The following is a 141,861-nucleotide window of genomic DNA, read 5'->3' as shown; positions in this document are numbered from 1 at the left end:
GGAATAAGATAATGAAACCCTAGTGGAGGTCTGCTGGAGGAGCAGGGCCCAAGCTGAGCAGAGCTCAGGGCCAGGTGGAGCTCCCTGCTCAAGGCGGAGGACTATTGAGACCACCGAGGCTGTAGAGGTGAAGGGTATGACAGGGTTCAGATGGACAAACAGCAGATGGACAGCAGAACTGCACAGATGAATGACAATTCTAATAGGCTACCTCAATAGTAGGGTGGCCAGGTAGAGCTGAAACTAGTATTTGTATACTCCAAAGAGTATACAAACCACTAGTTACGAGATTGCTAGTCAAACACAGAGATGGCAGTAAGTGGCTGTTTAGGGGGTTAACGATAGCCCAGAATAATTTGGTCCTGGACCTGCCACATTCCAGATCTTCAGTGATGGAAGTCCTCATCAGCCAGTCAGGCCTGTAGGATGTCTGACCTATGTACAGCTCTCTTTCTGAGCACTGCAGACTACAACTTCCTTCATAGTCTCATGTAATACCACACATGGGGACTGAAATCTTTCAGTTGTATTGGTCTGCATAACAGAATGAGAAATGCCCCCCCCCATTGTCCTGGGCATTTGGACATTTGGTTCCCAGTTAGTGACCCTGTTTGGGTAGGTTTAGGTGGGGCAGCCTTGCTGGAGAAAGTATGTGACTGGGGGTGGAGTGTGGGATTACAAAGCCTTGTCCCATCCCGAGTTCTCAAGCTCATGCTTGTGATTGAAGATGTAAGCTCTCAACTTCCTGTTCAAGCCACTGTGCCTGCTACTTGCTGTCACCTCCCCCACATGACGGACTCTTCCCTCTATAAACAAAAGTAACCTCTCTCTTCTATAAATTGCATGGACCGTGGTATTTTATCACAGCAGCAGCCAAGTAGCTAATACAGTCAGTAACGGTCAAAAGGAGTCGAGACAACACAAAGAGAAAGGGGTGCTGATGCTCTTCTTTCTAGTCCTTAGCTTGGTAGAAGTTTTAGTAAGAGCTGGTTTAGTAAGAGACATTTATTCTTTTTTGTTTTGTTTTGTTGTTTTTTCGAGACAGGGTTTCACTGTGTAGCTTTGTGCCTTTCCTGGAACTCACTCTGTAGCCCAGGCTGGCCTCGAACTCACAGAGATCCACCTGCCTCTGCCTTCCGAGTGCTGGGATTAAAGGAGTGCACCACCACCGCCCAAGTAAGAGACATTTAAAAGGTTTCATAAAGATCTGTCTTTGGCCAGCAGTGGTGGCGCACACCTTTAATCTCAGTATTTGGGAGGCAGAGGCGGGTGGATCTCTGTGAGTTCGAGGCCAGCCTGGGCTACAGAGGGAGTTCCAGGCAGGGCTACAAAGAAAAGGCAGAGGTGAAGGGAGCCCTGTCTTTTGGAGCTGGGGTATGGCTCACTGGTAGAGTGCCAACTTAGCATGTGGAGGCCCAGAGTAGTAACATCCTCAGCAGGGACATCAATAGAATTAGAGAAATAGGCACACATACATGTGTGTGCATACACACACACAGAGAGATAGAGAGAGAGAGAGAGAACTGCCTGATCTAGACTCCCCTGCCTTGAGACATTAACCAGTAATTAGCCAGTCACAATAAACCTTTATCTTAAGGATTAAGAAAAACATGTCCATTTAAAAAAATAGGTCATGGAGGGGACGGAGAGATGGCTCAGTGGTTAAGAGCCCTGGCTGTTCTCTTGGACGACTTGGTTCAATTCCCAACACGCACACGGCCGTTAACAATGGCGGTAACTCCAGTTCCAGGCAGCCAGCATCAGACACACAAATGGGGCACAAATGTACATGCAGGCAAAATACTCATCATATTGAAAAGGTTATGGGGCTAGGACCAGGCCTGAGTACTAGAGCCCTGGGTTCCAGCCCCAGCACTGTGGGGGTGCAGGGAGGAGCAGGACACTGTTTAATAGACTAATAGTTTAATAGTCTATTAGTTTAATAGACTAATCAGTTAATGTCCCATCCCCAACTAAAGCCACATAGATTCAATGCATCAAAGGAGAAAATGGGCCTGGAGAGTCCCTACTGTCTAGTACTGCCGTGAGCTCCTCCCCCATTCTGGGACCCAGGGACCTGACTCTACCTGCCACCCACATAGACCTGTGATCAGAGCGGGGCCAACCCCGGCCTCACTAAAGTCACCATTGGGCTGGAAAAATGGCTCAGCAGGTAAAAGCACTTGTTGCTAAGTCAGATAACCTGAGTTTGATTCCCCGGACCCACAGGGTGGATGCAGAGACCCGACTCCTACAGGTTGTCCTGTCTGACCTCCACACATTATCAACAAAAATAAATAAAAGTGTCATAAAAAATTAAAACAAATAGTAAAGGTAAACTGTCGCCTCCCTTCCTCGGTCCCAGAAGACAGGCTTAACTCCAGTATTTCCCACGGTAACCAGAGGGACTGGAAAAGGGCGTCTGGACATGCGCAAACTTGTCGCGGTGGGCGTGGCCCAGAGACCCCGCCCCGGGAACCGCCTCCCGCTCCCGACCCGCATGCGCACTGGCTCGAGGGCGGGGTCTGCGTATTGACATCCGGGAGTCTGGTTGCCTGTGGCTGTTTTGTTTTCTTGCGGAACTGGAGTAAAGTGAGGCCACCGAACGCGCGGCGACTCCGGGCTCCAGACTTGGACGTGAGTGCGGACGGGAGGGCGGAGCAGCCGGCCGGGCCGGGCTCGAACTCGCGGTGGTGCGGGCCGCGCTCCAGCTCTTGGACACCGCCACCGCGACTGAGCTCGAGCGACCTACCCGGCCGCTTCCTGTCGCCGGGTTTCGCCCCAGAACTGCGAGCTGGGCATGCAAACCCCACGGCAGAGCAGCGCGGCCGGCCCACGCGTGGCCGCGCCCTGTTCCTCCAGTCTGCAGGGCGGGTCAGCCTTTGAGGTGTCAAGTAATTGTGCAGCGAAAAATGGACTCGGGTGGAGCCGTTGGGGTGAACCGACAATTACACCATAGTGGGTTGCTTTTCTTTTCAAGCATTAGATAAAAACGAGTGTGTTTTGAGACCCGAACTCACCCCAAAGATGTGTCAGTTTTTAGCTTGTTAAAGGGAGCCAAAATTGAAATCGCACTCCTTAGGAGTTATGTGGGAATTGGGGTGTTCATTCACTGTGAGCGAGCTATGTATAATTCAGGGTTTCCCATTATTCTGTGAAATAAAGATCACGTGATGTTTCTCGGGCCGGGTCTGCACAGTTGAGCTTGAAGGGGAGGTTTTTATGTAATTTGTTAAGACAGTTTCGGCTGGCTGTGGTAATTTGACAGCACAGTCTTTATTTTTAGTCCGAATTACTTCCAGGTCTGCACTTTCTGTGTGGGATGCTGAAACGTCACTAGGAGCAGAGTTAGAGATATTAAAATGAGTGCCCTTTACTTAGTAATGACATTCGAAGACAGGCTTTAAGAAATATTGTAAAAGAAATGAGGTAGAAATAAAACCCATAGTTCATAGTTTCCTTTCTTAATCTGGGCATGAAAAAACACACATTCATGATAAAATGTGCAAATTCCTAGAAGTATTTTTTATCTAAGTACATGTTTTTAACTTAGAACCAAAGTTTATCAGGTCCTCATTCAGCAAAACCAAATAGTAACTTTAGTTTGGAACTAAAGCTATAGAAAACAGCCCTGGAGGACCAAGTGTGATTGTGCGCATTTATTTAAAGGACTGCATGAATTAAAATAATAATGGAATTGGAATAATAGAGTGTAACAACTTTGAGGAGCTCAGTACATTTTTGTTAAGGTTTGGGTAATCACCTTCTTTCATATTATGTAAATACAAAAAAATCCTATTTTGTTTTCTTGGTTTTTGGTTTTGATAATTGTTTTGTTTTTTGAGACAAACTAACCTGAAACCCACTGGCCGGCCCCTGCCTGAGTGCAGTCCTCCTGCTTCAGCCTGCCAAATGCTAGGATCACAGGCACAAGCCACCACACCATTCACAACTGAAAACCATGTTTCAAATTAAATTATGTATATGCTGAGTGAATCAAAATTTTGTTTTCCAGAGTTAGAATTTGGCAGTTTTATCGAAAGCTAAATAAATCCTGGCTTGGTCCTAACATATGGGAGGTTGAGGCCGGAAGATTACCTAGAGTTTGAGAGCAGCCTGGGAAAGACCCTGCCTCAAACACACACACACACACACACACGCAGAAACAGGCTGGGGACTTAATTTATAGATTGCTTCTCCAACATGTATGAAGCCCTAGGTTCAAACCTCACTCTCCCCAAAAGCTACATCAGATATTCTGAAGAAATACGTAGAGCCAGAATAATAGTACTTTGTAACTTGTATTAGATTAGAAATGAGCTGTTATTTTGCAGGAACACTGCCAGGTTTGAAGCAAGTAAACAAAAGTACTTTATTTTGCTATGTTGGTTTTGTTTTAGTGACCTGAAAAGATGTCTGGATTTCTAGAAGGCGCAAGGTGTTCGGAATGCATGGACTGGGGGGAGAAGCGGAACACCATTGCCTCCATCGCCGCTGGCATTCTCGTAAGTATCCTTGAGGCTTTGGCCCTCCTTGATATGTGTCTATAGACCTTTTGGATTGTGTGTGTTGGCTTTAAAATGTATGCTTAAAAAATTGATCACCAAATTTACTTAGTGAAAACATCATTATTTGTGAGTTTTGTTAGTAGTAGTGTTAGTAGTTTTGTTAATAGTTGGCAGAATGAAACATACTTTTTGCATTTATTTATTGTATGGGTTATGCCTCCTCTCAGTGAGCACAGTAAGTTTAAGAAAGGGTTGAAGAGGACTAAGTGTGGCGCACGTCTTTAATCTCAGCACTCAGGAGGCAGAGGCAGGTAGATCTCCGTAAGTTCGAGGCCAGCCTGGTCTACAGAGTGAGATCCAGGACAGGCACCAAAACTGCACAGAGAAATCTGTCTCGAAAAATAAATAAATAAATAAATAAATAAATTAATTAATTAAAAAAAAGAAGGAAAAGAAAGGATTAGAGAAACAATCAGGTCTGAACTAGTCAAGACAGATAATCCCATTTATCAGGTTATCCAGAGTTCATATTCCCCTTAATCTTGTAGGGAAAAGTAGTAGGAAACTCAAGATCTTCCCCCTGTGGGCAGGGTCTCATGTAGCTCATGTTGGCTTTCTAGTATATCCAAGGATGACTTTAAGCTCCTGCTTTTCCTGTTTCCCAGGTGCTGGTGTGCCCCACCTTGACCTTTAAAATATAATGCTCAGAGGTGATTTACAAAATAAAATTGTCATTTACATGGCAAATTCCTCATGCAGTCTGATAACATAGTTTAAGATCTTACCCACTTCCTGTTCTGAAGAGAAATACTTTTACTAGACACTTAATCCAGAACCTCACAGAATAGGCAAGTTCTCAGTCACTGAGCTATAGCCCCAGCCTGGAAGGAAGAAATTTTAAGTAAGTGAATGACTAGAAACCCAACTTTAAATATTTTCTCTTTACCTAGTCTCTGACTTTTTATTTTTGTCATATATATATTGTGGGGTGTTTACCCACCACCCCCACAGTTCCCCAGAGTTTTCTTGAGTGCAATCAGCAGGAAATATTAGATAGAAGGATTTATAGCGGAGAATATCGTGGAGATAAACAGATAGAAAATAAAGGATAGCCTCGAGAGGGCCTGGAACCTATTCCAATGGGCCCCGACTGTCTCTGGCCCAAGGTTTTTATAGAGACGCCAAGGGGTGGAGCAAAAGACCTCCTCCCCCAGCACAGCCAAGTGCAGAGCATCTCAGACACCTGCACTCAGGCCCGTGGTCCTGATCATCCTCTATTCGGACCTGCTGGGTAAAGCCACAAGGAACCTGAGAACGGGCTCCCACAATATATGTATGTATGTATGTATGTATGTATATATATATATATATATATATATATATATATATATATATATATATATTTTTTTTTTTTTTTCTGTATGGGTGCTGGGAATTGAACCCAGGTCCTCTGGAAGAACAGTCAGTGCTCTTAACCACTGAGCCATCTCTCCAGCCTCCATTTTTTTTTTCTTCTAGATACTTTTTTAAAGATTTATTTAATGTGTATGAGGGCTCTATCTGTATGTATGCCTTTATGCCAGAAGAGGGCATCAGATCCCACTATGGGTGGCTGTGAGCCACCATGTGGTTGCTGGAAATTGAACTCAGGACCTCTGAAAGATTTGTCATATTTAAAAAAAAAATCATATGTTTTTCCAAAGTTATGACAACATTGAATACCATTTTAGAAACTCTTGTATTTTTTTTGTTTTGTTTTGTTTTAATTTATTTTATTATGCATGCAGTGTTCTGCCTACATGTATGCCTGCAGGCCAGAAGAGGGCACCAGATCTCATTACAGATGGTTGTGAGCCACTATGTGGTTGCTGGGAATTGAACTCAGGACATCTGGAAGAGCAACCAGTGCTTTTAACCTCTGAGCCATTTCTCCAGCCCGAAACTCTTATATTTTGAAAAGCATTAAATTTTAGTCTATGAATAAACTACCTTGAATGCAGGGCTGGAGAGATGGCTCCAGAGTTAAGGGCACTTGCTCTTGCAGAGAACCCAAATTCAGTTCCCAACACCTACATGGTGGCTTACAACCCTTTGTAATCTAGCTTCCCAGGTTCTGGTGCCCTCTCCTGAACTCCATGGATACCAGGCACATTCTTGATGCATATATTCAGCCAAAACATTCAGACATATAACATAAATATTCAAAAAAATTTTTAAATCTTGAACACACTAAATGGGGGTGGAGGAGAGAATACAGGCTACTGCATGTACTAGCCAATAAAAGCGTCATCAGTAAACGTAAGGGTCTGTCTTTAATCTGCTAAAGGCAATTTGATAGCTCAAAATAACTTCAAATCAGCAGAGGGTGGTGTTTCCCAAGGTTCCTCGGGTTGGCAGTGAGAGCAGGAAAGGAGACTCTTTTCAAACCCTTCTAAGCTGTCGGCTGGGATTTGGTTAATAGCATCTTGTACGTGTGGTACTGGGGATAGAGGCCAAGGGTCTTGTGCACACCAGACAGCATTCAACTAGCAAGCTACATCTCCGCATACTTAATGCCATCCTGTAGAGTCCTAGTCAGTGTGTTTTGTGTTTGTGTTGGGCTTTTTTTTTTGGGGGGGGGGTTGAAACAGATTTTTTTGTTGTTTTGTAGTATTTTTTTGTTTTTATTTTATATATTTTTCTTTAATAATAACCAGAAAAAAATATAGCTAGGCAATATATAATCTCATGTTCAAATGGAATTTAAAAATCGTATCAGAAGCCACCAAATGACCACATTGTAGTCATCAAAAGGAATAAGAAAATTGCAGACCTGTAGTTTCACGACACCGAGATGTAGCTGAGATTCGTCCAGTGATAACTGCTCTTTCTGCGAACCTTTTTTTGGCAGTGAGAGGTGTCTTGCTGTGTAGCGCAGGCTGGCTTCACTCTCAGTCCTCCTGCCTCAGCCTCCCTGGGGTGGCTGTGTGCCACCGCACCCCACATTATCTGCCTGGAGCCCCGTCTTAGAACTGCAGCAGGCCGTTCCTCTGCCAGTCGGGATCCGTTGTCCTGAAGCCCTCTGAACACTGCAGTTGATAGGCATGAACAGCCCCACCCGACTTCCCGTTCCTCCTCCTCCCTGAGACATTGTAAGTTACAGGTCACAAAAATCAGCTACAGATTTGTGAAGTCTACTAGTGGAAGCAGGTTTAGGGTGCCTGGTGTTTAATCAGCTGGTGAGCCACCTACCCGTCACAAGCCTGAAGCTGCTGGAATGGTTGAAGAAATATGGAAATTCATTTGAAGGGTTTTCTTGGGTCAGATACCCCTCAGCAACCCATGTAATGTTGCTGTCATGTCTCGCTGATGTCACCTTATTTTGTCTGTCTGTCTTTAGTTTTTCACAGGCTGGTGGATCATCATCGATGCAGCTGTTATGTATCCCACCATGGAGGTATTCAACCACTCATACCATGCTTGTGGCGTCATAGCAACCATAGCCTTCCTCATGTAAGTGTGGTGTCACCCTGCCCACCTAGAGTATCGCAGACTAAAATGATCCTAGACACAGTTTAAAATTCTAGTAGGTAAGGACAGCTGGGCACAGTGGCACACTCTTGTAACCTGCAATCCCAGAACTCAGGAAACAGAGACAGGAGGATTGCTGCAAGTCTCAGGCCAGCCAAGGCACTGACATCAGCAAACAAGACAAAGGGTCTAGAGAGATGGCTCAGTGTTAAGAACATGTCTTTCTCTGACAGGAGAACTGGGTTTGATTCCCAACACCTCATGGCGGCTCACAGCCTCCTCCAACTCCAGTCCGGGCGATCCAGTGCCCTTTTATGGCACTCATATATACATGCAGATAAAACACATGCATAAAATAAACCTAAAAGAAAGAAACATGACAAAAATCCCAGCGCTTGTGTAGGTTGAGACAGGAGGATTGCCGTGAGTCCCAAGGCCAGCAAGACGCTGTCCTGAGGAGAAGTGGCAGTTCCTTCTCTCCACTACCCTAGCGTCTCCCTGCTTTCCTCAGGTGTGCTGACTTCTGTCATAGCAGGGGACAGTTTAAAACTTCCCGTTCACCTCAGAAACTGTGTTTTCCTTTCGGGTTTTTCACCCTCCCACAGGTATGGGTTTCACGGCCTGACCTCTCTTCTCAGTGTGAGAGAAATGGTTGAGACCGAAACAGGAACAGTCCATAGCTGAGTGAGGGGGACAGTCAGTAAGTGAGATTCAGTGACAGAGTTAAATGACTCAGGTGCAGATGAGAAAAACAGAACTGATGAGGGGTCGGGGCTGGAGGGGGGGTCAGGGGCTGGAGGGGGATGGGCTGGAGGGGGGTCAGGGGCTGGGGAGGGGTCAGGGGATGGAGGGGGGGTCAGGGGCTGGGGAGGGGTCAGGGGCTGGAGGGGGGGTCAGGGGCTGGGGAGGGGTCGGGCTGGAGGGGGGGTCGGGCTGGAGGGGGAGTCAGGGGCTGGGGAGGGGTCAGGGGCTGGAGGGGGGGTCAGGGGCTGGGGAGGGGTTCGGGGCTGGAGAGGGGTCGGGGCTGGAGGGGGGTCGGGGATGGGGTCAGGGGCTGGAGGGGGGTCGGGCTGGAGGGGGTCAGGGGCTGGAGGGGGTCGAGATGGAGGGGGTCAGGGGCTGGAGGGGGGTCGGGCTGGAGGGGGTCAGGGGCTGCAGGGGTTCGGGGCTGGAGAGGGGTCGGGGATAGAGAGGGGTCAGGGGGCTACTAGAGTTGAGGTTTAAGAAGTCTACATATATAGCCCAGGCTGGCCTTGAACATTATGATCCTCCTGCCTCAGTGCTGGGTATATTTTTATTATATGTACACCTGTGTCAGTCTCTGAGATTAAGTCAGAACACTTTCATCTCTCCAGATGTTGCTTTCTCCAGATGTGCCTCTTGTTCCTTCTTTGTAGCTCACAGAAAGGCTGTGTCCCAGGGGGAGGTGAAAATATACCCACCCCAGGTATAGGGACCTTGCAGAATTTATTTTGTACTGTATTTATTTATTTATTTTTGGTTTTTCAAGACAGGGTCTCTCTGGCTCTGGCTGTCCTAGAACTTGCTTTGTAGACCAGGCTGGCATCAAACTCCCTGAGATCCATCTGCCTCTGCCTCCCAAGTGCTAGGATCAAAGGCGTGCGCCACCACCACCTGGCTATAGTATATTTTATAATCATGGAGGGAAATATCCTGCGCATGGTGGTAGACACCTATAAATCTTAGCACTTAGAGTCATCCCTTCCAGCCTTTCCCTAGTCCAGCTGCCAGATTCCCCACATTTTATCCCTTCTCCCACTTATATGTGTAAATATCTTTTCCTAGCATATTGAGAGGCTTGTGAGCCACTGAGGGAGGCACAGTAGGACCACCCTGCACAGAGAGCAGGCAGACTTCAGACAGAGGCTGGCAGATCTCTGAGTTCTAGGCCAGCTTAGTCTACAGAGCTAGTTCCAGGACATCCAGGGCTACACAGAGCCTGTCTCAAAAAACAAAAATAAACAAAACCAAATAGAAGATACACTGGTGAGTGGAGTCAAAGGTGGCAGGCATCCTCAGGTACACAGGCAGGCCTGAGGCAGTGAGGGACATGGGTCCCCATAGGAGGGCGGTCCAGCACAGGCACTCAGGTCCAGACAAGGTGAAGGAAGGTCTATGCAGCAAGAACAGAAATGTGGAAGTCTCATCAGGGTGGGAAGGCTGTTCGTGTTGGAGGAAGTGCACCCAGAGAACAGGTACACTGCACAGAGCACAGTTGGTTCCCCGAGCTTGATGTGTCTGAGTAGGGGCCACTCCAGTCCAGGATGGTCTTGAACTCATGGCAGTTCTCCCACCTCTGTCCATGTTCTGACACAACCTTTTGAGATTTGTTTGTTTGTTTTTGAAGACGGGTTTCTCTGTGTAACAGCCCTGGCTGTCCTGAAACTCACTCTGTAGACCAGGCTGGCCTTGAACTCAGAGATCTGCCAGCCTCTCCCTTCTCAGTGCTAGGATTAAAGGCTGAAGATTTATTTATTTATTATGTATAATGTTCTGCATGCATGCATGCCTACGCACCAGAAGAGGGCACCATATCTCATCATAGGTGTCTGTGAGCCACCGTGTGCTTGCTGAGAATTGAACTCAGGATCTGTGGAAGAGCAGCCAGTACTCTTAACCTCTGAGCCATCCCTCCAGCCCCTACTCAATTGTTTTTTAAGGTTAATTTTTTAAATTATGTATATGGGTACGTGCATGTGAGTGCAGTTGCCTTTGAAGGCCAGAGGCTTCGGATCCCCAAAAAGCTCCAGTTATAGATGGTTGGTGAGGCAGGATCTGAACTTGGATAAATGCTCTTAACTGCTAAGCCGTCACTCAGTTTTTCACAAGCATTGGAATCACCCGGAAAACTTGTTAGAACTAGGTTTTGTGGCTCCACATTGTCCATACTGCGTCAAAAAGTTTTGGGTGAGGCTGGAAGCTTTCAAACAACGCCATTTCTCCCTGTCTAGACCACAGGTGTGGCTCCAGGACATGTCTCACTTGAAGGGACTTCCTTACATGACTTGAGTCATATGGACCCATGACTCAAGACTCAGGAGGCCTCACCTTGAATATGGGCAAGCCTAGCTTATTGCATTAGTAATTTGATGTTGTAGACGGCTGCTCCGTGGAGGGAAAGCTCCTGACTTCTTGGTTCTCTCCCTCCCACAGGATTAACGCGGTATCGAATGGACAAGTGCGAGGTGACAGCTACAGTGAAGGCTGTCTGGGCCAGACAGGTGAGCAGACACCCGCATCTTACTACCAACCTTCCTTCCCTGAAGCAAGACCAGTACTCTGAAGGGTGCTTGTCAGGCTGCTGGGGTTCTGGTCCAGGATGGGGTGGTGCTGGATTCCAAGGCATAGGTCACAGCAGGCTGTGAGTGCAAAAACCACCAGGCTTGAGTGTATGACCTCAGCAATAACAGCCTTAAGTGTCTTCAGGCTGCAGCAGACAGCAGGAGCTGGCAGTGTTTGCAAAGCAGAATCCGTAGCACGTTAAACTACCTGTATTAGCATTTTTTGTTTGTCTGTTTATCTAGACAGAGTCTCACTATGTACCCTGACTGGCCTGAAACTCAATATGTAGATCAGGCTGAGCTTGAACTCAGAGGTTCACCTGCCTCTGCTTCGTAAGGGCTAGAATTATAGGTGTGCGTCACTATACCTGGCTTGCATTAGCATCTTGAAATAGTTTATAATCTTAGACCATTTTTTTTAATGTGTGCAGATGCTTTGCCTACATGCATGTCTGTGTGCATGTGTGCCTGGTGCCTGCAGAGGCCAGAAGAGAGTATTGGATCTCCATGTGGGTGCTGGGACTCACACTGAGGTCCTCTGGAAGAGCAACAGTGTTCTTACTGCTGAGCCTCTTCTAAGCCCTGCGTCTGGCTATTTAGGAAGGTTCAAGGGATGCCATTCATGTCTTCAGACTTGTATAACCAGCACATTACCCACAGAACCATCTCACTGGTCCCTGACTTTGAGACAGGATATTGGGTAGCCGAGGCTAGCTTCAAACTCTCTAGTATAACCAAGGATGGCCTTGAAGTTCTGATCCTCCTGCCTCAAACCTGCAAGTATGTGGATCACAGGTGTGTGTGTCACCTTGCCTGGCCCATTGTGGGTTTTGTTTGATTTGGTTTGGTTTGATTTTTTGAGACAGGGTTTCTCTGTGTAGCTTTGGAGCCTGTCCTGGAACTCACTCTGTAGCCCAGGCTGGCCTCGAACTCACAGGGATCCGCCTGGCTCTGCCTCCCGAGTGCTGGGATTAAAGGCGTCCGCCGCTGCTGCCGCCGCCGCCGCCGCCGCCGCCACCACCACTAGGCATATATTTGTTTATTTCTATTGCTTGTATGTATGGCACATCATATCTATGAGTGTGTGTATGCTATATGTGGGTTTTTGTTTTTGTTTTTGAGACAGGGTCTCTGTAGCGCTTGCTGGCCACATCACTGTGTAGTACAGGCTGGCATTCCTTCTACCTCGACCACCCATATCTGGTGGAGAGGGAATGAGTGGCTGCATACATGTCATATGTATGGAGGTCGGAGGACAGCTTATTAGAGTCAGTTCTCTCTTGTTACCATTTGGATCCCTGGGAGCAAATTGAGGCATCAGGCTTGGCAGCAAGTGCCTTTACCTGAGGGTCCCCCTGTCAGCCCCTTGGTTGTTTTTGAGGCAGGGTCTTGGGTAGCACAGGCTAGCCTTGGACTTCAGACCCTCCTGCCTGTAATTGTTGGGATCACAGGCATGCACATGCATTCAGCTTGGACTTTAATTGTCTTTATAAAGTCGACAGCCATCTGCTGAGCAGCTGTGGTACCGTGATTGTCTTTGCAGGTGCTCGAATCTGGCTCTTCATCGGTTTCATGTTGGCCTTCGGATCCCTGATTGCATCCATGTGGATTCTCTTTGGAGGTTATGTTGCTAAGGGTAAGACAATGCTAGTTACATTTTAATCCCATGCTGGGATTTTACATCAAAACTGTCTACTTTAGGTTAAACTTTTTTTTTGAACAATATTTTATATATAGATGCGTCAACTGTTACATTTTCTTTTACCTGGAGACATCTCTCCTCCCATCAGTAGTTAGCTTTGTAAATTTTTTTTCTTTCACCTGGTGCTCGGAAGGAATGGGATAAACTCCACGCCCTCCGCTCAACTCTAGAATACAGTCTTCAGCCCTGTGACCCAAGAGGAACAGCTTAAAGAGAGGGTCTGTCATGGCTCAGGCCGGAGCCTACAGTTGAAGGTCATCCAGCTCCAGGGCTCTGGTGTTGATGCAGCAGGAGCGGATGGCTCTGTGCACTAGAGATGCTCACCGCCAGCAAACAGGACCAACAGCAATGAGCCAGGACCAAGATAGGCCTTCACAGCATGGCCCCATGACCCACCTCCTCCTGGGAGGGCCTGCCTGCTCCGTCCCTCTACTCCCTCTGTCTCAGAGTCTGAATCCATGGTTGAATTCGCTCATTGATTAGGTCAGAGCACTCAAGACCCATCATGGTGGGGGGGCGGGGGTGCGTGGCTGTGCTCCAATCAAGTTGTCAATGACTGTGACGTCATCCCTGCAGAGCGCTAACCTCCCGTGGAGGTGCTGAGGAGTGAGCCTTTGGAGGCAGGCACTCTCCCACCGAGCTCATCGACAGCCCTCGGTTTTGTTTTTGTTTTTTGGTTTTGTTTGTTTTATTTTGGTGAAACTGACTCTTGGTGTGTAGCTCTGGCCTCACTCAGACTCCCAAATTCTGGGATTATGGGATTATAGCTGTTCACCACCACACCTAAGTTCCTGCTGTGTAGCCTAGGGTGGCCTGGAATTACTGATTCTCCTTCTCCACCTCCCCAGTGCTGAGGTTACATGTATTTGCCATGTTGCCACATTTGACTTTTATTTAGTTATGCCTCCTTGGTAATGCAGTGTTATCTTCTTTTACATAGGAAAAATAGTTAACAGTTGCATGTGCTATTAAAGCCAGAGCTGGAAAAGGCCCTGGGTCCCTTGGCTGAAATTCCACTTGAGAGACCCTAGAAAAATAGGAAACGTATTTAGTAATCCATATAAAATAGACCGTCGCTATATTAGTAAAAACATAGTGCCTGGCCAAGCTGGGACCAGCCCAGTCTGATTTGGTTGGTTGGTTTTGTTACTATTGTTGTTATGAGACATGATCTCATTATGGAGCCCTGGATGTCTTAGAACTCACTGTGTAGACCAGGCTGGCCTCACAGAGATCTGCCTGCCTCTGCCTCCTGAGTGCTGGGACTAAAGATGTGAGCCACTATACCTGGAGGTGGTAATGTCTGTTTATGTGGAGTAGTAGAGGCCTAGACAGAACTTGAGGCTGTTTTGGGATGAGAAAGCTGACCTTCGTCTGTGCCCCAGGCCCTGAGCTGTCCATCAGTGAGCGCTCTGACAGCCTGGGGCAGAGATGATGAGATCCCAGCTCGGTACTCAGGGCTCCTGCGGGGCACTGCTGTGTCTTTGTCCTCTCAGTAAGGTTACTGTGCCCTTCCAGATGTGCAGGCCAGTCACTGCTGCCCCCAGCCAAGGCCTGTCAAAGAAGGTGCCTTTCTCCCGCCCTGAGCATCCAGGCGGGTGCAGTGCATGCTGACCCTACCCACCTCACAGCCACCTCTCGGCAGCTCCATGGCTGTCACCCCTTTCAGCCTACCACAGTCTCTTCCTGCTTTCTGAAAGGACTTGCTGGCAGGTGTCCTGCCTCTCCCTTTGCCTGCAGTGGGATCCTGTTAGGACAGGTTGGCTCTGGTCACATTTCCCTGTCATGATTGCCTGGCCCCCGGGACTGTCCTCTTTCCTCCCCGTTCTCACTTCTCATACCTGGCAGCCGTTCCCTCCCATGCTGCCTCTCCTGCCTCAGAGTTTTGCCTCCTGCCCTTGCTCTGGGGTCTGCTCTTCCTGGGGTCTTCCTGGCCTCGGGGTCTAATGTCTCCACGTTCCCCACTCCCTCTCCTGGGTTGCTCTGTCTCCTCCCCTGGTTGTTCCAGGCCTGGTGGTGCGGCTCCCTGAGGGCCGGACAGTTATCAGTTCTGTTCCGCAGGGTCCTCAGCATGTTTCGCAGTGTCCTTCGTGGGTCGTGTGCCCTCAGGAAGCAGTCCTACCTGAGCGGGAGTGGGGGGGTCTGTCATTTACCAAACCAGTGCTGCCTGCCGTGCATTATGCCATTTAATGTACCCAGCACCGCTGCCAGCCATCAGCTATGGTAGGCAGGCAAGAAGGTGGTGTTTGCTGGTACATCTCTAACTGTAGCAATTGTTCTTACAGAAAAGTCCATAGTGTATCCTGGAATTGCTGTTTTTTTCCAGAATGCCTTCATCTTTTTTGGGTAAGTTCTGATTTTCATTCTTTGTCGTGTGTGTGTGTGTGTGTGTGTGTGTGTGTGTGTGTGTGTGTGTGTGTGTAGACAGAGTGTCACTGTTTAACCTAGACTGGTTTTGAACTCAAGATCCTCCCACTTCAACATCTTGAAATGGGATTGCTGCTGTGTGTGCACCACCACACCTGGTGTGTGTGTGTGTGTGTGTGTGTGTGTGTGTGTGTGTGTGTGTGTGTGTGTGTATGCGTGTGCATGTATGCGTGTGCATGTGTTCTTTAAAGGAAGGAATTCCTCTCTAACCCAGGCTGGACTTCACCATCCTAAGTAGCTGGAGCTACAGGTGTGTGCCACCGGGCCTGGCAGGACTTGCCCCGCCTCACTAGGCGCTCTAGGCATTAGCTCTACCATGGAGCTCCACCCCTCAGCCTTTACCCCTTGGCTTCTTGGCATTCACATTCTGAGGTACTGTGTCTTCACCCAGAAGCACCTTGTTCATGATCCCACCAGCTCTTGTTCCAGCCACTGTGTCCTAGTTAGGGTTGCTGGTGCTGTGATCAGACACCAGAACCCATTAACATGGCGAGGAAAGGGTTTATTCGGCTCACACTTCCACACCACTGTCCATCATCAAAGGAAGTCAGGACAGGAACTCAGGCAGGACAGGAACCTGGAGGCCGGAACTGATGCAGAGGCCATGGAGGGTGCTGCTTACTGGCTTGCTTCCTCTGGCTTGCTCAGCCTGCTTTCTTATAGAACCCAGGACCACCAGCCCAGGGATGGCCCTACTCACCACCGGCTGGTCCTCTCCCAACAATCACTGATTAAGAAAAGCCCTACAGGCTTGCCTCTGGAGGCATTTTCTGAATCGAGGCTCCTTCCTCTCTGCTGACTTTAGCTTGTGTCCAGGTGACATAAGACCAGCCAGCCCACCCCATGTCATTGGAGCTCCTGGTGATCAATCAAAGCCCGTTTCCATACGACCATCCTCTTGGAGCCTTTTTTTTAATGTAGTTAACTTCTCTATTACTGTGTACGTGTGTGGAGGTGAGTGTGCAAATGCACACGTGCTGCCGCACTCTTGAAGTCACAGGACAGCTTTGAACAGACGTTTCACTCTTTGCTCCTTTACACAGGTTCCAGGGAACTGGGTTGTCAGGCTCTCTCAGCAAACACTATCCACCGAGCCATCCTGCTTTTGTCTGAATCATTTTCAGACAAATTCAGAAACCGACAGCAAGGCAGTGATTTGTGCTTATAATCTTAGCGGCAGAAGGCAGAAGCAGGAGGATTGCCGTAAATTCGAGGATTGTCTGGTTTATATTGTAGGTTCCTTGCCAGCCAAGGCTATATACAGTAAGACCCCCATCTCATAAAAACAACAAATTGAACTCCTTCAAGGAGAGTGAGTTCTGTTTGAGGCCTCCTTGGTGTTTGGTCTGAAGTTTGTGGCACACGTTATCAGATGTGAGCGGGCCGAGGACAAAGACTGTACGCCTCGTTTGTCTGGATGGGCCTAGCCCACCAAGACAGCCCGTAAAGGTGTACGGATGGTACTGGAGCTCAGCGCTAGCACGCTCACCCCAGGCCTGTGCTCCATCCCGGCTCACCCCCAAAAGTCTTGTAGGATCAAGTAGGTAATGGTCACTCCGGAACACTGGCTGGCTTCTCAGAGCCTCAGCAGTAAGAGCTCAGGTCTGGGGACAGTCAGAAGCAGCAGTCTGGCATTAGGAAGGATCCATGTCTCTAGGACAGGCAGTGTGTGGATCTCAGATGCTTCTCTTCAGCTCCGTGATGTTTCTCCGTCACATGCTTCCTACCCTTCTAGAAGTTTCCCAGCCCAGACAGTCATGTTGTGCTTCTTGCTCTGTCCACAGAGGGCTGGTTTTTAAGTTCGGCCGCACGGAGGACTTATGGCAGTGAAGACATCCACCTCTGCAGCACAGCCGCCCTGCATGGGATTTTGTTTTTTTTTTTCCACTGCTCACCCAATCTTTTGTAATGCTGTTTTCTAAACTTATTTCTGAGTCTAAATCTCAGCTTAAAATTGTATAATGCTGGAATCATGAACTCCTATGTGAACTGCAACAGTCTAGTGTGGCGTCCCCTGATCAGCTTGGCAGTGGGAGCGGAACTGTTGACATGAGTAACTTTGTCAGCTTCTATCATGGTCTAAAGAGTCGATTAGGGAGAAGTGGTGGAGTCTTGGGGGTGAGGGTTCGCTCTGGGATCCAGTGTTTCCGAAGCACGGCCTCTTTTGTGTCTGATGTTGAATAATGTATAAACATTTTCTTGTTATTAAAAACTATCCAGTGGTCGGAGTTCTTTCTCATTGTACTGTGTATATGGTTGTGTGGTTCTGCCAGGAAATGGTGCAGCTTCCTTTTCATGAAATGACCTAAGATAACCTGTGGAAAATGGTTCCTGACTCCACCCAGAGACCCTTCAAACCATATTAAGTCAAGAGCTTCAAATCTGTGTTCACATTAAGAATACCTGTACTGCCCAGACTGTTAAGTATGTGACAGATGGCACTTTAAAGAAGTGATGTGTGGGGTTGGAGAGATGGCTCAGCGGTTAAGAGCACTGGCTGCTCTTCCAGAGGTCCTGAGTTCAATTCCCAGCAACCACATGGTGGCTCACAACCATCTGTAATGAGATCTGGTGCCCTCTTCTGGCCTGCAGGGATACATGCAGCCAGAACACTGTATACATAATAAATAAACAAACAAATAAATAAACAAGTAAATTTTTTTTTTTTTTTTTAAAAGTGATGTGTTCCATCCTGGCAGTATACTAGGAGAATTGGTAGGTGTGTGGGGCTGGACACAGTGGCCCAGACTTTTTGCGGTGCATACTCAAACACAGTCCTGCAGAACTGGAGTTCGGACGTAGATTTCTTCAGTCATGGGAGATGCCCAGGAGAACTGAGCACCCAAGACGCACCGGACTTACATCGTTAACGTGCACGCCAACTCCCCAGCCAATGGAGATGCTCCTTGCTGAGAAGGACGAAACTTCTGGAGCCAGGAGAGGAGGCTGCACAGAGACATCCTGAAGAAACAAAAGCTCACCACGGCACAGGAAGAAATTACTCATGAAATCTAAACAAGTCAAAGAAAGAAACTGGCAACCATTCCATCGGAAGCGGTGCTTCAGGGACCCCGAGAGAACGGGTGCGCTAGAGGAGCCCAGGCTACCGTGTAGCACAAACCATATATATATATTATTTATATATATTATTTATATATATTATATATTATTTATATATATTATTATATATATAATTTATTTACTTGTGTGTACATTTGTCTGTGTGAGGGTGTCAAACCCCCTGCAAGTGGATTACAGACAGCTGTGAGCCCCCGTGTGGTGCTGGGAATTGAACCTGGGTACTCTGGAAGAACAGCCAGTGCTCTTAACCACTGAGCCATCTCTCCAGCCCTAGTAGCACGAATCTTTTTGTTTGTTTATTTGTTTGTTTTTGTTTTTGTTTTTTGAGACAGGGTTTCTCTGTGTAGCTTTGCCCCTGTCCTGGAACTCACTCTGTAGCCCAGGCTGGCCTCAAACTCACAGAGATCCGCCTGCCTCCCGAGTGCTGGGATTAAAGGCGTGCGCCACCACCACCCGGCGTAGCACAAATCTTAAAAGGTCTTATTAATAAAAGCAAACCCGGAGCCAGGTATTGGGGTGAACGCTGAATGATCAGAGAAATAGAACAAGCTACAGCCAGCCTCACCTCACCAATTCCTCAGCTGATCCTGTTTCCTCAAACTGGAAGCCTCTGAGTCCTCATCCAAATGGATCTCAGCTGAACTGCTGCTAAAAGCCTAAAAGCTAAACAAACTTTTAGTTCCTGGTCCTCAAGCCTTATATACCTTTTTGCTTCCTGCCATCACTTCCTGAGATTAAAGGTGTGTGTCACTATGCCTGGCAGTTTCCAGTGTGGCCTTGAACTCACAAAGATCCGCCTTTCTCTCCCAAGTGCTGGGACTAAAGCCACCAATGCCTGTCTGACACTTTGTTTCGATAGTGACTTGAATTCTGTGTTTCATTTTACCTCTCAACAGATAACTTAAATTCAGCACACCTTAGGGTTGGTTAGCACTGTACAGACCAGCTGTTAGACTCTGATCGTCTGTCCCCCACTGGAACTCTTGGCCTCCCCTGCCCCACCCCCCACCTCATACAATATGGTACAAATTCTTCAGAGCAGAGCTTGAAGTCTTGGCCTTCATCAGGCTGCTGCAGTTGCTCATTGGGAGCCATGATCACTGTCATAGATGGCTTAGATGTGTGGTGTCTTCCACACCCACTGGCCGGGGGTTTGAATAACATCGGCTTGTCAGGACATAAAGGACAGCTTTGCTGTTGCCCTCCATGACCTCACAAATCCAGATGATGGATCTGTGCGTTGACCTCTTAGGAACTTGAGAGCGCGCACCCTCATCCCATGACCGGCCGCACCCTCTGCCCACAGTACAATCTGGAGGATGCTGAGGACCTTGTCAAACTCCTGGCTCCACAGCCTGTGTGCGGTGACGATGTGAGGGCTCTTCATTTCCCTATTGCCCATCACTTCCTGGGCTGCTGTAGCCGGGAGTTAACCACCTGGGTAGTGGTTTTGGTAAGGGAGAAAAGAAGGAAACAGTCGTGGACAGAATTGGACCGGAACTTTAATGAGGTGTCTGCAGCCAGCAGATTGATAGCATCTGTCATGAAACCAAGCACACTATTTAAACTGAAATCGCCATTTGAAGACTTTCTCGTAACACGTGTTACAAACACAAATGGAACACACGAAGAGGGACATCTCCACGCTCAGCCTCGAGTTCTCAGGCGTTTTTGCTTAAAATCCAACAGCCAAGTGAGGGAACTGTGAAGGCAAAGCACAGGCTTGATTTTATTTCATTGGCTTTTGGTTTTTTTGAGACAGTTTCTGTGTTAGCTCTGGCTGTCCTAGAACTCACTATGTAGAGTAGGCTGGGATTAAAGGCACATGCCACCACACCCAGCTGTCACTTTCAAAATCTTAGGAGAAATCTTAGATCTGTATTTCTCTTCCTCTGTTTTTCATTTGTTTGGTTTTTGGTGTGTGTGTGTGTGTTTAAATTATATTTAATTTTTAATTCTTTTTAAAAAATTTAATTTAGGGGCTGGAGAGATGGCTCAGTGGTTAAGAACACTGACTGCTCTTCCAGAGGATCTGGGTTCATTTCCTAGTACCCACATGGCAGCTCACAACTGTCTGTAACTCCAAGATCTGACACCCTCACACAGACATTCATGAAGGCAAAACACCAATGCAAATAAAATAAAAATAAATAAATTTAAAAAAAAATTTAATTTAGCCAGGCAGTGGTGGCACACACCTTTTATTCCAGCACTTGGTAGGCAGAGGCAGGAGGATCTCTGTGCATACAAACCTTTTGTTGTTGTTTTGAGTCAGGGTTTCTCTGTGTAACCACCACAGCTGTCCTGGAACTCTGATTAAAGGCGGTACACCACTGCCTGGCTCAAAAACATTTTTTTTTTTAACTTATGTATTTGGAGGATTTGCTTGCATATATGTCTGTGTACCATGTGCACACCTGCCTCCTGCAGAGGCCATAAGAGGTCATCTAATCCTTCAAACTGGAGTTACAAAGTTACAGTTGTGAGCTGCTGTGTAGGTTCTGGGAATTGAACCTGGTCCACTGGAAGAACACCAGTGCTCTTAACCACTGAGCCATCTTTCCGGGCCCTATTTGTTTTTCTTATGTATACTCGTGTGTGTGCATGCTTGTCTGTCTGTGCCCTACATGTGCAGTGTACGGAGAGGTCAGAATTGGCACCAAAACCCCTGGAACTGAAGTTACAGGGTGTAGGTCCCAGGAACCAGTAACAACTGATGATAACACAGAAGCGAGATCCTCTGTAAGAGCAGCAAACACTCTTAACCTCTCCCCAACCCTTTTTGTATTTTGAGTCTGGCTATCCCCAATCTGCCCTCCTCCTTCCTGAATCTCCCTTCCGCTGGGATTACAGGCGTGGGCCACCGCGCCCAGCTTCATGCAGTTCTTTTGTTTGTTTTGTTTTGTTTTCGAGACAGGGTTTCTCTGTGTAGCTTTGGAGTCTGCCCTGGAACTCTCTTTCTTTGTAGACCAGGCTGGCCTCGAAATCCGCCTGGCTCTGCCTCCTGAGTGCTGGGATTAAAGGCGTATACCATTACCTGGCTCTTCATGTAGTTCTTTACATGGATCTGGTTTTTTTTTTTTTTTTTTTTTGTAATACCACCAGTGGCAGGGACTTACTACTACCATAGCTCTTTCCATTTTGGATTTTTCCATATGGTGCTTATGCGACTTACAGAACCACAGGCAGCTCCTGGTCTGTTTTCCTACATTACAGCCTGGCTCTGCTCAGTGACGGGAAGTAAGTGAGAAGGCCACATGGTGATATCCAGGTCTGGAGACAGTTCTCCAGCAGATACCCACCACACATCTGGAGCCAGACACACATCTGTATCCCTGTGTCCTTGACTGGCTCTGCCATTTCGGACAAGTGACTTCACCAATGGGCCTCCATTTCTTTATCATTAAGCTTAGGTCACCTGAAGAGGACTCCCAGGAGTTGTCCTCTGATCTCCTTACACACACCCACTAAATAAAAATAAATCTATCATGTTAATAACTTAAAACTCTTACCTCCCAGAAAGCCTGATCATCAAAGTACTTGGTTGCGTGGGGTGCCCTCCACACTTTGATATTTAGGAGCCAACCTTAAACAAAAGACAATGAAATGTTAAAATATGCAGAGTTCATTTGTTACCTCAAGATCACTGAAATAAGCTGGGTGGTGGTGGCACAGGCCTTTAGTCCCAGCACTCAGGAGGCAGAAGCTGGTGGATCTTGGTGAGTTCGAGGCCAGCCTGATCTGCAGAGTGAGTTCCAGGACAGCCAGGGCTACACAAAGAAACCCTGTCTTGAAAAACAAAACAAGGGGGCTGGAGAGGTGGCTCAGAGGTTGAGAGCACTGGCTGCTCTTCCAGAGGTCTTGAGTTCAATTCCCAGCAACCACATGGTGGCTCACAACCATCTGTAATGAGATCTGGCGCCCTCTTCTGGGTGTGCAGACATATATGCAGGCAGAACACTGGGTACATAGTAAAATAAATATTTAAAACAAAACAAAAAGATCACTAAATCTCCCCGCCCCGTAATCTTGAGACAGACAAATGGAAGCTCAGTGGGTCCTGGTAGCTTCATTCATTCTCTAGACGTCTCCTAAGGAACCATGAGGGCAAGATTCTTTGCAGGACTGAGGTCACACCCAGCACTATCAAATGGACGTGGATCTGACACCCTTCCCCCAGACAGACTAGAAGGGCCCTGGCACAGCTGAGGGAGGTGGCACACCCCCCTAACCCCAGCACTCAGGAGGCAGAGGGCACCTTAGCTTCATAGTGAAACCCAGAAAGAGGGGAGGAAGGGAGGAAAAGAGGGAAGGAATAAGATGAGGGAGGAGGGATGATGGATCCATTTTAAACACAAGAGCTACCACGGAGAGCGACACCCTTGCTGCCCACAGAGTTCAGAAGAGGGCTCTTGGATCCCTGGACCTGGAGTTAGGGATGGTTGTGAGCACCATGTGGGTGCTGGGAACTGAACCTGGGTCCTCTGCAAGAGTAGCCAGTGCTCTTGACTGCTGAGCCGCCTCTCCGACCCTCCAGGTGGTTTTGAATCACCACTTCTCTGGTGTGGTAAGTGATACAGGAAAGCTAACTGGTCTCCACTCCCACAGCGTGAACCGCTTTCCCTCTGTGCTCTTCTGACTCCAGCAAAACATAAAGAAAGCTCCCCAGAAAGCGGGGCTAGTGACACTTGTAATCCCTCGGTCGGGACTCGAGGCAAGAGGGTAGAGAGTTCAAGACCAGCCCGGGCTATTGAATGAGGCAGTGTCTCAGGAAAAGAAAGGAAAAGGGGGAGGGGAAACAAGGGGAGGGACTTCCTGTGCTAAATTTGACTCACTGTGGGCAGTGTGCTCACTAACGAGTGTCCACTCTGGGAGCCTGGAGAATCTGTTCTCTCCCCTGTAGTCCAAAGAAACTGGCTCAGAGCAGAGCCTGGATGTGCATCTGTTGAGTGAAGCAGTGTGAGGATGCCCTTGGGGAAGGAGAGGCAGGCTCGAGGGCGTAAAAGTCCCCTCGGTCTTTGTGCAGAGTTGGGCGCCACCACTCTCCCTGGGTTCAAGGACGCCACTTGCCCCATTTAGAACTCCAGGGAGGTCCCCCCTCCTCAGGCCTCATTGGCAGCAGGTGACCTCGGGAGGCCTTTCTAGTTCTGGAATTAAGTTTCTTGGATTTTGTGTTGGGTCTTTTGTTGTGGTGGAGGGTGGTGACAGGGTCTCAGTGTGTAGTAGCTCTGGCTGGCCTTGAACTCACTATGTAGACCAGACTGGCCTTAAACTCAGAGATCTGCCTGCTGAATGCTGTGACTGTAAGCATGCCCCACTACTCTGAACTGATTCTTTGATTTTTTTTTTTTTTTTTTTTTTTCTCGAGACAAGGTTTCTCTGTGTAGCTTTGCGCCTTTCCTGGAACTCCCTCTGTAGACCAGGCTGGCCTCGAACTCACAAAGATCCGCCTACTTCTGCCTCCCGAGTGCTGGGATTAAAGGCGTGCACTACCACCGCCCGGCGATTCTTTGATTTTTTAAAAGCAGCATTTGAGGGGTTGAAGGGATGATGGGTCAGCAGTTTAGAGTACTTGTTCTTCCAGAGGACTCAGGTTCAACTCCCAGCACCTGCATGGTGGCTCACAGTTGTTTGTGGCTCCAGTTTCAGAGGATCCACCTCCCTCTTCTGACCTCCACAGGCACCAGGCATGTAAGCGTTACATGGACCTACACACAGGCAGAACACTCATACACATAAAATTTAAAAAATGAATCTCTTAAAAATCATCATGTAGCTGGACAGTGGTAGTGCACGCCTTTAGTCCCGGCACTCGGGAGGCAGAGGCAGGCAGATCTCTGTGAGTTCGAGGCCAGCCTGGTCTACAGAATGAGTTCCAGGACAGCCAGGGCTACACAGAGAAAAGCTGGAACTGGGGGGTGAGTTCCAGAGGAAGGGGCCAAGCATGCACACGTGTGCCACACCGCCCTCTAGTGGAGAAAAGCCTGTACTGCACCGACCTGTTAGGAGTCCAGCCGCCATTCCCATCGCCAGAGCAAAGCTGAGAGCCCCGAAGTCAATGATCATCTGGTTTACACTGAAATGGACAAAGCAGAGAGGCCGCTCAGGCATCAGGCTGCAGGCACCGGGGACAAACATGGCAGGTGGCATTAGTGGTGACATGGCCAAGAAGGGCTGTGAAGAAACCACGTCCCTGTAGAGCTACGCAGATGTCGTTGGGACAGGAGAGGCTCCACAGCCCTCTTTGGCACATTAAAGTCCCCACACTCCATGGGTCAGCCCAAGCCTAACCAGCACTGGCTCCTCAGTGTCATCCTACAGTCGGAGGCGTTGAACAGCCCAGCTTTTCCTGCCTCAGATCCCATTAACCCAGGATGGCCTCCAACAGGCTCTGTGGTAGACTCTACCTCTACCAGGCAGAAGATGGCTTGGAACTCTTGGTCCTCCTGCCTCCACCTCCCAAGTTCTGGGATTCCAGATGTGTGCGCCACAGCCAGCCTTTGTGCTGGAGGATGAAAACACTCGGCTGGCTGAGCCACGTCCCCTCTCCTAATGGAGCCTCTTTGGGCACCGCTCGCTCGCTCCTCTTGCCTGGCTCAACACTCCACAGACAGGTAGGAATCCAAGAAAGCAGAAGGCAGGCTCAGCCTGCTGGAGCATCACCCTTGCCTGCGCACTTCAGCTTGTAATAAAACGGCACTCCTTGCTCAGCCATTCTCTCTGAACTCTGTGACAATTACAAGAACTTGGCAACACTGGATACAGTTTTCACTTCTCTGCCCCCCCAAAGCCTTCTCTAACACCCCCAGGAATGGCTTCAATGCCACTCTTGACAACATAGTAAAACTTATCACTTTGACCTCAACCACCATGGCTGTCAAAAGTGTCCTATCCACCTGCTGCCTCAAAAACAGGTACACCTGTGCCCTGCTCTTCAGCTGCCCCCTTTTTGAGAAGATGTGGCCTGGAGAGCTGGTAGCACCTTACAAAGTATAGGTTAGGAACATTTCTGAAGCCAGATGTGGCTCACATCTGTAATCCCAGCACCCAGGAGGCTGAGGCACGAGCCAGGCCAGTCTGAACGACATTGTAAGACCCTGTCTGAATTTTTTTTTTTTAATCCTGGAGACAGGGTCCCTCTATGTAACAGCCTGGCTGGCCTGGAACCCACAGAACTCTGCCTGCCTCTTCCTCTGCTGGGACTAAAGGCCTGCACCATCATACCTGGCTTACCCTGTTTAATTTTTTTTTTTTTTAAAGATTTATTTGTTTATTATGTATACAGCATGTATGACTGCAGGCCAGAAGAGGGCACCAGATCTCATCACAGATGGTTGTGAGCCACCATGTGGTTGCTGGGAATTGAACTCAGGACCTCTGGAAGAACAGTCAATGCTCCTATCCCCTGAGCCATCTCTCCAGCCCCACCCTGTTTAAATTTAATAATTTAAAAAAAAATTGGTTTTAGTTGGCTCTGGGTACGTTTCCTCCCAAGGTGGACGAAGGTTAAGGGAAGAGGCCAAGGCACCCACTCGAACATGGAGTAGCTGTTCTTCCTAGTTTTCAGCAGAATGTAGGTGGCTGCTCCTAGCACGCCCGGCAAGCCGAAGGTGTAGTGGGTCCCCCCGGGGTTCTGGATCTGCAGCATGCGGTTCAAACACACCTGGGGACAAGACGGTGTTGTAAGTAGATCTGTAAGGAAGACCCATAGTCCCTCCCGATTCTGCCACAGGCCCTGGACATCGGGGCCACCAAAGGGAGTGGACAGGGAGGCTCACTTAAAGATGCCCTAAAGGCACATTCACACCCCCCTCCCAGGAAACATTTAAAACACCAAGAAGAGGGGCTGGAGAGATGACTCAGCAGTCAGGAGCCCTGGCTGCTCTTCTAGAGAAGGTCCTTCAGAACTTCAGGTTCAGTGCTGAGGACCCACAGGGTGGCTTACACCCATCTGTAATTCCAGTTTTAGGGGCTCTGGCCTCAGCATGCTGATGTGGTGCACAAACGTATATTCAGACAAAACAGTCATATGTATAAAAATAAACAGAATCTTTATTTTAAAAGGCTGAGAATGTAGATTGATGGAAGAATGCTTGCCTAGAAGATGCAAGGGCCTGGATTCCATCCCCTGGCATGCACACACACACACACACACACACACACACACACACACACACACACGATTGAGTGGCTGTGGCTATGGGATGAGGACTGGGATTCTGCAATTCTGACAAACTTCCCAGTGATGTTGTCACAGTTGGAATGTGACATGGCCCCCACAAGCTCATGGAGTCGAACACCCGCACCCCCCATGATGGTCCTGTTCTAGGAGATCATAGATCCTTTTAGGGGGAGACAGCTGGTGGAAGTAAGTTCCGGGGGTTGGGCCTTGTGGGCTACAAGCCAGCTCCATTTCCAAGCTCTCAACCTCGTGGCCCACTGAAAAGTGAACAAGGAGCCGCCACACACCCCTGCTGCCAGAGAGCTGCTGGTGGCCATGCTTGCCCACCGCGATGGACGGTGTCCCTGCAAACCGTAAGCCAAAATAAATCCTTCCCCCTTAGGTTGCTTCTTGGTGGTATTTGGTCACAGCACCAAGACAAGTAGCCCACACTGTCGCCATTACTGGCGGTTTCCTGGTCATCACATTCTGAGAAGAAGGGCCTGCCACTGATTCCATTCCCATTTGAGGCTGGTAATTCTGTGTTGGGACTGGGGACCATCCCCTGAACTGTAGAGTGTTGTGCAACATCCCTGGCTTCTAACTTCTACAGCCCAGCAGCATGCCAAGCAAGAACGTCTCTAGTTACTGCCAAACGTGTCCTGTAAATGCCATCCACAAGACAACAGGAAATAAGTAAAAAAGATGGCATCTATCCATGCACATGGCCCACGCTGTCCCACGGTCCCTCTACTTCTGCCCTTAGTAGGTCTTAGGAGATACAAAGGGGATTTCCTCAGGTTCCTTCTCTCCTTACGGTCCCCACTGTCTTCAATATGAACATCCCAGGTTATCCCAGAAGATATGCCCAGCACTTCCCACCTCTTGGTGTTGGTCTTGCCAAGGTCCTGGCAGACCCAAACCTTCTGCCATGATCATATCTTTCTGTTTCTTGGCTGGGTCACATGCTCTTCTCACTGGCCCCGCCTGGACTGCATTTCCCTCTTTGCCTGGCTAATCCTACTCACAGTCTGCTGTCACCTCGGGCGTCATTCCCTCTGGAAGCGTTGGCTTCTACTCTGACCCGACCTAGGCTAGCTTAGGTGTCCTTCTGGTGTTTATTGGCAAGTTTGTATTTATCTGAAGTAGAACAAGGGTTAAAGCATGTTTGAGGGCTGGAGAGATGACTCAGCGGTTAAGAGCACTGGCTGCTCTTCCAGAGGTCCTGGGTTCGATTCCCAGCACCCACATGGCAGCTCACAACTGTCTGCAACTCCAAGATCTGACCCCCTCACACAGACATGCAGGCAAAACACCAATGCAAATAAAATTAAAAACAAAAAGCATGTTAGGTGAATGATGGACAGAATGATTTGATAAACAAATGCCTTATCTTCAAAGTGACAGAGAGCCACCCTGCCCTGGTGAAAGAGTCAAGGGAGGGGCTGGAGAGAGGGCTCAACGCTTGGGAGCACTGGCTGCTCTCCCAGAGGACCTAGGTTCAGTTCAGGCGCCCACATGGCAGCTCACAACTGTCTGTACCTCCAGTTCCAGAGGATCTGACACCCTCACAGACATACACACAGGCACAAAACACCAATGCACATAAATAAATGAATCTTAAAAAAAGAGTCAAGGGAACTGAGACACCAAAACATCAAGGGACTGGCTGGCCAGCTCTGTGTCAACTTGACACAGCTAGAGTCACTTTGGAAGAAGAAACCTCAGTTGAGAAACTGCTCCCCCCATCCCCTGCCCACTGGCCCATGGGCAAGCCTTTCAGGGTGTTTTCGTGACTGATAATTGATGTGAAAGGGTCCAGCTCACTGTGGGTGGTGCCACCTTTGGTGGCCCAGGGTTCTATAAGCAAACCATGGGGAGCAAGCCAGTAAGCAGCACCCCTCCATGGCCGCTGCATCAACCTCTGCCTTGAATTCCTGCCCTGCCTTCTCTGGATGGTGGACTACCAACTGTAAGCTGCAATAAACCCCTTCTCCCCGGGTTGCTTTGGGTTGGTGTTTTATCACAGCGATAGACGCAGTCACTGAGACAGGACATGAGCCCAATGGGAACATGTCACCTTATGACACATTCTTCGCTGTGTAACAACTGCTTTCATCTTGGGGTTTCATAGAAGACACAAGAGACATTGCTTCCCACTGCAGATGAAAAGCAGAGAGCCTTAACTTTGATCAAATCGAACTGCTGGTGAGTTCTTCTTTGGGTTGAAACTGATAATCAAAAGTCTACGCCTAGGCTGGGAGGTGACTCAGGGAAAGGCGCTTGCTGCCAAACCTGATGTCCTGAGTTCAGGACCCACATGGCAGAAGTAGAGAACAGACTTGCTCAAGTTGTCCTCTGGCTTTTACTGGTACTCACAATAAATGAACAAACAAATAAATATGATTTTAATTTTCTTAAAGATTTAAAATGATGGATGGAAATGCCTCTGGGCATGCTCTGCTGTGTCATCAAGTTTTATCTGAGACCAGAGGCAGCTTGGAAGCTGCCGGGACAGAGGTGTCTTCCAGGGATGTGCTCACCTAGCTTAGTCGTTAACATACTGGCTTTGTACCTGACCTAGGAAAGTGGCACTACCTGCTTCGTGCACCCGTGACCCACCGTTACCTAGATACCACTGCTCTGAGGCAAAGTAGAGGTTGGTAGCCGTGGTGATTTGAAAGAAAATGGCCAGGCAGTAGTAGCACATGCCTTTAATCCCAGCACTTGGGAGGCAGAGCCAGGAGGGTCTCTGTGAGTTCGAGGCCAGCCTGGTCTACAGAGCAAGATCCAGGAAAGGCACCAAAACTACACAGAGAAAGCTTGTCTTGAAAAACAAAAAAAAAAAAAAAAAAAAAGAAGAAGCTGAAAGAAAATGGCCCCCAAGGGGAGTGGCACTATTGGGAGGTGTGGCCCTGTTGGAGGAAGTGTGTCACTGTGGGGGCGGGCTTAGAGGTTTCCTATGCTCAGGATACCACCAAGTGTCTCAGTCGATTTCCTGTTGCCTGCGAGATGTAAGACTCACAGCTACTATGCCAGCACCACATCTGCGTGCATGCTGCCATGCTCTCCGTTATGATGATAATGGACTGAACCTCTGAAACTGCAAGTGAGCCACCCCAATCAAATATTTTCTTTATAAGAGTTGCCATGGTCATGGTGTCTTTTCACAGCAATAGAAACCCTAAGACGGTAACTGTCCAGTTCCTTACCGGCAGGCACTTGGCTCCCCCAATGGAGATCAGCCCAGCTGTGAGACCCAGCACCATGGCAATCCAAGGAGAAGGAATCAGAGAACATGGGGCACCCACAGCCACGCCTCCTGCCAGGACTGCATTGTGGATATGAACCTGCAAAGAAACAGGTTGTGAGCGGGTGAAGTCAGGCTCAGAGTGGGCACTCTCTTGCCCTCAATCTTCCAGCACATAGGCCAGGAGCAGCCTCCTAATAGCCTTCCTGGCTCACAGGTCCTGAAGCCATCCCTTCCTGTCCATCAGCACCAGGTGACCTTCATCCACAGACTCCCTCCAGCTGAGTGGCCCTTCTGACTGGGCATCCTGGCCACTCCTTACGAACACACCCTTGAGCACTTAACAGAGTTTGAGCTGTGGTGGTACACGCCTGTAATCTCAACACTCATGAGGCCAGGCCAGGACTATCTTGAGTTCAAGGCTAGCCTAGGCCATGGGGTAAGATCCTGTCTTTTTGTTTGTTTGTTTGTTTTAACTTTAAAAAAAGATTTATTTATTTTTATTTTTTGTTTTTTTGTTTTTGTTTTTGTTTTTTTTTTTTTGGTTTTTCAAGACAGGGTTTCTCTGTGTAGCCTTGTGCCTTTCCTGGAACTCACTCTGTAGTCCAGGCTGGCCTCAAACTCACAGAGATCCTATTTTTATTTTTTGTATAGGTGTTTTACTGCATATTTGTCTGTGCAGTCCATGCATGTTTGGTGCTTGTGGAGGCCAGAAGAGGGTATCAGATCCTCTGGAGTTACAGACAGTTGTAAGCCACCATGTGGGTGCTTGGAACAAAACCCAGATCCTCTGGTAAAGGAGCCAGTGTTCCTAACTTCTGAGCCATCTCTCCAGCCCCCAAGATCCTGTCTTTATTTTTTAAATTTTATTTATTTATTGATTGATTGGTTGATTTTTGGTTTTCCAAGGCAGGGTTTCTCTGTATAGCTTTGGCTGTCCTGGAACTTTTTCTGTAGACTAGGCTGGGCTCAAACTCAGAGATTCACCTGCCTCTGCCTCTGGTATTAAAAGTGAGTGCCGCCACATCTGGCTCCTGGGTCACACCTCTACTCTGCCATCCATCCCACTGGATCCAGAGGAGCCTCACCTTCTCTGACCCCTCAGTTCCAGCCTTAGAGCTCTGGGCTTTCATCTGACACCTGCCTCTTTGTCTCCTAGGCAACCCTGCCTTGTCTGCTCCTAGACTTCCTGTTGCCACCAAGTTCACTGTGTGCACACCAACCTCCCCTAGTGATTCAGTTGTGCTGGGGGCCTATCATCTGTGGCCAGGTTCCCCCTAAACCCACCCGACTCCACTCCTACCCCATCCTCAGCTCTTCCCAGTGCTTCTGGCTGGCTGAACCTGACTTCTGTCTCTCTCTCACCCATCCCTTTCCACAAAATGTCCCCAGTGTATCAGTACCAGCACCCACACACATAAGTACTGTCCATGTATTTATTACCTATCTTTTCCTCCTTTTTTTTTTTTTTTTTTTTTTTTTTTTAAAGCAAGGTCTTATAGCCCAGGCTGGCCTCAAACTCAATATATAGTCAAGGATAGCTTTGAACTCCTGTTCCTCCCAATTCTACTCACTGAGTTCTAGTTCACAGTGAGCACTACCATGCTCGGCTGACACAGTGCTGGAGCTTGAACTCAAGGCCTCGGGCATGCTAGGCAAGCACTCTATCAACTGAGCTATGTCCCTAGCCCCTGAATTCTCTCTTTCTAAAAAGATATATTTATTTTATGTGTATGAGTGTTTTGCCTGCATGCATGTATGTGTACCACATGTGTGTCTGGTACCCAAGAAGGTTAGAAGAGGGTGTTGGATTCCCTGGAACTGGAATTATGGATGGTTGTGAGCCGACATGTGGATTCTTGGACCTGAACCTGGATCCTCTTCATGGCTGGGCCATCTCTGCAGCTCTCCTGTATTGTCTCTTAATTCCCACTGGGCAGATGCAGCCATCAAGGCTCCAAGTACTGAGATGGCTTGAACTAACTAGTGGACTTTAAAAAACAAAACAAAACAGAAAACTTCTGATTGTGTTCATCGTATTCTTGAAACTTCTTTCTTTCATTTTCATTGTGAGGGTTTTGTTTTTTGTTTGTTTTTTGTTTTTTAAGACAGGGTTTCACTGTGCAGTCCTGGAACCCACTCTGTAGACCAGGCTGGCCTCGAACTCACAGAGATCTGTCTGCCTCTGCCACCACCACCACCACCACCACCACCACCACCACCTGGTAAAATTTCTTGAAGGAAGAAGAAAAACCGGCTAATTTTATTTTAGTTTGTTCTGCTGACTCTTCCTCATGGTGTGTTGGTTTCAACAACCAGCAGAAATGGGGTCTGCAGTCGGGTCTTTGTGATAGTAACGTTGATTTAAACACACACACACACACACACACACACACACACACACACACACACACACCACCCCCCAGACAGCCTGTCCAATCTCTGGTATCCTGATGTTCCCCACATGGCAGACAAGGAGGAGCCCATCACAAGAGCTTCCCCCACCCCAGCCTGTGGGAGAGCCGTCAACATGTGTGTTAGGCACAGTCACACACGTCACACCCACACCTAGGCCCTGTGGGAGAGTCGTACATGTGTGTTAGGCACAAAGATACACATGCTGCCCATAGGCAGCCCCCTCCTCACCATGTTGATCTTGCCCTGGGGGTGACTCAGGGCTGACATGGAGGTGGCTGTCACTGTGCTGACGGCAAGGGCGTAGTAGGTGTTAAGCACAGCATTCTTTTTATCTGTCAATTCCACCAAAGCAGAGTTGAAACTTGGCCAGAATATCCACAAGAGGAGGGTACCTGGAGGGCAGAGAAGGCCATTAGCCAGAATTGACTCCTGAAATCACTGTCCTCCAAGACGGCGGAGGACCAGCCTGAAGCTAGCACGTGAGCCTGCTCACATCCCAGTGTCGTGACTAAGCGGTCACCTCTACCCTCTGAAGTCCCAGGTTGGTGGGAAACAGACAACACATTTCCCAGACGAGGAATGTAAGGCCCAGGGCATTGAGATCTACAAACACCAGGCCTCACTCTGCTCTGCCATGGCCAAATGCTTCCTTTTAAAATGCAAGGCAGAGGCTGGAGAGATGGTTCAATGGTTAGGAACACTGACTGCTCTTGTAGAGGACCTGGGTTTTCTTTCCAGCACCTGTGCTGGCTCACAACCATGTGTAACCCCAGTTCTAGGGGATCCAAAAGGCACGCACATAGTACACATACATGCAGGTGAAACAATCATACACAAATCTAAAAAAAATTTTTTTTTTCAAGACAAGATTTCTCTGTGTAGCCCTGGCTGTCCTGGAACTCACTCTGTAGACCAGGCTGGCCTCGAACTCACAGAGATCCACCTGCCTCTGCCTCCCAAGTGCTGGGATTAAAGGTATGCACCACCGGGGGTTGGGGATTTAGCTCAGAGGTAGAGCACTTGCCTAGCAAGCGCAAGGCCCTGGGTTCGGTCCTCGGCTCCAGGAAAAAAAAAGGTGTGCACCACCACACCCAAGAGAGGTCCCTAAAAGGAAATGCTTAATCCAAACCTATATAAACTCAACAATATTATATATAAACTATATGATGTTTATAGGTAATATATATGTCTTATAGTTTATATATAATATATAGCTTATGTATATAATAATGATTCATATATATAACATAACAATATAGTTTATATATAATAACATGTATTATATAGTTTATATACAATACATATAGTTATATGTACTATATTGTATTATATATAGTAACATGTATTATATATAAACTATATATAAAGCTATATAAACTCAACAACATTACTAGAAACAAGTTTATATATAGTAACATTATGTATTATATATAAACTATATATAAAACTATATAAGCTCAAAAACATTACTAGAAACCAAGAGCTTTTATGGAAGGGGACCAGAATGCTCAGAGCCAAGGAAAGATCTCTCAGCATGGTTTGTTCTCAACAACTTGAGACAGGAGACCCCCCAGCACTCTTATCCTTACCCAGCATGGCAAACAGACTGGAGCCTGTGGCCATCTGAACCTTCTCTGTCTGGACCTTCTCATCCACTCCACTGGGCAGAGACCTGGAGAGGCACCAGGCCACGAGCAGCCCAAAATAGGCCCCGAACATGTGCCCATGCATCATCACTGTGTGGTCTTCCACCTAGAACAGAACACAGTACTTCGGTGAGTGTCCCAGTCCTGTGTGAAGAGGTCAACCTTGCTGCCCCTCTGAGAAAGTGCTATGCTTCCTGCGGGAGGCATGGTTTGAACTCTGACCTGGCATTCAGAGTCTTTCCAGCCTGGCCAGCTGGCCTCCCCTTAGGCAGCTAAGTCTGGAGTGATACAGCTTGTCTTGTAACACCTTGCTACAGCTGGGTAGACTCTGGGTTCATGCTAATCGTGCCTCACACAAAGCAAATTTAATAAGTCTTAGGCTTCATTCTTAGTGGGTTTAGAGTAACATCTGTCTTCAGGGTCTTCCAAAAGCACTCAGAGTTGATCAGCTCTTCACCCACTCCCCATGCTGCCTCGGCCAAAGCCACCTTCACAGATATCCCAAATGTCTGCAATAACCTCCCAGCTGGACTTCCTGTTCCTTCCCTCGTCCCTGAAGAATATTCTCCAAACAGCTGCAGACCCTGCCACTTCCCAGCTCAGAATCCTCCAGTGGCTTCTGTCTCACTCAGAGTTAGCATCCTTTCCATGATCTGCAGGAAGACCCTGTGAGGTCTGCTCTTTCTCCAGCCTAAACCCTGTTTCCTCCTCCCTCACACCTCCTCACACACGCAACTCCCTCTCACTTCAGGCTTTTCAACAGCTTACAATGCTGTTCCCCCGGGCAGAGGGGGATGGGCATGGAGGAGGAAGTGGTCAGCCCTGAGGGGTACACATCTGTCTGCTTTCTATTATCGCCAAGGGGCAAGACCTGTAAAGGGTGTGGGTAAGAGACGACACGGGGGGGGGGGGGCCGCTCTGGACAGATGCAACCCACCATACACCCTGCCAGAGCTGGCCACTGTTGCCAGACACCCTCCAGGGCTGGCCTCAAAATTTGCTTGGTGATGCTTCCCTCCCGGTCTGTCTGGTCTCTTACCCACCCCCTCACATCTCTGCACCACCCTCCTTGGTTTTATTTTCACTATAGAATTTGTCACTACCTAAGGCAACTCATCTTTTGCCCATTTCTTTTTTTTATTGGTAATCCTTTCTTTCTCAGCAGAAGTTTCCCTGAAGTTGTATTTCTCACAGTCACGTGAGTGCCTGGCACATAATTGGTTAAGTGCGTCTCAGATGGGTGGATAGTGCTGAAGAGCCCTCACTCATGTGTGAAGACGCAAGCCTGCACAGCCCCCGCCTGAGGACCAGATAGAGGACATGCTTTACTTCCAGTACATTGAAGCAAGAGGATGCTGGGAGTTTTTAGCGCCAAGCTGCGCTACAGAACGGAGACCCTGTCTCAGTACACCTAAAACTGGAGTTCATATTTAGTTCAGTCGGTTGAGTGCTTGCCTAGCATGCACAAAGCCCTGGGTTCAATCCCACATAAACTGAGTGTGGGACACATGTCTGTAATCCTAGCACTCAGAACGTGGAGACAGGCAGATCGGAAGTTCAACAACAGCCTTGATTACATAGTGAGTTCAAGACCAGCCTGGGACCTGAAACCCTATCACACACACACACACACACACACACACACACACACACACACACCAATCAATTGGTCAAATATTAAAAAAATTGAGCTGGGCATGGTGGCATACACCTTTAATCACAGCACCTGAGAAGCAGAGGCAGACTGATCTCTGTGAGTCTGAGGCCAGTCTGGTCTACAGAATGAGTTCTAGGACAGCCAGAGCTACATAGTGAAATCCTGTCTCAAAAAATAAATAAATAAAATAAAATAAATAAAACATTGGGGCTGGAGAGACTGTCCAGCAGTCTTGTTCTTTCAGAGTGAGACCCTGTCTCAGGAAAAAAAAAAAAGTAAAAAGTAAAAACCAAAAAGAGGTTGGGTAGTGGTGGCACACACCTTTAATCCCAACACACGGGAAGCAGAGCCAGGAGGATTTCTGTGAGTTCGAGGCCAGCCTGGTCTACAGAGTGAGATCCAGGACAGGCTCAAAGCTACACAGAGAAACCCTGTCTTGCAAAAACCAGAGAGAGAGAGAGAGAGAGTTATCGACATCACACAATAATAAATAAGGTAGCCAGGAAGTGGGAGCTTTAATTCCAGCATTTGGGAGGCAGAGGCAAGAGGCTCTCTGTGAGTTTGAGGCCAGCCTGGTCTACAGAGTGAGTTCCAGAACAGCCAAGGCTGAATAGAGAAACCCTGTCTTAAACAATTAAAAAGAAGAAGGAGGAGAAGGAGGAGGAGAAGAAGAAGGAGGTGTGTGATTATGAGGCTCTAAATTCAATGTAGTCCATCAACAGACAGACAGACAGAGCCTGTTCTTGGAGGTCAGAGGATGACAGATCTTTGGGATTAGGTTCTCCCCTGCTTTGTTTGAGGCAGAGTCTCTCTCATTGTTTTCTCTCCCCTGTGCCCTGGGCTCACTAGCCCAGAAGTTTCCAGCTAATTCTCTCCCCACCTCCTTTCTTCCTAAAAGTGCTGAGATTATCGGTAAGTGATGCCATATCTGGCTTTTTTCTTTTCTTTTCTTTTCTTTTTTTAAGATTTTTTTTTTCTTTTAGGGTGTAGTGGGACATATCTTTAAGCCCAGCACTGGGGAGGCAAAGACAGGCAGATCTCTGTGAGTTCAAAGCCAGCCTGGTCTACATAGTGAAACCCTGTCTCAAAAAAAAAAAAAAAAAAAAAAAGAGAGAGAGAGTATTATTTTTCTTATTTATGTCTATGTGTGTGTGTGTATCTGTGTTTGTATATGAGTACTCTCAGAGGCCAGAAGAGGGTATCATATCCCATGGAACTGGAGTTACAGGTGGTTGTGAGTTGCCATGTGGGTGCTGGGAATTGAACCTGGGTCCTCTGGAAGAACAGCCAGTGTTTAAGAACACTGAGCCATCTCTCCAGCCCTCCAGCATCCATGTGGGTTCCAGGGATTAAACTCAGGTCATCAGGCTTGTGTTTGTTTTTTTTGTTTTGTTTTGTTTTGTTTTTGTTGTTTGATTGTTTGTTTTTTGTTTTGTTTTGTTTTGTTTTTAACAACAAGCATTTTTATTCACTGAGCTATCTCTCTATCCCTGTTTTTTTGTTTGTTTGTTTGTTTTTGTTTTTGTTTTGTTTCTCATTTTCTGTGTTTTTGAGACAAAACCCTTGTAGCTCAGGTTAACCTCAAACTTACTATCTGGTCAAAGATGACCTTGAACTTCTGATCCTTTTGTCCTCACTTTCCCAGTACTGGGATTACAGGTGTGTGCCACATCTGGCCTTACCCTGTCTTGATGACTGCGTTTCACTGTGAGGACTGTTTTGTCAGTAGCAGCTGGCTGGATCCCAGGCCACCATAGCACATGCCCTGTCCCTCCTTTCTAGAACTGACACTGAGGCAGAAGAGTGTTTCCTGTACAGGACCTGGGACCTCATGACAAAGGAAAGAGTGGAGCAGTTGGAACCCTTCTTCAGTAAAGAGAAAGCAGGCTACGGTTCTGGGAGGAAAGTGCCCGAAAGATGCAGGCATCTGGGCCTCAGAGCTTTCTCCTGTCCCTTTCCTGTCCCTTTTGGAGTCTAGCTGCACTTTCTGGACTTGGAGATTCTTCTATTAAGTTCCCCTCATTCTGCCTAGGAAGCTGCTGTCAGTGACTCAGCTGGTGCAGGCTGAGCTGAGGCTGGCCCCAAGCTGCAGGCTGAGCTGAGGCTGGCCCCAAGCTGCAGGCTGAGCTGAGGCTGGCCCCAAGCTGGCTGGCTCTGACTCTGAGGGCGCCCCTTCCTTCTGTGCTCTGGTTCCCTGTTCCACTCTTGGCTCTGCAGACACCCCATCTGCTGGTGCTCTTGGGCCCTGGCTTCTCCCTTGGCAGCACCCCAATCCTCTCCTTCCTCCACATATGTCCCAGAGCAGCTGCACAGGGCCTAGGCACCAGCACTGTGGCCTTTCAGGGCCACGCATGGAAGATGACCTGCCATCTGATCGCATCTCTCCAGCCTGCTCTTCAGGCTTGTGGATGGCCGCACCTCAGCCTCCTCCCCACCCTCCCCCTGCGGCTGACTTGACCTTGTGTCCTCCTGAGGACATCCAAGCAAGTTTTCTCCCTCCAGGAGACTGACTGCCTTTGTGGGTGGGCCCTGCCATAGCCATAGAGCTGGCTGACCATCTTGTCCCCGCCCCCACACATCCCCGCACACGGAAGTACTAAACAAACTCTTTCCCTCTCTGCCTCAGAGATGTGACGCTTCCCGTTCATCTTTCTGTGTTATCAGTTTTCCCAGATTATTCTAAGTGATATGCAAGCATCACCCCTCTTAAGTAAACAGTTCCCCTTGCCCTCATACTGTACCCCAATATCTGCTCCATTTCTCTGCTTCTCTTCTCCTCTCTCTAGACAAGGCCTTCTGTAGGATCTTTGAGGAGACATGAACAGTGAACAAATGTCTTCCATCTCAAAGAGGCCACCAACATTTATTCTCTCTCTCTCTCTCTCTCTCTCTCTCTCTCTCTCTCTCTCTCTCTCTCTCTCTCCCCTTCATCTCTCCCTCCCTCCCTCCCTTCCCCTCCCCTTCTGGCTAGTCTTTTGTCAACTTGACACAAGTTGGAGTCATCAGAGAGGAGGGAGCCTCAGTTGAGAAAACCCCCACCGATTGGCCTGTGCATTTCTTGATTAGATACTGAAACAGAATCCTACATTAGTGAGCACACTTCTCTGTCATAAGCCTCCTATTCATTCTTCTCAATAGATATTACGTCTAACGCCTTGGACTCCACTGTGCTACTAACATGGATGGTTAAAGTGCATAAATATTTTGTGGGGGTTTAAAATGTAAATTTCCAACGTCAGCTCTCTTAAAAGAGTCACTCAGAATTAATTTTTTATTTGATATATAATTTTTATGTTACTGTATCTTTTTAATAATATGCTACTACCAAAACAAAATCATGCTAATTCAATGAATATAGAATTGTGTGTTTGAGCAACAAATAACAATAATGTCAGACCAGCCTTTTTTAAAGTAGGATACCTCAATGCTCTGGGTATTCAACAAAAATTTAAAGGTAGTCAATAGAATTTTGTAGCATTCCCTATCCCCCTTTGCTCTATTTTATGTTTTTGAATTATTGGCAAGAACCATGGTGTACTATTTTTTGATTCCTAGATTCAAAACTTCATATCTGCGTATAGAGCATGGAGTAACTGTAGAAACCAAGACAGTATACCGGGACCCTGGTGGGGACTCAGGATGCGAATAAGGAGGTACAGGTGACAGGAAGTGATGTAGAAGGGCCCAACTCACAGTGGGTGGTGCCACATCTGGCATGTGGCCCTGGGTTCTATAAGAAAGCAAGGTGAACAAGCCAGTAAGCAGCACCCCTCCATGACCTCTGCTCAGTTCCTGCCTTGAGTTCCTGCCCTGGCTTTTCTTTATGATGGACGGTAAGCCGTAAACTGGAATAAACTCTTCCTGCCCCAAGTTGCTTTGGTCATGGTGTTTATCACAGCAACAGAGACCGACCAAAAGGGCCTGGAAAGACAGCTCAGGTTAAAGCACTGGCCGCTCTTCCAGAGGTCCTGAGTCCAATTCCCAGCTCCCACATTTCATTACTGGTGGCTCACAACCATCTGTAATGAAATCTGGTGCCCTCTTCTGGCATGCGGGCATATGTGCAGGCAGAACACTATGCATAACAAATAAATTTTTAAAAATTAAAAAAAAAAAAAAAACATAACTAAGATCTCTTGCTCTTTCTAGTTTGGTGTGTGATGTGTGTGTGTTGGGAGGAAGTATATACATATAGGTGGGCAGGTTCATGAAAGCAGGCCCGAAGAGGACAGCACATGTCCTGCTCAATCTCTCTCCACCTTATTTCCTTGAGACAGGGTCTCTCACTGAGCCTGGAGCCAGGACAGCAGCCAGTCCGTCCTAGAAATATGTCTATCTCCACCACCCACAGTTCTGGGGTTTCGAGCACGTGCTCAACTGCACCTAGATTTTGCAAGAGTGCTAGGAATTGCACTCAGATCCTCATGCAGTGCAGCATCACCCTTACCCATGGAGCCATCTCTCCAGCCCACCATACTTCTCTCATTTTGAAGAGCTGTGTCTTGTTAGTGAATTAGCACACTTAATCCTCAGCCCTCTGAGGCGGTAGCATCACCCTCTTGGGGCAACTGGAGAGTCTAGGGCTCCAAGAAGTTATAGTGATCAGTACCATGGGGCCTCAGCTGGGGGAAGAGCCGGGATGCACACCCTAGTCTGACATGAAGTCCAGGGCTTTTTCTCCTGACACTGGCTGAGACTCTGGTGCCCATGTGGCCTGCTAATGTAAAGCTGGGTGGTTTGAGGTAGTTCCTTCCCATCTCTGGGCATTGGCTTTTTCATTCTATGAGGTGAGAAGGCCAGCCCTATCATCAATCCCGGTCATGGCAGGGTTAGGGCAGACGAGCCAGGACAGCCATTTGGACTGGTACCCCTACAGCGGCTTCAAACCTAGACTTCCAACAGTCTCCCCCAGTGAGAAGGTTATGCCGACATCATACCAACACACAATGACTGCTTTAAAAGAAGTCACTCAGACTGGGCATGGTAGCTCATGCCTTTAATCCCATTGTTCTGGAGGTAGAGACAGATGGATCTCTGGGAGTTCGAGGCCAGCCTGGTCTACAGAGCAAGTTCCAGGACATCTAGAGCTGTAATACAAAGAAACCTTGTCTCTAAAAACAAACAAATAATAAAATAAGACACTCACCATGTAACTCACTGACCACTGCCATGATGACTCTGTCATGGCTAGTCTTGGGTGTTGACTTGACTACATCTGGAATTAACTAAAACCCAAGAGGCTAGGTACTCCTGTGAGCAATTTTTCTTGACTGGATCATTTGAAATAGGAAGATCCACTTTAAGCTCCAATCTTTCGAGATGGAAAAATCCATCTCAAATCTAGGCCACTCCTGGTGGCAGCCTATATAAAGTCATGGAAGAAGGAGCACCGGCTCTTGGTCTGTTTGCTCTGCTCTCACTGGCAAGTCCAGTCCTTCACTGGCATGACAGCCGACTTCTTCGGGACTCTGGCATGTAATGAAGACCAGCTGAGACATCCAGCCTCGTGGACGGAAAAACTACTAGATTCTTGCACTATCTATCAGGAGACAGTCATTGTTGGAATAGTCAACTACAGCCTGTAAACCACCCTGGCTAATACACTCCGGTTATGTATGTATCCCATAATAATCTTGTGACTCTCAAGGCCTTCACTTGCTGTGTTTAACGTTCAGTGGAGTCTAACCACATTCAGCTCCACTTGGGGCCTATCTTTATTTTTAAAACTCCAACACTTCCTCCAGGTGGAGCAGTGTCCCGCCTCCCCACCTTCTGCACAGTCCCCTCGAAGCCCTGGGACTCACCTGGAAGACCTGCTTGTCAGCAAACCTGGTGGCTCCAAAGGCCGCTGTCTCCATCAGCACCATCACGGCCAGCTGCACCAAGTTGGCCTTCCCGAGGACGGCCCCGGCTGAGATGAGCACAGGCATCGTGCTCATGGTGGCTTTCCGGATGCTGGGGGGTGGGGAGTGGAGGGAGGAGAGAGAGAGAGACCCTGTGAGGAAGAGTCCCTCTCATTCATCATGTCTCCCCCACAGGAGGGCTGCTGCAACAAAGTGGGGGGGTCTCCTGCCCTGCCCCTCACAGGGGCTGCACCTGTGGTCTGAGTTTTCTTTGCACACATCCATGGTACAGGGAGGCTCAGAGGCTCCAAGTCTCTTCTACAAATGTCACTGGGATTCAAAGTGGCTGCTTCTTCCTGACACCGCTGTCTGTATTTCACCCTCAACCCCACACTTTTTTTTTTTTTTTTTTTTTTTGATTTTTCGAGACAGGGTTTCCCTGTGTAGCTTTGCGCCTTTCCTGGGACTCATTTGGTAGCCCAGGCTGGCCTCGAACTCACAGAGATCCGCCTGCCTCTGCCTCCCGAGTGCTGGGATTAAAGGCGTGTGCCACCACCACTAGGCTCTTTTTTTTTTTTTTTTAAATGATTTTTAGGTGCATTAGTATTTTGTCAACAGGTATGTCTGTATGAGTGGCAGTTGTAAGCTGCCATGGGGGTGCTGGGATTTGAAACCAGATCTCCTGGAAGAACAGCCATCTCTCCAGCCCAACCCCCACCCCCTGCTTCTTTTCCTCGGTCACCATGCTCAGATGCTCCATAGAGGGCGAGCTGCGCCTGCCAGCCCACCAGAAACCTAATTTCTCGCCTGGGTTTGGAAGTTTGGAAGTAGAATAAGCCTGACTTCCTGTCCCAGCTCTACCACCCAAGCAGCTACTTCATCCCACAAAGCATCCACCTCTAAAATGTGGACGACCATATTTGTTTGCCCGGGGAGGGGTTAGAAGGAAGTCTGTGTATCTACTGAACACAAAGACTGGTAGGCACTTGAAGAGGGAATTCATGAGTAGAGGCTGACGTCATGAAGACTGTCAAATCCTTCCTCCCCTGGATAAATGTGCAGGCTCAGTGTGGGGATTTGGGTAGAGAAAACCTTTTTTAGTTTGTTTGTTTTTGTTGTTGTTGTTGTTTGTTTTTTGAGACAGGGTTTCTCTGTGTAGTTTTGGTGCCTGTCCTGGATCTCATTCTATAGACCAGGCTGGCCTTGAACTCATAGAGATCCGCCTGGCTCTGCCTCCCGAGTGCTGGGATCAAAGGCTTGTGCCATCATGCCCAGATGAGAAAACCATTTCTCATCAAAGTGCTTCTGGTTTGGCTGGAGAGAGACAGGGTTTCCTGAGACAGCTGTGCCAACTGGACTTATCATGGAGGGCTTCCTGGGGGAGGTGGCACTGAATTGGGCCTTTTCCTTTCCCCTGAAGCCTCTTCTCTCTAGGATTTAACCAAGCTGAGATCCAGATGCTGATAAGATGCCTGGGGTTAATACGGTTAGTACTAGGTTACCACAATGTCCCTCATCATGTACAAGAGGGCACGGAGCTGGAAGGATGGCCACTATTACCTCCTGGTAACAAACATGAGGTTCAAGCCCCGCTGGCCTAGATTGAAGGCCATGTCCTCCAGCTGGACACAACCTCCCCAGTCTTCACTGTTGCTGTTCCTGAGGCCCAAGGATGTGAGGGAACGTTAAGAGAGGGACATGGGGAAGTGGACCAGGAGTGATGATATATGGGGGAACTCCGTGTGTCTGTTGCGTCTAGACAGGCTACGCTTGGTAGGTGAGTGCTCGATGCATGGACATGCTCAATTCAGAAATTAGTGGGCCAGCCATGGCATTTCAGACCTGAGACAAGCGGCAGCGGGAGGCAGCAAGATCCTGAAATAAGGTGCTTAAAAGGCTTGACTCAGTCACATCCTGACAGTGGGACCTGGGATGCGCTCTGTGCCTCGGTGACTTCGAGTGTCGGGTAGAGGTAACACCTGGGAAGTTCCAGTCAGAGCAGAATTCATGAACACACGTCAGATGCAACAAGGAAGTTGGTCATTGCCAGGACCTTCTAGGGAGAATCTTCTAGAACCATTCAGGGTATGTTAAAAGTATATCCAGGGGGCTGGAGAGATGGCTCAGTGGTTAAGAGCACTGGCTGTTCTTCCAGAAGACCTGGGTTCAGTTTCCAGCACCCACATGGCGACTCACACCTGTCTGTAACTCCAGTTCCAGGGGATCTGACACCCTCACACAGACATCCTTGGAGGCAAAATACCAAATGTACATAAAATACAAGTAAATAAATAATGCTGAAAATAACTACATCCATGGAACCTGGTGTGTGGCTCAGTTGACACAAAGCCCTGAGTCTGACCCCCAAGTACTACATACATAAATTAGGTGTGATAGTGCACCCCGTAACCTTAGCACTCAGAAGGTTGAGGCAGGAGGATTTGGAAGATCAAGGCCAGCCTCAGCTCAAATAGTGAATTTGAGACCTGTCTGTGTTATGTGAACCTATGTCCCAGGGGGGAAAAAAAAAGTCACCGGTGGTGGGGATGGGGCTCAGTAGCAGGTTTGTCTAGCATTTGCAAGGTCCTGGTTTGATCCCTAACACCAGGTGTGTGGGGTCGTGGAAATCACTCAGTGAAGGGCCCTTTGTTTTCATTTTTATCCCAATGAGCGTTTACCAAGTTCTTACTGTGTGAAAGATTCCAAGGCCTCTGCCCTACAAGGACTCATTTGGAGCCCATTTGGTACCGAGCCAAGTTGTCCATGTTTGAATCAGACCAGGCAGAGAGAGGGGTCTCTGTCCCTAATGCAGGGAGCAAGGCAGGCAAAGCCCACTAGCCCCACCTGGCCTGACAGGCGGGTGGGTACCACTGTTCAAACCCACAAAGCCAGTGCCAGCTGAGTCTCAGCGGGGAGGATGGATCCAAACGGTTTTTGGTAGCATGGTAGCTGGGTAGCAGGTCCCTGTGGACATCACAGGGGAGCAGTCCTGAAATGCCCCTGTTCCAGTTTGCTTGTGTGCCAAGGCTAACGTCCACGTGACCTTAAACCAAAGTAGCAGAAACCTCAGCCCAGGGCTGCCACAGTAAGAACCCCCAGGGTGTGTCCTTTGACACCACCCAGGGGGTATCCAGTCCCCACAGGCAGTAACTATAAGTCTTGGCTGGCCTCACACTCACTATGTAGCTGAGGGTGACCTTGAACTCCTGATCTTCCTGTCTCCACCTCGGAAGTGCTGGTATCACAGTGTGCCATCAAGTCCGGTTTTTTGCAGGGTTGGTTGGGAATAGAACCCAGGGCTTTAGGGCTTTATGCACGTTAGGGAGGCGCTCTGCTAACTCAGCTGCAGAGCTGGGATAGGCCTTGACAGGGCCTCTAAAACATTTAAAAAGGAACGAACCATTTCACACCATGACTGCTCTCGAGTGCATGGGAAGGCTGGAAGGAAGTTAAAATTCGGTGACCCCAGCCACGTGTCTTACCCTCTCAGAGCCTTTACTTCCTTACCTGTATATGAGCTTGAACCTTGACCCTAGATGTGCTAAACAGAATATTGGTGAAGAGTCTGGCACAGTGTTTGGGGTCACAGAGTTCACTGTCCAAGGACAAGTCCCAGAAGGCTGAGCAAGGGCCTAAGAGGGAAAGCTGGGATGGGCCTTGTCAGGGCCTGAGAAAGTCCCAAGATGTGACTCTGAATCATAGTGATTCAGGGTTGGATGAAACAACAACAAAACTTTCTTTTTGGGGGGAGTGAGGGGAGTGGAGACAGGGTCTCACCATGTAGTCTTGGCTGGCCTGAAACTCCCTATGTAGACCAGGCTGGCCTTGAACTCACAGAGATCTGCCTGCCTCTGTCCCCCGAGTGCTGGCATCAAAAGTGTGCACCACCACATCCAGCCAACAAAACATTGTTAAGGAAAATGTCACCTAGTTCTTTCTATCAAGTATTTAGTGCCTTTTTAAAGTAGTGTAGAGCCCCACATGAATACTCTATCATCTGTCTGTGATGGTTAGTTTAGAATCATCTTGAAGAGGGGATCCTCAATTGAGGAATTAACTCCATAAAGGGCATTTTCTTTCTTTCTTTTTTCTTTTCTTTTCTTTTTTTTTTTTTTTTTTTTTTTGGTTTTTAGAGACAGGGTTTTTCCTTGTAGTCCTGGCTGGGCTGTCCTGGAACTCGATTTGTAGACCAGGCTGGCCTCGAACTCACTGAGATCGGCCTGCCTATACCTCCCAAGTGCTCAGATTAAAGGTTTGCATTGCCACCACCCAACTAGGGTCATTTTCTTAATTGCTGGTATATGTGGGGAGACCCACCTCTGAGTGTGGGAGGCACCTGCTGGTATTAACCCAGAGACAAGAGACAAGCAGGAGGAAGCTTATTTGCCTCTTGCTCGGCCCAGTCTTCCTCCCTGCTGCTGCTGATTCCTTCGCTGATAAAAGAACCGGCATTTCCAGGCTTCCACTGTGGACAAAGGACCAGCCACTCTCCAGGACTGAGCAAGTACTTGGGTGGTCTGCCACTGGAGTGTGACAGCCACTGTGGGACTACACCAGCTAACTGCAGGGGCACCCAGTCTCAAGGATCAAGTAACTACCATGTTCTCTGTCCCTCAGGTGTGAGAGACATGTTATTATTGTTGTTGTTGTTTTCAAGACAGGGTTTCTCTGGGTAGTCTTGGCTGTCCTGGAACTCATTCTGTAGACCAGGCTGGCCTTGAACCCAGAGATTCGTCTGTCTCTGCCTCCCTAGTTCTGGAATTAAAGACATGTGGCACCACCTCCCAGCTCTATTATTATTATTTTAATGTAACCTAATTTGATAAATTCCTATATATGTATATATATTTGTGTGTGTGTGTGTGTGCACATATATTCATCCTATTGGTTCTGTTCCTCTAGAGAACCCTGACTAATCTGTATCTATTAATCATCTCGTCTCTATTAATCATCTGTCAGTTATCAATCTGATTTTCCCCTATATAAACATCATCCAGGTTAACACAGAGAATTTGATCCTTCCTAATCCATACTCCCCTGTTCCCCGGATAACCACTACTCCAATGTCTAGCATCTCAAGTTAGCTTTGCCAGTTTGTACGGTCTCATTTAAATATGTCCACCTGGATCAATGTTAGTTTAAAGAAAATAAAAGTGTGATTATTTCCTGTCTACCAGCATCTCAGGACTGAGTCTTCCTCCTTCCCTCCTCCCTCTTCCTGTTCCTTGTCCCCGCCTCCTCTCTCTCCTTCTCTCCCCATCTGCCTCTTCCTCCTCCTATTTTTGTTTTCTCCTTGCAGGCTGGACATGGACCCCAAGGCTGTTGCCCATGCTAGTCCGCTGCTTCCCCTTGAAGCCATGCCGCCAGCCCAGCCTTCTTTCTCTTTGAGAAACTGCCTCTCCAGACAACAGTGCTGTGTTCTGTTTTGTTTCATGTCTGGTTTTTTTCTCACCTTTTCTATTAACTTGTGTTCATTGTATGACTTTATACAATCAGAATCATTAATAACACAATAGGGAGAATCTGGGGAAGACTGTAGCTCCAGATGCCCAGGGTACCAGAGTGGGAATGCCCAGCAGAGCCCAATTAAATTAGATTTTTGTGTCAACAATGAAAATCTTCTAGAAAAAAAGTATGTCATAAGTATTTGGTGATGTCAGAGCTAGAAAAAGAGATGCCCTGATCTTCTAGAACCTTCCCTCCCCACATTCTAAGCACCCAAATAACCCAGTTACCTGAGCAGACTGAATGCATCCTTTTGGGAGGTCCAGCTCAGGAAGTGGTCCAGCAAGACTGACGCCTGCACCCCGAGGGCCAGCATGAAGAGGTTGAAGGCCACGCTGCTCCAGCTGTGTCTCCGAAAAGATGAGGAAAGGAAGCCAAAGCCCAAGGCTGCCATGAGGGTCAAATCCTGGATGACTGAAAGGGAAGGGAGGATGGTGAAGAAAGAGGGAAGGATGAGAGATGGACAGAATGGCCACCGGAAGGGACATCTGAGAGCATTTACGGGAACCTGGTCAGATTGCCTTTCTTCTTTGGGGCTCAACTTTCTCATCTGAAAAATGGGGCCATGACTACTGAGCACACAGGGCTAAGGCAGCGGGTCGCTGGTCGTTGGTAAAGCACTTCAGGCAGACGCGAGAGCACAGGAAACTTTGGTCAACGGTTAGGAGGAACAGACACAATAACATGGACAAGGGCAGCTTCGGGGTTCCTGCTTGGCTCATCACTGGCCTTCCGTGAAGATAATTGCTCTGGGGTTGTGGGCAGGCTTCCACCCTGGTTGTACACACAGCCTCAGCAGCTGAGCAGTCCAAGTGAGACAGAAAAGAGAAGGCAGAGGTAGCCTCAGAGTTCGTGATGCACAAACCAACTCATCTTCCTAAGAAGCAGGCAGAGCTGGTGAGATGGATCAGTGGGAAAAGGTACTTGTCCCACAGGCCTGAGGACCTGACTTTGATCTGAATCCACGGTGGAAGGGGCATATGACCTCCTGAAGGCTGGGCCCTGACCTCCACACCGGCACATGCCCGCACACATTCAACAGGCGCATACACACACATACAAATAATGAAAGGGTTTTTTTTGTTGTTGTTGTTTGTTTGGTTTGGTTTTTTGAGACAGGATCTCTCTGTGTAGCTCTGGCTGTCCTAGAACTCACTCTGTAGACCAGGCTGGCCTCAAACTCAGCGATCCACCTGCCTCTGCCTCCCAAGTGCTGGGATTAAAGGCATGCTCCACCACTGCCCCAGATGAAAGTTAAAAAAGAAAGGAAGAAAGAAGAAGGAAGGAAGGAAGGAAGGAAGGAAGGAAGGAAGGAAGGAAGGAAGGAAGGAAAAGAAAGAGAGAGAAGTAGTTGGCTCTTTCCCAGTTCTTGTGAGGGACCTGGTGGGCCAGTAGAAAATGCCTTCCCTGCCTCAGGGCCTGAACAGGAGCCGCTGAGACAGGTTAATGCAAAAGTCACTCCTGAGGCCCCTGCAGAAGGATGAGGGGGATACTTGAGTGTGATTCTGGTTTTGAAAAAGAATTAGCACATGTATTGCCGAGGGTTTGGGTAGACTGGGCACTTTCTGGATCTGGTCTGATCTAGAATTCAGCCTCTCTGAGCTTTAGAGGAACCTATGTTAAATGCACGCTAACAGCCAGTGACGCTAACCTTGACCAACAACGTGACTGGGCTGAGAGATGTCCAGGAGAGCAGCAAAGTATCTCTGGACAGTTAACAGTGTCTTGGTTCCTGTCCCCCTGCCCCGCCCTTCCTCTCTTCTGCTTTTCTCAGCTTCCTAGTTGCTTTGAGGTGAGCAGCCCTGCAACATTGTGCCTTCCCCCATGATGTTCTGTCCTACCACAGCCTGGAAAACAACAGGAGCCAGCTGCTCACAAACTCAAAAGTGATCTTTCCACCTTTAAACTGTTCCTTCTAAGTATTAGCCAGAACAATGAAAGAGTCCAACCCAGCCAAAGTGGATTGCTTTACGTAAACATAAACTGTTTCCTGTCCTTTAGCCTTTGGTGGAGTTTCATGAATGTGGAACCCACCACAAGGAGGAGCTAAGCAACCTGCCTCCTGGAGAGCAGGGCCTCCAACATTGATTGGAGCCATCCCCCAGCTTCCACACTTCTCTCTTCTGGTTCTCCGGGTCTCACCAGTGTTCCACCCCCTCATCAGACCCCTGTGACGAAAGGGGATGATGCATACATAGAAAGGCTGTTTTACCAGCAGACATTGACCGTTTTCCACATGGATGATGCCTGCACAGAGTTTTCCCCACCTTGTCAGCTGGGAGGCTTATTTAGCAGATACTCACAACGCTTTGTCTTGATCTCTTCTTTTCATCAGCATGAGTTCATGCCAACACTTTAAAACGGCCTCTAGTTGCAACTCATTTCCCCACCATAAAACAGATCGTGCCCTTTTATTATTTTAACATAGTTTGCCTGCCGTGGTGGTGCAGACTGGTGGTTGAAGAGCCAGAGGCAGGAGGATCAGAAGTTTAAAGCCAGCCTGGGATACACCTGGGGGGCAGGGCTGGAAAGATGGCTTAGTGGTTAAGAGCATTTTCGGCTCTTGCAGAAGACCCAGGTTCAGTTCCCAGCATCTGCATGGTGGCTCACAGCATCTGTAACTCCAGTTTCAGCAGATTTGATGTCTACTTCTGGCCTCTGCAGGCACTAAGCATGCACGTGGTACACAGACATACAGTAGGCAAACTACTCACACATATAAAATTTAAAAAACATTTAACACCCCCCCCCACACACACACACAATAATCACCAAAACCAGCTCCAAACCACTCGGAGGCCTTGGCATACTAGGAAGGAGGGGGGCAGCTTGAGGACAAAAGCCATCAGATCTTGCTCCTTTGTCCTCTGATTATAATGTGAATATCTCACCAACCTCTGCGGTGGGTTGGCTCAGAATTCCAAAGTCCCTGGATGGCAGTATATGTGTGCCTTTACCTTTGACCTCATGCACAGTCTTCAAAATGCCACCCAGGACAGTCACAAAGATCGCAGAGAGGCCCTCCCTAACGGCTACACCTAAGATTCTTCCTAAAGAATATTCTTTGCCACGGCTGTCTCGTCCCTAGTGCAGTGGGTCAGGCCTTTCTGACTTCGGGGAGGGAGCAGGATGCGCCTCTTGCTAGTCAGGTGGTTCCCTCACAGTTCCACAGGGAGTCAGCGCCTGGTAGTGGTTCTCAGCCAGCTCTGCAGAGAGCTTCCCGTCCATGGTGTGCTAGAACTCATCAGACATCTCCACATTGGGCCCCTGGTGTCTTTGACTTGGCCGTGGCATCTGCTGTCCAGACCCCAGCAGGCGTGCTCTGAACATTCCCACCTCTTCCTCGTCCTCTTGGGTGGTGTGGGAGCCGTCTCCCATCACACCGAGGGCAGTAGCGAAGGAGGCAAGGCCCTCAGGATCCAAACTGTCAGGTCCCAAAGAAACCCAGACAAATGGCTCACTGAGGTGCCTATTAGCAAACCAAAGCATAGGCTGGCCACCAGGCTCACTTGGTACCTGTAGCTCCTCTCTGCTCACTCTTCTCATCCCTCATCCCCCCTCTAACCCTCTCCAGCCCAGGAGCTTCCCTTCCCTTCCCCAGCTTCTCTTTCCTATATAACCCTGACATTTCGTGCTCTCTTAGCTCTCTCTTTCTCTCTCTGTCTTCCTTTGCTCTCTTGGCTCACTCGGTCCACTGCCCCCCCCCCTCTCACCTTCCCCATCTCTTCCTCCTCTCATGGCCTGGTTCAGTCTGGACCCTTGCTGATGCCCTCCCTCAGATCCACAGTCAAAACCTTCTCAACTGTACCTTGGATTGGTCATGTTCTCGTTTTCCCTCACAGACCATCTACTATGGAATCACCTCACCTCGTCGTGGTCGTTACTGCGATCACCTCAGTATAAATGGTGTGCTGGCCACTCCAGCCTTCCGTCTGCACGACTGACCACGGTCACAGGCAGAGTAGAGCCCTAGAGGACTCGGCCATGTGACAACCTGCTTAATTGCACTTTTGGCAGTTTCTTTCCCAAATCCCGGCCAACAGAATGGCAAAGAATGGAATTTCTGGTGAGACATATTTCCCACCTTCTGTGCAGAGTGAGATGTTTCCAAATGATCTCTGGGGTGATTCGGGCCAATGTGATGGGGAAGGCACTATTGAAATAGCTGCTTCTGTCTAGGGCCTGGCATGTGGAGTTATTTACCATCAATGAGGACAATGAAACTCACTTCCACCTCCAGGGTCTGGCACAGGCCTTCAGTGGGTGAGGACACCCCTAGGATGCAGGAGGTGGCCAAGGATCAAGGACTGCCCTAGGATCTGGTGCCTGAAGAGTTAGCCTTCAGGAGACTTCGGCCTCTCCCCTGTCGTGGGAGGACAGGTGCAGGGTGGGTTTCCCTTCTCCCCGTCCATCTTCTTGGCAGTACTGCAGGGTGAGGGGAGGAACATGGCATCCTTTGCACATCCTCTTGGGATGGTTCAATTCCTCAGAGCCAGGCAGGAGCTATGTGTATGAAGGTAGAGTGTGCATTGGGGAATGAGAGCCGTGGCCAAGTGAAAACCACGTCCCCTGGAAATATCACAGCTCAGCTTTCTGTTGCACACTGCTCTTAGACACACCTGTCTGTCACTTTGCAGCATGCCCGATGCACAGGAGGCAGAGTCACTGCAGGTTGGGAGGGGACTGATGGAGCGAGCCTACTCAGGGCCACACAGTACACCTTCAGTGAACTCAGCTCTGAGCTGGTCCAGGGTGCCTTTCTGCCAGGGAGGCTGTCTCTCTGGTTTTCACCTTTGTCGTGCTAAAGGATCTCAGGCAAGTCTTTTGCTCTTTCTGAGCCTCAGTTTCCCTCTCTGGAAACCGTAACATTGGGCTTGATAGTCTCTGTGCCCTTATAGCCCTGGGACATTCTGAAGGAGTTGCGGGGGGTGGGGGGTGGGGGGGCGGTTAGAGAGGAAGAGGGTAGAGTTGAGCCTGAAGGTCAGAAAATGAGAGGATGGGGCGAGGTGAGGCATTTCCTGGCCCAGCTGCACTAATTCCAGGTATAGGGGCTCGTGGCCTTCCTCCCCTGGGCCTCATAGGGTCCCTGAGGAAGGAACTGGTGCCTTAGGCTGGAAGAGACTTAGTGTGGCAGTTTCCAGTTTCACTGTTTCGGGAACCTGTGTGGTCCAGCTCTTTATCTTCAGCTAGAACATCTGGCTTCCCATTGCCAGCCCCCTACCCCGCCCTTCTTCCCACTTCCTCTCCAGCATCCTGAGGCTCCAGGCTCACACTCCCTCTTCGCAGGGCTCACTCCCGCCCCTTCCCACCCCCACCCCAGGGCTGAGTCTCACTCAGAGGCTGGGGCACCTCCATGGGCGTCAGCCTTGGCCTTTCAGAGCAACTCTGCACCAGGGCTGATAAACTAGTGGACTGCAAGGTGTTTGGTGTGATAAGGAGCTGAGAAGACTGGGCCGCAAGAGGAATTTCACTGCCTGAGTCAGGCCTTCTGGGAGGCAGTCCCCAGCCTCCTCACAACCAGACCCACCTCTCAACCTCAGTCCATGATAATCTCCATTTGCCTTTTCTGTCTTACAGATGGAAGCCAGAGGCACAGAGGGCGGCTGTGACTAGCACAGGTCACACAGCTGGGAAGTGGTGACAAAGAGATTCGAACTCCACACCCCCTTGCCTCTTCCTCCCCATGCAGTGTGACCTCCGAGTTTGGGGATAAGGCCTGGTTCTCTCCGTGCATGCGTCACAGCTTCCTAATCTGTAAAATGGGTAGCGGCACCTGCTCGCCGGCTTCTGCAAGGTTTTGTGCCGTGACCAGAGCACCCATGCCTGCCTGCCACACGTGACATGCATTACTTTGGTTGACAATTGCTTCTCTGTGCCCATGCATTGAGATAACTGCAGGTCGGCCCTTGAATTTGTCCACCCCGTGCCCTCTCCTTTCCCCTTCTGGTCCTACCCACCCACTCTTGTCCTGCTAGCCTAAGGGAACTCCAGAGTCTCTGCTCCCTCCCATTCCCCACCATCCCCCCAGCAGGAGGGGGAAGAGAAACTGAGCAGCTTCCCCGAGATGCAGGGTATGGAGGACTCACCACTGGGAAATCCCTCTTGCTTTCCCATAGCCCTTTTCCCTGCCCCTGAGGAGAGCAGGCGGTTTACAAAGCAAAAGGCCCAAGAGATAGCTTCAGTTTGGCAGCCCTAGGGAAGGGCTGTCTGTGGAAAACTGTTCCAGTAACGGCCCCCAGGAAGCATGCCTCTGGATGCAGGCTGCTCCCTCATGAGTTTGACCTTGTAATTAGCTTTAGACAGTGGGGTCTCAGTAGGCATCTGACAAACACCTCCACTCTGTTCTCACTTGCTTCTGGAACCCCTCTGCTGCCATGTGAAGTCTGGGCTGGCCTGATGCTCCCAGCTGGTACCAACTGCCTGTCATGGGGAAATGAGGCCAGGTGGAGCCATCTTGCCCCAGTAAAACTTCCAGGTTCTGAATAATTGAGTGACCCTAAGTGACTGCCAGCTGAACCATACCCACTCGCTGAGCCACAGAATCATGGTGGGGGGTAAACGACATGACTGCTATTTTAAGGCACTAAAGTTAGGGATGGTTGTTACGAAGCTATCGACGACTGATACATTCTGCTTCCCTTAAGCATTTCACGGACATCATCTCAGCCTCTAGCCCAGAATGAACGCATCAGTGTTCATTTACACCACATCTGTGTTTGCGGCGTTTCTTATCTTAAGGACTGGCACAGTGTGGCAGTTTGAATGAGAATAGCCTCCACATGCTTGTCTGTTTGAAAAATTGGTCCTTCATTGCTGGATCTGTCTGAGAATGATTGGGAGGTGTGGCCTTGTTGGAGAAGGTGTGTTACAGGGTCAGGCTTTGAGGCTTCAAACGCTTCCTGCCATGCCCTACTGTACTCTCTGCCCTCTGCTTGAGGTTTGAGAGGTGAGCTCTCAGCTGTTCCTGCTGCCATGACTTCATGCCTCCAATATGGACTCTAACCCTTGGAACTATACGCCTAAGTAAATGCTTTCCTTTAAAAGTTGCCTTTGTCGCTGGGTGGTGGTGGCGGCGGCGGCGGCGGCGGCGGCGGCGGCGGCGGCGGCGGCGGCGGCGGCGCACGCCTTTAATCCCAGCACTTAGGAGGCAGAGCCATGAGGATCTCTGTGAGTTCGAGGCCAACCTGATCTACAGAGTGAGATCCAGGACAGGCACCAAAACTACATGGAGAAACCCTGTCTTGAAAACCAAACCAAACCAAACCAAAACAAAAAAGTTGCCTTCATCACGGTGTCTCATCACAGTAATAGAAAAGTAATAAAAACTAATACACACAGCTATCGTCCAATCACATGTCGAGCATTCCTGCCTCACCCCCCTTTTCACCAAGTGTAGGTGATTTCTATCGCCTAAATGGGTCTTGAATCTGACTCCTTGACTCTGCTCTCTCATCTCTTGCCTATTTGGCTCCATTACAGGTCATCCAGACATGGTCATCAGAGCAAGGAGCATGTGCCTTGGAAGGTACTCAAGACAGTCCTTAGAGGTTTCTGGAAGAAAACAGCACTTCTGGGTTTATTTTTCATCTAAAACATAAGAAATTGAAGATGATTAGTAAGAAAAGCTGATGGTATGTATCTATCTATGCATGTTATTCTTTCTATATTGTTCTTTGAGACAGGGTTTCTCTGTAGCCCTGGCTGTCCTGGAACTCACTCTGTAGACCAGGCTGGCCTCTAACTCAGAGATCAGACCTGCTTCTGCCTCCTGAGTGCTGTTTTCAATCCTTTTTATTTACTCATTTAAAGATGTGTGTGTGTGTGTGTGTGTGTATGTATGCTGTGTATAGGTTAACAAGGAACCCAGAAGTGGGCATTGGATGCCCCAGAGCTGGAGTTACAAATATGCATGGTGGGAACTGAACTTGGGTGCTCTGGCTTTTAACCACTTCATCATCTCTCCAGCCCTACTTATTTATTTATTTATATTTTTTTTTAATTTTTTTTTTGGTTTTTCAAGACAGGGTTTCTCTGTGTACCTTTGGTGCCTGTCCTGGAACTCACTATGTAGTCCAGGCTGGCCTCGAACTCACAGAGATCCACCTGCCTCTGCCTCCCGAGTGCTGGGATTAAAGGTGTGTGCCACCACCGCCGCCGCCGCCGCCGCCGCCGCCGCCGCCACCACCACTGCCTGGCTCATTTTTTTTCTTTTCTTTTCTTTTTTAACTTGGGACATATGGAAGCTAGAGGTCAGCCTGAAGGCATCAGTTTGTTTGGGTGGCTCCCACACCTACTGACCGGGAACAAGTGGCTCAGTCCTACTGTGACAAGGATCGTGAGATACAATGGTCAGGTGCATGCAACTAAATCCAGCATGCCTGCCTGTCAGCCTGCTGCTGTGCCAATGCCTGCCGGGAGACCCTGGGCCAATGACTTAACATCAAGTACCTAGTTCTTCAGTGAGAAATGGAAGACATAGCGGCCTGCCTCATTGGGTTGTTGTGAGGGCCAATGGGAAGCTGTTTGAATAGTGCCTGGTATACAGCAAGTGTTCAATGAAAACCAGCTGTGTGCTCCATGTGTCCAGACCCCTTGCTGGGTGTGACACGGAACTGACTTAGTGGAGAAGCAGGAAAGAACAGAATTAAAATGAACATTAGGTTGGATTTTTTTGTTTTTGTTTGAGACAGGGTTTCTCTGTGTAGCCCTGGCTGTCCTGGATCTCGCTCTGTAGACCAGGTTGGCATCCGATTTACAGAGATCCACCTGCCCCTGCCTCCGGAGTGCTGGGATGAAAAGCGCGTGCCAGCACCACCTGGCTAACATTGGGTTGGCTTTAAAAGAACTGAATGAAAAGGAATTAGCACTGTACCCGGAGCCTTTGGAGGTACTCCTATTTTGAGCTAACGGGTCAGTTTCACATCACGGAGGTCCAAGCCCCCACTCTGCCAGGCGTGGGCTGTAGCTCTGTCTCTAGGACACCCTTCAAGAGGCCCAGCTGTCTACCGCGAGCAGCCCAGGAGAGGTTTCAGACATGTCAGGATGTTTTGTACAGAGGCAAACACACACCACTGTGGACATGACTTGTTTTTGGTTGCTCTCACCACAGCGAAACATAAAATAACCATCCTCCTCCTTCAGCCATTCTTCCTGGCTCTGGATTCCCACTAAAGCAGGCTTCCCAGCCCTGGAGAGGAGGCAGGGAAAGAGGAAATGGAGTATAGAAGAGAACCAGCAAGGGGAGGGGGCGCGCTGGGGAGGCAGTGCGGGGCTGTTTCTGGTAGAGGATCAGTGTTTAGATCCCAGCACCTCGCACTGGTTGCCTCACAACTATTGTAACTCCAGATCCCAGGAGATTCGGTGCCTCTGACTCCCATGAGCATCTACATTCATTTGCACATACCCAAACACAGACACATATGCCCAACTGAAAATAATAAAAATAATTTTTTAAGAGATGAGTAAGGGAGAGACCCCACAACACAACACAACGTGACAGTCATTTCCACAAAGGAGAGGAGAGAGAAGGGGACAGAAAAGTAGAACATTATAAACACCATTTGCACAAAACACCATCAGGACAGTGGACAAACAGGTCCCCTGCTCTGTGCCCACAAATCCAGGTGGGGCTCCTGGAAGAGACAAAGCCTGGACCACTCCTAAAGCCCAGTCCACACTGTTGGCTGGCCTCGGTGCAATCAATGGAAGGGCTGGAACCCCCTTTTGGGGAATGCTGTAAAAAGGAGCACCTGTGCCTTTGGGGAGCCCCAGACATCCCCTACCCCTGGCCCATCTGACCATCTCCCCAGGCTCCTCACCTTGATAGGTCACCAGGAGCTTCTGATCCACTTGGAGAGTGTCGTAGGAGATGAAAAAATAGAAGAGAAGAGTGAAAGCCACCTGTAGCATGACGGCCCACAGGGGCAGGCAGCATCGGAGGGACGGCGGGTACTTGGAGCCCATCTTGCGCCCGTCGCTGTGCCCGGGTTCTGCCAGCACCAGGCCTCGCTTGTGTCCCCCACACCCACTTGAAGGACTGATAGGAGAGACACCCGCCAAAGGTCTTATCTCAGGAGGCAACGCTGGCTGGGCTGGCCTGCAGACAGCAGAGGGGCTTCATGGGGGGAAGAGGCAATGCATTTATTCCACAGGGTTGTTCATTCAGACAGTCCTGGCTGGATTCCTGCTGGGAGCTCCTACTGTGCTCAGTTTTATTTATTTATTAAAATGACTTCTTTGTTTTCATTTTGTGTGCATTGGTGTTTTGCCTGCTTGTATGTCTGTGTGAGGGTGTCTGATCTGCAACTGGAGTTACGGACAGTTGTGAGCTGCCATATGGGTGCTGAGAACTGAACCCGGGTTCAGCTGAACCTCTGGAAGAGGTTGGACTCTGAGTAGAGAACTGAACCTCTGGAAGAGCAGTCCGTGCTCTTAACCGCTGAGCCATCTCTCCAGCCCCCTAATTTATTTTATGTTATTGGTGTTTTCTGACACAGGGTATTGCTCTGGAGCCCTGGCTTGGAACTCACTGCATAGACTAGACTGACCTGTGACTTGCAGCAATCCTCCTGCTTCTGCCTCCTGAGTGCTAGGATTATAGGCAAGCTTCACCACACCGGCTTTGTGTGTAATTTGAAGGAGAGCAGTCTGTTCGCTTGACGTCCACCCATTCTTTATACTTGTTCCTTTGGGCAGAGCCTGTCTGGGGCTAGAGCTGATGTTGATGTTCTGTGGCAGAGCAGGAACCAGGCCTGGGGTTCAGGTCGCAGGGACTGTTTCGACAAAAGGGAAGGTGTCTTGGTTTCTTTTACTGTTGCTGAGGTAGAGACCTCTGCCAAAAGCACCTTGGAGGAGAGAGGGAATTTGGGCTCAGAGTTCAAGGTTCGGTCCATCATGATGGGGAAGCCAAGGCAATGGGAGCTTGAAGCAGCTGGTCACATGATGTCCACAGTTAGAAGAGAGCGATGAATGCTGGCTGGTGTTCAGCTCACTTTCTTCACTTACACAGCCCAGCCCAGCCACAATTAAGATGTGTTTTCTCACGTCAAGTTACGTAATCAAGATAAGCCCCGCAGGCGAGATTCGCTCACTCAAGCAATTGCAGATTTTGTCAAGCTGACAGCGCCATCACAGGAGGCAATGGATCAACGTCCTGATTTCTCAAAAATGGGAAACTGAGGCATGGAAGTGACTTTAGATTCGAAAAACTTAGCTTTACAATTTACCCCACTGTGGGCTGGGGAGATGGCTCTGTGGGCATGAAGACCAGAGTTCAAATCCCCACCATCCACATGGAAAGTCAGGCATGATAACAGCAGTGCTGAAGGGAACTGAGACAGGAGAATCCCCGGGGTTTGCTGGCTCACTGGGAGACCCTGTCTCAAGGGAAGAATGCAAAGAGTGACAGAGCTGGAGACAGAGCCGGACACCCGACATCCTTCTCTGCCCTCCACACATGTCCACATATTTTATGCATATATCACACACAAATGAACAGATAAATAAGCCATAACCAGTAAATCAGAGAGGGCAGCCAGGAGCTTCTGGTGAGGCACACCCTAAATGAACGGAACCAAGCAAAGCAGGATGCTCAGTCATGCTGGGAGAATTGGATGGGAGCCACACAGCTCCACCTGCTAAATTACAGTGAACCTACCTGCAGTTAAACGCTTGCTTTTATGAGCATTGGTTTGTTTTGTTGTTGTTTTTGTTTTGTTTTTTGAGACAGGGTTTCTCTGTGTAGCCCTGGCTGTCCTAGATCTCACTATATAGACCAGGCTGGCCTTGAACTCAGAAATCTACCTGCCTCTGCCTCCCATGTGCTGGGATTAAAGGTGTGTGCCACCACTGCCCAACAATTTTTTAAAGCATTCTAGTGCCAGGTAGAGGAAGAGAAAGGAGGCTTGAAGTTGGCTGTAGGGAAAAACTAGAAGGGTCCTCTTCTAGCCAGCCCTAGCCCAGAGTTGTCCCTACCCCTGGTCACCTCCTCACAGAGAAGCACAGGACTCTGGCTGCACTTGAGTACCAATACCTCTAAGGAAGTTCACCTGCCTCAGTATCCCTAATTCACAGTGGAACCCCACGGGACTTGGGAGGCTTTTTATCTTAGTTACTTGTCTCGTGGCTGTGACCAAGTACCTGACCCCCCCCCCAAAAAAAAAAGCAACCTAATGGAGGAAAGGTTTATTTTGGTTCACATGTAGCTGAGGCTGTCCTGGAACTGGCTATGTAAACAAGGCTAGCCTTGAACTCACAGAGATCCTCCTGCCTCAGCCTCTGGGATTAAAGGCGTGTGTCACCATGCCCAGTAAAAGCCATGCTGTGTCTTCAGTCCTTAGTGCTCAGTCCTTAGTAGATGCTCAATAAAAGTGTTGGATGACTAAAGCTGCCACTTCTGCAATGCTACTATGAACAGAGCATTTTACACATTTTCACTTAGCCTTTCCAGCAAGCCTCTGAGTACAGACATCATCCCCTCTGCTTTACTGATGAAAAAACTGCTGCTCAGAGAGATGACATCACTACCAAAGTCGCACAGCTGATACATGACAGGGCTGGGCAACCCCAGGCACCTGACAGCAGAAAGAGCTGTGACCTTCGAATTTCTCCCTCCTAACTTACCAACCACTCTCTCCACTCCTTTGGGAGCCAAATAAGGTGGCCCGCTCTGCCCTGCTGCCACGATTCTCGGGAATCTGAAGGCACTCAAGCATGCCCGGTGTTGCTGATAGAAGGGAGGGTGGGCACATGTACTGTGACTGTGGCATCCTGTTCTAGTGGCCAGGCATTCCCCGGGAGTGTGGAAGCAAGTAAGAGCCCCAAGTCTCCACATGTAGTCATGTATTTCTGTAAACTCAGGGTTCTGTGAGAACACACAACACATTTTCCATACCACAGCATGGCCGGCGTCCTGGCTTGAATGTGAGATGTCCCCAAAAGGCTCATGTACTGGGGACTTAGATGTCTGCTCATGAGCCTTTTGGGAAATGGATGAATCCTAGTGACTGAGACTTTGTGATGGTCACTCTTGATCGTCAACGGGATAGGATTTAGAATCACCATGGAAACAAGCTTCTGGTGTGTTTGAGGGAGCTCGTAGACCAGGCTAATAGAGCTGGGAAGACCAGCCCTAAATGTGAGCCTCACCATTCTGTGGGCTGAGATTCTCAACTTAATAGAAAGTGAGATGGACGCCAGCATCCATCTTCTTCAGGGTTCATTTCTCTCCTGTGTGAGTGTTTTGCCCACAGGTATAATTCTGTATCCGGTGTCTAAGGAGGTCAGAAGAGGGCATTGGATCCCCTGGAACTGGAGTCAAGGATGCTTGTAAGCCTCCATGTGGGTGCTGGGAACTGAGCCCTAAGTCAGGAAGAACATGGAACCCAGCCCCTTCCTTTCTTGCCTGGGAGTGTGAGCAGCAGCCTGACTTCCTGCTGCCTTTCCTTGTTGGACCCCAACCTGTAAGGCAAAACCAACCTCTTTCCATAAGTGGCTCTGTTGGGTGTTTTGCCCCAGCAACAGGAACAGAACTGATGCAGACCCAGTCAGTGATTCATCCTGTGGCAGATCTGTTCTAGAATAGCAGTGTAGGGAAGTGGTTAAAGGTGGGAGGAGGGAGGAGGTGGGGACTCCTGGAGAAAGCCCGCCAGTGGGGGTATGTCCTTGGGGGTTGTGTCTTGCAATGGCTCTTTCCTGTACATAACACAGGGTTTCTCTATGTAGCCTTGGCTATCCCGGAACTCGCTCTGTAGACCAGGCTGGCCTTGAACTCTCTGAGATCCACCTGCCTCTGCCTCCTAAGTGCTGGGATTAAAGGTGTGCGCCGCTGCATCTGCCGCTGCAGCCGCCGCCACCACCACCGTCGCCACCCGGTTCTTTCCTATATTTTCTTTCTCTGCTTCCTGCCTACCACAAGGTGGGCATCCCTGCCACCTGCTCCCGGTGTGGTGAGGCTCACCATCCCCACAGACCCAGAGTCAGCATCCAACAACTGTGGGGTAAAAACCTATAAACCCAGGAACCAAAGTAACAATTCTTCCCTCAGGTTTTCCCCTTGACTGCTAACGGTTGAGGTCATTAACACAAGCAGTGACCGTGAGGGAGGGAGGGCCTCCATTCTTTCTCTGGAAGATTGTCCACACCAAAGATGTGAGCTTGTTCTGGGCACTAGGCGTGGTCATTCATTCAACACCCTATGAGCTCTGGAGCTGGGAGGTCTGGGTTCAAATCCTGACTCTGCAATTTATTAGTTGTGTGACCTTGGGCAAGATAGTAAGTCTCTCTGTTTTCCTGTTTGTAAAGTATCAATCACATAAAATTGATGTGAAGATCAAATGAGGTGAGGGGTGTGTGTATGTGTGTTTGCATGTGTACATGCACGTGTGTGTGTGCACGTGTGTGTGTCTCTTGTGTTTGCCTAGCATGTGTAAGGTTTGAGACTCAACACCACACAATTAAAAATATAAATGACACAAGTGTTTTGTGTGTGTGTCCTTTCAGACGTCTTCCTATTCCCACTCTTGCCCACCCTCCATAAAGACAGAATTATACAGCACACAATTGGGCGCCTTGCTTTTTTTCATGAACAGTTTGTCCAAGCAGTTTCAAGCAGAAAGGTCTTTCTAGAGCATTTTAGCCTGGTGACTCAGGCTCCAGGCTGTGGTAGCGTTGCATGGGTTTGAGTCTCAAGTCTTTCACACACTGTGTGACCTCTCTGTGCCGCCATCTTCTAATCCACATCACAGTGTAAGTAATGGTCCCCCCTCCCCCACACCGTGGTGAGAATTAAAACAGAATGTATAGGGTATTCGCTTGAGTACTAAGCGCGCGGGCCAGCAAGATGGCTCAGCAGGTTAAGTTGTTTGCCACTGCGCGTGATGACCCAGGTTTGACACTCCAGGACCCACGTGGCAGAAGGAGAGAAGGAACTCCTTCCACTTGTCCTCTGACCTCCACGCACACCCAGTTCTAAGGAAATAAGTGTAATTAAAAAAAAAAACCAAACCCAAAAACCTAAGTGCTGTGTGTGACCATACTCCATGCTACGCAGACTTCCCAGTAGGAATGTGTGGTGGTCCGTTCAACCGGCATGCTCTGTGGACATTGGGGCCGTTTCCAGGCACAGTTCCTTTTCCATTTCCCATCAGACAGGATCTCATCCAACTCAGACTGACCTCAAATTCTCTGTCGTTAAGGATGATCTTGAATTGCTCTTCCTGCCTCCACCTCTCAAGTGCTGGGATTCCAGGCTTGAGCCCCCATCCTTCCACACTGTCCTATTCTGAACACCTCAGAGAGCTTCCTTCCTTCCTAGGTTCCCTGGGGATTAAGGCAGGCGTGGAAGTCAGGCGTCCCAGCCCAGCAGCTGGGCTTCCTTGGGACACAAGGCTCAAGGCAGCTGGGCCAGGGCTCCCAGCGAGGTTGGCAGCTGCAGAGGGAGACGCTGGGCAGGAGGAGGTGGTGAGGCCTCTTCCCAATTTGTGAAACAGGATCATTCCAGCTCTGCTCTGAGCTCAGCTGAGGCCCAAATGCAAACCCCAGCCTTTTGTCATCACATCCATCACAGGAAGGACAGGACGGGCCTGACTTCCCAGCTGGCCTTGCGCTTCTGTGTCTCCCAACCCCCATCTCCTGACAGCGGCCCTCTGGGTAGCCCTGGCTGTCTTTGGAACTCACTTTGTAGACTAGGCTGGCCTCGAACTCAGAGATCTGCCTGCCTCTGTCTCCCGAGAGCTGGAATTAAAGGCATGCACCACCACCACGTGGGGCACCTCTGTTTTGTTTTTAGACAGGTGTGTTAGTTACTTCTCTAGTTGCTGTAGCAACAAAAGCGGCTGAAGGAAGGATGAAGGCAGGCAGGAGGGAGGAGGGGAGGGAGGAGGAGGTAAGAGAAGAGGGAGGAGGGGAGGAAAGAAGGGAGAAGGGGAAAGAGGGAGAAGGGAGGGGAGGAGAGAGGAGGAAGGAGGAAGGAGGAGGGAGGAGGAGGAAGGAGGGAGGAGGAGGGAGGAGGACGGGGGAGGGAGGAGGAGGAGGGAGGAGGGAGGAGGGGTGAGGGCTGGCAGTTTGTGGTATAGTCCATCAAGGTGGAGATGCCGTGGCATCAGGAGCATGAGGCAGCTGATCACACTGCATCCACAGTCGAGAGGCAGAGAGAGATGGATGCTGTCCACTCACCTTCTCCTATTATTCTGCCCGGGACTCCACCCATCATGTAGCCCAGGATGCCCTTGAACTTGCGACCCTCCTACTTCCATTCCCACGGCTGCCATAATAAGCATACACCAGAATGCCTGATTAATGAGATGGCAGTGATGGAACCCAGGGCTCGGGACATGCCAGGCAAACCCTCTATATGTTGAACCTGATAACTGAGCACAAATCATCTCCCTTTTGTTAGTTACCTGTGATCAGCCACTGCTGATTCCCCTGTTCCCAGATGGGTGGTGGAGAAGGGCTGGGGTGCGTTCTGGAAAGAGGCTGCCGAGATCAGCTGACTTCTGTGTCCTCTGGACCTCTAGGGCCATCTCAGGTCTTGGGGAAAAGGGAGGCACTTGGCTGGAGCCCAAGGGATTCAGTGCCTGCTGGTCTGAGGGGCACAAGGGAAGGACCTGGAAGAGGCAGTCCTATTCTGGCCTGTCCCTGGGCTCACGGCAAGAACGCCATTCTCTTGGGTTGACAAGAGAGCTCTGTGGGTAAAGGCACGTGCCACCGAGCCCGACAACTTGGTTTTGATGACTGAAACTCATTTGGTGGAAGGAGAGAACCACTTCCAAGCTGCTCTCTGACTTCCACACATGCGTGTGCACAGCTCCCTCCCTAATAAATAATATGTAATAGATAAAACACTATTCTTATCTTCGCATCCCAGACACACAGCACCAATTCTAGCTGTCAGTAGCCGCGGCAGGCTCAGGTAACTGCTCTATTCTACAAGCTAGGATGGTCAGACGCCTCACTCATTCTTCTGTAAAATGGAGCCCACCTTTAATCCCAGCACTTGGGAGGCAAAGGCAGGCAGATGTTTGAATCCGAGGTCAGCCTGGTCTACAGAGCGAATTCCAGGACAGTTAGGGCTACACAGAGGAACCCTGTCTTGAAAAACAAAACAAAACAACAAACAAAACAAACAAACAAACAACAAAAACAAACAAACCAGAAAAGGAGCTAACCTGACCAGCCTTAGACACCGGGCTAGAAGTGGCTCCAGGGTGGATTCTGGCACAGGGCAGACATCTGACTCAAGGACACTGGCTTGTCATCTGAATCACAAGTGTCACTGGAGTTCAGAGCCTGGGCCCTCATAACCTCAACAAGCTAGTTGAGCCACCCACCTGTCCTCGATAAACCAACTAGGCAGACACATTAATAGAGAATATCAGAAAGAAAGAAAAAAAAGCTTTATTTTCTGGCCACACTGAGGAAAGGGACAAAGCTATCCCGTGGCCCCTCCACCCCTCCACAGGCTCCAATTCAGTCCTAACAGGAAGGCAAGATCCACAGAGAGAGCCAGAGGTGTGTAGGACATGAGTGGTCTGGGTCAAGGTGTGGTCCGGCCTGCCATTGACCCAGGATTGTCTCAGCCCCCGGCTCTCCTGCAAGGTGCTCTGAGAAGTTGTACAACTTCCTCTCAATTCCTGCTCTGGGGCTGGAGAGATGGCTCAGAAATTAAGAGCACTGGTTGTACTTCAGAGGACCAGGGTTTAATTACCAGCACTCACATGGCAGCTCACAACTGTCTATAACTCCAGTTCTAAGGGACCTAACACCCTCATACCGACATACATGCAGGCAAAAAAAACCACTGCACTAAAAATGAATAAATATATATATATATATACACACACACATACACACATAAAAAGACAAAAGAAGTTCTTGCTCTGGCTGCCCAGGCCTCGGGCTAGTTTTCTCTCAACCTAATGTTTCTGTGGGATTCCAGTTTCTTTCTTTTTGCTTGTTTTTTTGTTTTTAGAGACAGGTTTTCTCTGTGTAGTCCTGGCTTTCCTGAACTAGCTCTGTAGACCAGGCTGGCCTCGAACTCACAGAGCTCCACCTGTCTCTGGGTCCCAAGTTTAAAGGTGAGTGCCACCACTGTCCAGCAAGGGATTTCAGTTTCTTGGGGTCCTCTGCTCCAGTAGTCTGATGGATAAAGGCAGGACACAAATATCCACAAGATCCCTTCAGAATCCTCACTCAGGCTGGGCGCCTTTAATCCCAGCACGTTAGTGGCAGAGGCAGGAGGATCTCTGCGAGTTTGTGGCCAGCCTGGTTTACAGAGTGAGATCCAGGACAGGCACCAAAACTACACAGAGAAACCCTGTCTCGAAAAACCCCTCATTCAGGCCAGGCCAGTTGCCCATGCCTCCAGACCATCTGACTGCTGCCTCTCAGCCATCATCCTGAGAGTCCCGCCGACCTTTCATCTCTCCTTCTGCTTGACTGGAGAACTCAACAGTAACTCTTGCCATAGAGGCCCTTCCTACTTCCCCTAGCAAGAGCACACCTTTCCCCCGCACCTTACAGAAAGCCCTTGTTGGGAACCTGTGACAGACAGACCGGACTGTGAGTGATGGGGAACTGGCATGTGTCCCCAGCGCCATGCCGTAGTTCTCCTGAATCGCTCACCTGTCCTGTCTGCAGTGTACCACAGTGCAGTCCTAGAAAGACGAGCTGGGCAGAAGGGAGTGCAAGGTCTGGGCCCCCAAATCCAGAACTTTTTAGCTATAGGGAGGAAGGATGCTGGGTTTGGAGTGACCATAGAGTCTAGAGCCAGGACCTAAGCAGGCATCTGTTCTCACCAATGTATTCAAGTCTCCAAGTGCCTGGACTTCCTTTGTGAACCAGTCTGCAGCTGAGGCCTTGGCTACTCCAGACTTTCTGTTTCTTTCCTTTCTTAATGATGGGCAAACCTGGGCAAAACTCTGAGCCCAGAGTTTTTTATCCTGACCATCCTGCACCACTTTGTCAACAAGTTGGAATAGAGGTGAAGAGATGTAAGCCAAGTGTGAAAACAGTTACTTGAGCTAGACACAGAGGTGCACACCTATAATGCCAGCACTTAGGAGGTTGAGGCAGGAACTTAGCAGTTCAGAGGCCAGCCTGGGTTATATAGTGAGACCTTGTCTCCAAAGAGGAAAGAAAAGAAAACAGAGCAGAGCTGCGCTCATGCTTATGATACTCGCACTTTGGAGGCTGCGATGAGGGGTAAGTTGCAAGTTCAAGGCCAGCCTGGGCTACAATAGTGAGAGCTTGTCTCAACCACTGGGCTCCAAACCAACCAAACAAAGCAAAGAGCAGAAAGGGCCAGGGAAGGAAAAAGAGAGAGCAAAAGAAAAGAGCAGTTATTTGCTTCACCAACAGCATGGTGCCAGGCTCTGAGGGCTCATTATCCTTCATCCTTAACACAGGCTGGAGTGTCTTCACAGGCTCTGAGGGATACAGTAACTTGCCCAAGCTAGTAAGTGGCCAAGCTGGAATTTCAACCTTGGATTTAAATGGCAGGAATCTTGGCCATTTTTTCAAAACTGCATCTCCACAGGGTATGAATCTGATCCCCAAGGTGCTTCCTGTATGGGTGGATGGAGAAGCTTCACCCTAGACACGTTAAGACACTGGTTTATCCCTTCCAAGTCCTAGGGGGTCTCTGAAGGCACCGGAAGGAACTTAGAACTTTGGAGTGGTGTTGACTAAGAGGGGGTGACCACAGGGCCAGGAGAGGCAGGTGCTGTAGTCCCTGGGCAAAACAAGATGGCATTTAGTTACCGAAATTAAAAAAAAAAAACAAAAAAAACAAAAAACCAAAAACAGGAAGAGTGCTAGCCAACCAAGGGCTCCACTGTTACTGAGAGGCTACAGTGGCAAAGCCACTTGCTAGGACAGTCTTTACAAGAAATACTCAGAAAGGTTATAGCAACATGTAAAATGAAGAATAGCATATGAAATTAAATGTCTAATATGAGCTCTTTTTTTTTTTTTTTTTTTCCCCCAAGACAGGGTTTCTCTGTGTAACAGCTCTGGCTGTCCAGGAACTCGATTTGTAGATCAGGCTGGTCTCAAAATCACAGAGATCCTCCTGCCTCTGCCTCTGGAGTGCTGGGATTAAAGGAGTGAGCCACGACTGGCTGTGGAGCTCTATCCTATTTAATAGTAATATCAGCCATACAAGATGACTGAGGGGAGCAGGGTGGTGGTGGTACATGCCAATAATCCCAGCACTCGAAGGCAGATCTCTGAACTCAGAGCCATCCTGGTTTACAGAGTGAGTTCCAGGACACCCAGGACTACACAGAGAAACTCTGCCTTGAAAAAAAGAAAGAAAGAAAGAAAGAACACTGGGGGTGGCGTGGTAGGGGAAACATACAAATAAATTGCCTAGAACCAGTTGTTAGATAGGGCATGAGATCCACTAGCGCTTTGCTACTTTGTTGTTTTTTTTAAGTTGCTTTTTTAATTTATATTTATTTCATTTTTGTTGTTGTTTTGTTTTCAAGACAGGGTTTCTCTGTGTAACATCTCTGGCTGTCCTGGAATTCTCCTTTGTAGACCAAGCTGGCCTAGAACTAACTATAAGATCCACCTGTCTCTGCCTCTGGAGTTCAAAGGCATGCGCCACCATGCCCGGCTTTCTTAGCTGTCTTTTTTTAAAAAAAAAATATTTATTTAGTAGGTGTGTTTGTGGGCATGCGTGTGGCGGGCAGACGGCAACTTGTAAGAATCAGTCCACCACGTGGGTTCCGGGGATCGAACTCCTGCGTCAAGCTCGGCAGCAAACGCCTTTACCCGCTGCGCATCTCGCCGGTCCTTGGCTGTTGTGTCCCCACCTCTAAGCCAAAGAGCGAGGGGGCTGAAGGAGCAAAGATGGGTGGACGCGAAGCGTAGGAGACTGGGTCACACAGCCTCCGAGGCCGAGCGGAGTCCGCGGAACCCTCAGCATGCGCGAACATGCAGACGTGGAGCCCGGCCACGCCGCCGCACACGACCCCGGCAGCCCCGCGCGACGTCGCGCGCAGCCGAGGCCCCGCCCCCGTGACGCAACCCGAGGGGCGGGACCGCCAGGCCCCGCCCCACCCCCTTCGATTGGTCGGCGCGCTGTCACCACGTCGCGGGAAGCTGGCAGGGTGTGTGTGTGTGTATGTGTGTGGGGTTTGCTTTGTCATTCGCACCCCGGCTGACGCGGCGGGCATGGCCGCACGCTTGGGCGCCCGCAGAAGAGGCCGCGGCTCCGCTCCCGGGACGCCCTCTTACATAAGGACGCGGCCGACTGAAGCACATGTCCGCGCACGGTCCCCACACGCAGTCCACCACGCCGTTCGGTTCTCACACGCCAGCCGGGGAGCCTGCGGTGCCGCGCCACACGGTGTACTCCGGCGTGGGCCTTCCCACAGCGAGACGCAGCCCCATAACCGCGAAGCGCACCTTCGCAACAAGGCATAATATAGGATGTTATATTTATAGGGCCTATTTATAAGCCTCTATTTAACTCATTTCTGATAGGCCCAGCCACGCGTCCAGGCTCTTTCCTGATTGGTGTGTCCTTCTGTCCTTCAAGAAGGCGGGCTCAAGAGTCCGTGTGGCCTCAGAGGGCCCCAGGATTGGCCGTGCGCGGCGCGGCGGCGCCTCCGATTGGCCCCGCGGGCCGTCCGTCGGTGTAGAGGAGGCGGGGCGGGCGGCTGGCTGGTGCGGGGCGGGCGGGCCCCGGAATTGTCATTTCTTTGTTTCCGAAGGCGGAGGAGGCTCGGCGCCCCCCTCCCGGCCCCCCTCCCCCCCGGTGCTGGCTCCATGTCTGTGTGACCGGCCGCAGGGGTAGAATCCAGGCCCGACGCGGGGCGGGCGGGCGGCGGCGGCAGAGGTGAGAGGCAGCGGCGGCGCGGCGCGGGCACCGGCCCCCCAGCGGGAGGATGAAGCGGCGGAACGCCGACTGCAGTAAGCTCCGCCGCCCCCTGAAGCGGAACCGGATCACCGAGGGTATCTACGGCAGGTGAGCGACGGCGCCCGGGGTGGGCCAGCGGGTCCCGGGCGCCGCTCTGGAGGGGCCCCGGCCCCGTTATGTAACCCCCGACTAGGCCGCATGCCCGCGCCGGGGGCTCTCCTGAGGCGCGCCGCCCGCGGAGCGCCCGGCCAGCCCGCCGAGGGTCCGCCCCGGGCCGCGGGGTGTGGCGAGGGCCGGGCGGAGGGCGCGGCGGGCGCGGGCGGGAGCCGCGGGGCCGCCGTTGGCCGTGCTGTGCCGGGGGGAGGGGCGGCACCCCCGCGGCCGGGAGCCCAGAAGCCGGGGGGTCCCCAGCAGGCTGCGCGCCGGGTCCCCGACGGAGCCCGGGGTCACGCTGGGCTCGGGACCTGGGGAGTTGGCTGCCTGAGTCCGAGGCTCGTGGACCCGTGCGAAGGCGAGAGTGAGGCCGCCAAAGTTGGGAGCTGCCAGGTGCCCTGGAACCCCGGACTCCCAGCGGTGCCACGCCGGCTACTCTTCCGCCCTTCGCTGCCCTCACGGGGTCCCCACTTGGCCTGGAGTGCCAAGCTGATACCCCCAGTTCATGCCCGTGGTCCCGCTCCAAAGCCAGACTGCTATCAGCTCCTCAGCAAACATTATTTTGACAATTGCAAGCAGACACATGGCTCTGAATCTTTAGCAGAGATTCTCTCCCAATTCAGGTTTAGGAATTTTTTTTTTTTAAATCCCTTCTTCATGAAGGAAGGGGTGTCCCTTTAAGTAGACATTGAATCCTCTTGGAGAGAAGGACAACAGGTTCGTGGGGCAACTCGATTGACTGTCACAGCTTCCCCAAGCCCAATTTGTGTATGGCGGTGGTTTTTTTTTTTTTTTCTGGGAAAGCCTCGGAAGGAACCGATTTCAGGGGAGAAGTAATTAGTTTACAAAGGAGAGTGCTCAGCATGTGGCTATAGGCTTAATTGAGTCCTCACGGCGCCATCCATACAGTTTAGTTCTTGCTGTGAGTCTTGGAGAAAATTAGGAGGTAGCTGTTGACAGTCAAGTTGTATCATAACTATCCACCTTGCACATGCGGTTGTTTACACGTGTGAAGTGGCTGCCCTCCCCAGGCAGGTGACTGACCTAAACATGAAGGGAGATTCTTCAAGGATTAAAAAGCCAAATATCCTTGGATAGATCCTTATGGAAGGAGTCATCGATCATAGAACCGTTCATTCATTCAACAAACATAAATACTATTTGCTAAACAGTGTTGGATTCAGTCAGGACACAGCTGTTAGTAAAACTGATGAACACTCTTGCTGAATCAGATGTGATGATAACTAAAACTGAAAAAGCAAAACCAAATTTTTCCAGCAGATTGAATGGGTGGAGGCAAGTCTGCTTACTATAAATTCTTGAATGAAGGAAGGCTTTTTTCCTTAGCCATTGAAAAAGATTAGCAGAACTTCTTGTTAATAGCGGCACAAGAGCAGAAAAAGTGTTAAAGTAGGCAGGTTAGGACGACTGTGGCTTTTGAATTTCTATTTACAGTCACATAAGATGAGGTCCCTCATAACAAGATTGGGAACTCTTATGTTTGCATGTTTTCTGATGTATTTTAACTTCTTTTCTTATTTAAACTAACACCTGCTTTGTGACTTGTCCTTCGGAAGCCACTCAGTGTGTGTTGACAGGGAGTGCCTCTTTTTAATGAAGATCTATTGTTTTACTAATGGGTTTTAGACTTGAATTTTCTTACCCTAAAGGTTAATAGCAGATACACCTTGTCTATCAGTTTCGTATGAAAACTTCAAAAAACCAAATGGTGCCTCAGCTTCCAAATCTGTCTGCTCTCTGTTGTGCATTCTTTGTTAAATGTCAATAAAGGAACCTAAATAAATTTCTACCTGTCTTTCTTGTTTGAGGCAAAGAGTGTTTTAGTTCTCTTATCTGTTTCTTAATGTTATGGAGTACTGCAATGGGAAAAATCATATAGTATGTTTTACCCCCTTGTTTTGTTTTTAAGGACTGCTTTGGAAAACTTCCAGTTATTTCTTAAGAAAACAGAATGAGTGGGCTAGTTATAAATTAGGACATTTGAGGATTCATGAATATCAAATTTCTGTTGATCATCAAATTGAAGTCTGTATTCAATTCTGTTTCACTCCATCTATTGCCTGTTTTGTTTCTGAACATCTGGCCAATTTTGTCTCATTAAAAAGGAGCCATCCCCCTAAGGGCTGTGTTGACAATTTTGATAACCACTGTCTACTGTTTCATAGCCTAACCTTTCATGGAGTACTGTGTTCATGTTCCCTGTCTGCTCAGCTCTCTTGAGCCCTGGCATATGTGAGGGAGCAGCTGAGGTGGAAAGACTGGACTGCAGCCCACCGGAGACCTAGGGTTAGAGTCCATGTCCCAGCCCTGATGCTTTGGACCAGCAGAGCATCCTCTGCTTTGAAGCTCAGTTTTCCCATCTGTTAAATGAGCTTTGAAGACATACATGCATACATGCATACATACATACATACATTTAGTTTGTGGAACTCTATAAATTCCAGTGTGTTATTCAGACATTATTTATCACATTATTGCCATTACAGTTAGCATGTATGGCTTTAATTTTTTACCCACTCTGAGACAGGGTTTCTCTGTGTACCTATGGTTGTCTGGAACTCACGTTGTAGACCAGGCTGGCCTTGAACTCAAAGAGATTCCCATGTCTCTGCCTCCTGAGTGCTGGGATTAAAGGCTTATTCTTTAAGGAGGCAGGAAAGGCCATAAGATTTGATCCAACCAAAAGCAAAAGTTGAGTGGTCAAAACAAGGGGCCACTTGCTGCTTGATCTTGCTTTAAACCAGTGGCTCTCAACCTTCCTAACGCTGTGACCCTTTAATACAGTTCCTCATGTGGTGGTGACCCCCAGCCATACAATTATTTTTGTGCTACTTAATAACTTATTATGGTACTCTTATTAATCATAATGTAAATACCTGTTTTCTGGTGGTCTTTGGTGACCCCTGTGAAAGGGTCATTCAACCCACAAAGGGGTGTGACTCCCAGGTTAAGAACTGCTGCTTTAAAAATCCTGATGTTGCTGGGCTTTTGGTGTATACCTTTAATCCCAGCACTGGGGAGACAGACAGGTGGATCTGTGAGTTCGAGTCCAGCTTGGTCTACAGAGGGAGTTCCAGGACAGCCAGAACTGTTACCCAGAGAGATCTAGTCTCTTAAAAACAAAAGAAAACCCAAAAATCCTGGTGTTTTTAATCATGGGCAGCTGTTCCTGAGGTGATTGTCAGATGAGAGCACTCATTGTCAGTATCATAGCTCTGTTGGAATTCTGTCTGAGGAGCCAGGATGCACTGGGTATTAATCTTAGATATTATATTAGTACTGTATGAGAGTGTGTATCCATTATCTAAAGATCTAAGTATTCTCTGAAAGTGTTATTCCAGTCAAGTTAATAATCAGGATTAAGAGGAAGGAAACAGGAATGGTGTTATTATTATTATAGCTTACATTAAGTGTAATTTATTTATTTTATTTTATTTTTTTGGTTTTTCAACACAGGGTTTCTCTGTATAGCTTTGGAGCATGTCCTGGAACTCGCTTTGCAGACCAGGCTGGCCTCGAACTCAGAGAGATCTGCCTGCCTCTGCCTCCCGAGTGCTGGGTTTAAAGGCGTGCGCCACCACCTCCCAGCTTGTTTGTTTGTTTATTGATTGATTTTTGTTTTGATTTTTCAAGACAGAGTTTCTCTGTGTAGCCTTGGCTGTCCTGGAACTTACTCTGTAGACCAGGCTGGCCTCGAACTCACAGAGGTCCGTCTGCTTCTGCCTCATGCTGGGACTAAAAGTGTGCACCATCACCACCCGGCTTAAGTGTAATTTTAAAAAAAGCCACCACAGAATATAACATGGTAGGCAATCACTATTCATATGTTGAGTAAATAGATAAATACATAAATATGAGCTAATGGAGTCCATTCATTCAAAACCTACATTGTTGTTGGAGCTGTGGAAGCTACAGGGTAAGACATAGATCTAAGCTGCAGAGATTTATACTCTAGTAGGCCATAGTAATACTCTCTTAAATTTGTGCAGTAGCTTAGAGGTTCCAAAGAACCTAGGGTTCTGTTCAAGTAAAAATATTTCTGTTGGACCAGGTTTTACCTTCCTGTTTAGTTTTACCTGACATATCAGCAACTGTATTTTCTCCCCGTGCTGTTTGATGAGGTAGACAGTTGCCACTAAAAGAGGGAATGCTTTCTAACCCAAATGAGGTAGACTTGGAAATTATGCATGCAAGTTATTAATAATGAAAACTCTTCTTAATTATTCCACACGAAGTGCCTGGACTTCCTCACTGTGAGTCCCTCCTCAAAGCCCTCCTCACAGCAGTCAGTGCACTAGACTACTAAGCACTTCACTGCAGGTGGTGATGCTTATGGTGACGTGGGTGTCTGTGGGGTCTGACTCAGGTTCTGTATAGTTCTCTCCCTTTCTCTGCCTGCCACACTCCCCACTCCTTCCTTCTAAAACTTTAAAAGAGGAAGATATGGAGGTAAAAATACATTAATTATAAGACAGGACAGCAACATTTTTATTAAAGTACATTTCAAGTTTCTGTATTTAAAATTGTTACTTAAAAGAGTAAAATACAGTAAGGGTTTTAGTTCAGTTATGCATTTCCAGCTTTAGGAAGAGGTTTTCTTTCTGTTGCATCGTGAACTTAGGACACTTGTGTGCGGGCCTCCACTTAAAATGATGCCTGAGTTTCCAGTACCTCACTGGGCCTGACAGCAGAGGCATTTAGGACTGCCCTAGTTATTTGAGACTTTTGTTACCTGTTTTTCAACTCTGGAGGCATTGTTAGAAACCATCAATCCTTGCACCCTCCTCTCCTTTCCAGTTTCCTTTTCCAAATCCTTGTCTAAATATCGTGTCTCCCGAGGTGTCGTCCCCCCCCCCTTTGTTGTTCCTGCCTCCTTAATGATGTTTTCTAAGCTTGGTTTTAGATTCCTTAGGGCTATACTTATTAAAGTCACTGGAGGCTGGCTGCCTTGATTGTACATGTGTTCTGCAACTGGAACTCCAGATTCCAGTGTCGCAATCTCACAGCCTGAAGCATTTCTGTAATCTTGGTAGGCATTGACTTCAACAGGTTGGACCTGACATGAAAGACCTAGATACAGGCTCTGTATGTTTTAGAGGTCCGTTGGGAAGGGTGAGTAAAATGAATAAATCAAAGTGGTCAGCTAAACAATCAGGTTTGTTATTTCTATAAACTACAATTAAACAATTTGTCACACTGGACTCTGTTTTTAAATTTTGCCTGTGGTATATTCCCTTTAATCCCAGCACTCAGTAGGGCAGAGGTAGGTGGATCTTTGTGAGTTTGAGGCCAGTCTGGTCTACAGGGTGAGTTCCAGGACAGCCAGAGCTACACAGAGAAACCCTGTCTCAAAAAAACAAAACAAAAACAAAAACCCAAGAAGAACAACAAAACAAACCAAACAAACAAACAAAAAGCACATAACTCTAACTTCCATTTTGATTCTTACTGTCTGAGTAGTTTTGGTAGGTTAGTTTTATTTGGTGTTTTGAAAAACCCTTCCGGGAGCTGGAGAGAGAGCTCAATCGATAAGAGCACTGGCTACTCTTACAGAGGACCTGGGTTTGAGTCCCAGCACCCACATGTAGCTCATAACCATCTGTAACTCCAGTGTCAGGGGATCCAGTGCCCTCTTCTGGCTTCTGTGTGCACCAGGCACACAGGTGGGTGGGTATACAGTAGACATAAAGTAAGGCAAACACCCACACATAAAATGAAATACTAAAAATAAAAACAGAAAAGCCCTTCGAATGTTGCTGCTGGGCTGAGGAGGGAGGAAGGCGTGTGGTCCAGTACAGGTTATCTGCAGCACCTGCCCTGTTGGAGAGCTGTATGCCCCTCATCTCCATGTGGACTGCTCAGCGCCCTTCTTGAACCTCCGTAGTCTTGGAGATTGGCTTAACTGTGGATTTAGGAACTTAATACTTTTACTAATTTCTTACTCTTGCTGTGTACCCTGTCTGCTATGGACTCATGTGGTGTTCTGTGAACACTTACATTTCCATTTTTCTAGGGCTCTTTCTCTCAAATTTGCCTAGGGGGTTGTTTGTTGTTTGGTGTGTGTGTGTGTGTGTGTGTGTGTGTGTGTGTGTGTGTGTGTGTGTGTTGTATTTTGTTATTTTCTAGGCGGCTAGCATCTTGTGGAATCTAGAGGATCAGATAAAAATCTCTGAAACACAAGGCCAGCAAGATGGGTTGAGAAGGTACAAGCACTTGCCACCAAGCCTCACAACCTGAGTTCAGTCTCTGGGACTCACCTGGTGGAAGGAGAGAACTGATTCCACAAGTTGTCCTCTGACTTCCACACACACCACCACACATGTGTACACACACATAATGAAACAACAACTACATACAAACATAGTTGAGGTGAGGTGCTGTAGCTGAGCTACTTCATAAAGTGGCATTCTCTTCAGATGCACTGATTGTTCTCTGGGCTTACTCGGTTTGAGTGTAATTACTTTACTTGGACAGTTTTCAGGTTGGGTCTGAATAAAGAGTTGGCTGTGCAACCAGAGGCTCAAGTGAGATGGTGCACGCAGGCAAGAGCATACACCTTCGCTAGACTCTCCCTTGTGGATGGAGTCCTGCAAACCTCTCCATGACTCCTCCTCGTGTGTCCTGGCAGTGGAAACTAAGACCAGCTTAATGACCTTCTAGGGTAGTTTTTGAAGGTTTATATCTTTAACTTGACAATCACCTTTACTGGCATCAGCTAGGTCTCAGTTCATCATCAGACGTTTAAGACATCTACCTTATCCTACCAAGGTCCTTTTGTAGTAGCATTGCCTTCATTCTTTGTAGTTTTTTAGCTGCTGCCGTAAAGGACAGTGTGCCCCTTTGGAATAATAGAAGTATAAAATCAGAAGCGGTTTGCTCCTCACTGCCATCTACTCTGAGAAATCAGCCTTTGCATATGGTGAGCTGAAGCAGTGAAAGTCGCTCGTCTTAGATTGGTTTGTGTCACTGATGAGTTTGAGCCACAGAGGAGGTGGCTGGACATTATCCTGCTCTGTCGCTAGACTGTGTTACTATGCTTCCCTTGAAAACGTCTTTAAAGCCAAGTCAACGGTTCAATACTACTGTCCTGTAGGGAGAGCACTTGAACACCAGAGGGAATGAATGCCATGGGTGATGGTCAGAACAAGAATTTCTGCCTCAGGTTGGAGAGATGGCTCCATGGCTAAAAGTACTGGCTGGCCTTGCACAGGACCTGTGGTGGGTCCCCAGAACCCACGTGGTGGCTCACAGCCATCAGTTATTCTAGTGCCTGGGATCCAGTGCCCTCTTCTGGTCTCCATACCAGGGCCACACAAAGTGCATAGACATATAGGCAGACAAAAGACTCGTATACATAAAATAAAAATAAAATAAATCTTAAAAAAAAAGATTTCTGTCTCAAATGAGAGAAATGGAGACAAGTCTTTCTCAAACATAATGAGCTGATTTCTGTTCTAAGCAAGTTGCTGCTTGTGATTTATTGTTCGTCTGACTTTAAAAGCAAGGTTCTGTCTTTTAAAATGTTTTTTACATTAATTTTACTTTGTGTGTTTGACTGTTTTGACTGCATACCTGCATGGGTACCACGCATGTGCCTGGTGCCTAGGAGGCTAGAAGAGGATGGATGCCAGGACCTTGGAGCTGGAGTTAATGGATGGTTGTAAACCACCAGAACTGTTTGAGGGAGTGGGGACAGAACCTGGCCCTCCTCGAAGAGCAGCAAGTGCTCTTAACCACTGAGCCGCCTCTCCAGTCCATCTCCCTCCTCTCCTCCAGAGTTTTCCTGTGTAGCCTTGGCTGTCCTGGAACTCTGTAGACAGAAATACAACTGCCTCTGCCTCCTGAATGCTGAGGTTAAAGGTGTGTGCCACTACTGCCTGGCTTTCAGTTTTTCTTTTTAAGCAGCATATTTCTCTGACACAATGACCATAGTAGCTGGGCCTTCAGTGCATGCATTGAATCCCAGCAGGAAGGAGACATAGGCAGGCAAATATCTGAATTTGAGGCCAGCCAGGGCTACATAGTGAGACCCTAGCTCAAACAAACAAACAAAAAATACCAAAAAAAAACCAAAACCAAAACAAAACAAACAAAAAAACCCCAGATATTATAGAAACTCACTCATCTTTTGTGACATAGTTATTTTTGTAAAGAAATTTTTAATTTTAATTACTTTCTGTAGTTTTATACTGTGTTTATAATTATCAACTGGAAATTTGTGAAGATCTGAGGGTTGTTTTGTTTTGGTTTTGTTTTTTCGAGACAGGGTTTCTCTGTGTAGTTTTGGTGCCTGTCCTGAATCTTACTCTGTAGACCAGGCTGGCCTTGAACTCACAAAAATCCGCCTGGCTCTGCCTCCCAAGTGCTGGGATTAAAGGCATGCACCACCACTGCCTGGCTGAAGATCTGAGTGTTTATTCTTTGAATAAAACATATTTACTCATTTAAAACTTGGTTCTAACTAGGCTACACAGAGAAACCCTGTCTCAAAAAAGCCAAAAAGAACAAAGCAAAACAAAACAAAATTTGTATTTGATTTATTCATTTTACATGTGTTTTGCCTACATATACATATGCACACCATGTGTGTGCCTGGTGCCTGCAGGGGTCAGAAAGGGGCATTAGATCTCTTAGAACTGGAGTTATAGATAGTTGGGAACCACCACGTGGGTGCTGGGAACTGAACCAGGTCTCTGCAAGAGCAGCAGGTGCTGTTAACCACTGAGCCACCTCTCCAGCCCCATGTGCTCACTTCTTTGCATAGACATTTCTGGTATGTCACTTAAGCCACATCCATGCAGAATGAACAGTTTTCTGCTTTCTGTGCTCTGTCAGCGGTGCCCTAACCTGTTAGTTCCCTTCCTGTCACTCAGGTTTCTTTCCTGGAAAATAAAAATGATTGTCCTGCTTACTTCACAGTTAGGAGGAAAAATGAGATGGTTAATATGCACACATTTAGAAAACTTATACGTGTGATGTAAATGTGCGGTGTGATTAAGTAGAACATTGTGTCTGTGAATAGTGGATTTACTTATAAGTGGATTTCTCACGTTTACACACTGTCAGCAATTTTAAAATTATTTTAAAAAATTTCTCTGCGTGTGTGTTGCTGGCTCAGTGATGATTTTTTAAAAGAGGTTATGCAGTATCTTCTCTCCTATTTTCCTTTTTTTCTTTTTATTCCCAACTTCATACATTCCATACTGTTGAAATTCCATACTGTTGAAAGTGTTTGGGGAGTGGAGTATTGTTCAGTGGGTAGAAGCACGTGTGCAAGCTTGAGGACCTGAGTTTAAGTACCCACACCTGCATAAAAATCCAAGTGTGATCACTGTGGTCACGTAACCCTAGTGCAGTGGGGTGTTGAGACAGGAGCATCACCGGGGCTTACTGGCTGCTGTGGGTTCAGTAGAGACCCTGTCTCAAGACAGTAGGGCAAAGAGCTAAAGCAGCACACCCAGCATCCTCTGACCTCCATGTATGCACAGGGACTCACACATTTACAACATGCATCCCGCCCCCAAGTGTTGAAGCAGAAATTCTAGAATTTCAAAGTCTCCACTTGCATTAGGTCACAGTATCTGTTCTTGATAGCTTTGTGGTCTGTCCAGCTCTTTATAGAAATGTCATACCCTCGGCGGTCGGCGGTGCCATACACCTTTAATACCAGCATTCAGGAGGCAGAGCCAGGTGGATCTTTGTGAGTTCTAGGCCAGCCTGGACTACAGAGCGAGCTCCAGGACAGGCACCAGAACTACACAGAGAAACCCTGTCTTGAAAAACCAAAAGAAAAAAAAAGTCGTACCCTCAAATTTATAAAAGTTTATTTTAGTGGTTTTCTCCTTCCTTCCATCCATCCTTCCTTCCTTCCATCCTTCCTTCCTTCCATCCTTCCTTCCTCCCTCCCTCCCTCCCTCCCTCCCCCCACAAGACAGGGTTTCTCTGTGTAGCCCTGTCTGTCCCGGAACTAGCTCTGTAGACCAGGCTGGCCTTGAACTCAGAGATTCGCTTGCCTCTGCTTCTTAATTGCATGTGGCCCCACCCCCTGCAGGGTGTTCTTTTGAGGAAGTGGGGTGCTGATTATGCTTTGTAAAGCTGGAGGATGAGCAGCAATAGAAGTACTTTGGGTAGTTTACTGAACTAGAAAGAACTGTGCAGAAATGGGAGCACTGACTCTGGCCAGCTTTCAGTGTTTCTTGATGAGAGGAAGCTGGTCATCAGCCTGGAGCAGAGCTGGTTGTCTATGTGGACAGTCTCTTCTGAAAGATCATGACCATCTCATCTCAGTTCATTTTTCTCTCCTTTCCTTTCCTTTTTTTTTTTTTAAAGGGGTGGGTGGGTTGGTTGGGTTTTCTTTTGGAGACAGGGTCTAGCAGAGTCTCCTGAGTAAGTTCCCTTTCTAATGAATCTATCAGGTTGGGATGAAACTTGTCATCCTCCCACCTACAAAGGTGTAAGCCCATACATACCTAGTGTTCTTAGTCTTTCTCTCTTTCCCTCCTCCCTCCTTCTGTGTGTCTGTCTGTGTAACTGAATACTTGGGTCTGTAATTTATTTGAAAATGTGTTTCTTGGCCTGGGGATGTTGTTCAGTTGTAGAGTGTTTACCTGGTATTTGGGAAGTCCTGGGCTTGATTCTTAGTACTGCATAAGCTAGGCTCAGTAGAGCATGCCTGTAATCCCAGCATTTAGAAGGTAGAAGCAGAAGGATCAGAAGACAAGGTCCTCCTCAATCACATAGGAAGTTTTAGACCAGCCTTGGCTAGAGATCCCATCTCAATGTATAAGTGAATATTATATAAGTAAATGTATAATTTCCCCTCCCATCCCCTCGGACATGGTTTTTCTGTAGAGCCCCTAACTGTCCTGGAACTTGCTCTGTAAATCAGCCTCTGCCTCCCAAGTGCTGGTATTAAAGGCATGCACCACCACACCCAGCCTATAAATAAATATATAAATTCTTAAGTTTCTGGGGCTAAGAGGTCCAGGGGTATGGAATCAAGAGACATCTGTTTGGCATTTTGTAAGGAGCTTTTGGCTGCATCATGAGGCAAAGCAGAGCAAGGCTGTTTCAGCTTAAGGTGTCTTCCTCTTTCTTTGAGATGAGGTCTCATTATGTTTTCCAGGCTGGTTTTGGGTATGCAAGCTCCTGCCTTGGCCTTGTGAGCACCTAGGAGTATAAGCATGTGCTGCTGTCACAGGCTGCTGCTTCCCCCTCCTCTTCTTTTGTTAAAGATTTATTTTATAATGTATGTGTCTGCAAGTGAATGCAGGTGCCCAGAGAAGCCAGAAGAGGTCAGCAGATCCCCTGGAGCTAGAGTTACAGGTGGCTATGAACCACCTGATATGGGTGCTGGGAATGAACTCTTGACCCGTGCTAGAGCAGCAAGGGCTCTTGACAGCTGAGCCTTCTCCCCAGTCCCTCTTTCACCTATGAAGCCATGAGCCTCTGGTGTATCTAATCCCAGTTACCTCTCTAAGGCTCCACCCTCAACTACCATGACACAGGAATTTGAGGATGAAGTTTCAACTTCTAATCAAACCATGCCATGCTGCCACTGCTTCTCAAATGTTAATATATGCACAGGCCTAGGGAGCGGGTTAACATTAAGGTTTAGATTAAATAGGTATGGACTGGGCCCTGAAATTCTGCTTTTCCAAAAAGTGTCCACATAATATTGATACTGCTGTGCTGTAGACTGTACTCTGAGTAGCAAGACTGCAATTAGAGCTGGCCAGTGTGAGACCTCAGCAAATCAGAGAAAGGGCCTAGACGAATATTCTAGCAGTGCTGCATAACAGAGAAGACAAAGGGGGTTGATAGGAAGTACACCACATGCTGAATGTGAAAGGTGATTCATAGTTGCCATTATGAGAGGACAAGGAAGCTGGATTGGGACAGATGGCTACCATCAGAGCATTAGTCTGCCTAGGGAAAAGGTCAGGGACTGAGGATGGACAGCTAGCCCGTGGTAATTCTGTGTACTCCAGACAAGCAGTTGGTGACAGTGGAAAGAGGTGCACTGTCCCTGGAAGGAAGAGAATGTTCACTCCTCATCCCCATGAATTGTAGATTATGTAGACCATAGAGCGGATTGCTAGATGGATTCAAGAAAAAAATAGCAAAGTATCATTTTGCAGGTACGCTCTAAATTTTACTCAATGATTTTTTTTTTGGAGGGAGTGTCATTGAGACAGGGTTTCTCTGTGTAGCCTTGGCTGTCCTGGAACTCGCTCTGTAGACCAGGCTGGCCTCAAACTCACAGATCCTCCTGCCTTTACCTCCTGAGTGCTGGAATTAAAGGTGTGCACCATTATACCCGGCTTATTCACAATATTTTATAATTATTTGCCAGTAAGTGTCAATCAGAAATTCAGAATATCATCAAATTAGCCATAAGTCATGTAATGAGCCATGTATGTAGAAATGTACTCAATCACATTTTCTTCATGGATGAAAAGAAATATATTGAAATGCCCTTGGGTTGGCATCTCCTTTAAATTGACAAAAATCTCAGGATCTTCAGAATACAGTAGGACAGGGACTAATAAGGGTGTGCTTTCTCTCTTCTCTCAAGGATAAGGGTGATGTAGTGATGCTGAGGCTGAGTTCGCTGAACCCAGCATCTCTTGTAAACTCCTCAACTTGTAACTGAAGCAACTCAGTAGAATTCGAGACTGAGTCTAGGGGAAATCAGCTTTGTTAATTAGTTGTCTCTAGATTTTAAAGGGGACCTTCCTGAAAAGGGAGCCTGAGGAAAAGCTAGGATGAAGCCAGTAATGACCATACAAATTTACTTAGATGTCTTTACTTCTAAACAAACTTGGCAAAAAGTGGTTGGGGGAGGAATATCAAAGGTCTGAAAGAACCCCACCCCATACCCAAGCTTGAAGTTGCAGAATTGGAAGAGAATATTCACCAATAAAGACCATTTTGTACCGCCTTATGTTTAAATTATTAGGATATCAAAAATATTCAGCAGGCTGCTGTTCTGTGGACAGTGCTATCCAGTTATTGAAATAGAGTGTTGCCTGCTAAACTGGGATTCTGCCATTTCCTGGGTGCCTTTTGGACAGAGCAGTTGGTAGTACTGCTCATGTTCCACCTGGGAATACTGACTACTCATTCAGCTACATTGCAGGGAGAGTTCCAGAGATTATCAGGCTGGGGATGTGGTTGAGTTATTAAGAGTACTTGCCTCCTATAAGCGAAGCTCTGACTTGGGTCCCCAGCACCTCATACACTGAGTGTGGTGGGCGGTGCACACCTGTAATTATAGCACTTGGGAATTGGAAGCAGACAATGATCAGAAGTTCGGGGTCATTCTTGGCTACATAGTGAGTTTGAGGTCTTTGATACAGGAGTACATGAGACTCTGTTTCAACAAACAAACAAAACAAAACAAAACACAAAACAGGGCTAGAGAGATGGCTCTGTGTTTTTAAGAATGTTGTGTACTGCTCTTCCAGAGACCCAAGTTCGGTTCCCAGAACCTGCTTTGGGCAGCTCAAAACGGCCTATACCTCTAGCTCCAGGGAATCCAACTCCCTCTTTTGTATGTTCTCAGACATTGTATTCACATGCACATGCCTGCACTCAAACACTGGTATATACACATAAGTAAAACTAATTTTTTTTTTTTTTTTTTTTGAGGCAAGGTTTCTCTTTATAGCCTTGGCTGTCCTGGAACTCATTGTGTAGACCAGGCTGGCCTTGAACTCAAGAAATCAACCGGTGCCTTTAATCCCAGCACTCGGGAGGCAGAGGCAGGTGGATCTCTGTGAGTTCTAGGTCAGCCTGGTCTACAGAGTGAGATTCAGGACAGGCACCAAAACTACACAGGGAAAACCTGTCTCAAAAAACCAAAGAGAGAGAGAGAGAGAGAGAGAGAGAGAGAGAGAGAGAGAGAGAGAGAGAGAGAGAGAGAAAGAGAAATCAGCCTTCCTTTGCCTCCCCAGTACTGGGATTAAAAGTGTGCACCACTATTACCAGGCTAAATAAAAAAATCATAAAAAAAGAGAAGAAAAAGTTTTCTACATTGAAAGACAGAGGTAGGAGCCAGAGTTTAGGTGTAGATTTGAATTACCATTTGACAGATGGCTAAACAAGAAAGAAGTATGTATGTAGGTGAGAGTAAACCAACCCAGCATCTCCACGAGAGTCTGTGGAGACATGGATGTGTTTCTCTGGGGTGACATCTAGAAGACAAGTGTCTGGGTCACAGGGCTGGTGTTTAAGGAACTGGAAGCCACTGAGTGTATACAGTTTACATAATATAAATACATTTTTGTGCATGTGATGCTGGGGATGGACCCCAAGGCCTTCCTCATGCTAGACAAGTGCTTTACCACCTAGCTTTACTTCCACCCCTCCAGCTGGCCGCAGGCCATTTTTTTGTTTCTCTGTGGCCTTGGCTGTCCTGGAACTCACTCTGTAGACCAGCCTGACTTGCACTCACAGAGATCCCCCTGCCTCTGCCTCCTGAGTGCTGGGATTAAAGGTGTGAGCCATCATTGCCGGCCTGCCCCATGCCATTTTTAAATGCCTTTAAAACATGGCTAAGAGACTGACTTTCCTACTTTAGTGCCTAAAACAGTTCTGGACCACAGGGAAACTTCTTTTAGTTTTGAAGTCATTTATAATTCTAAGTATCTGCAGGACTCGAGTTGTTCTTTCTACTAAGATTTTCATTGCTTTCCGCAGTCAGTTGTGGGCTCTGTCTTTAAACTGGCCAACAAAGTTGTAGTGTAATGAAATCGAAGAGGAGACTTCAAATGGGACAGAACTGTTTCTTTCCTTTGGGCCCCTTGATTTCTATGTCAGACTTCCTAGAAACTTATTACCAAACCCATAGAAGTTCTAAGAATTAATGTTAGGAATAAACAGTAGGGGCCGGAGAAATGGCTTTATGATTAAGAGCAATTCTGACCTGAGTTCAGTTGCTAGCACCCACATATCTGCTCATAACCATCAGAAACTCCAGTGTCAGGGATCTGATGACCTCTTCTGACCACCTTGGGCATCAGACTCACATGTGGTGCTCATACATATAAAACACTCATGCACAAAATAATTACTACAAAAATTAAAAATAGAAGAAATTAACACTAAATGGCAAATTCTTTAATTGTTTAAATATCACATTCCTATCCTTGCTGTCTTCTGGCTGTGTGGCTTCATAGGGCACAGAAAGAATCCTCTGACTGAATTTTGTTTTTGTCCTCCTGTTCTCAAGCATATAGACCATTCTACATCTTAGGGAAATGTTTCTCAATTAATTATTACAGTTCTTGGTTTGTGCTAGGAGTATTACTAAGTGCTAGAGCACATACCTAGTGTGTACAAGGCCCTGGATTCAACCCCCACCACCAAGAGGGAAAATAGCCTGGTTTTTTTTTAATCTGTATTTATTCAAATAGTTAATTTGATCACATCAGCATAAGAATGCTTGCCTTACAAAGTATACAAGATTGGAAAGCTTTTGAAAAAAATTGTTATTATTGTGTGTGAGAGAAAGGATTTGGTATTCACATACCAGTAGTCAGAGGACAACGTTCGGCTTTTTATCCCTTCCACTGTGGAGGGTCTTCAGGGCAAGCTGGTTTTGTGCTTTTTCTTCTTTTACTACTGTGCCAATTTGCTGGTCCAAGCTTTCTTTCTTTTTTTCTTTTCTTTTTTTCTTATTAACAAATAAACAAACAAACAAACATCTATCCGGGTGGTGGTGCCGCATGCCTTTAATCCCAGCACTCAGGAGGCAGAGGCAGGTGGATCCCTGAGTTTGAGGCCAGCCTGGTCTAGAGTGAGTTCCAGGACTTTTTTTTTCCTTTTTTTCCGGAGCTGAGGACTGAACCCAGGGCCTTGTGCTTGCTAGGCAAGCGCTCTACCACTGAACTAAATCTCCAACCCCCTAATTTTTTTTTTTATATTTTATTTAATGTGTAAGAGTGTTTTGAGTGTTTTGCTTGGATGTATGTCTGTGCACCATGTTACACACCTGGTGCCCTTGGTGGCCAGAAGAGGACGTTGGATCCCCTGGAACTGAAATTGTGGACAGTTGTGAACTACTATGTGGGTGCTGGGAATCAACAAGTGCTCTGAACTGCTGGGCCGTCTTTCCAGCCTGAAGGGCAGTTCACACATTGCATTTGTGTGCAGGAAACTCAGCAGTGTGCATTTAACCCATTTTGTTGACGAGCTCTTTGGCCTTTACTTTTTCCAACTTGGCAATGGGAGCCATGGAGTTTGGACCCAAGGACATTGCCTGCCTGTGGAACGGATACCATCATGTCCACCTTTGTCTTTGAGTTAATCTGTGTGAAGGCAGTGTGGTATCTTCCTGTGGCCCGGCTGGGCCTGCCTCCGGTGTAGATGTAACCATTTTGTTAAATAAGAAACACAGAGCCAAACACAGAGTTAAAAACCAAGAGGTCAGAGCAATAGCTAAGAGCTGAGATTAAAAACCTTACCCTTCACTGCCGTTGCTGTCCTACCTCTCCGCAAGAGACCTACTTCCTGTGTGTTTGTCCTTTTTATTGACTTTCTATCTGCCTTCTCATTGGTTGTAAACCCAACCACATGACCTCCTCTTCTGCCCATCTATACAGACCTCCAGGTCTTCTATGGTTGGTATTGAGATTAAAGGCGTGTGTCTCCATGCTGGTGGTATCCTTGAACACACAGAGATCTGCCTGTCATGTGATCAGTATTAAGGGCGTGTGCTACCACTGCCAGACTTCTGCTATGGCTTGCTATTAGCTCTGACCCTCAGGCAACTTTATTTATTAACATACAAATAAAATCACATTTCAGTACAAATAAAATATCACCATATTCTGGTGCATCAAGGAACCCACCTTTGGACAAAAGGCAGGAAGACGACCAGTTCCATTGGGTCTGTACTGTGTAATCTCCACCAGCTGAGCATTCCTGCTCCACCAACATTGACCCCCCACTCAAAGGACAGGTGGCCTCTTAGCACAGGCCAGCATCCTTGCTCCTCCTCCTGCATGGACTCTGGTCTGTACTTGTGGGGTGACTTAGGCAGCTGGGAGGCTGTCTGCTGGTCCAGGGCCTCAGTAAACTGCTTAAATCTCAGGAGACACTTCCAGTGGCTTAGAGGGGACAGACAGCCTTCTGCCACTGCGGCCAGGTGTGATAAGGTCATTTGACCAAGCAGGTGAGGTCTTTGGTTAGATCCTATCCAGCACCAAAGTTCTTAGGCTTTTTGTCTAACCGGATTCACTACCTTTTGACCTGCTGCTGTGGCTGCCAAAGACCAGGCTGGCCTCGAACTTACAGAGATTGGCCTGTGCTGAGGTTAAAGGTGTTTGCTACCATTACTAGTTCTTGTCTCAGTCCTCGAGCTTTCTTGCTCTAGACCAGTAGTTAACACTTCCCTAAAGTTTCATTTGTGTTTTTGCCCAGCTTTTTGGGGAATAGTTTTGAACTTTCTCCTGAATGGCTTATTTTCTGTCAGTGCTGAGTAGAACCCCTAATTTTTTTTTTCTGTGTTAATTTATCTTTGGTCTGTAGCTGGCTGCTAGTTTCAAAACAATTGTTGGTAATATCCCCCATGAGTCTGGAGATGAATGTGCATTTCTCTTGGGTAGTATCATCCCCTCCACAGTGTGGAAAGTTCATTCTCAGCTGCTTACATTTTCACCAGAACTCATATATGGTCAGTTTTTGAAATTTATTTTTTTAGGATAGAGTCTTTCTAACTCAGACTAGGTTGTAACTTGCTGTATATCCCAGGCTAGCCTCAAACTCTAGATTTTTCTTGAAATCTCAGCTTTCCCTGTGCTGGAATTATAAGTGTATGCCACCATGCCTGGAATTGTAAGTGTATGCCACCATACCTGGTTTAGAAACTTTTTTTGAGACAGGGTTTCTCAAAAAAAGCCCTGGCTGTCCTAAAACTCACTCTGTAGACCAGGCTGGCCTGGAACTCACAGAGATCCACCTGCCTCTGCCTCCTGAGTGTTAGGATTAAAGATGTGAGCCATCACTGTCCAGCTTGGTTTTTTTTTTGTGTTTTTTTTTTTTTTAACTGTGTTTGTACCTTATTTTGAGCTCAGTACAGTGGTTATATATGTATGTACGACTAATTGGCTTCTCAAAGCATGTGTCTCTTTAACATGAATAGGAGGGAACTCAGAACACACATTTACATCTAAAGTGCAGAATGTTTGAAGATATTTCCTTTAACAGACATTTTTGTGCCTACAGTCTTTGGTAATAGCTGGTGTCTGTCCCATGAGTTAGCTTTGGCATATTTTTAGGAAGTCAGTTATGTTTTGTTTGGTCAGTGCACATGAATGCTGTATAGAGAAGCAAAAGAGAGAGACAAGTACAGAATTCTTGCAGCACAGAGAGGTGCACAGCAAGAATTTCCAACTCTGAAACAGGTGTGGAGGGTGAGGAAGCCGCACATTGAAGCCTTTCAGCCATGACACTTTCTTCTAATGAAGAACAGCTTGAAAGCTGTCATTCTCAGAGGATTGCAGTATCTTCAAGTCAGGCACTTAGCACATTTTAAAATAGTGGTGAGATTTAGTGTTTTTCCTCCATCTTAAATGGAGCTGAGCAGGTTTGGTCATCATCTCCTCTTGACAGTGAGGGAGGCTTAGAGTGAAGGAGGTTTTTACAATCCACATGGACCACAGTAGCAGCTTTCTGGGCTGTATCTCCACTTTGTTCGTGGTAAATGAAGTTATTTATATCTGTTTGAAACAGAAACAGTACAATCCTATTTCTGGTTCTCCATGCATGACCTTGAATCCCTTCTTTTTATGTTTTGCAGTACATTTTTATACCTGAAATTCCTGGTAGTGTGGGCACTTGTCCTCCTGGCAGACTTTGTCCTGGAGTTCCGATTTGAATATCTGTGGCCATTCTGGCTTTTCATCAGAAGCGTCTATGATTCCTTCAGATACCAGGGACTGGTATGTTCCTATTGCATGTTCTCCAACTGTCAGGGATTTAGTTACCCTTCTAATTAAAAGAATATCTTCAGTGGCTGATAGTGACCTGTTTTAAATGGATTTTATTAGCAATACTGAAGTGCCTGTGTTAGGATAAGCTAATTGGATCTGTGGATTAAAACTTGGCTGTTCTAAGCCCACTGATGTGTGGTTCTGTTTTCTCCTTCTCTCCCACTTGAGGGGAGTGAGGAGACTGGGTATAGGGTTACAAGAGGTGGGTAGCAGTGGGAGGACTCAGTATTGCCTAGTCTTACTCTAGAGTGCTCTGGAGTTCCTGTCACTAGGTTGTAATTGAATCAAAGCAGTGATTCTCATTGATCTCAAGATTCCTTTTATACTCTTAAAAATTACTGAAAACTCCCAAGAGCTTCTGTTAATGTAGGTTACAAAATAAAACAAGCTGGGTGGTGATGCATGCCTTTAATCCCAGCAATAAAGAGGCAGAAGTAGGACGATATTTGTGAGTTCCAGGCCAGCCTGGTCTACAAACTGAGTTCCAGGCCAGCCAAGGCTACAGAGACCTTGTTCTCAGGGAAAATTAAACAAAAAACAAATAATAGCTAAAAAAAAAAAAAAAAAAAAAAAAAAAAAAAAAAAAAAAAAAAAAAAAAAAAAAACACGAAGAAAAAAGAAAATGAAAATTAAATATGTATTTATTAATTCATTGAAGATAACTACTTACCCAATAAAATAGAAGAGTGCCTCTGTTGTTTTAGAGCTCTCTGTTTGGAAAGCGCTCAGAGCCCCTTCAGGAGTCGCTAGAGCACAGGTTTTAAACTATCCAGTTACATTCTTTTGACTTATGTATAATTTCTGTTGTGTTCCATAGTTACACCTTACAGCTAACTCTCCAATCCAGGCTTCCAAAAGATGGCCTCCAGCTTTTGTCTTATTGTAATGAATAGTGGTGTCCAGAGGAAGGCAGTGTTATTAGTATTACCACCAGCATATGTATTTCTTGCAATGTTTGGTTCATCAGCATTCCAGCAAGCCTCTCCTTTAAGAGTGAAGCTCTTTAGGGATGGGTTATGAGGAAACAGGAGGATTTTCAGGGTTAAAGTTCTTGTTCCTTCAGGTGACCTGCCTAGAGCATCCCAAGGAGCTCACTGTGGTCCGACCTCACTTCTAGTCCAGTTCTTCCCCATGGTTTAAGCACTCTTGAATGTTGAGTTAGCCACTGCTTTTTAGTATATGTGCTGCTCAAGCAAGCTAATAACCACTGCTGCTACATGGTCTATTCTAAGTGTTTAAAATTTCTTCTTGTTAACTTGCTCTGTATTTAGTAATTTTATTCAACAAAGTTTTTAATAACATGCTTGAAAATGACAAGTTCTGAAATGTGGTTTTAATTTACCTTTTTTTCTCTCTTTAGGCCTTCTCAGTATTTTTTGTTTGTGTAGCATTTACATCAAATATCATATGTCTCCTCTTCATTCCCATACAATGGCTTTTTTTTGCTGCTAGCACATATGTATGGGTCCAGTACGTATGGCACACAGGTAAGCTTGATGACTTCTTGGTTAGAAATTTTAGATGCAAGTTTTTAAAATGTGGATTATTTGAGCCGGGCGTGGTGGCACACGCCTTTAATCCCAGCACTTGGGAGGCAGAGGCAGGCGGATCTCTGTGAGTTTGAGGCCAGCCTGGACTACCAAGTGAGCTCCAGGAAAGGCGCAAAGCTACACAGAGAAACCCTGTCTTGAAAAAACCAAAAAAAAAAAAATAAAAAAAAAAAATGTGGATTATTTGAATGAATTATTTAAGATTGACAGTTTAAAGTTGCCTTTCCCCAATACATGGTAATATGTTGTTTGGCTTGTGGTGGTGGTTTGTGGGTTTTTGTAGGGTTGGTTATTTGAGGCAGAGTCTCATTAGATAGTCTCGGTTGTCCAGGAACTCATTATGTAGACCAGGCCAGCCTACAGCTCACAGCGATCTTCCTGCCTTTTGCCTTCTGAGTTTGGGATTATAGGTATACCCCACCATGCCTTGCTCTATATGCTTTTATACATGGATTTTCCTTTTTTATTTATTTTTTTTAATTATTTGAATCAAAAGCTTAAAGTTTAGGCATTTCAGTTGACACCTCTATTGCAAAGATGTCAATTTAAAAAGAGTTGAAGTGATTTATGTTTAGGAGTAGTTGAAGACATTCATGTGCCATACTAGAAGACTGTTCACAGCCTTTCTGTATTGAAAGGAAAGTTAGAAGTCATTCGTGTGAACCCAATAATTTGACCTCCCCCCTCCCAAAAAAAAATTCTCAGCATCCCAGGCACATAGAGGCCCTTCTACAATGTGCAGTGCTATGGATTCCTGCCATTTTCATTCACATTGGGGCTGCATAGGAGAAAATAGTTCTCTATACTGGGTCACAAGTGTCCTCCTTGTATTTATAGCCCAAGATGCTGTTACAGTTTGAGGCTTAGAGATTCTTAGAGGATCTACAAAGGATTTATCCAGAAACATATGAAAATGGACAGAATTTGGCCTTAGAAGTTTCAGGTGGCCTGATACAGGACCACTTTCATAGGACCACTCTGAATAAATGGTCTCCCCCAGATGACATGTATCACGTGATCTGAAGACACTGTCATAGCCTCTTAAGTCTTTGTTTTTCTGTCAGCAAAAATACTCCTGATGTCACTAGCTTTTAATTGTCTGGCATTTTAAGTGTCTTCCTATTTTGTGCTCCTAATTCTTTACACTGTATTTCAGATAGATTCTTACTGATAGGGATTCATAGTCAGCTTTCTTTTTTCAAACTTGTTATTTCGAACCAAGATCAGAAGAAATGTTTTGACAACTCCAACTCACTATGAAAGCATATGTGGCATGTGCTGATGGAATTTGAGGATTGGTCCTCAGGGTCACACTGTCTGCAGAGCTTTGTGAAACATGATTCTCTGACCCAGCTGTAACCTGTAGGATTGTAACTTTTGAGAGCACACCAGACAGTAAAAGCTCTCTGGAGCAGCTTCATCCTTGCTGTTGCTGCTGCTGCTGCTGAAAGTGGTGCCGGCCACTGGAGAGACAGCTGAGCCCTGCTGGTGGAGGTCTCCACTGTGAGCGTGGTTTCTCCACTGTAGGATCGGACTCGATTTTAAGCTACCCAGAATGTTCTCAAGTTGGCTGCTGTCTAGTCTAATTCAAGAGATTTTTCTTTGAACCAGTTTTTGCTTGTATTTCCTTCTGGGCCATTTATGTGCATCCCAGTTTCTTCTCTGTTACCTAAGATGGGCTAATCTAAATGTGTGAGAGGCTCAGCCGAGATGTGCTAGGCCTCTGTTTGGCAAAGGCAGCCTTTCTGACTCCTCCAGTGTTGTCTCATAGGGAAGGAACTAATGACATGGCTCCTATAGAACCTGTTGGGACTCCCCCAGGGATCATCAGATAGTGTCAGAGTGACACACACATTGGAGTGACAAGTCGTGAGATAGGTTTTAATTTGAAATAGTTAATGCTGAGACAAACAAACTACATTTAATAGAAACATGGAAAATAGGATTATAGTATATATAACTTGGAGGGCTAGTTTTTTTTCCATATGAAAAAATTTAAAATTCCTTGAGATGAAGAATAGTTGACAAGGGCTGGCAGGACAGTTCAGCAGGTCAAAGCACTTGCTGGCAAGCCTGAGGACTTGAGTTGGAACCCCAGAATCCTGTTGGTGGAAGCAGAGACCTGACTGCAACGTTATATAGAGACGAGCTTGCTGTGGCATGTACATATGTGTGCACCCACACAAAATACTTGAATAAAAGTAGAAAATTTAAAAAAATGCTTAGTAAAATTGTATATATCCATAAAAGAATGGTAAGATTGTGTCATAAACTTTTTGATGTTGGTGATGATTTTTTTCTTAAACTTTATTTATTTGTATATTTTATGTTTGAGTGTTCTGTCTACATGTATGCATACTCCCCAGAAGAGGGCATCAGATCTCATTACAGATGGTTGTGAACTGCCATGTGGTTGCTGGGAATTGAACTCAGAACTTCTGGGAGAGCAGCTGGTGCTTCTTTTTTGTTGTTGTTCTTTGGGTTTTTGGTTTTTTTTTCTTTGAGACAGGGTTTTCCTTTGTAGCCCTGGCTGTCCTGAAACTCCCTCTGTAGACCAGGCTGGCCTTGAACTCAGAGATCCACCTGCCTCTGTCTTCCAAGTGCTGGGGCTACAGGTAGGCATACAGTATTATAGCAAACTTTGGTTGCCTTTTTTTTTTTTAATTGATTTTTAGGCGCTCTTTGTATATTAAGATTATGAGTCTTCTGTTTGACATATATTCTGAATATTTCCTGACAGATGGTTACCTTTTTTTATTTTTGTCAATTAGTTTGTGGGCTTGTTTGTCACAGAAAAGCTTTCAGTTCAGATGATACTGTTTTTAGTTCAGTGGAAGGTCCTAATGAAAGTCGCTGTCACTGACTGAGTCTCCAGACAAGCCGTCTGTGGTGTCAGCTACTATGTTCATTGATGGTTGTCTCTCTGCTGCTTTCCCACAGAAAGGGGAGTGTGTTTGCCTACAGTGTCCCTCTGGATACTCTTTGTTTATATTGAAGCAGCAATTAGATTCAAAGATCTGAAAAATTTTCATGTAGACCTTTGTCGTCCATTTGCTGCTCACTGGTGAGTATTACCTATAGTCTTGGTCTACATTTCAGTGTAAGATGGTAAGTTCAGCTGAGGCCAGCGTCAGCGTAGCATGCTGGTAGAGAGTGTGAGCCTTTTCAGAGGTGGAGTCCTAGCTCTGTCCCAGCAGCTGTGTTGCTGAGCCCGTCACTCTAAGCATCAGCTTTCTAATCTCTCTCCTGAGATCATGGGAAGGAGGAGCAACGTGTCAAGTGTTTAACTTAGTGCCAAGCTTGTAAGTATCTGACAAGTGATTTTGATGATGATTCCAAAGTCTTGATGAGCTATGGCCATGTTTTAAAGCTTCCATAGTCTTTTACAGAAGTATAAGGCTATTAACACTTTAAAAAAAAAAAAGATTTTATTATGTATACAGTATTTTGCCTGCATGTGTCCTTGCAGGCCAGAAGAGGGCACCAGATCTCATTACAGATGGTTGTGAGCCACCATGTGGGTGCTGGGAATTGAACTCAGGACCTCCGGCAGAGCAGTCAGTGCTCTTAACTACTGAGCCATCTCTCCAGCCTATTAACACTTTTAAAAGGAACATTTCTTCTTATGAAATATAAGCAAATATTGAGGTATATTTCATTTAACTTTAACTAAAAATATTAGAAAGTAAGCTTGGTTTCTGTTTATATCAGTTGTGAAAAATACAATCCCCCAAATGAATGCAAATTACTATTTCCAGTTTTTTTTTTAAGTTTTTACAAACAAATGAGTTAAATAAACATTGTCACTTTAAATTTGTAGTAAAACTATATTTAAATTAATTAAAAAGTGTAACACTTTTAACACTTGGGAGCCTTACTATAGGCTTGACAGTGTTTGTAGACAGATGCTTTGGAAAAGCATTTGGCAGTTTGATTGGTTGGAGGAAATACTTTTACTTTCTGTCTTATATTAGAGTTGTAAGAACTCTTGTTTTAACTTAGTGTAACAACTCTAACAACTCAGATGACTCCTGATACTTACACATAAGTGATTTGGGAATTGCTGTGTGACAGTGTTTATGAATTAATTTTACAGAAGCAGCTGTTGCTCTTACTCCTCAGACATAAGAAGGTTAATGTAATTGCCTAAATTTGACTCTGTCTTCTGATGTTAAAAATTAAACAATACCCTTTTGATTTGTTTGTTTTTGTTTTTTGAAGATAGGGTTTCTCTGTGTAGCCCTGACTGTCTCCTTTGGTAGACCAGGCTGGGCTTGAACTCAGAGATCACCTGCCTCAACCTCTTGCATGCTGGAATTAAAGGCGTGTGCCACCACCACCTTATGCCCTTTTGATTTTTTTTTTAACACTTAGCATGACTATTGTTGGCTACCCATAAAAATCTCTACCCTTTAGTTCTTTTTGAAAATTTTGTTTGAGAATTTCATGCATGAGTATGTGTTTTGATCAAATCTACCCACCATTCCTTCCCCTCAAACTCTCCCTATTAATAAGCTCCACGTACACACATAATTATCCCTTCCAACTTCGTGTACTTTTTTTTTAGATCCACTGAGTCTGCGCATGGGTATCGGACCATTCACTGGAACATGGGTAGCTTTAACAGCTCCTCAGCTAGGGATGGGACTTCATGAGCCTTTCCCTGATCTGTGCTGCAACTTTGGTTTGATATTGTGCAGCCATAGCCTCCGAGTTCTTGTTAGCAATGGCCCCATCATGTCCAGATACCTTTTCATTCTTAAAAACAGAATGGTGGCTAAATTCTAGTGCATAAAGCTCATTGTTTCCTCAAAAACATTAGCTGCAGTATCTGTCAGTCCCTGTGGGGACTCCTAGAATTAAAGAACCCCTAAAATAGGATGGGAAATGTTTTCCTGTGGTCCATCAGACCTGTAGCCCAGGGGCTTGTTCTCTGTGCATGGGTTCATCGTCATCAACTAGAAATGGTTTTCTGATATTCAGTCTCAGTAGCCTATGTGCCTGGTGCACATGTTGTGTATCTTGTGCTTGCAATTATTGGCTGGACTGTCTTCTTTCTAGTATTGGGTACCCTGTGGTGACTTTGGGCTTTGGCTTCAAAAGTTATGTGAGCTACAAAATGCGGTTAAGGAAGCAAAAGGAAGTTCAAAAGGAGAACGAGTTTTATATGCAGCTTCTTCAGCAGGCCCTCCCTCCAGAGCAGCAGATGTTGCAGAAGCAAGAAAAGGAGGCTGAGGAAGGTAGGTCTTTACTCTTAAGTTGTGGACCTAATAGGCTAGTCAGATTTTGCCTCAGTTAAAAAATGGCAGAGAGTTTAGAGTTTTCAGTTTTCTGGTTCTTCCTGGGGCCATTGTTTAGTCATGAAATACAGAATGTGAGTGCAGTATATTATTACTCTCTGAGGGCCATCTGCTTCTAAATACAGTATTTGTTTTACATATATTTTTATGTATATTGATTTTTTTTTCTGCATGTTTATATGTATAGTAGTCTGGAGCCCTGGAACTGGGGTTGCTGGTCGTTCTAAGCCACCATGTGGTACTGGAACTGAACCTTAGAGCAACAAGTGCTCTTAGCTATTGAGCCATCTTTCCATCCCCTAGGTCATTATTTTTAATTAAATGTGTAAATATTGTGTTACAAATTGTAAGAAATACTTATTAATAAAATACATCTTGACTATGACATTGTAATTGAAGCAAGTCAAGAACCAAAGTATAAGCAAGGTGGCTGTGTGGCCATGTGACATTGATGGCTGTGTGGACATGTGACATTGCCTTCTGGCAGAACAACGAGATGTGGGTCCTGTTTGAATGTTTCATATATTTCATATATTGTATGATGATGAATCTTAAATTAAACCTTTTTTTGGGGGGGGGGGCGTTTCAAGACAGTTTCTTTGTAACAGCTCTGGCTGTCCTGGAACTCACTTTGTAGACCAGGCTAGTCTCAAACTCCCAAGTGCTGGGAATAAAGGCGTGTGCCACCACGCCCAGCAAATGGAACCATTACTAAGGGGCTTCTCTTGTGGACATTCAGCCAATAGTGATAGGTGAGCTTGTAGTAACACTGGTTTTCTGTGCAGGAAGTCAGAAGTTTCAGGTCATGCTTTCTAATTAATTTATATCAAAATCCTTTTTTCTGAAGCAGTACAAAATAGCTCTCAAGGATACCACAGCACATTAAAATATATTGAGCTGATATAGGAAGCTGTTTATAAGTGTCCTGGTAAATGATACAGATGTATTGCTTTAACACTTGAGACACACAAATACTAGATGTCTATAACTGGAAGTCACATCTTTTCTTTCATTTGAAGTCACATGTTTTCTTTCATTTAAATTAAATTTTATATATATATATATATATATATATATATACATATATATATATATGACTTAATTATAAAATTTTAGTCTTATTTTAAAGCCGAATCTTTAATGGTTTGAAGTTCATATTATGGTGATTTTTTTTTTTTCCTAAATGTGTCTGGACTTGGGAGTTAGTTAATACACTGTACTTACTGCTTCTAAGTTTCTACTGTGATTAATGTAGTGAATTTTTAGGCCTAGCTAATACATTTACTAAATAAATGTGGTCTATGTTTTTAAAAGCTCAATATTCCAGTATGGGTTTTTGTTTGTTGGTTTGTTTTTGGTACTGTAGCAGCCAAAGGATTGCCGGACATGGATTCCTCGATCCTTATACATCACAACGGAGGCATCCCAGCCAACAAAAAACTTTCCACAACGCTGCCAGAGATAGAATATCGAGAAAAAGGGAAAGAAAAGGACAAGGATGCCAAAAAACATAACCTTGGAATAAATAACAACAATATTCTACAACCTGTAGACTCTAAAATACAAGAAATTGAGTATATGGAAAACCATATCAATAGTAAAAGATTAAACAATGATCTTGTGGGAAGTACAGAAAATCTCTTAAAAGAGGACTCATGCACTGCTTCCTCAAAAAATTACAAAAATGCCAGTGGAGTTGTGAACTCCTCACCTCGAAGTCACAGCGCTACAAACGGAAGCATTCCTTCCTCGTCTAGTAAAAACGAGAAGAAGCAGAAGTGTGCCAGCAAGAGCCCCAGTGCGCACAAGGACTTAATGGAGAACTGCATTCCCAACAACCAGCTGAGCAAGCCAGACGCGCTGGTGAGGTAAGTGTGTGCGGCCTCACCACCGCTTGCCGCAACCCCAAAGTCCCGCGCCCATGGGTCTGCTGGAGCTGTGATCGGTGGTGTCTGGGGTTTGTTTGACACAGGTTCGTCAGTCACCTGTGTCAGCATATTAAAACACCGTTCTGACCTGTTCTGTGTTCTGAATAAGAGGTGATGATGACGACTTCCCACGTTTGACAGATTGACATGCAGCCGCTTGGTGGCCCTGAAGGATGCTGTTAGTCCTGTCCTTTTACATTTGCATATATCCAAAGTTCTTTTTGGCAAAAAGACAAAGAGGAAAATCTGTGTCCATGATGGTGCAGATCTTCTATGATCAAGCATATGTAGATGGGGAAAGGGAGTAAGAAAGTTGTTATTACCCTGAGCTGGTTTACTTCATTAGTTTCTTCTACAGTTAGAATTTAAATTATGCCTCGGTAAGTCTGGGATATTCAGGTTTGAAAAGTATAATATAATCTCTTGGGCTGACAGGGTGGCTCATTGGGTAAAGGTGCTTGCTGCCAAGCCTGATGGTCCCGGGACCCACGTGGTAGACAAGAGGACTGATGCTGACCATTTGTCATTTGACCTCCACATGCACATGGCACATGCACACACAAAATACATTTTAAAAAGAAAAAAGAAATCTCTCGCTAAAAATTCCATGTGGTAACACAGTGTTAGATCGGGATTTTAATCAGAAACATTTCTTTTGTCAACCTTAATTGTGACACTGACTGGCTCAGAATTCATTGGCTAAATTGGCATACAGGAACGGCTTTTCCCCCGGTCTTCAATCCTGGAGCGAAGAGCTGAACGAGGGGTTTTGTTTTTGTTTTTGTTTTGCTATAGGTAGCCCACACAGTCCAGTAAGTTTCTTATATTCTACTTTGTTTGAGACAGGGTTTCTCTGTGTATCCCAGGCTGTCCCAGCTCTGTAGACCAGGCTGGCCTCGAACTCAGAGATCCATTTACCTCTGACTCACACATGCTGGAATTAAGGGTGTGTGCCACCACTGCCCATTTTTTAGCTTATTTAAAGGCCAAGGGCAATTTGTTCTTCAAGGAAGAGTTTTAAGCATTGTGAATAATGTGAACCAGAATATTGACTAGTTTTAATTTTGTGAGCAATAGCCAGATAAGAGAAATGGACATGGGTTCCACACTCTACCTCTCACTCCTGTAGCAGGCCTTTATGCAACTTTGGAAGCATGCCATTTCTGATGCTGGGCAGGCATCCACAGCCTTCCCCCTATCCTGCAGAGTGAACAGTCAGCAGAGAGCCTGCTTCCAGATGTCCAGAGGAGAAAGACCAGTTGTACTACTTATTTCAGAGGGAATTCCCCAATATTCACTAACAGCTGCAGCAGGTGAAACCTTGCCACACGTTATTTAACATCTTTACAGGATTTTAGTATCAAAACAGGTCTCCTGTGTTTGGTATTGCAAGTGAGGTGAAAAGGCTTTCTTGGCTACCCCAGTAACATGTGGTGCTAATTGGCTTTGCTATCTGATCTGCCTTTGGTATTGAAGATCGAGGACCCAGCTGGCCAATGAGGTAGGGCTGATGCTGTGGTATTTGTGCCCATTGCCTGCTCCTGGGGACTGCTGCCTCCTGTTGTCACCAGTGTGGACTCTGTCTTCACCTGTAGGCCCTCTCAGAGCAAGTCTCTATTTTAGAGAAGTACTTGCTGTCAATAAGTTAGTAGAAAATGTATTTAAGTAGTTTCATAAACTTAATGTGGAATGCTTTTCAACTTTTAATGTAATATGAAAATAAAGGGAGCCAGGTATGCACACTTTTTTTCCTAATACCCAGGAGACAGAAGTAGCAGATCTCTGTGAGTTCAAGGCTAGCTTGGTCTACATAATAAGTTCCAAGGTAGTCAGGGATACATAGTGAGACCCTGTCTCAAAACAAGAGAACTTAATTATCCAACAATGGGAAAACTTAAATAGTGGGCCATTTCTTTGATAAACTTTTTTATTTTTTCATTTGTTTTGGAGAAAGGGTCTCTCTATGTAGTCTGGCTTTCTTGGAACTCTCTGTAGACCAGGCTGTCCTCATATGTAGCTTGAGTTTTCCTGCCTTGCCCACAGTCAGGACAAATCTCTGTCACCCGCCAGTCCCACAGCCGCTCAGACCCAACCAAGTAAACACAGAGACTTATATTGCTTACAAACTGTATGGCCGTGGCAGGCTTCTTGTTAACTATTCTTATATCTTAAAGTAACACATTTCTACAAATCTATACCTCGCCACGTGGCTGGTGGCTTATCGGCGTCTTCACATGCTGCTGGTCATGGCGTCGGCTGCAGCGTCTCTTGCCTTCCTGTTCTTTTATTTCTCCTCTCTGTTAGTCCCGCCTATACATCCTGCCTAGCCACGACCAATCAGGTTTTATTTATTGACCAATCAGAGCAACTTGACATACAGACCATCCCCCAGCACAGCCAAGTGCAGACCATCTCAGACACCTGCACTCAGGCCCATGGTCCTAATCATCCTCTATGCGGACCTGCTGGGTAACGCCACAAAGAACCCAAGAAGGGCTCCCACAGGACATACAGAACATCCCATAGCACTCATACAAGAAATCCACCTGTTTCTGCCTCCCGAGTGTTGGAATTAAAGGTATGTAACACCACATCTGGCTCTTTGATAGACTTCTAATATAGATATTGTTTTTTGTTTGTTAAGAGACAGGGTCTCACTATGTATCTCTGACTATCACTGGCCTGTCTCTGTGCCACTACTCCTGGCTTCTAATGTCGACACTGTAAGATCATACTTTTGGGCTATATTTAAGAACTTGGGAGAATATTCACAATATGATACTCCATGAAGAAGGAGAAAGCAATGTAATTTAAAACATTTTCTCCAATGTATACGAAAAAGAGATTTGAAGAGAAAAGCTAAAATGTTGACAAAAGCTATAGCCTGTGATAGAATCAAGCATTCATTTTTTTTCTTTTTATTTAACATACATTTTCAACTGGGCGATGGTGGTGCACTCCTTTAATCCCAACATTTGGAAGGCAGATCTCTGTGAGTTCGAGGCCAGTCTGCTCTACAGAGTTCCAGGATAGGCTCCAAAGCTACACAGAGAAATCCTGTCTGGAAAAAAAAATAGGTTTTCAGACTTCTCTACAGTAAACAATAATAAAAGTATTTGAAAGGGAAAGCATTTTTTTTCTAAGCAAATTCTTCTTGATTGGAAGAGGCCTTACCACTTCCTTTTCGATTGCTTGTCTCTTCTGTTTTTGACTTCTGTTTTGATGAATGCTACCAAGGCTGCTTATCTAAGCCTGTGTTTGAGTTGTTAGCGAGAGAGTGGAGTGGGGGTGTCGTGTGCAGATGAGTAGACTGGACTCAGTTGTGTCTGTCTTAGGGTTATCATTGCTGTGGTGAAGCACCATGACCAAAGCCACGTGGGGAGGAAAAGGTTGATTTGGCTTATGCTTCCATATCACTGTTTATCACTGAAAGAAATCAGGACAGGAACTCGGGGCAAGAACCTAGAGGCAGGAGCTGATGCAGAGGACATGGATGACGACTACTTACTGGCTTACTCTTCGTGACTTGCTCAGTCTGCTTTCTTTCAGAACCCAGGACCACCAGGCTAGAGATGGCGCCACCCACAATGGACTGGGCCCTCTCCCAACAATCACTAATTAAGATAAAGCCCTATAGGCTTGCCTACAACCCAGTCTTCTGAAAGCATTTTCTTAATTGAGGTTCCCTCCTCTCAGATGACTCCAGTTTGTGTCAAGTTGACATAAAACTAGCCAACACAGTCCCTACGGCTCCTAGTGCAGGCATGCAGGCCCAACTGTGGACATGCAACTTTTTCAGGCATGCCATGGTTGTGCATAGCTCTGAGGTTGGCTATAACTCCACAGGGATGCTTTCTACTCATTTTCAAGTATTTGGGCAAGAAAATTGAAAGCCAGAATTACATAAACTAACCTGTAGCTCTTTTATAATAATGAATTAATGCTATACAATCTTCAGTTATGTCTTGTCTCAGGACCACGATTGAAAACTTATTTTTGAAAAATGAATTTAATAATTTATTGAGGGGTGTTAAATTAGTGGTTAGCAACTTTCCAAGACACTTTGTGGGAATGGCTCTTCAGATAAGACTGACCAGCACTGTGCAGGGCCAGTGTGCCAGTAGGTCTTTTCTCAAGCTTCACCAGCTCTATGAGTGCGCTCTTGGATGCTGTATTCCTTAGTAGACAGTTACACACAGGGCAGATCTTGCCCAGTGCCAATTTTGCTGTTTGCTTGCTTGTTTTTTAAGATTTTATTTGTAGTTTTTGTTTTTGTTTTTTCTTTTTTTTCTTTTTTTTGGATTTTCGAGACAGGGTTTCTCTGTGTAGGTTTGTTGCCTGTCCTGGATCTCGCTCTGCAGACCAGGCTGGCCTCGAACTCACAGAGATCCGCCTGGCTCTGCCTCCTGAGTGCTGGGATTAAAGGTGTGCACCACCATCACCCAGCTAGTTTTACTTTTTAAACTGTTATGTATTGTTTATTTATTAGAGACAAAGTCTTATTTGTCAACATGGCCAACTCACAATGTCGACCCGGTAGCATCAAATTCACAGAAATCAGCCTACCTCTGCTTCCTGAGTTCTTGGATTAAATTTGTGTGCTACTATGCCAAGATTATTTTTAATTTCTTAAGTGTGTGTGTGTGTGTGTGTGTGTGTGTGTGTGGTTTCCTGCATTTGAGTGCAGTGCTGAGGAAAGTGTAAAGAGAGTATTAGATTCCTTGGAACTGGAATTATAGTCAGTTGTGAGCCACCCACCATGGGTGTGGGGAGCTGCAATCTGCACAAGAACAGGATACTCTTTTCCCCACTGAGTCATCTCCAGTCTCACACTGCTCTTTTTGTATGTGTATATTTTGTTGGAGCATAGCTCACTTGTTGGAGACTCTAGCTACAAAGCCACAAATACTCACCTTTTGACCCTGTTCAGAAAAGTGTGTTGACTTGCTTGCTCTTTCTTTTTAATAGGTTGTGAATTTCATTTTTTTGTTTTTTTTTGTTTGTTTTGTTTTTTGTTTTTTGAGACAGGGTTTCTCTGTGTAGCTTTGTGCCTTTCCTGGAACTCACTCTGTAGCCCAGGCTGGCCTCGAACTCACAGAGATCTGCCTGCCTCTGCCTCCCGAGTGCTGGGATTAAAGGTGTGCGCCACCACTGCCCGGCTGTTTGTTTTATTTTTATGTGTATGAATGATTTGCCTGTATGTGTGTCTGTGCACCAAGTGCATGCATGGCTGGTGTCTGAGAAGGTCAGAACAGGAGGGTATTGGATCACCTGGAACTGGAGTTGGAGATGGTTGTGAGCCACCATATAGGTGTTGAGCATCAAACCCATGTCTTTTGTAAGCACAAGTGCTTTTAACAGCTGAATCATCTCTCCAGCCCCAGTGATTTTATTTGTGTTTGTTTGTTTTTTAAACAGAGTCTCACTGTGTAGCTCTGGCTTACCTAGAAGTCCCTCTGTAGATCAGGCTAGCCTCAAACTCACAGAGTCTGTCTCTCTACCCCTCTGTTTCTCTGCCCCTTGGCCTGTGCTGTACTGGTATTAAAGATATGCGCTACCACACCTAGTTTGTTGTTTTATACTTTTGACAGTCTTTTTTTTTTTTTCTTTTAGAGTTTTTTGTTTTTCTTTTCTTAAATTTTTTTTTCTTTATGTGTGTCACATGTGTGGGTATTAGAACCTCTGGCACTAGAGTTTTATACAGGTGGTTGTGAGTTGCCTGACCTTGGAACTGAACTTGGAAAGCGCAGTGAGCATGCTTAACTGCTGACCCATCTCTCCAGCCCTCCTTGACAGTTGCTCTTTTGTAGAGCACATCTCGGGCCCAGCCCCGTCCTGGGGTTAGATGCAAGCCCCTGCTTATGCTAGGCAAGGACTCGGTTGGTGAGCTCTATTTCTAACCCCAGAAATTTTTTTAATATGGTTAACTTTGAAGTTCTTGCTTTGAAGTTTCTTGCTTAGAATATGTAGTTTTTATGCTCTTCTGTTTTTCACTTAAATTACATCAAAATCCCTTTCTCTACTTATCCTCATCCCCATTTCCCTGTGAATCAAATAGTCCATTGTAGGTCTGTGGTTGTCAGAGGTTTCTGTCTGAGATCCAGCAGGTCAGGCTGTGACACCTGAACTGTGCTGGCCTGGCAGGGGCAGCAGTGTCCTTTGCATTTGGCCTGGAGTCTCTCCTCAAGTACAGCCCAAGACTGAGGGTTCTTGTTGGTGAGTGTCACTTGTTTTAGTTCCCTGGTGGCTAAGGAGAGACCTCAGAACAAAATGTAAATTGCTCTACATTCTGTAGAGCAGCGGCGGAAACAAAGATCTCTTCAGTAGATTTCTGTCCCACTGCCTGCTGTGCATCAAAAATAGGCAACTTTGTTTGTTTTTCCAGGAGTTTCTCTCTATAGTCCTGGCTGTCCTAGAACTCACCCTGTAGACCAAGTTGGCCTCGAACTCGGATCCACCTGCCTCTGCCTCTGGAGTGCTGCGATTAAAGGCGTGTGCCACCTCACTTAGCTAGGAGACTCATTTAAAAAATACTGTTTTTAATGTGACATAAATTTGCTGAAGTAGTTGAATTACGTATGGTATAGAGTCATTAAGAAATAAGTATCCTGCCGGGCAGTAGTGGCACATGCCCTTAATCCCAGCACTTGGGAGGCAGAGAGAAGCAAGCAGATCTCTGTGAGTTCCAGGACAGCCAGGACTACACAGAAAAACCCTGTCTCAAAAAACAAACAAAAAAAAAGAAAAGAAAAAAAGAGTAGCCAGATGCTATGATTGACAGAATATTATTTAACAGAACCATATGAAATTTTGAATGGTTATTTTGTTACCTATAGGAAAGATCTGAGAGGGGTCCTGGAGAGATGGCTCAGAGGTTAAGAGCACTGGCTGCTCTTCCAGAGGTCCTGAGTTCAATTTCCAGCAACCACATGGTGACTCACAACCATCTGTAATGGGATCTGGTGCCCTCTTCTGGCATGTAGGCAGAACACTGTATCCATAAAAAAATGAATAAAAAAAGAAAAGAAAAGATCTGGGAGGCATGTACACTGGCTTGCCCGACCATGTCCTTATCAGTGCAGTAAATGAGCCCTGGAGATGAAGACTGAAGACTGGTTCCAGGGCCAGCCTGAAGTTACTGGACTTCTAGGATCCTCAGAAAATGTCGGTCAACCTGTTTTATTTTTCTTCTTAATCTTGTTTTGTGTTTTTAAAATTCAAATACACCAGAATTATGGGCAGTGGTGGCGCACGCCTTTAATCCCAGCACTCGGAAGGCAGAGGCAGGTGGATCTCTGTGAGTTCAAGGCCAGCCTGGGCTACAGAGTGAGTTCCAGGACAGGCTCCAAAACTTCACAGAGAAACCCTGTCTCGAAAAACAAACAAACAAACAAACAAAAAAATCAAATACACCAGAATTAGATGTTTTAAAACTTCAGAATTTGTTACTTTCCTATCCTGGATGTCCTAAAAATTCTTGCTTTTTACGAAAACTAAGCTGCTACTTACAGTAATGTTAGTAGAAGGGGGCCAGAGACCCTGCAAGAGAAAGAGTCTTTCCTAACTGTCCCAAACCAAAAAAGACATGAATCTTTAAGTCTTTCCCTACTTTTCCCTTTGTCCTTATTGCTGGGTCCTCCATACTCTCTGGCTAATTCTTGACAGCAGTCGCTGGCTCTTCCCCCTGATCCAAGGTTAATTTTATTAAGACATTCTCGGAGTTTCACAGCAAGATCAAATATCCCACAACGCTCAGGTACCCAGAAAATACTTGCATCATACCAGAGGTCAGTTGTAGTTTTAGGGATACCTCCTGCATTGTGATTTTCTGTATAGTTTACCCTTTACAGCTATGGCCCTTTAATACAGTTCCTCATGTTGTAGTGACCCCCAACCATAAAATTATTTTCCTTGCTACTTCATAACAGTAATTTTGCTACTGTTAAGAATCGTAATATAAATATCTGTGTTTTCTAGTGGTCTTACGAGACCCCCATGAATGGATTGTTAACTTCCAAAAGGGTGGCAACCCACAGCTTGAGAATCCCTGTTTTGTAGCATCCTAATACTCATTGTAAAATGTAAGGTCAGTGAGGACAGATCTTCCTTTGCTCTTGTCAATTACAGTGTGGGGTGCTTGGTAGAGAGGAGGCACTTGAGAGCTGTAGTCTCCTAATTGATCATAACACAACTCAAGGCTTTGCTTTTTTAAATTTTAGTTAGTTTTTATGTAGCTCAGGCTATAACTGGGGGTAATTTTGAACTCCCGATAAGCACAGTGTTGTGATTTCAGGCATGTGCTACCACGCCCAGCTACCTATCTCCAGGAACACAAGGTTTCCTGCATGCTGGGCAAGTAACTGAGCTACATCTGTAGCTCCTCCAAGCCTCTGATGTTAGGAAACTTAGATTTTACCTCAGACTAGACCTTGTTGCTTTTGAGGAAGTCGTTAATAATTTTACTTAATACCCTACACCTTTAATCTCAGCATTCAGGAGGCAGAGGTCGTAGGTGGATCTCTGACTTCGAGGCCAAGCCTGGTCTACAGAGTGAGTTCCAGGACAGCCAGAGCTACACAGAGAAACCCTGTCTCAAAACAAAGAAAACAAGGAAAGGGAAAAAGAAAAGAAAAGCTTTCCACTGTCATGCCCTTTGGTTGGATTCTAGAAATTTTACATTTTGGCATCTGTCCCTACATTTTCTAGAGGCTTTGCAGGAGGTGAAAGGAACCGGGAAGTTACAGAGAGGACCAGGAAAGAATCCTCTGGGAGATTGCTGTCCAGCCTGCCATTCACTTCAGCTCTTAGCTAGCTATGTCCAGGGCCAAGGGATTTTGGCACAAGCCACCTCTCAGCAAGAAGAGAAGAGAAATCAGCTTTGTCTTCCTTCTTTGTCCTCCTGGACCTGGCTCTCTGTCAGCCCAGGACCAGGCTCTGCCTTTGTGGCTCCTGGCAGGAACTCAGATTCCACATTTCTGTCCTTCCTTCTCTCCCAGGAAGCACCTTAGGTGGGGACATTACCTCCAGCGCAGAAAGGAGAGCCTCCATTTGCACATGCTCTGTGCTTGAGTGTCAGGAATAGTGGGTGGAAGAAAATCTGGTTCTGAGGAAGAGATGTGCAGGTGGCAAGCACACCTGTGCTGCTGAAGACTGACCTGCTGACCCCACCAACAGGCCTTTCTGTTTCATTGGGGTGCATTAGGTTATTTCAAATGGCATCTTTCCTAGGTAAGAGATGAAAGTGTGAAATTTTAGAATGAGGACTGTGAAAGCCAGACTCTTAGAGGTGCTGGCCTTATTAGATTAAATGTGTGAGAGAAAGTGACTACTAGATTATTTGGAAAGTACTAAGTGGAAAAAAAAAATAAACAGATTCATAAGTCTATTTTTAAAAGTTGAGTGGTTTGTTTTTTGTCTCTTTGGGAACATACTTAATTTATATTTGTCTGGCACTATGTCTGAGCAAGCATACTTTGGCAGACCTTGTTTCTTTCCATTTTCTGCTATATCCATGATATTTTAGGCTTCTGTCGTTGTACTTGGTTAGTCTTGTTTATATTAACTCACAAGACAGGTTGTGCTTATTTTAAGCATTGAAGGAATTTTAAAACTAGTCTCAAATATGACCGTTGTAGTAGAAACATATTTATACTTCAAGTGGGGCTACTACGTGGCTTGAGCACCATGTAGCATATCAGAGACTAGGCACAAATGAGTCTAAACATGCAGTTTATGTAAAGTCTCCGCGTCTGAGTGGTCCAACAGGAATGTGGTTATTTTGGATAGATAAATAATAGAGTAGCCTGTACCTGGTAGGTATTCAAATAAGAAGCTAGGAGTGAGGCCGGGCGGTGGTGGCGCACACCTTTAATCCCAGCACTTGGGAGGCAGAGCCAGGCGGATCTCTGTGAGTTCGAGGCCAGCCTGGGCTACCAAGTGAGTTCCAGGAAAGGCACAAAGCTACACAGAGAAACCCTGTCTCAAAAAACCAAAAAAAAAAAAAAAAAAAGAAAAAAGAAGCTAGGAGTGATAGATTCTGAGAGTTTACCCTGTTAAAGCTGTAGTCTCTAGGTGGACAGAAAATGTCCTCACTGCAGTTGAGAAGGGATCCGAGGCTCAGAAAAGCTTCTCTCTCATGGAGTCAGAGCCCCTGGAACTGAGGGTTCCAGCCAAGGGAGTGCAGTGGGCTCTCTAAAGGCTGGAAACCTGGAAGAAGAGGAACCACATGCTTGAAATATTCTTCATACTGTCCGTTAGAAATGGGTTTTGGGGGTTCTTTGCCTGTCAGTGTGGGTTTACATTAGTTTTTACAAATCTCCTGGGAGCCCCTTAGACCCTTCTTTTCCTTTGCCATCTGGGGCTCTTAGGATTAAAACAAGTTTATTTTATGTGTGTGGGTGTTTTTGCCTGCATGTGTGACAGCACCACCTGTGTGCCTACCACCCTCAAACGACAACATCAGGTTCTCTGGAGCTGGAGTTATATATGGTTGTGAGATGCCATGTGGGTGCCGGGAATCAAAAATCAAACTTGGGTCCTTTGCAAAAGCAGCAGATTATCTTAACTACTGAGCCACCTCTGTAGCCCCTAATTTCTTTTTATAAAGGAAGAATGCCAATTTTCCTCCATCAGAAGGCCATTTCATCTTGCTAGTTACTGTTCCAGCAGATCCAAGTCAGAAACATGAAGTAATGAACTATAAAGGACCTTTGCCTCTGCACACAGCAGGTTCTAGAGCAAGCAGTGCAAATTCAGAGGCCTTTGGGGGCAAGACAGACCAGGGATGAATGCAGCTGGCGAGGTGGGTCCTGGGGTCTGTGCTGTCAGCATCTGTATTCAAGACTGCCCCTGTGCTGGGGAGCATGGGGACATAAACTCTCAATGTGATGGTCAGCTGTTGCCCCTGGAGATTAAAAATCAGGGTTGCCAAAGCTTATGATGTTTTCAGGAGATGCCAGAAATAGAACATTTTGCCAGTTATGGTGGCACATGCCTTTAATCCCAGCACTCGGGAGACAGAGGCAGGCGGATCTCTGTGAGTTCGAGGCCAGCCTGGTCTACAGAGCGAGATCCAGGACAGACACCAAAACTACACGGAGAAACCCTGTCTCGAAGAAACCAAAACCAAAACCATTTTTAATATCTTGGGGGGAGGGCTAAACAAAAGATGGTAGCGAGGCCGAGGGGCTCAGCCATCACAGCCTCCACTGCCGTCCGTTCCTTACTGGGCTGTTTTACTCCCTCCTCCCTGGTCCTGCTGATCGGCCGTGACTCTTACATGGATGGCTTTTCTGTGAGGGTGGAGCTAATAAATCCTGTGAACACTCTGCCACGTCTTGCTTTCTCCTCTCCAGTTTTCTGCACAGGGTGACAGTGCAGGCCCCCACCCCACCTCCACCTCCTGCCGCCCCCAGAGTCAGTCACCCTTTGCTGTTGAATCCCACACCCAAGTGAGCTTTCAACCATGTAGCTTGAGGCTTTCTGGCCTTCCTCAAGCCCTGTAGCCTCAAGAGTTGCTTAAGCGACCATGACCAGAGCCGGTGGCTTCTTCGTCTGAGAGCGTAAGGTCAGCATAACTTAGGATGTGGCTCTGGTTATTCAGGGACTCATGCTGCCCTCCACAGTGTCCTGTGACATGTGCAGTGGAGTGTCACCCCTGATGGAGGAGGGCTGCTAGGTTTAGAGAGGGACTGATGAGTGACAGGTGGTCTGTGCAATTTGGGAACTGAGGCATTCTCTATTTCAGAAAGAAATTCCTCTTCTTTGGAGTGACTTTAAAAGTTTAAGAGTTTAAAAGTTTAAGAGTTTGTTGTTCCTAATGCGTTCAATTTATCCAAAAACTTGCTGGGACCTTGGGCAGATCTCAGAGTACCAGGGAGCATCTGTGGAGATGTTTAACATTTTGTCCAATCTTGATGAAGAAGAGATAATCACTATTTAATATATGCATCATCTCAGCATTTTTCTCTTGTATGTATACTATTTATAAAATGGAACTCATTCTACAATATCCCATATATTCACATGTTTATGGGTAGATGTGTATGTATGTGTGTATATACATATACATATATACATATATATATAAAACTTCCATTTCACTGACTGTATCCTAAGTATTCATTTACTGTCATTGAATAGACTCCAGTGATTTTTTTAAGTATTATTAATTTTTAATGTCAGTCAGATATTTTGCTGAATATCCAAATGCTGATTTTTCCCAATACCCCAGCAAGCATGCTTTCATATAAATTTGTGTGCATTTCCAGTTGCTGCATTAACAAATACGGCATTTTAAAATGTTTTGCCGTATATTTGCCCGTGCACATGTTGATGTCGAGGTACTTGCAGGAATTGGTTCCCTGCTTGGTACTGTCTGGGGTCTAGGAATCAAAATCAAGTCATCAGGCCAGGCAGCAAGCGCCTTTGTCCCTGGAGTCATCTTGCTAGTCCATTTGAAAGATTTTTCATATAAACTGTCAAGTTTAATCACATTCCTTTAAGATGCTAGTTTGGGGACTTTTTGTGATTTGTGTTTTGTTGTTGTTTTTTGTTTGTTTGTTTCTTTTGGTCTTTTGAGACAGGGTTTCTCTGTGTAGCTCTGGCTGTCCTGGATCTGGCTCTGTAGATCAGGCTGGCACAGAGATCTGAGTGCCCTCTCTATTCTTTAAGGGAAATTAATGAGCTTGCCATTTGTGTTTGGCAGCGATGCAGCAGATACATAATATACTTTGTAACAGCTTCACCTTGTAATAGGTCATCAGGATGTTGTTTATATTTGGACATTTGTGCCTGGTAAGCAATTGTTGTCCTATAGTGAGGTACAAGGCAGCCTCACTTTGGTTATTTGCTAAGTGTGCTTGATAGACTGTATCAGAGCAGCTTCCAGTCAGTGTAGGCCTCACATGAGGAGGGGCGTACCCACCCCGTGCATGGCATGCACTTTACCCTGACTGACCCCTGCTGCTTGTGCTGTCAGTGCCAGTGACGGGAAGGGGAGTGAGAGCTGGTGTGGAGGATCACCATATTTCTTCAGGGGTTAAAGCTGTGACTTACCTACAACGAGTCTTCTTCAGTGAAAGCACACAAGGGCCTACTGATGGGATTAGTGCTTACCTGGAGGAAGTTCTCCATCGGTTCTTGTCGTGTGCGCCTGCCTTCTTCACAAGCACACACATTTACCCCCTCTCCTAGAGCTGAACTGAAAATCTGGCCATCGGGTGTGGATGTGTTACTTCCAGAAACTGAACACTGGCCCTGAATATTGAGTGGGACACTGAGGGATACAGTGTGAGGATTGGTGGCATGATGTTTTAGCATGGTCAGTTCCGGGCTTCAAAGAATGTAACAAAAAAAAAAAAGAAAAGAAAAGAAAAAAGGAAGGAGGGAAGGAGGAAGGAAGAGAGAAAGATAGAGAGAGCGAGACAGGTGCACAGGAGCAGATTCAACACCAGAATGGCAGAAGCCCAGTGTAAAGCGGTGAGCACTGCCATTGGCCATGAGGTAGGTGTTAGGGCTCCACCAGACGACACAGTGCTGGAGTTTGTTTGACTTGTATTCCTTTCACAACTGGGCCTGCAAGAGTGGGTGGGGTTCTCTGTCCCCATAGTACAGTTACAGGTAGGTGTCTGGAAACAGATCAGTAAGGAAACCTGCCTCAGTTACGTGTCTGTGTAACTTAGACAACTTAGACATGGCTTACAGACAGGCCTTTCATGTGCCACTAGAAGCAGGGTGTGGTCTTGAAGCCTGGAGGAAAGGGGCAGAGCCAAGGGTCTGTCCTGACCCCAGGTCAGAGACCCATGGTGATGCATGACTCCTAGAGTGGTCGGAGAACCTAGTCCCCCCCTTGGTGAATTCCCATTTAGAAAAGATCAGCTTGTTGCTCCCAGATCTTCATCTTGTCAAGGTGCTGCCCCAGGCCTTAGGCCTCCATGTGCTCACACTCTGTAAAAGCTTGAGGCTGTTGACAGCACCATTAGAGACCTTTGAACTTCAGCAATCCGAGGCTTTCAGGGCATCACCAGAGAAATACAAACATTAGATTCTGGGTCTCCCTACCTTTCCAGGTATTAAAATATCCTTCCCAAGAATAGGCTGGCACTTGAGAACTGTGTGGGTTTTTCTTACCTTGCCTGCCTAAGGCTGTCATCTGCATTCTGTTCCTTCAGTCAGTTTGGAGATTCCACTTACTAAAATGTAAATCTTTTCCTCTTGAAGTTAACTAATTATCAACTACGTAAGAGCTTGCCTTCTTGGGTAGGGCTAGGGAATAGATGAGATTAGAGGAACAGATAAGAGTAGGTGAGAGCAGCCGGGTGGTGGTGGTGCACGCCTTTAATCCCAGCACTCGGGAGGCAGAGCCAGGCGGATCGCTGCGAGTTCGAGGCCAGCCTGGGCTACCAAGTGAGCTCCAGGAAAGGCGCAAAACTACGCAGAGAAACCCTGTCTCGAAAAAACCAAAAAAAAAAAAAAAAAAAAAAAAAAAAGAGTAGGTGAGAGCAATCCTCAGCTTAGGTGCCCTGATCCTGACCTGGGGACCTGTGGGAATGCTTCTATAGATCGGTCCCAGCTCTGATGAGTCAGTCAGTGTTTCAGAGCTTCCATAGCTGGTGAGTCTTTCCAAATATCCATGGAGTAACTATCAGGTTGTCATGGTCTAGAGAGTAACAGGTTAGAACCTAGACAGTACACAGAACTGATCTGTCCAGAGTGACAGTTCCACAGGGCACACCCACAGGAGCTGGACAAGCAGGAAGTACATTTGCTTCCTAGCCAGGCTTGATGACATTGTAGCACTTCTAGGAAGAGTTCCTTCGTCCCTTCCGAATTCCTGGTAGGGTAGAGCAGACTTAGTTCTGAGACAAGGGAGTCCAAGCTGGTAGGGGAGTTATTGTCCTCAATATTTTCATCCTTGCTTACTGAAATCATTTTTGGGGGTTATAAACCGTTACCTGTATCTTGTTTTCTCTCTAGTCACTCGCTTCTAATTTAGGTATTGGCAGTTGAATGGAGTCCTATGAATACATTTGAAGACATTGCATCAAACACTTAACACTGTTTAATCAGCGCTTCTTACTTCATACAGTAATGACACGTGTGCATTTTCCCAGGGAAGTGTGACCTTCAGCACCAAGGGAGTTGAGTGTACTGAGTGGACCATGAAGACAGCTAGTCACGTTTGCTTAATAAATAGCACTTGGCTGGTTTGATTCAGTTCAGTTTACTAGTTCACATAGTTCTTTTAAAAATCCCCAACATCCATCCTTCTTTTAAGCAGATATAACGATTGAGCCATATCTTAGAAAATAGAGTAGCCAGGCATGATGGTGCATGTCATTAATCCCAGCACTTAGGGGGCAGCGGCAGGCAGATTTCTGTGATTTTAAGGGTGTCCTGATCTACATAGTGAGTTCCAGGCCAGCCAGGAGTATATAGTGAGACCATCTCTTTTTAAAAAGGGGGGGGGGGCAGCTGTGTAAGTACATTATACAGTGGAATTTTTTTTCTCATTTATTTATTGTGTGTATGTATGTGAGGGAATGTGCATATGATGTGACGTGTTTGTGGAGGTCAGAGGACAACTTCTAGAAGTTGGTTCTCTTCTTTCATGGTGTAGGTTTTGTTAAGTACCTTTTCCCGCTGCTAACCCCATACAGTGGAGCACTGTGCAATAGTTTAAGGGAAATGTCTGTGAGTAGGTGAAGGTGCATCTGATATGCAAGCTGTGTATGTGCAACCCCCCTTCACGATAAATGTAACTACATGTGTGAAAAGTAGAAAAAAGACTCACAGGAAAAGCATACCGAATACAAGCTGTGTGATTTAGCCCAAACGAGAGGAGTGGAGGTTATTTACACTTCGAATTTTTTTTTTCTTTTTGTTAGATTTTTGATGCTGAGTGGATTTCATTCTCACAGTAAAAGGTTAAATCCAGTAAGAGATTGTAGATGATTTTACCACCTATTTCAGTTAAGATTTAAACCATGTAAAGTTTTCTGTAGAAGGTCCGTGAACAGAACTCATGGTCAGTTTGACTTGTGTTTTTGAGCCAAGGTCTTGCTGTACAGCTCAGCCCGGCCCCTGGCTAATGGAAGTTTGTTTTGTCAGCATTTGAAATGTTTGGATTGTGAGTGTTTGAGGTTCCTGAGAATTGCTGTTAGCACATGAACTTATGTCATTAGGCTGTGATCCTGAAGTCCAGTATTTCTCTGACAGGACACTGATCTTAACTCACAGTTTGCTGCAGCAGTTTGAAAAGCAGTAATTCAGGGTTGATGACGTTAATGACAGTAGTTCCAAAAAGCCTGAAGCATTTTAGTCCTGGGTTGTTGGTTTGGTTAGTTGGTTTGGTTTGGTTTTCAAGACAGGGTTTCTCTGTGTAGCCCTGGCTGTCCTGGAACTCAATCTGTAGACCAGGCTGGCCTGGAACTCACAGAGATCCGCCTGCCTCTGCCTCCCGAGTGTGGGGACTGAGGTGTTCACCACCGCCACCCGGCTAGTCCTGTTTCTTAAGAGAGTAAGCCCATCAGCACAGCAAGCGGTCTCCTGCTACCGTATGACACGGACACACAAGAGTATACACATGCATCGAGTGACACTTCTGAAGTGCTTTTTGTTGTGTTGTCCTAAACCGTAACTTTCTGTTTTGTTGTGTAGTACTACTGGTCAGGCTTTAACAGAATTCATAGAATTTCACTTCTAAAAAGGCTTTGTGGGGACCAGGGAGCTGGCTCAGCAGGAAAGGGCACGGCTGCAGCCAAGCCTCACGACTCCGAGATCTCTCAGAACTGGGCCTCTCACCGCCACACACGGACACACATGTAAACGGACATACCAAACTTTGAAGAAGGGAAACAAACGGGGGTTTTTGTTTTGGTTTGGGTTTTGGTTTTTCGAGACAAGGTTTCTTTGTGAAACAGTCTTGGCTGTCCTGGAACTTGATCTGTAGCCCAGGCTGGCCTTGAACTCACAGAGATCTGCCTACCTCTGCCTCCTGAGTGCTGGGATTAAAGGTGTGCACCACTGCCCAGCTGAAACAAACATTTTCTTAAAGCACTGTGTTTTATGTTTTACAAAAATTATGCTTGTACCTTTTGTCAAGAAACTACAAAACTTAGAGTGAATCTTGTTATTCTTAGTTTGAGGTAGAAAAATAGGCTTTTAAAGATTTTTAAGATGAGCCAGATAGTGGTGGCATATGCCTTTAATGCCAGCATTTGGGTGGCAGAGGCCAAGTGCTGTGAGTTCGAGGCCAGCCTAGTCTACAGAGCAAGTTCCAGGACAACACAGGAAACTCTGTCTCGGGGAAAAACCAACCAAACCAAACAAAACAAAACAAAACAAAAAAGATTTTTAAAATAAAAGAAAGTAATAACTACAGAATTATTGAAATGTAGCATCTAAAGGGAGTTTTCCTTTGTCTCCAGCGGCAGATCTGTGTCTGCATCTGGTACCACTTAGCAGCCATTTGTACCTGTGTCAGGCTGAGAAATTCTAGAGCAAGAGGGAGGAACGAGGGATGGTCAGCTGCAGGTGCGGAAACAGCAAGGCTGTGTGCTGTGTGCCTTGCCCAGGGCACGGAGTTGGCAGTGGAACTGCTTAGAACCCTGGTGACAGAGCCCATAACCAACCATATGGTCTCTGTCTTCAGTGAGGAACTTGCCTTCCTAAAAGTGCAGTTCTTCCTCTGTGAGGCTGGCATCACAAGAATTAGCTAACATGCCTTCAGTGAGACTTCTTAATGGATGAACCTGATGCACCAACCTGTTTGGAATATAGCCCCTGGGTTACTTCAGGTGAATGAGGGACAGCATGGCTATGTTCTCATTGCTGATCTGAGAGTACATTGAATTGGAATAACCCTGGTGATAGGGACAGTATGGTGAGATGTGGACCTGTGACCCTTCCCTGGGGAGTAAGCCCTGGCCAGCGACCAGACAGTGCTGCTGGAATTGGAGGTTTCTAGGCCGCGCTCCCACCCGGCATGAGATCACGGTGACAGGACCTACAACTGGGGCTTGAGGCTGGTGTAGGTTGTCTGGTGGTAGGTGGGGGAGAAAGAGGCCAGGGAACAAGGACCGAGTGAGTATTGATTTCTGTAGTAGGCCCTGAGGACTTTGTACTTAATAAAACGTGTGCATTTGTAGTCTATGGAGCTGAAGGTTCCAAAGAGAGATCACCGTTGCCCCCCCAGAAGTGTTGGTTCTGTTAGTATACTGAACTAGAGGCACAAAAGGAGTTTTTATTAGGGGTTGGAGTGGTAGTTCAATGGTTGAGTGTGGCTGAGCGTGAGCAAGGCCCCAGGTTGTCCTTAATACCTGGGGCTGGGATTTCTGCACATAAAAACTAAAGCAAACTGATGCTTGCCCATCTGGACATTTGCATCTCAGTAGAAAAATGTCTCTTCTCAGAGCTTCTCTTGTAGTGTACATCCTAGATCTGACTCTCAGCTCTGCTGTCAGGGTCCATCTAACCCTTTCCTGCTGTTTCTAGTTTTTAGGCTAGTCCTCCTCAGGCACCAAACTGAGTACTTGTCTCCAAATACGTGTGGCTGTTCATACATCTGAGGTTTTGAGCATGCCCACTCCATTTAGAACACTTCTTCCCTACCTCTCTAAATCCTATCAGCCATCAGGGTCTCATTCCATCCCATCCTCTCTGCAGAGCACAGATAGCTCCTCTGTGCTGTGGCTGACTCGTAGCAAAGAGAATGGATCCTGGGTTACTGCCTGGGGATCTTGAGCTATAAGATTTTTCTTACCTATATTTCTTCATCTGAGGAAAATAGGAATAATCATTGCAGGTGGCCCGTAGTTCTGCTGATTAAACCTGTAGAGAGCAGTGAGGAGTGGTGGTTGCTGTTCTTCTCTTCCATGTGTATGTAACTGTAGCCTTCTTGTGTTAGTGATTACTTTAGTGATCCACTTGTTGCCCCTATTGAAAGTATAAAGCCTTCCTGTGAAGAAGGGACTTGATGTTACCCTTTTGTTCCTTCGCTGCTTGTTTATGTGTAGACCCTAGTCACATCACTTCAAACGGCGTTATTAATGGCTAGATGGAACAAGTGAGGAATGGCAGGGCAAGGTGGATTCTAGCTCACAGTCCCTTCTGTTGTGGAGCCTTAGTGAGCTCTTCTGCCATAGTCACCAGAAGTATGGATGGAGATCCTCTTAACCCTGGATTGGGCGTGGGGGTGGGGGCAGTGCAGTCTGATCTAGGAGAGCGTGGAAAGCAAAGCTAGTGGCTAGGTCCTGAGCTCGTTGTGTTGGCAGACTTGACTTGCCAAGGAAGTCAGCAGTGGAGAGGGGACTTTGGTGTTTAACTCTTCTGTTTTTCTCTCTCCCTTTATACACAGCCCAGGGACTCGCAGTGTCAGCCATTGGGCAATCAAACGTTAGCTCTCCTGGGAAGGGAGTCATGCCACAGAACTGAGCATGTCGCATATTTTAGTCCAGTGTGGACCCTCGACAAGCCCTCGAGCCCTCTCCCAGATGAATGTCTATTTCTCCCTCTCCTAGGCTGGAACAAGACATCAAGAAGCTAAAGGCTGACCTGCAAGCCAGCCGGCAAGTGGAGCAAGAGCTGCGCAGTCAGATCAGCTCTCTCTCCAGCACAGAGCGAGGGATCCGCTCAGAAATGGGCCAGCTCCGGCAGGAGAACGAGCTGCTGCAGAACAAGTAAGTGTGCACTGTGTGGACCTTGGGCAGTGTCTCCTGTTAGCAGAGGACATCCAGACTCAGGCCGGCCAGGAGACATGGTCCAGTCTTTCCTACTCACTGACTGGAGGTACTGAGTGTTCTCATCAAATCTACACTTAGCAGCAGTGGCGCACGCTTTTAATCCCAGCACTTGGGAGGCAGAGCCAGGCTGATCTCTGTGAGTTCGAGGCCAGTCTGGTCTACAGAGCGAGCTCCAGGACAGGCATCAAAACTACACAGAGAAAACCTGTCTGGACCTCCCCCCCCCCCCCAAAAAAAAAAAATTGACACTCACTTCAATCCAACAAGAGTTTATTAGTAGTATCTTTCCTTTAATAACATAGTTTAATTAATAGTAGTTATTAAGCTTTTGTTGATAAGTAACCTTGATAAGGAGTCCTGCTACTTTTTTGAAAATCTTGATCCTTTTCTGAGGATTAGACCATATTCACTTTGAATGTCAGAACTAAAAAAAATGACATTGAGCTTTGGTTTTATTTGAAGAGATGGGCAGCAGCCAGCGCTTCTTTGTAAATCCCTTGAAACTCTCTTTTAATTCATTTTGGAGTTAGTTGCTGACTCCGTGTGAGATTATCTCTTCAGTCTCTAAGCAGGGTGTGTCTGTGGCAATGATGCCTCTCACAGGCTTCCCTACAAAGAATACACTCACAGTTCTGGGGATTAACTCTAACACTAGAATACAACATGCAAGAAAGCCCTCCGTCATTCTGAGCGACTTCTGCAGTTCTTAGCACTGGCCTCTTGGGGACAGTCTGGTGGCTAGCTCCCTTCACCTTGCTCTGTGAAGCTGGAGGGAACTTAAGGGCGTGAGAAAAGGCCTTGCACCTGGGAAGGAAAGGCTGCTTCATGACTAAGAAAACAACTGGAAAAAAAGAAGACAGACCTTTCCCTCCTGCTCATTTTAGATTTGACAGCATTGGTCCAATCAGTAGGTCTTTGGTCTGACTTTTTTCACAGTGTTCTGGGGCACTAGAATGCACCTGCTCCTCTGGTAGATGCTTTCTGAGCTGTATCTTCTGCCCCTTGCTGTAGATCACCTAACAGTGGAGGAGGGCTGACTCTGGGTTACAGAAAGCAGGTAGCTTCTTAGTGTTTAGGAGCCATTAAGTGGTAATGACCATGTCTTTTCTCTGGCACACTAGGAGGGGATACTTTGCTGTGGGAACCTCCCATGTACACCTGCCTAAGAGAGGCTGCATAGAGGCTGTGGTTCTCGGGGCTTGTGGTGAATCTCTCTAGTCAGAGGATTTTGTGTGACAGTCATTTCCACACAGGTTACATAATGCTGTGCAAATGAAGCAAAAAGACAAGCAGAATATCAGCCAGCTGGAGAAAAAGCTAAAAGCTGAGCAGGAAGCCCGAAGCTTTGTAGAAAAACAGTTAATGGAGGAGAAAAAAAGGAAGAAGTTAGAAGAAGCCACTGCTGCACGGGCTGTTGCCTTTGCTGCCGCATCTAGGTATGTCCATGTCACTGGGTACTTATTCAGGGTTGGGGATCGATGCTGGGGGGCGGGCGGACAAGAGTTTGTGTGGATGTGTTGCTGTAGGAGTTGTTCATTAGCTTGTTTCAGCTGCACCTGGGCCAGCTTACACTGCCCTCCAACACTGCGTCTCTCAGTGACCTCCTCCATAGAGAGGTGAAGGAATCACTGTACCCCATGCTCCTGACAGGCTTCCTCTCGTTCTCTGTGTGGTCACTTGAAGACCATCTGTAGCCTGTTCTTCACAAGACTGTCAGTGCTTCCAACACAGATGTGGGTGCTTTTGAGGAGTTTAAAATTATTTTTAGATTAACTTATTTAATGTTATGTATGTGAGTGTTTTGCCTGCATGTGTGTCTGTGCACCATGTGTACAGTACCCATGGAGGTCAGAAAGCATTGGATTTCCTAGGACTGAAGTGAGAGAGGGTTGTGAACTGTCATATGGGTGCCAGGAACCAAGTGTGGGTCCTCTACAAGAACAGTTAGTGCTCTTAAAGGCTGAGCCATCTCTCCAGCCCTGAGTATTTTAGAGGGCTGAAGAGATAGCTCAGTTGACACGGTACTTTAAAGTGTGAGCATAAGGACCTGAGTTCAGTCCCCAGGTCAAAAGCTGGATGGGGTGGTGCCCGGCACTCTTGTGAAAGGCAGGTGAGGTGTGCATGTTTGTGACCCTATCACTGGGAAGGCCTGGACTAGCAGATCCCTGGGACCCACTGACCACTTCCCAGAGACCGGCTCAGAAAACAGGGTGGGGGCTCTTGAGGCTCTTGTGGCTTCCATAGCACACACAGATACAATACAAATTTTAAAATAGCTGGGCATGGTGACCACACCTTTAATCCCAGCACTCGAGAGGCAGAGGCAGGCAGATCTCTCTGTAAGTTTGAGGCCAGCCTGGTCTACAAAGTGAGTTTCAGGTCAACCAGGGTTACAGAGAGAGACCTTGTCTCAAAAAATTAATAATTATTTTGGTTGCTGTTGAAATTTCCAAAGCAGAGTGGGAAGAAGCATATTGAGCCAAAAGTTAAAATCAGGCAGACCCACCAGGCTGTGGTGGCACATACTTTTTAATCCCAGCACTTGAGGCAGAGGCAGGTCTATCACTGAGTTCCAGGAGAGCCTGGTCTGCAGAGTGAGTTTCAAGATAATCAGGGCTGCACAGGGAAAAATAATAACCAGGCAGACCCTATAGAATCTAAGAAGTGTATGTAAGTTCTGTGTACCCGTGAGCTCTGTGGAGATGGAATCAGCTACAGAAAGGATTTGAAAGCTAGATGTGGTGAGGTATGACTGTAATAAGAGGCTGAGGCAGGAGGATTGCAAGATCAAGGCCAGTATATGCTATATATTCTGTCTCAGAAAGATCTAAAAGAAAAGAAAACATTTGAAAAGCTAAATTACAGCTGCTGATCATGCGTCCCTAAACTACAGTGTGACAACACTTCATATAGTTCTTACATTGTGCTGGCTCTTAGTAATTTAGACATGGCCTTGTGAAAGTCTGTGCAAAAACTGCTGTTTTATTTGAGGAATTGGAGCATGTGTAGATTCTGTATCCACAGCGGTCTTCAAACCAATCTCCCATGATAGGGGAAACTATAAACCTTATTTCCTCTGTCTTTCAAAAGGGGAGAGTGCACCGAAACCTTACGGAGTCGGATCAGAGAGCTAGAAGCTGAGGGCAAGAAGCTCACAATGGACATGAAGGTGAAGGAGGAGCAGATCAGGGAACTGGAACTAAAGGTTCAGGTGAGGAGGAGGTGGGGAAGGGCCTTCCATCACCGGTCCCCTCCAGTCTGCCAGTGCATGTGCTCCAGTGTAGACAGCACCTCACAGCAGACCTGTCTCATCATCTCACAGAAGGGGACCTAAAGCTCCACCTGTCCTGTTGACAGCCAGGTCCTAACACAGGCTGCAAGTTTTACAGTCCGCTGCATGTAGCCCAGAATCTGTCTCAGCAGGGATTCCTTTACCTTCTCTTTTTCATAATTGATTGATTTTTATTTCATGTTCATTCGTATTTTGTCTACATGTATGTCTGTGTGAAGGTGTCACATCCCCTGAAACTGGAGTTACAGACAGGAGCTGCCATGGGGGTGCTGGGTCCTCAGGAAGAGTAGCCAGTGCTCTTAACCTCTGAGCCATTTCTCCAGCCCCTTCAGTAAACTTTTTTTTTTTGTTTTTTTCGAGACGGGGTTTCTCTGTGTAGCTTTGGTGCCTGTCCTGGATCTCGCTCTGTAGACCAGGCTGGCCTGGAACTCACAGAGATCCGCCTGGCTCTGCATCCAGAGTGCTGGGATTAAAGGCGTGCACCACCACTGCCCAGCCCCTTCCTTTAACTTTTTAAGCCTAAAGACAAGGTTAATTCCTATAGGACCTGCATCTCTCCTTAGCGCTCTCCTGACCTGTCCGGGCCACCTGGTGGCTCTGACCAGGCACATGGTACTGCTGAACATGAGCAGGAGACAGGCCAGTGCTGTGGACAGAGTGAACCAGCTTTGTGGGCTGTGTACCTTAACTAAGAACATGGTAGCAGCTTTTCAAGGAGACATTTTGAATTAATGCCATTTCATAAAGAGCATAAGAACTTAAATTGTGAGACTGGTAGGAAAATGCTGGCGAGTCCGTGGAGTACACTGGGTGAGGTGGGACAGAGCTTGAAGTGTGCAATAAGGTGGCTTCAGGGACTGGCAGGCAAGGAGAAGAGTAAATGGATTTCAGATAGCTGGACAAGTGGGGACATAAAATTAGAGCTTTATTAACACAGAAAAGGACATTCCAGACAAAGAACTGGATGTAGAAAAAGATAGGGAGAAATAAAGTGTCATTTATTTGATCTTGAGACACAAGACGAGTTCTAAGCATAAAAACAGACAGACTCACAAACAACAGCCCAAAAGAGTTGAATAAGATAGAGATACCTGCGTGGATGGAGAGATGGGTCACTGGGTCACAAGAGCACTGGCTGCTCTGGGGAAGACCTGGGTTCAATTCCCAGTGGCTCATAGCTGCCTCCTGTTCCAGAGGATCTGACGCCCTCTTCTGACTTCCACATAGACCAGGCTCACATGTGGCAAACAGACATATATGCAGGCAAAACATTCATACAATAAAGATACAAAAAAACTTAAAAAATGAGAGAGATACTCAGAGTGTGGTGGCACACCCTTTAATCTCAGCAGTTGGGAGGCAGAGGCAGGCAGATCTTGTGAGTTCCAGGACAGCCAGGTGTACAGAGTGAGTTCCAAGACAGCCATAGCTACACAGAGAAACACTGTCTCAAACAAACAAAACACAAAACAAACAAAAAATACAGATATCAATGAATAGTAAAAATAATTAGCACTATAGAGTATAAATAGGTGATGAGAGTTACGAACACATACAGAGAAAGGAAGGATACAAACAGATCATTTGCAGAAGAAACACAAGTGCTAAGTGTTCAGGAGCAAAGACTGGCCCATCATGCTTACTGCCAAGCCTGACGACCTCAGTTACCACATGGTGAAGGAGAGAACCAACTTCTGTGTCCTCTGACCCCCAAATGCTTACCCACACACACACAGTCAAAAAGGGTCTGGAGAGATGGCTCAGTGGTTAAGAGCTCTTGCTCTTGTGGATGACCCAGGTTCCGTTTTTATCACCCACACAGTATCTTATAACTATAACTTAGTTCAGCCGATCTGACCCCTCTCTGACCTCCACATGTTCCTGCACACACATGGTGCATATACATGCTCTCAGATACACATACATTCAAATAAAATTAAATATTTTTTAAAGTTAAAATTAATGTAAGCATTTTAAAATATACTCTTATTAACCAGTAATGACATGAATATAAAAATTAGCAATCATTTCTCTCCTATGAAATTGGTAAAGAATTTTTTTTGCTTTGACACAGTCTTATTATGTGACCCAGGTTGGCCTTACCTCAGGGCTGTCCTTCTGCTTCTGCCTCCCACATGCTGAGGTTATAGGTGTGGGCCACCAAGCCCAGCACAGGGTTTCCAAAGACACAACCTCATCAGTGACTGACACCATGTTCAGTGTAATGGTATAGTGTGGTGGTATTCTAATTGTACTGAAATGTGATTTTGATTGTATGTTAATAAATAAAGTTACCCGGGGGTCAGAGCTATTAGAGCCATAGCAAGAGTGTGGCGGTGGTGGCACACGCCTTTAATCCCATAGATCTCTGTGTGTTCAGGGATACAGCCAGCATTGGAGACATATACCTTTAAGACCTGGGGGGCTGTACATACAGACAATGACGAGGCAGTCACGTGTTTGGGTTTACAACCAATGAGAAGGCAGAACAAAATACTATAAAAAGACGGACAGACAGGATATAGCTCTCTTTCGGGAAGCTGGGACACCGCAAGAGGAAGGGTGAGATTTTAGCTCTGAGCTCTGACCTCTCGGCTTTATCTTTTACATTGGTTCTGTGTTTCTTATTTAATAAGACTGTTGGTTACATCTACAGTGTAGGGATGCAAAAATAAGAAAGAAGGAAACAGTTGTAATCATGGGGCAGATATTTGCTTACAGTACAGTATGTATACGTACAGGAATATCATTGAGCCACCAAAAGGGTGTTTTTCAGCAGGTGTGGTGGCATATGCCTATAACCCAGCACTTAGGAACCTGAATAGTTGGAATGATCTAATTTTTAGCTTTTTAAAAGGCTTCGTCTAATGCTGTACATATGGTATGATTTTGGTTATATTAAAAATTATGGGTAACTTTCAACTTTTCTGTATTTCTGAATTCTCTTAAATAAGTGTGGATTTCTATCTTTAAAGAAATTCAGACCAGGCATGGTGGCACTGCCTCTCACCCTAGCACTTTGAAGGCAGAGGCAGGCAGATGTCTGAATTCAAGGCCAGCCAAGGCTATACAGTAAGTTGCAAGCCAGCCTGGTTTACATTGTGAAACCATGTTTCAAAATGAAAAAAAAAAGAATCAAGTTCAGCACTTCCTGTCCATATTACCAACTGTTGTTAAATGGGCTTTCCTTTAGTTTGCCTTATCAGAATAAAAACATACATGCAGTTTTTGGCACACATTTTTAGACATGTGGCCATAGCGTTAGGCACTGTTCGCAAGTGGCTAAGAAGAGCAGTAGAATCAGTCTCGCAAGAGAGTACTTGATTTGGAAGAGAGACCACTGTTTGCCGGCCATGTGCTCCACGCAGCCCACTGGATACCTTTGAGGATCTGATTAGTGTATGAATGTTGCATGGCGTGTGCTCTAAGAATGAAGTGTAAACACACCAAGTATCAGGGTTCTCTCTTCTAATGACTGGGTCAGTAGGACTGGAATTTAATTTGTAAATTGAAGCTAATTTATGTACATCGATGGCAAAACTACTTCCTAACATTGCTGGTTCGATGCTGTTGATAGGAGCTTCGGAAGTACAAAGAAAATGAGAAGGACACCGAGGTGTTAATGTCGGCGCTCTCCGCCATGCAAGACAAGACGCAGCACCTGGAGAACAGCCTCAGCGCAGAGACGAGAATCAAGCTGGACCTGTTCTCCGCACTGGGTGATGCAAAGCGGCAGCTCGAGATTGCCCAGGGTAAGAAAGCAGCAGGCCCCAGTGGGGTGGCAGGATGCAGAGGTCATAGGGCTGCGTAGAGTGGACCTCCCCTCAGAGCTCTGAACGAGAGGGCACCTCAGTGTTTCCCTTGAGCTGTCTGGTGCACGCGTGCCCAGCATTGAGATAGGAGTCATGTCAGTTCATGCTCCTGGTGTATTGTGAGACGAGAGCATATCAAGTGCTGGAGAGCAAATGTGAATGTCTCCCGAAGGGGTGCACAGGGTTAACGTCGAGAGCTGCAGCTTCCCCACGTGGGCAGCCTGTAGGGACAGAGAGGCAGGGCCTAGACCAGGCTATGGAGCTGGGCCATGTCATGGGAGCTGATGTTTTTAAGCTGGGCCTAAGTGATGAGAAGAGGTTGGGAACATAGTGAGAGTGAGGGTCAAGAAACTTCCTTGCAGAAGAAACAGTTTCACAGGACCTTCCAAGCTGCAGTAGGGTAGGATTAGCTTGGGCAGTGCAACAGAAGAGTCTAGAGTCTGGAGAACAGGCCATCCACTCAGCAGAGAATTGCTGAGACCTACTAGTGTCTCTGATAACTGATAGATACCCCAGCAAGGACCAACAGTGAGCAAGCCATTCCACTGTCTGTAAGTTAGCGGCAAGGGTGGCAGACAAAGTCGGCAAGGGTGGCAGACAAAGTCGGAAAGGGGAAGAGAGAGACTTCTCGTCCCAGGGCAGTCCCAGGGGAGCCCTTGAACATGAACATTTGAGCAGAGTGAGGCCAGAGCAGTGAAGGCAAAGCCCATGGGCATGAAAGTGCTCACCAGTCTGTTGACCCAGGTGGGCCAGGGATAGCAGCAGCCACAATTTGTAAGAATGTCCAATGGAAAGACCTTAGAACTTCAAATGACACGGAGAGTGTGGGAGGCTTTTGACAGAGGGTGGCAAAACCCAGTGGAAAGAAAATGGGATTTTTGTTCACAAAACTGATAAGTCACCGGGTGACAGTGGTGCACGCCTTTAATCCCAGCACTCGGGAGGCAGAGCCAGGCAGATCTCTGAGTTCGAGGCCAGCCTGGTCTACAGAGCAAGATCCAGGACAGGCACTAAAACTACACAGAGAAACTCTGTCTTGAAAAACAAAACAACAATAACAACAACAAAATGGATGGGTATTTTTTCTTCTAGAGTTTGTCTTATGGGAATATTATACCAAAGAAGAGGAAAATATTAACATTTGCTATCCAGGAAAGTTTAAATGACTTTCCTTATCCTTGCACACAGCCCCATACATACACACAATTTAATACTCTCAAAAAATCTAAAGAGATGAGTAGTTTGTACTTATTCACTTAAATAAAAAAGGAATAGGCTAGGTGTGGTGGCACACACTTTTAATTCCAGCACTCAGGAGGCAAAGGCAGGTGGATCTCAGTGAGTTCGAGGCCAGCCTGGCATGGAAGCAGCAGCTGCTCTCTGGGTCCAGGACATCAGGCTTCCTGGCATGGTTGTACTCCACTCTTAGCCCACAAACACTTGGGAAGAGGGAAAGGTCCATGCCAAAGCTCTTGGGGTGTTTTCCTCTTACTAATAAAGAAATCTGGGGCTGGAGGGATGACTCAGTGGTTAAGAGCTCTGGCTGCTCTTCCAGAGGACCCAGGTTCAATTCCCAGCACCCACATGGCAGCTCACAGCTGTCTGTAACTCCAGTTCCAGGGGATCCAGTTCCTCTATACAGATATACATGCAGGTAAAGCACCAATGCACATCAAAATAAATAAATTATTTTTAAAAAGAAATCAAACTGAAGTCTGTATGGGAAAAACAAGAGCTCCTATATCAGGTGCCACAGTACTGTATTCATCTAAAGCTCATTGTGTTCAGAGAGAAAGTGGCTCTTTGATGCATACTTGAAACTTAGGGCCCCTGAAGGAAGTGAGGGTGAGATCTTTTCTCCTGCTCTTGGCTCCTGCTTTCCCATTGCTTCCATCCTGTCCAACTTTGTAATGCAAAACCAAACCTGTTTCTTCCTATGCTGTAGTCATCCTGGTTACAAAGTGACTCTTTATCTCACTCCATCCTTCTGAAACATGCCACCCAGCCTTCTCACGTCTCAGACACACTGTTGTCTTCACACAGTGAGGGCTGCTCACACACAGCCTCTTTCTTTCCCTTGGAGATGAGGGAGGCACATAGCATGATGGAGTTTGCATGGATTTGGAACAGGGTGGTCTTGGCTTTAGTCCTGCTCTGTGTCTTAATAACAGATGGACTGAACAAGATGCAGAATTTGTGAAGCCTTGACTCTCCACTGGGCTGGGTGCAGGGATTTAGCAATGGGAAATTAAGAGGCGCAGTCTCTGCCTCACAGAGTCCATGATCCAGCAGAGAGATGGTAGGTTGTCGCCCAAGGAGGTGGGTGAGTGCCATGGGGGGATGTAGGTGCTCCAGCCAGAGGGTGACGTCAGCTCCCAGCTCTGTCACTAGCAGTACACTAGCAGGACTTGACCCGGGTACAGCTCCCTGTTCCCTGTCCCTTCATCATAAAGTGGATGGTGCTAATAGTCCTCTCTTCCAGTTGTAAGCGAGAAGGGGTTAGTGTCTGTGAGCACTTAGACCCCTGTACCATGCTGGGTTTTAGACGATGTTGTAACTGTTGAGACTCTGGAACATAAGGGAACGTTGGGGATGTGTTGCATCTAGGACTTGGACATTGATTGAGATTGATGATCAGGAAACTTCAGCAGCTAGCACACACACACAGGGATGCATGAAGGCCTGAGCGAGCTGAGGTGCTGAAGCAGCCAGCTGAATGCTGGGCAGAGGTCAGAGGGCATCTTGCCAGTAAGCTGGGCACTCGTCCCAGAATGTCTTCTGCTTTCTGTCAGAGAGCCTGATGTGACCGATTGGAAGTCCTGGGTTCCTTGGTCTAACACTCTGAGCCCAGCCATCCAGAAAGGAACCCCAACTCAGAAGGTGGAGCTGTAAAACCAGCACCCCTCAGGCTGCTACTTTCTTGTACCCCCTCAAGCTAAGGACTGGTCACCATTTTCCATAGTTAGAAAAGGAAAATGACAGGGAATGGCACATGAAGCACGGTGCCTAAAAATCCCCACTCCTGGGCACTCTACAGGAAGTCCGTCTGCCTTTACCAGACGGTGATGTGGGGCTGACCAGGGGAGTGTGTGTGAGCCCGCCCTCCTCACTAACGCTAGCTCTTTGATCTTGCAGGGCAAATCCTTCAGAAAGACCAGGAAATCAAGGACCTAAAACAGAAGATCGCCGAAGTCATGGCCGTCATGCCCAGCATCACATACAGTGCCGCCACCAGCCCCCTGAGCCCCGTGTCCCCCCACTACTCCTCTAAGTTTGTGGAGACCAGCCCCTCGGGACTCGATCCCAATGCCTCTGTCTATCAGCCTCTGAAGAAATAAAGGCCAGCTGTGTGTTTACCCAACCATTTGGAACCAGAAGGCTTCGAAAAGCAGCGTCTCTGGCGGTCAAGATAAAAACGTTGATATTGTGTTTTGTGGGACTGTATATGTTGTCATTTTTAAAAGGGGGAAAATAACATCCAAGTCTGATTAGAACTGCCCATCAGTTGTTCTTGTAAGTTTTTAGAAGACCTCACAGGACTTTGCAGTTTATTTTTCTTGGCCAACACATTAAAACCATTCTTGGATTTCAAGTAGCCAATTTTGCCTTTTTATATATTTTTACATAGTTTCCTCTTGAAGAAAAAAAAGCAGAGTTTTTGCTTTTCAAAGCTGTTTTGTTCTTAAATAAGCAAGAAAATGGCACATTGTATTCACACAAATGACAGCAGCAGCTTAGTTCCTAGGAGGAGAGGGCTAAATAACCCGACAGCTCCGGATCCATAGCTGAATTAAAGATGATTATTGCTGTTACAGAAAAAAGATCCCCCCCACCCCCCGCAGGGCCAGACAGATCAAGGGAACATCATGAGACTTAAGGGGTGAAGCTAGCTTGCAAACGTGTGATGGTGTGTTTGGAGTACTGACATTCCCATCGATGTATAGTTCTAGAACAGTCTGAACACAATCTTTGCATCACCTTGAGAAAAGACATTTCAAGAGGAAATTTGATCATTTTCAACTGCCCCCACCCGCCCCTCTTCTGTCCTCTGTCTTCTGTTTGTTCACTGTGGATCCAGTTGTACAGCTGGTAGGTGGCTGGGCTGCTGGTCACCGCGCCACCACGGGTTTTTCTCCATGGGAAGCACACAGGGGTCCATGCTTGCTGCCAGTTGAGCACCCTAGGGAGTCAGCCTGGTGGGCACAAAAGAGGCTGAATGATGGCTAATAAAAGCTGTGATCGAGGGGCGGTCCCTACCTGCCATTCACTGCTCTCTTGGCTCTCAGCATCTCATGTGATGATGGCTTATAGGTGCTTGCCTGTTCTGGAGCTCTGTGCCAAGGAGGATTTGTTGTTGTTGTTGTTGTTGTTGAAGACCTAACCTCTGCACAAAGATACAGGTTCAACTGTGTATTATACGTTGGTAGGAAGTGTTTGCGCAGACCTTTGAAAGTGTGTTAAGGATGGGGAGGGAGGGCAGGGAGAAGAGGACAAAGTAGAGTTCGTTTGGAAGTTGGGGGAAATTAAGAACCCAAATCAATTGGCTTTGCTTCCGTGCTGTGTGTTCTGGAAGGACATAGTTCTAAAATTTCCTGTTGATTGGCATGTATATCTTATTTAAAGCAAATTAGGTAGGACAAACCAGTCAGTAAAATTAGAAGTATTAAAGAGAATCATCCTTTTAATCACAGATCTTATTTTGGAGTAAAACAAACTTCTAGCTTTAGCCAGATGTGCATGTTGCTGCCATTTGCATTTGGAATCATCTTGTGTAACTGTCACCATGAAAGTGTTACTCAGAATTGTCAAGTTTTTTCCATCTTTGTGCAAAACCATGGAAAATTGTCACCGACTTTGTGTTGAGGTTTCCCCCATTTTGCTGCCTTTGGGACACTGTTTTCGTTTAATACTTGGTCTTGGCTGCATTCTTTTTTTTCCCCCCTGTGGGGTTCAAAAGAATAAACATTTTCTTACTGATAAACTAGTTCTCTGCCTCTTTAACATTTCAGGAGGACACAGGAAGGTAGATGGCGGGGCTGAGGAGGTGGCCAGCTTGTTTCGCCTTGTCTCGGCTCAGGGCAGATGACGGTGCTGCACGTGGCCCTGGGCAGGGAGCAGGCCCAGGTTGGAGAGGTGCGCACCCAGGAGCTCTAGCTGGTTTCATTTCTAACCTTGAGACACACTCACCCCCATCCGCCTTCCTCCCACTGCTTGCCTTCTCCAGCATCCATTACAGCCAAAGCTGTCTTTGCTTTTGGTTCACCTCCTTCCCCAAGACCCAAACGGGAACGGGCCTGGAGGTGACCGCCCAAGAAGGAGAGTCCTGAGAACCGTTTCCCTTCACACTTCTGACCCTCTCCCACTTTCTAGAATCTTCTTTGGCTACTTCATGACTAACACCCTGTGGGTTTCCTTCTGCTGTGGACTCTTCACCACCCTCCCAGGTGAGCAATCGCACCCCATCCCACCTCCTCGCACCTGTTTTGGAGGCTTGTCTGTTTTCATCTGAGAACTAGCTACCTATCTTGGCCATTATTACAATTTATCTTAGCTCCAGTTTCTAGAAAATTCTGCTCTTGGCATCTCACCCTCTGTCCTTGTGGCCGGATAGGCATCTGACTCTTGGCCATTAAGGCTTGCAGACACACTTAATACTGTGAGCAGAGTCTCCCAGGAAACTCCTGGGCTTGGGGCTAGCCTGTCTTCTCCGGAGTGTGTCCGCCCGCCGTGCTCTGGCCGGCAGTCTTCACTGCTCCAAGTCAGCAGTTGTCTTGTCTGCCGTCATACGGCAGCTCCACGTGCCAGGATTTGTGATTTACTACCTAAATAAAGCAATGGCTGCCATCCTAGATGGTTGAGTATTTACAGGAAGGATGGGCTGAGTGTGTGTGACTGGCCGAGAACCCCCAACTGGACACGAGGAAATGGCTGTCGCATGTCCTTCCCCGCCTTGGCAATCCTTCCAAGATGGCCTAAAAGTGAGGAAGAACGGCTGTGGCTCCAGCCTGAGGGGAGGAGCCAGCCCTTCACGCTGTCATCCCCTTCCCCCGTGCCACCCAGGACAGCTGCCTATGACCCAGCGCTGACAGCGGTCACAAGCCCAAGTCCAGTGAGTTTGAGGTCAGCCAAAGACACGGTTGGTTGAGAGCACATGGAAGGAACGGAAGGAGAGAGAACCCGGACTGACTGCCTCAGAGGTAAACTAGTTCTCAGGAGGAACTAGGGGAGGGGGGGGCGCCAGGCTCACTCACGGCAAAGGGTCTTAGACCTGAGGGCCCGGCTGCATGGAGCTGTGGTAATTGCTCCTCAGGTTCACTGCCTCACTGGTTGCTTTTGTTTTGGTTGGTTTTTTTAGAGAGGTCTCCCTGTGGAGCCCTGGCTATCCTGGAACTCGCTCTGTAGACCAGGCTGGCCTCGAACTCACAGAGATCCGCCTGCCTCTGCCTCCCGAGTGCTGGGATTAAAGGTGTGTGCCACCACTAGCAAGCTTGGTTTCTTTTTACACATACCTGCGCAACACATACGTGTGAAAGCCTGAAGTTGACACCCAGAATCATCCTCAGTCCCTCTTCCACCTTATTGAGGAAGAGTCAGAAACTCATCACTACGGCTAGTCTTGCTAGCCGGCTTGCTCTGGGGATCCCCTGGCCCTGCCTTCAGAGTCTGAATTCAAAGGCGGTCACCACATCCACACTACTTACTGTGGGTTCTGAGGCCCCGGCTCCTCTTCTCACATTTGTACTGCAATAGCTTTAACACCGAGCCAGCCCTGTGTAAGCCCTGCTCTGGTGTGGTCCGTCTAGAGCCCTGTGGCCTGGTCATGCCTACTAGAGGGTGGGCATTAGCCCTCAGCTCTGCTGCTGGCCCTGCCCTGAGCCCCTCTGGGTACCGCCTCTTAAGTCTTGTCCCTTGCTGCCCTGCCTACTCATAGGAGATGCTAGAGTGACAAAATGCAGAGCACTCAGAACTGTCCAGGGCCTCCCTCCAAGATCTGACCGGCAGCGAGGAGTCTCTGTAAGACAGACCTGACAGCTAGACCAGTGTGACTTGGACTCAGATGTGCTCAGCAGCTGTGGGCCAGCGGCCACATCCTTGTTAGCTCAGCCCCTCACCCTCATCTGCTCGGCTTTTAATAAGGTCTGCACTAATTCTACTCTGTAGTCAGACACCCCTTCCTGAGTGACGTCCCCAACTGAAGGCTCAAAATGGCATCCTATCGTTTCTAGTCCAGAAAAGCCAACCTCGGGCTTTTGAAATTTTAGAAAAAAGAACGTAGCTGATGAGGGGTGAAGAGGTGAAGACCTCTAAGGCCTACTTCTTGTTTTGTTCTGAGACAGAGTCTCACCAGGTAGCTCTGACTGGCCTGGAACTGGCTGTGTAGACCAAGGTGGAACTGTCTCAGCTTGTGCTGCTAGGACCTCCCTCCCTCCCTCCCTCCCTCCCTCCCTCCCTCCTCCCTCCCTCCCTCCTCTCTCCTGTCTCCTCTCCTCCCTCCCTCCTCCCTCCCTCCCTCCCTCCCTCCCTCCCTCCCTCTCTTCCTCTCTCCTCTCTCCTCCCTCTCTCCTCTTTCCTCCCTCCCTCTCTCCTCTCTCCCCCCTCCCTCCCTCTCTCCTCCCTCTCCCCCCCCTTCCTTCTAGGAGCCCAGACTGAGAGTGGAGATTCTCTTTTCTACGTCACAATGGCAGATACACACAGGTGTGCAGTCAGCTTCCCTGACTGACCCAGGTCAGCTCATGAGAGCGGGCGATCTGAAGAGTGTGTTGCCCCATCAGAGCATCTTGTATCAGTGCCCAGCCGTGGGATTTTAGACAAGTCTAAACAGACAGCCTGCAGGATAGGCAGAGAGCGGAAGGAGCCTATTTACCATGACGTCTCCCATCTGCCTGGCTCTGTGTTTTTGCTGAAACCTTGTGTTTCTTGTCAGATTTTCTCCACAAGTGCCTGCTTGTTCTAGCCAGGCGTGAAGATTTCCTCAACAGCTGGGTGCTTGCTCTGAGAACAAGCCGTTCCCTGGGGCACCCTGGCAGCAGGGGACGTTGGGGCAGGGGAGCGAGCCGTTCTTCCCTGTTTCTTCCCCCAGGAAGGAATCTGGCGAACGAATGCTGCTGTCCAGGGATCTTCATTTGACCAAGGGTGCCACACTTTTCTCCCCCTGCCCGCTCCTTCCTCGGCTGTTTTCTCCAGTGTTTGCCTTTATTTCCTCTGTCCTCGCTAGAGATTCGAGCTCCGGCCCCTCGGGGTTGGGCTCTCTGGATCCTGGAGGTGCCCTCCAGTTCTTCGCTTCCTCTCCTGCGAATGCCAGGCTTAGCCATGCCCTGCCCAAGAGCCGAGTGTCCCCTGCTGTCCTGTTTCCCAGCACTGCGGTCTCAGGACACATTGGAGTTGACGGGGACGTGGAACTGAGGGGTGGCGGGACCTTATGTGAGTTTGACCTAGAACCTTCCTTTTCGGTTCTTTTTAGGGTTATTTCCTGTGAGGGCAGAAGGAACTGTGCCAGAGCAAATATACAGAAGTCAGTACAGCCTGCAGGAGTCAGTTCCGAGGAATCAACTCGTCACCCAGCTTAGCTGCAAGCTCTTTTATTGGCTGATTGCTGGTCCCCAAACCTGCACGGAAGGGCAGAAGCATCTTAGCTCTTACACACGCACGCACGCACGCACGCACGCACGCGCACACACACTGCTCTACGGTGGGACTCAATCAGAAATGGGGTTTTACTTTCAGAATCCTGTGTTGGACCCATGCTGACTTAGATAGGTGGTTCTCAAATTTAGGGTTCATAGGAACACCCTGAAACAGTCCAATAAAACACACAAGGTTCAGGGGATGGACCTCACAATGCATTCTGAACAAGCTCCCAGTGAGGCTGGGTTCTGGGTCTTCTGTCCTACTGTGAGAGCCTCTGCCTGAAGCCATGCCCACCAGCTGCCACCAGAGGGCACAGGCCATCTCAGCCAGGGGTCCCGGCTCCTCCTTAGCCACCAGCGCCAATGGGCGAGGCTCTTCCCTAAAGACTTCCTTCTATCCGCATGATTCTCAGACTCTGACAAGCACCAAGTCACCTCCTGGGGGTGCTGAATAGCCAGGCTCTGGATAATGCAACCGGCTAGTGGGGAAGCATCCCCTGGCCTCCCTCCCTCTGTATGGAGAACCTCGGTTCAGAATTTCCCTAGTTAAAATAGCAGGGGAATTTTGTATTCTCTGTGCCTCATATGTATCCCCAAATTTTCAACAGTCAACCTGGTTGCTTTGATAAGAAATGAACTTTAAAACATTTTAAATGTAATTAAAAGACAACTCAAGGGAAGAAAAAAAAGAAAGAAATAGGGTGGTAGGATGACTCGGGTTGAAAGTATCTGCTGTGCAAGCCCGAAGACCTGAGTTTGATCCCTAAATTCCATGGTAGAGGTTAGACTCCAGAGCGTTATCCTCCGACCGGCCATGGCACCTGTGCATCTGCACTCACAATAATAGGAGGAGGCGGGGAGGAGGAGGAGCTTCAGGAGCTCAAGCAGCTTGAAGAAAGCCCCGCTGGGACTTAGCCCTTACTTGCTGGTTCTACTGAGGTATCTCCCCTGGGGTGGAGGTTTAGTGGGGTCACAGTTGGCTGAGTGCTCAAGGAAGTTCAGGATTTGTCCCATCACCTCTGCAGTACACTGTCCTTACCGTCGGAAGCCAGTGTTTGGGTTCAGGCTGCCCAATCCGAGCATAGCCCTTAAGTCACCTTCACACATGGCCATTCGCGAATGCCTGGGAACGGCCGTGGCCAAGTGGCTGGGAGCAGCCGAAGTATTAAACATCAGAGACATCCTGGCGTAGGTTCCTGTGGCTTGGCAACATACTGTTTGTGTTGCATAGAATTTCAGACACTTACAAATTGGGAGAGTTCATATTATCAAGTTTCTGGGGTTCTATCTATTAATCATCTATCATTTATCTTTCAACTATGTATCCTCTATCTATCTATCTATCTATCATCTATAACCCATTTAGAGATAGGGTCTTACCATGTAGCCTAGGCTAGCCTTGAACTCTGTAATCCACTGCCTTGGCATCTCAACAGTTGGGATGGTTGAGCCATTATGCCTGATTTGGTTTGTTTTTGAAACTGGGTTTCGGTGTAGACCAGGCTAGCCTCAATTCCCGTTTCTCCTGCCTCTTGAGCGCTGGGACTATAGGTTCATGTTACCACATGTGGCAAAGATTTAGAGGTTTCTGTTCAAACACCTGGCACCCTCTGTACTCTGCAGGACCTGGGCAAGATGGGGCCATGGTTCCCACCCTGCCTGCACGATTACCTAGGAACTGGCAACATGTCCTCTTCGAGTCACCCAGACATCCTGGCTGAACTGAGCTGTTGGTTTGAATTTGGCAGCAGGGTCGGAAAACTGGGAATAGGGGACGGGTTTGAGAGGAAGCTTCCATCCTGACAGCCTGGGGCCTCAGAGGAGATAAATGAATAATTCTGGGGGCTGGAGCCAGAGGTGGAGAAGTTAGAGCTGACTTAGTCTCCCAGTGGGCTTCTCTCCAGGCCCTGGCCTCAGTTTCTTATGGCCCCATCTCTTACACTGGTGTTTACCAATGTCAATTAACCCCAGAATTTCTTCAAAGAAGTTCTGTGAACATCACCTGAATTTGTGGTCTGTACATTTCATCATCTGAGACGGTTGGTTTGGTTGACAGAGTCTTGCTATCTTGCCCTGGCTGGGAGCAGCCGAAGTATTAAACATCAGAGACTCCTGGGCTCAAGTGATCCGCTTGCCTCAGCCTCTCGAGAGGCTGGGACCACAGGCACACACCACCATAACTGGCTTTACCTCAAGTTTTTCCATAGTGAGCCATAGAAACTGGGGCCAGGATAAGCCCAGAGGAGACAGCCAGGCCAAGCACTGTGCTGTCAGGAAGCCAGGGAGCCAGCCGGAGACAGATGGCGGCCAGCCAGCAGAGCAGTCTGCTGGACAGGAGCTAATTCCGCCATGAGTCTGTGCTCTGGGCTGTTGGGACCAAGGTGGATGGATGCCCTCAGCGACCCACTCCATCCCCACCGGCAGGGACAAAAACTCCATCCCCCTGTGCTGTGACCTGTTGTGGGGTATAACGCATGCATGGCCCAGAGCAGAATTGTCTCGTCACCAGGGACTCAGCCTCTCGCTTCCTTCTGCAGGAACAGTAGGTCCAGTTAGAACTTGCAGCTGGGGAAGTAAGTCAGAGCCGGCCCTCAGGTCTGGGGGCAAAAACTTGGGTCAGCCTTTGGGGTTCAGAGGTGTGACCACAGTGAAAATGACTTATACAGAGAAGGAAGGAACTGAGTTGGGGTCCCCTGCCCTCTCTGAGCCCAGGAAAGAGACTTGGGGCCCTGCCAACCTCTTAATATGTATGTCTCTCCCTAGTTCCTGTGTTGACATCCCAACCCCAAGGTGATGGTATTGGAGGGGGGGGTGCGATTCGGCAGATGTTTGAGTCTGGAAGCCAAGGCTCATGAGTCCACCAATGGGTTCCTAAAGGGGCCCTGGAGATCGACCTGCCCTTTCTTCAGGACAGAAAGGGAGGGGCCACCCTGACCAGACATTAAACATGAGGTGTCTTCATCTTGGATTCTCCATATGTTGGGGAAGAAGCTGCCTCAGGCAGCCTGGGGGGACCCAAACACCTCAGCTTCCTCGGGGGGGGGGGCAGTCTGGAGCCTGTCTAAACTGTATAGAGACCAGGAACTTTTACAAAAAAGAGGGCCACTCACAGCCAGACTGGAGGGACCCAGGATCCCAGCTACTCTGGGGGCTGAGGCCGGGGCAAGATGCCATCTCAAGACCCGCTTGGGCTACAGGGTGAATTCTCAGCCAGCCCAGGGAACTTAGAAGGGGGAAAGGGCTGGGTAGCTCAGTGGTAGAGCACTGGCCTAGCACATGTGAGGCCCTGGTTCAATCCTTACTGCAACCAAGCAAGTCAGTGTGGGCCAGCAGGGATGGGGGGGGGAGCCGCAGGGGTCAAGGCTACTGCACAGAGGCAGGGGGAGGGGAGGGGGGCACACGGGGGTGGGGGTGGCACACAGAGGTGGGGTGTGGGGGAGGGGTGACACACGGGGGGGCAAACAGAGGCAGGGTGTGGGGGAGGGGGGCACACAGAGGCAGAGGCGCAGGGGAGGGCCCCAACAGAGCTGAGGGGCAGCAGCTGCCTGTGTCCCCTCACAGGAAAGATGGCAGTTAGCAGCCATTGACCAGAGTCAGAAAGAAGAAGACAGACCATCGGAGTCTCGCGTTTAGATGTTCTGAATTGGAGAGATGGCTCAGCAGCTAAGAGTACTGGTTGCCCTTCCAGAGGACCCAAGCCTCCTTCCCAGCATCCACATGGCAGCTCACAACTGTCTGTAACTCCAGCTCCAGGGGATCTGCTGCTCTCTCCTGGCCTCCATGGGCACCTTCATGTAGATATGTAGATCTCTCTCTCTCTCTCTCTCTCTCTCTCTCTCTCTCTCTCTCTCTCCTCTCTTTCCTCTCTCTCTCTCTCTCTCTCTCTCTCTCTCTCTCTCTCTCTCTCTCTCTCTTGGCCTTGGTGGTTTGGACCAAGGTGCCCCGCAGGGGTGAGACATGCCACGTGGGTGCAGCGGATGGCAGTGTGGCGCGGTGGAAAGTTACTGCGCTGCGACATCCACGTGGCAGGTTTTTATTATTAAAGGGAGAGAAGAGAAAGGGGGGAGGGGGAGGGAGGGGTACATGCTACCTCTGGTAAGAGGAGGGAGGGGGGTGTTTTCCTCTTAAGGAGGCTTTAAGATAAGATGGCATCAGGACTCTGGGTGGATCTCCAAGGGGCAGGTCAGAATACTAACAATTACTCTTTAAAAAAAAAAAAAAACCCTTTTATTATTTTTATTTTGTGTGTATGGGTGTTTTTTTCTGCAAGAATGTCTGTGTACCACATGTGTGCCTGGTGGTCATGGAAGCCAAAAGAGGGCGTCAGATCCCCTGGAACTGAGTCACAGACAGTTGTGAGTGGCCATGTGAGTGCTGGGAATTGAACCTGGGTCCTCTGAAGAGCAGCCAGTGCTTTTAACTGCTGAGCCATCTCTCCAGAGCCCTCTACCCCTCAGTGAAATAAATCTTTTAAAAAGTAATGGGTCAGCTGGTTGGTGGTGGTGCACACCTTTAATCCCAGCACTCAGGAGGCAGAGGCAGGCAGATCTCTGTGAGTTCAAGGCCAGCCTGGTCTATAGAATGAATTCCAGGACAGAGTTACACAGAGAAACCCTGTCTCGAAAAAAGGAAGGAAAAAAAAGTAGTGGCTCAGGGAAGAACAAAGTATTTTGTGGGTGAGTTCCCTTAAAATATCCCAAATTTGGGCAGCAAAGATGGCTCAGAGGTTAAGAGCACTGGCTGTTCTTCCAGAGGTCCTGAGTTCAGTTCCTGGCAACCAGATGGTGGCTCACAACCATCTGTAATGAGATCTGGTGCCCTCTTCTGGCGGGCAGGGATACATGCAGATAGAACACTGTATATATAATAAATAAATCTTTTTGTTTGTTTGTTTTTAAGTGTATACTTTTTTTTTAATCACTTTTTTTTTGTTTTTTTGTTTTTTCGAGACAGGGTTTCTCTGTGTAGCTTTGCTCCTTTCCTGGAACTCACTCACTCTGTAGACCAGGCTGGCCTTGAACTCACAAAGATCCGCCTGCCTCTGGCTCCTGAGTGCTGGGATTAAAGGCATGTGCCACCACCACTTGGCTGTTTTGTTTTTTTATTAAGAAATTTTTTTCACTCATTTTACACACTAATCAAAGATCTCCCTCTTCCCTCCTCCCCTCCCAACCTCCCCCTCCCAACTCATTCCCCACTCTCCCCCCACAAGAAGGGAAGGCCTCCCATGAGGAGGCACATCCAGTAGAGGCAAGTCCAAGCTCTTCCCCCTGCCTCAAGGCTGCACAAGGTGAGGTGTCCCATCATAGGTAGTAGGCTCCCAAAAGCTGGCTCATGCACCAGAGATGGCTTCTGATCCTACTGTCAGGGAGCCCAAATTTTAACTGTGTGGTGGTCCTTTAATCCCAGCACTTGGGAGACAAAGAGGCAGATGGATCTCTGAGTTTGAAGCCAGCCTGATCTACACAGCAAGTTACAAGATACCCAGGATACAGAGAAATTCTGTCTCAAAAAAAAACCCCCAAAAACCCAAAAATCCCAAATTAAAATAATCAAATGAAAGAATTATTTAGGTCTGGAGCTTGGGAGTTAAAAATCACTTGTGTTTTTGCAGGGGACCTGGGCTTGATTCCCAGCAAAAATATGATGGTAGCTTGCAGCTGTCTGTAACTCCAGTCTGCTGGATCCGGTGCACTCTTCTGGCCTCCTGGGCACCAGGCACACACATGGTGCCCAGACATACATACATGCAGGCAAAACACTTACACACATGAAATTTTTAAAATCTTTAAAAATTAAAAAATAAGCCGGGCAGTGGTGGTGCACATCTTTAATCCCAGCACTCAGGAGGAAGAGGCAGGTGAATTTCTGTGAGTTCGAGGCCAGCCTGGTCTACAGAGTGACCAGGAAAGGCTCCAAAGTTACACAGAGAGACCCTGTCTTGAAAAAAAACAAAACTGAATTAACTAATTAATTTAAAAAATTAAAAAATAAGAATTATATATGTCTAATTCTTTTTTTTAAATGTTTTTGTGTAGAGCTGGAGAGCTGGAGTTAAGAGCACTGGCTGTTGTTACAGAGGACCTGAGATCAGTTCTCAGCACCTACTTGGGGCAGCTCACAGCCATCTGTCGCTCCGGGTCCAGATCTGACACTCTGACCCCCTCTTCTGGCCTCTGCAGGCACCTGCACGCACATGTACATTACCCTTCCCACCCATCACAGAGACATAAATTAACCTTTTAAAACCATATGTGTGCACATGCAGGTTCATGTATGTGAGTGTGGGCGTGCCAATGCCACAGTGTGCCTGTGGAGGTCAGAGGACAATCTCCTGTGCACACCAGGCTACCCCGTATACTTCTGGAGCCTCTTCTCTGCTTCCCATCTCTCTGTAGAAGTTCTGGGATTAGAGAGGTATGCTACCCTTGTCTGGGTTCTGGGGATGGAACTAAGGTCCTCATTCATGTACAGCAAGTACTTTACCACTGGGCCATCTCCCCAGCTCAAAAGTCTTCAAGACTTTTGTCTTCTTAAAAACTAAGCAAAAATTTTCTTTTGAATCAAGTTCAATCTGATCTGAGCGGCCACGTTATACCGCCACCTGGTGGCAGCATACTAAAGTCACAGATTCGCTGAACATTCGGGTGAACAAAATATTATTGCGAGCCGCAGTGTTTTGGACACGACTAAAGATATCAGGGCTAGGCCTTCCCCCGTTGCTCATGCCTGCTTCCCTAAATGAGCACCAAGTTTACAGCTGCTTTCCGCTTTTTTCTCAGCCACACTCTCCAGTTTCCAGTCAAGAAGCTATTCTGGGCCCAGTGGTGGTGGCCCACGCCTTTAATCCCAGCACTCGGGAGGCAGAGGCAGGGGGATCTCTGTGAGTTCGAGGCCAGCCTGGTCTACAGAGCGAGAACCAGGAAAGGCTCCAAAGCTACGGAGAAACCCTGTCTCGAAAAGCCATTCTGGTTCTGGTTCTCCTGCTCGCCTGGTCCTGTCCTCCAGCTGAGTGTTAGAGCTAAGCCCCTCCCCCAAGCCCACAGCCAGGCCTGGTCTCCTGAAGGATACATTCGGGTGATACATGGGGGGGGGTACAGATCCTACCCTTTGGCTGCTTCGGCTTTGAACCATGCTGTTGGCTGTGGGCCTCTGGACCACTCAGAGCCAACGGAACCAAGTCTGGACTTAAACTGAGCTTTCATGTTCTTCTATAACATGTTTGTCACGTTGCTCTATAGCTGTGAAGAGACACCAGGGCAACTGTTTTTTTGTTTTTACAGACAGGGTTTCTCTGTGTAGTTTTGGTCCCTGTCCTGGATCTCGCTTTGTAGCCCAGGCTGGCCTTGAACTCACAGAGATCCCCCTGGCTCTGTCTCCCAAGTGCTGGGATTAAAGGTGTGCACCACCACTGCCCTGGCAACTCTTATACAAGGAAAGTATTTAGTTAGGGGCTTTGCTTACAGTTTCAGAGGGTTGGTCTGTGATCACGGTGGGGAACATGGCGGCATGGTGCTGGAGAAGTAGCTGAGAGCTTTACATCCTGATCCACAAGCTACAGAGAGAGAAGAGTCACACTGGACCTGGCATGGGCTTTTGAAGCCCACCCCTAGTGACACACCTCCCCCAATAAGGCCACACCCCCTAACCCTTCCCTGACGGTTCATAACTGGGGACCAAGCCAATGGAGACCATTCTCATTTAAAACACCACATCTTTCTTCCTCTCTTCTTCCAAAGATTGGCAGTGGGGTGTGTGTGTGTATGTGTGTGTGTGTGTGTGTGTGTGTGTGTGCAAGAAACCCTAGCAGTGAGCACCAGAGGCCAAGCCCCCAGCAGGGCTCTGCTCTAAAAGGCCCTTTGTCTGAAATGCAGAGGCCCTGCCCCACCTGGAGCCCCCTCAAGTCTGCCTCTGGGCCCCTTCCCTGCTTCCAACCCTCCAGACTATCTCATAATGCCTTACTTAGTCCAAAGGACTGAGTGAAGGCTACCCATCAGCCTGGCATTTACAGAGCAGTCTCCTGGTGTGACTCACAGGGCAGGGGTCGGGGGAAGCCCTGTAGCTGGGTGTCCCCAACCTTGGCAGCCACCAGAAATGCCCTGAAACCTGGAACACCAGCGTTTCAGTCACTGCTGGTGCCAGGATCCTGGGTGGCCTTGGACAAGTCACATACTCATTTGAGTTTTGGGTTGCTCCCCTCTGAAAGGCGACACAGAGTGGCTCTCCAGACCGTGGCTGCACGGTGGAGGCCTGAGTGGCCTGTCACCTCCCTCCCCCGCCTCCCTGGGGACATCTGGGGGAGGCACTGCTTCCCCTGTGATGTCAGTCCATGATGCACCCCCACACTGGCTGTGGGCCGCTAACAGTGAGCGCTGTGTTATCACTACCTCCCTCAGCAAAGCAAATTCAAAGTGAGGTAGGTCACCATGGTAACTCAGACGTTGCAATGTGACCAAATTTCTCAAGTGCTCCCTATGTTCCAGATAATCACCTGCTGTAGGAAGAGAAGGAAGGGGGTCTCAATCCCATTCCTTGGCAGCTTCTATTGATTGGGGCCTAGAATCTTCTGCAAAGAAGGGGTGGGGTGGGAATGGGACCAGAGATCTGGAAATGACCTTGAGGGCCTCTGAAACAAAGCCTGGACAGAAACTCACTGACTTCTACTACCAGCTCAGGCACCACCTTGCTCTGCACCCCACAACTTTCTGCACCCCGCAACTGTTTCTGTGTCCTCTCTGGGCCTCCAGGAAAGCCTCACCCACGAGTGTTTTTTCAAGGGCCAGAGAGGTGGCACGTTAGTTAGCAAAGCGAGGGGCTGGTCCAGGTAGGATTCCCATCGAGGTCTGACCCCTCTGGAACTCAGGCTCCTCATCTGACCCGAGGCAGGAAATGGGATTTTGTGCCCAGCATAGTAAAAGATATCACTGAGCTAGGCCTGGATGCGTAGGCCCCACTCTTTGGAAGGCTGAAGCAGGAGGATGCCTAGTTGGAGGCTTGTCTGGGCTACAGACTTCAAGTCCAGCCTGGCTCAACATAGAAAGAGAAAGGGGGGCTGGACTGCAGCCCTGGTGGAGTGTGAGCAGAGCATGCCCAGAGCCCTGGCTCCCACCCCCAGCACCGCATAAACCAGCACCGCATAAACCAGGCGTGACAGCACCTGCGGATAATCCCACCTGGGCCATATTGGGTCTCAAACCTTGGAGAAATGTCTGACCGATATGACTTTAACATATCAGAGTGGCCCTGGCCGCCAGGTTCTCCCAGCATCCCCAGGTCCCCACCTGTTACAGGGTATGGCTGGCAAACCCTTCCCCTGTCCTAAACTCTCCATCTCGGGGACTGGGCTGCCCTTCCCCCAGCTGCCCTTCCCTAAGAATCCAGCCATTTTGGTTATGTGGCCCTTTGGTCTACCCTTTACCCTCTTGACCTCTTGCCCGGGCCACTCCTCTTGGTCAGCATCTCCTCTCTTGCTCTCCCTCCCCATCTCTCCGCTCATGGTCTGGTTTAGTCTGCCGGCCATGTTCAGCCTGGACCCCTCCCTCCTATCTACAGTAAAGACC

General features: G+C 47.3%; 3 protein-coding genes across 5 annotated transcripts; 2 read left to right on the top strand and 1 right to left on the bottom strand.

Annotated features, from left to right (window-relative positions):
- Nucleotides 1–2,498: 2,498 nt before the first annotated feature.
- Tmem50a (transmembrane protein 50A) lies at nucleotides 2,499–17,677 on the top strand. The gene is made up of 7 exons (XM_028875464.2): nucleotides 2,499–2,637; nucleotides 4,401–4,505; nucleotides 7,888–8,000; nucleotides 11,193–11,260; nucleotides 12,864–12,956; nucleotides 15,308–15,368; nucleotides 17,234–17,677. Exons 2-7 carry the CDS (start codon nucleotides 4,413–4,415, stop codon nucleotides 17,277–17,279), a joined length of 474 nt encoding a protein of 157 aa, XP_028731297.1. The 5' UTR covers nucleotides 2,499–2,637; nucleotides 4,401–4,412; the 3' UTR covers nucleotides 17,280–17,677.
- Nucleotides 17,678–20,012: 2,335 nt separating this feature from the next.
- Rhce (Rh blood group CcEe antigens) lies at nucleotides 20,013–57,212 on the bottom strand. Of its 2 annotated transcripts, XM_028875254.2 has the most exons (10): nucleotides 56,829–57,210; nucleotides 47,241–47,424; nucleotides 41,467–41,617; nucleotides 33,949–34,111; nucleotides 32,588–32,751; nucleotides 29,904–30,041; nucleotides 26,063–26,193; nucleotides 24,530–24,606; nucleotides 22,043–22,116; nucleotides 20,013–20,232 (listed from the first exon to the last, which is right to left on the bottom strand). In XM_028875254.2, the coding sequence occupies exons 1-10, from the start codon at nucleotides 56,971–56,973 to the stop codon at nucleotides 20,206–20,208; spliced, it is 1,254 nt and encodes a 417-aa protein (XP_028731087.1). In that variant the 5' UTR covers nucleotides 56,974–57,210; the 3' UTR covers nucleotides 20,013–20,205. The 2 variants fall into 2 exon arrangements, with proteins under 2 accessions (XP_028731087.1, XP_037058956.1); XM_037203061.1 differs by lacking the exon at nucleotides 24,530–24,606 and having other exon boundaries at nucleotides 56,829–57,212.
- An 11,529-nt stretch (nucleotides 57,213–68,741) lies between these two features.
- On the top strand, nucleotides 68,742–128,655 carry Maco1 (macoilin 1). Of its 2 annotated transcripts, XM_028875465.2 has the most exons (11): nucleotides 68,742–68,986; nucleotides 87,858–87,999; nucleotides 89,411–89,537; nucleotides 92,541–92,664; nucleotides 94,662–94,840; nucleotides 96,267–96,768; nucleotides 116,349–116,507; nucleotides 117,824–118,006; nucleotides 119,661–119,781; nucleotides 123,440–123,614; nucleotides 126,810–128,655. In XM_028875465.2, exons 1-11 carry the CDS (start codon nucleotides 68,907–68,909, stop codon nucleotides 127,010–127,012), a joined length of 1,995 nt encoding a protein of 664 aa, XP_028731298.1. In that variant the 5' UTR covers nucleotides 68,742–68,906; the 3' UTR covers nucleotides 127,013–128,655. The 2 variants fall into 2 exon arrangements, with proteins under 2 accessions (XP_028731298.1, XP_028731299.1); XM_028875466.2 differs by lacking the exons at nucleotides 68,742–68,986; nucleotides 87,858–87,999 and adding an exon at nucleotides 88,715–89,113.
- The last annotated feature ends 13,206 nt before the right edge of the window (nucleotides 128,656–141,861 follow it).

This window comes from Peromyscus leucopus, chromosome 2, assembly GCF_004664715.2.
Source record: "Peromyscus leucopus breed LL Stock chromosome 2, UCI_PerLeu_2.1, whole genome shotgun sequence".
In the NCBI taxonomy this organism is placed as follows: Eukaryota; Metazoa; Chordata; class Mammalia; order Rodentia; family Cricetidae; genus Peromyscus; species Peromyscus leucopus.
Note: the sequence above shows the minus strand (reverse complement) of the source record. Positions and strands in the feature narration are given on the sequence as shown.

Excerpts from the sequence above, each read along its gene's own strand:
- Tmem50a (XM_028875464.2), top strand. The coding sequence starts at position 4,413 with ATGTCTGGATTTCTAGAAGGCGCAAGGTGTTCGGAATGCATGGACTGG. Across the intron at positions 4,506-7,887 it reads CCATCGCCGCTGGCATTCTC|TTTTTCACAGGCTGGTGGAT; the intron begins GTAAGTATCCTT and ends GTCTGTCTTTAG. Across the intron at positions 12,957-15,307 it reads TGGAGGTTATGTTGCTAAGG|AAAAGTCCATAGTGTATCCT; the intron begins GTAAGACAATGC and ends TTGTTCTTACAG.
- Rhce (XM_028875254.2), bottom strand. The coding sequence starts at position 56,973 with ATGGGCTCCAAGTACCCGCCGTCCCTCCGATGCTGCCTGCCCCTGTGG. Across the intron at positions 32,752-33,948 it reads CAGTCTGTTTGCCATGCTGG|GTACCCTCCTCTTGTGGATA; the intron begins GTAAGGATAAGA and ends TCTGCCCTCCAG. Across the intron at positions 26,194-29,903 it reads GGGGAGCCAAGTGCCTGCCG|GTGTGTTTGAACCGCATGCT; the intron begins GTAAGGAACTGG and ends TCTTGTCCCCAG.
- Maco1 (XM_028875465.2), top strand. The coding sequence starts at position 68,907 with ATGAAGCGGCGGAACGCCGACTGCAGTAAGCTCCGCCGCCCCCTGAAG. Across the intron at positions 68,987-87,857 it reads ACCGAGGGTATCTACGGCAG|TACATTTTTATACCTGAAAT; the intron begins GTGAGCGACGGC and ends TATGTTTTGCAG. Across the intron at positions 123,615-126,809 it reads GCAGCTCGAGATTGCCCAGG|GGCAAATCCTTCAGAAAGAC; the intron begins GTAAGAAAGCAG and ends TTGATCTTGCAG.